This window comes from Strix aluco, chromosome 10 (genome assembly GCF_031877795.1).
Source record: "Strix aluco isolate bStrAlu1 chromosome 10, bStrAlu1.hap1, whole genome shotgun sequence".
Lineage (NCBI taxonomy): Eukaryota > Metazoa > Chordata > Aves > Strigiformes > Strigidae > Strix > Strix aluco.
Window position 1 is genome coordinate 26,010,674 of NC_133940.1, and position 121,896 is coordinate 26,132,569.

The window sequence follows — 121,896 nt, forward strand, 5'->3', positions numbered from 1 at the left end:
GCAATTTAGAAACCCAATGAATCCCAGAACCTTTTAATCCAATGAGAAACCGTTTCTTCTTTCTGAGTCTTCTATAATTTTAACAAAATATACTTAGGCCTTGTGTACTGAAATTACTTATACAAATGTTCTCTGTACAAAAGTTTTCTGTGAGAGTTCTTCAACAAGGTCTTCTAATCTTTCCTTTTGTGAAGAATTTTGGGGTGATAACGATGCAAATACACATAAAGATAGATGTGAACAAATTTAATTCAATCATAGTGCTAGAAGGTACAGAAAAAAACGCAGCCTCCCCATCCATAAAGTGTTTATGGAAACATTCCACCAGCAATTTACATTTGTGTCAGACTTGCATTCTTTATACTGAACCATCCAAAAACAACACAGAAAAGCCAGATTATCTACCACAGTCAGCATTTTAATTGCTTTCAAATTTGATTTGTGTGATTTTTGTCTTTTTAAATCCCTATGACATATACCTAATCATTAACAAAAAGATTATTTTGACATCACTGCTTTTGGCTTTTCAGCATTTATGTGGGACACCTCCCTTTATAAAACACTGTTTCCCACCTTCCTGGGGAAGTTATTAAGCTTTTATCAGATTATATCAGTGAACCCCTGTGTGTACATATGCGTATGCATACATGCACATAAGCACAAGCCATACATACAGGCAGGGTAGCTGGGATTCCTTAATGAATAAGGCAGATGTTGCAAGCAACATGTCCCTCAAACTTTCAAAACTGATCGTCATAAATGGTAAACCTTTTCCCACTATTTCATATATTTAATTATAAAAGACAAGAGCTGAGTGAAGGTATTTACCAGATCTGTAGAAAACACAGCAGGATTTATCTTGTCTGGAAGACTGGTCTGTACCTTGCTTTTAGAGAACATGGACCTACTGTGTAGTATTCTATGAATTCACATACTCTCATGAATACTTTCTCATATATTGACAAAGGAATTAATACATTCTCATGTAGGAATACCTAAATTTTCAGTTAGTCTCTAGAATATTCTTATTTTATTGGTATACTGTATCTTAATCATGTACAGTAAGTACATCAATAACTGAGTAAAGGGAAAACAAAAGTCATGTGTTAGCAAACTCTCAGTGTTATCACCCGACACAGTAGTTGGTTTGTCGTACCTTTAGCAACAGTAATAACACAGATAGTTTGAACCCACTGTGGGAAAGTGCCTTAAGCAGGAGGATCTGCTTATAAAGACACGAATTACAAAAAAAACCAAAATCTGCTTACGAAATAGAAAACATAGAAAATAGGGCTCTTGGAGAGGTCAAGGCATGATTCTTTTGTATACATATGCTTAAAATAAAAATGTATGATCATGTAAACATCTAAATTTAAGCAGAGCTTCACTCATAACTCAAAGGGAAACTCCCCAAACCAGGAACAGGTCATTACCAAAGAGATGGCCATTCTCTTTAGTTGGGCACTTGCATTTTCATATTAAAATACAAAGTTTTTGGGTTTTTTTTAACCAGCAGTTAAGTGTTCAAAAAAGAGAGACTGAGATATGCAAATAGAAAAGTATCTGACAGGCTCAGCACATCTAGCAGTACAATCACAAGCACTTTTATAAAAAGCAACGTACAAATATATGTATTCTGTCTTTCAAACCATACTACTACTGAAACCAGATAAGAGACACTTGCACTGGCTTGTTTATGAAAACTGGAAAATAAAGTACTAAGTGACTCAGTTCTTGAACCTTAATAATTTAAAGTTAATATGGAAAACTATGGGCAAAGATCAGACAGAAGAATTATCTTCTTATGATAAAGATCATTAAAGCAAGGCTAGAAATAGCACAACAAGCTTTTATTATTGTTTTTTGAACAAATACACAGATTTATCTTGTACCACTATAGAACCTTCAGCAGTTTCATTGTCAGGGCCCATTTTCTGCTTCCTCCATTCTCCCCTTCTCCTGATTCAAAACCATCCCTTTAACACATCATTCCTAATTAGATGATTAGTGCTTGGAAGGGCAGGAGATAAGTCATTTGCATAATTTAATCATAAAAAGAAGTTAAAGATACAGATTTTGCTGTTCGTTTGTACAATTATCTTCACCGGCCTGGGGGGCTGAGATATTAATGTGATTAAACAGTATTTCTGCAAACAGGCAACTGTGTGTCCTCTATTAAAGCAGAGCTGGAGGCAAATGAAAAATTAATTTTAGAAGACAATCAATTTTATTCTACATGACTGTAATAAATAACAGCCCATCTGCAGACAAGTCATTAGGCCCTGGGAGGCTACATGTGTCACAAAGTCTAAATGACATACAAGGCCAAATTCTCCACCAAAACCAGAATGAGTAATAAATAGTCCAGCAACTGCCATTCCCATTCAAAAAGTGCATAGGATTTCCCAGAAAAAAAATCAGGTGCACGTGTAAAGTACTAATTACTGACTGTGATTTAAGTTTCCACAATATGCAGAAATCCGGGTACTTGATGGTTTACCCTTCATCATCTTTTCAGTCTCAGCTTAAGAAAGCTTAAAGTTTTCCCACCTATATTAGTGAATACCAGTAATGAACAATCCCTTGTATTCTGAGAGACTGCTACTGCTCTGAAATCAATAGGCCTTGAATAGAACTAAAGTTTCTTAAATACTAGTTTTCCCGATACTCTGCTGAAATAATTTTCAACTGAAGAGTTATAAAAGAAAAAACTGATTTTAAGATGTCCAAGAACTTGAATCAACAGCTATGAAAAAAACCCAAGGCTCTTCTGAATTCTACCTGCAAGAATAAATCAATTTGACTAAATAGCCAGGGTGCTGTCTATGATAACGTAAGCTTCATGCAATGTACATGCTTATTAATAATTATTATCAGTTTCCTACTTTTTAGACTAGTATGGTGCATAATTTTTTCTACTACTCTTTGCATGCAGTCACCTCCACTTAGAATATTAAATCCCCCTCCCGTGAGTAAAAATAATCAAGATTGAGCATACTCATATTTCATATATTTGAGATTAAGTAAGGACTTCTCAGTATCAGCAATGTACAACATATGCACAGTAACAAGTTTATAGTAACAAGTTTTGAGTTATTCATTCTAAATATTTTCTATTTATCACCATTGGTAAACACTTTCCACAATGGGAAAAGTGAAAATTCCTACACAAGTTTGCATGAACAACCTATAATCCCCTATTCTTAGCAAAAGTTTAGCAGGTAATGCAAGCATACATTTATTGACTTTTACTACTTATAGCTTGTGTAGTAGTGCCTTTCATCAGAAGAAATCAAACACACAGATATTCTCCCTGAATGTGTTGGGGTTCCACTATACACCTTCTCTATGTTTATTTTCTATATGAGTATACGGACTTAAGAGAGTAATTAAAAGCTATCCAAATATGAGATTAGGTAAATATGTAGGGGATACAACTGATTTCTTAAGGATCCTTTCATTGTTCCACTTCCGAATTCACACAAAACATTTCCTGGTGTGGTCCAAAGTGACTTACAGATTCCTTCACGGGCATGCATTTAGTTTTGATTGCTTTCTGTGCTCTTGATCCAAAACCACTGAAATCAATTGAAAGACTCTGGTTCTGCAACGGTTCCATTGCAGAATTTCATCTGCAATGAGGTCAAAAGGACAAAGCAATCTCCTCCCTCACATGAGATCCAAAGCCTTCATGTTCCTTCAGCCTCCCCTATAGTGTTGCATAGAAACCTTATAGCCAAATATTATCGCATTCTTTAACTGAGCTATTAACACTTAAAATACCTTCAGTGTTCAATCTCCTGTGCTTTTTTCTATCTCATGAGGCAGTTGGGTCAGTTCCTGACCACCACTGACTACCTACATTTTAAGATCCTCAACAGCATCACTCCAAGACACACAATGACGAACAGAAAGGCTTGATCTGCTCTGAAAGAAGTCCCATTCAAGACAATGTTTCAGAATAAGCCATTATGAAAAGTCAACAGCAGAAAAAGGAAGTTTCCAATTTGGTCCACAGCCACATAACAGAACTAAGCAATCATCCAAAGCAGTTAAAAAAAAAAATGTTCTTTGCACACTTACTGTCTGTAGATTTGTTTATTATCACTCAAATTCTCACAGCCCTAGACAAAAGGGATTATTTTGGAAACAATGTGACATCATCAGATAAATGATTATTTTGGAAACAATGTGACATGGTCAGATAAACTACTTTGTGTGCATAAGATACTATAAAAGAGCTTCTAATCAGAAAGCAGAAAAATTAACAGCAGCATCAAAAAAACCCTCCAAACAAACAAAAAACTTCCCCCAAAATAGGTGTTCAGAGATTTAAAAAAAAAAAAAAAAAATGTTTACAAGGCCAGAGGGTCTACTAAACCCTTATGTCAAAATATGCTCAAGAATATCTTAAGGAAATTTTAAAAGATTTTTTCAGAACTTGGAAGACAACTCCATGACCATTCAACACAACAAATGAAAGCTGCACTTGTTGTCTACAGTGGAATGCCATTTGTGTATTTAGTTATTGTGTTGTTATTGTCAAAGACAGATCAATCTAGGTGACGGGGGAAAGATGAATCTGTGTAGCCACGTGGCCACAAGTACCTGAAGGTGTCAAAGAGAAATTCCGGGGCTGCAGAAAATGGGGGGGAAAGGGGAAGGAGAATCGCAGAATAGACATAGCAAGAAATTCTGCAATAAATGCAACTTACTCTGCATGCAGTATAGAGATCACCACCTCTCCCGCAGCAATCCTAACATGCTCTGGTCATGTCAGCCTATCGCACACCCACTGCACACAACACATAGTTACTTCACCCTTTCTTGGAATCCCTTGTCTGACCGGGCACGTGCTAAAGGACTGAATTGTTAAAGCACACTATATGCAGCCCAGGCTTTCCAGCACCCAGGAATCCCAGACAAACACACTCATCTGCCAGCTCGGCCTCCCCATTCCTCCTTTCTTCTCCCTGTAAATCAATAACCAGCTCCTGTTAAGGGTTGACACTTTGTGAGACACAACTTCACTGTGAGCTAGCAGTAGGTGGGCATAAGATGTGGTGTGTGATGTTCTTTCGTCCTTCCTTTTTTCCCCCCCCCTAGAAAGCAGATGTATGGAGCAGCTATTATAACCTAACACTGGCAGGACAACAACTTAAAATAACCACATCTCCTTCTGAAACCATCCACCCATCTCAGAGCACTGAAAGGCACTAGGAGGCTGCTACATTCACATACCTTCTGTAACATGCAGGTAGAGGACAACCTGCATAAGGTTCCTACTTTTGTTTGGCTGACAAATACTAGAAAGTTACACAGGAACAGACAAACCTGCTGTACGTTAGGAGAAGCCAATACAAGACCTATCTAACTACACTCACAGATGCAATAAAAAACCAAAAATCATTCAGACCCTAATACAACACACTATTTAAATCAAATTGCAGTGCTGATAGAGTAAGTCCCTAAGCTAGCTGGCTTACATGCCAGACTCAGCAGCAGACATAGCTTAACCCTGTCAGGCATTTAACTTTTTTCTTGTTAATAGCCAATTTCGGAAAAAACGGCAAAAATACAGAGCTTATACTATCATAAACTTCACATGAATGGATAAAAAAAAGTTCTTATAAAGAGTTTCTATCTGGATCAGAATACACGAGCATAAGAAATCAGTCACTCGACTGATCTTCAGAGAAAAGGGTTTCTTAAATGTATCTAACAGTCTACTGCCGTACTCTGAACTACTCTACAACAGTCACTGCATTACTCAGTAAAGATGCCTACAGTAAATGTATCACAAATATCTTTTGTTTTCTTTCCACACCAACATGAATACAGACAGACTCTCCCAATATAAAGGGTTAAATTTTTCAGTAGGTAAGATTAAAAGTTAACACTGTAAACCTTTAAGGATGAATAACTAAGAAGATGGAACAGTTTATCAGAGGACTGCTGGTTGGGGGGGGGGGGGGGGGGGGTAATGAAATTTTGAAGAAAGCATATTTAAAAGGCAAGGTAAGTGAATGATCAGAAACCCCTCTAGCTTAACATGCAAGAGAAGAGTATTTCATGAAATTGCAAGACAGAAACTTTCTTGAGCTCCAGCAGGAAGACACAGATTTGTTTGAACCAAAAATCAGTCGTGCACCAAGTAAGGCAATTTATAAAAACGGAGCAGAAAGAAGTGACAGTGATTACGGTCGTGATCCAAGACATGAAATCTTACTTCTAGCATATGATAACAGGATCCATTGCCCTTCCTAAGCACTTCCATGACAGCGAGGTTTGCAGCATGTTACAGTAATCATTCTGGCCAAACCTCTTCTGAGGGCTCCTTCTAAACGACGCATCGTGGCTGCAAAAGTCGAGGCAATGCATCACCCCCTTCGGCACAGGTACGGCCCCGAGTCAGAGCGCAGCACGCTGCTGTGCCACACACACGTGTGAGGCAGTAGAGGAGCACAAGGGATATATGGCATTTTCAGCAAGTCTCACAAGGAGAGCACTAGGTGCACTGACATACCACTTAGTTATTCAGTTCTCTGAAAAAAAAGTCAGAACAACCTTGGAGCAGGTAAAAATGATTTCTTAACGATGAGGTGCTCAAGTCAAGGTACTTGGAGAAGTCAGCTATCAGATACATGAATTGCCATATAAAAAACACCAAAAAAATAAAAGCCTTACAAGCCTACAAAAAAACTCCCCAGACCTACAAATACATATTCCAATAACAAGCTCACACAACAAAAAACACTGAGTTCATTACCTTAGGTCCTGCTTCAATATTCATGTTCTGCTGTTTCCTAACTACCAGTATTTTACTATCTTGTTCTTTTGGGGTTTTTTTTTGTTGTTGGTTGGGGGGGGGGGGGGGGCAGGCGGTTGGAAGGTTTTTTTAAACATGTATTTTAAGTCTCATTGGAAAGACTTGACCTTCTTCCTACTTCTATTTTTCCATATTATCAGAGAGGCTTTTTAGAAAACTGCCCCCTTCAGCACACAACATTTAAAAATACGGGGATAAAAAGAAGCAGCTCCAGAGTCCTGCAGCAGTGAAGCCAGGTGCCTTCATCAATTTCACAAAAAAACAACAGAGATAATGTTTCACAGACACAAGACATTTTCTGATTAACTGTTATAAAAACAGTCTATTAGCTATCACGCAAAACTTGTACTAGGCAAAAACAACCGTTACATGTGTAAAAAAAAGCACAATGCATAATATTTTAAATATACTGATTATAAGTCCTAAATGAAACAAAGTATTTTTTCTTTAAACTAGCTTGATCTTCTTAATTAGCAACTCTTAAATTACTGTAACATAGAAGTAACTAAATCCCCCTACTGGCACAATGTCTGTGTTAAGAGCTTTCTTACAGCCACTTTTTTTTTTTTTTAATTACAAATATTCTTTCTCAGGTAGCGGTGGGGAATAAGACAAGTCAGCTCATCAGCACACACATACAGGATATCAGGAAATCATCTGAGAGACAGAGAAAGCTCAATCTGAATATGACACCGTTGATTCAGAGGGTTACATACAACTCATACGCTGCTAGGACAAATGCAGTGGCAGAGCATCCGTACGGGCCGGCCCAAGCAGCTCATCGGTAGAGCAGTGACCATGTCAGTGGCTAGCCGACATCTACCCGTAGCTTCAACAGCTCCCACATAATCCAGTCACCCCAATAAATGCCAATAAGATCCTTCTTCCACAGCACAGGCATTTCTAGTTGCCCAAGAGAGGCTGAGAATCTCCATCCTTCAAAATACTCAAAATCCAACTGGACACAGCTCTGGACACCAGCTCTAGCCGATTCTGCTTAAACTAAAGAGTTGGACTAGATGATCTCAAGAGGACCCTGACAACCTCAACAATTCTGTGATTCTGCAAAACACATTAGATTTGGAATTCTGTACACATCTAGTGTGAAATAATTTTGACTAACTTTTTTTATATAAAGTGTTCTGTTTTAATTCCACTGTGCATACAGTTTTGGAAACAGGAGAGGAAAATGACTTAATGTTCTGCTGATTGAAAGTACCATGAAGGCATCGCTAGCTAAAAGTTCTCTTGCCACAGACTGGACAGAAATAAAATTACATGCTGAGAATGTTACTCACTTACATGGCTATGAGAAGCATCAAAACAATTAAAGACTTTCGGTAAGGACACCAAGATAGCTCATACAGCCATGTAAGTTAACTTAGAAAATTCAGTTCATGTCCATAGCAAATGGAATTTAAACTAAATTTCTGGATTATTCCAAAGCCTCTCTCTTTATAAGTATGTGTACAAAATTTTCAAAAAAAATCAAAGTTGATTTCCACAGTTTGGAAGAGGCTTCAGAATAATCCAGAAATTTAGTTTAAAATGCATTATTTTTTATATATGTGTGGATATATTAATCAATGTGTGTATATATATTAATTACATAAATCCCATATTAAATCTAACTTCCACTTTTACTCCCAGGGTAGCTGAAATGTGTTCAAACTATATGATGAATGTTTTCAATAATATAAATATGTTCAAATATAACACGAAAACCGTGATCACAGGAACAACAATGAGGAAGACTAATAACAACGAGTGCACAACTGCGGAAAAATAGTATTGAGATTCTTTCAACTAAAAATAAGAGCTATCTCTGTTCAAAACACTATTAGGACTTGTAAGGGTTCATCCTACCAGAGACAAAAAGGAAATGTAGAGGTGGCATTCAAAAGAGTAAGCACAACCTTCCGGTATGAAGAACATTTCTGCTTCTTCAAACGGGAAACCCTTAACAGTCTTACAAGCTGGTGAGATGTATCAGGTTGAGTCTCGAATAGAATCGCTGAAAGGGAAGTGCACCGATGATGCAAAACATGACATATTTGAGTACATTCGAGTCATAAACAGACTAGACTGCACATACTTTTTGACCAAATAAAACAGGTAACATCCTGATTCTAAATATATACGTTTTCACCCAGAGACCCCAAAGTAATTTTTTCTTTGTTCTTCCCTATTTCACCATCGGGTATTCAAGCAAAATAATCTCTTTTATAGAAGGAGCACAATCCAAAAAAACCTAAAATCATTACAGGTGATGACCTCAGAATTCTAGGTCTACTCTCTACATGTCACACACAACTACAGCTACTGTTGAGGGCAACTGAACTTGTGAACTGAAGTGGAAAAAAGAGTTCAAAATATTTCAGATTTTCACCTGATTCAATGATACGATATATTACAGAAACTGCCTAGCTCAAGAAGGACAGAAAACTAGTTGAATCACTGAGAAAAATCTGAAGGAACACATATTAAGAACATCCTTCAATAATTAACACTCCTATTGCATATTATAAAATACATTTCAATACTTTGGTGTCTATGTGCAAAATCCTTAACTAATACTGTCACTAGAAACCTTCAATTAATGACAATATTAATGGAGCTTTATGCAGCATAGATAATAGAATACATGTATAATATAGCTAGATACCTCAAGTTTTACACATTACTAGTAAAAAGCCCATTAATAAAGAATAATCCAATAAAAGCACTGTTTGTGATAGCATTACCATACTTTTTAGTATAAGTAAAAAGAGTCTTCCTCCTAAATAACTACTAAATGTTTAGGGTTCTAACATATTGCTGCAAGCTATAATGGTTATAACTGTTAATCCAATACACCTTTTATACAAACCCATAAACACACGAGTGGAAAAATAGCACAGATGTTCATCTCTAATGCAATTTCCATTCAATTTCCTAAGTGCAGTCCCTGTGTGCAAACTAGCTTAACGTTATGTTTAGCTTGCAAATTCTTTTAATAAATAATGAATGCAATAAAACTGGTAGATCAATGGCAAGCTGAGAAATCATAAAAAAGCCTTTTGTGCTCATGCTGTTGCCGATTTCAAACTTTAATCCAGTGACAGATCAATACTACTTTTTCTTTTTAACCCATCACATAGATAGCAGATAGACTAGATGTAGGTTAAATGCTGTTACCAGATATCAATTTCCAGAAACTTGATAAGATCAGACACAATTGCAATCGAACATTTTATACTTCAACATATACACAACAATATACTCTGCTAAACATTACACTTTAAGCCACTATGCAGTAATAAAGCAAGCACTATTCATTTGTTTTGGTTCTTACTTTTTGAGGAAGTGGTATTTGTAACTGCATCAAGAAAGGCTCTGACACAATGTATTTTAATGAGTAAAATGGGCTTAGCAGGTCAAGATGTACTGACAAGGAAATATAATCTCCCAGTGCCTGCTAGTGACAATAAACTTTATATGCACACACAAAACAACAACATAGCTGTGCTACCAGAAAGAAAGGAAAGCAAACAAATTTATGTTTTACAGGATTCGGATATTGGAACCTTCTGGGGCAGGTATCGAAGTACATTAGTTAATAGGTATCAGTGTTTCTTACAGGTTGTAGAATGAGGGGAGAGGGGAAACCCTATTACTAAACCACTTCGGATAACCATGCTTTACCAAGAGGGAACAAAGATCAAAAGCCTGTAGCCCCAAGGGACAGTTCTAATATCAAGCAGGATAAATCTAAATCACTAAGAATCATTACTAACTAACATACTTGTGCTTGGTAATGCATGTTTAATTGTAACACATAAAAATCTTCCCTTAGTTTACACCAAAGGAACATGTCACAGACAGCAATAACTTTAAAGTATCATTATGTTTGGTTTTGCTATTGGTATTGTTTACATAAGGAATCATTAAAATGCTGCATTTCTGTTCACCTACAGGGTTTTATTACACTGATAATCACATGAAGAACTTGGAAACTAGATGGGAACTTGCCAGGTATTTTGAAGTAAGGATTTGGATAATTTCATTCATAATATCAGAAAATCCAAAATTATCATTTCTGGAACAGGCACAGAAAAAGTTAAAAGATCCTACATTCAGGAAGAACAAGATTAGACACAAAAATGTAGTACCTGTTTGAAAACACCATATACACGCAATTCTTTAAAACACAGGTTTTAGGTAAATATGTCCCACCTTTGACAAGAAGGGCTCAGATCCTAGAAACATAAGTTCTTTGCCCTTGTTCTGGCAAACTTCCACTGGCATGAAAGAGAGGTTCACCTCAGCAAAGTCAAAACAGGGACTTTACAGCCCAGATTTCAACACCTTTTTAATATTGATACTGACAAATAGCTCTTACACAAGGTGAATTCCAGTCTGTAAGTAGCGAAATAAACAAGATAGAATTGTTTAAAACACCTCAGAATGTCTTTTAAAGTATTTTCTGCAAAATTACTAAGGGAGGTAGATACTAGTTTCTGACTCTAAGGCCACTGCCATGCAGCAAAACATGATTTTCTAAATCAGTGATTTTTGCTGTGCTCCTCAGTTCTACGAAAGCTGATTTTCACCTGCCCTTAAAACAAATGCGCACACACACAGAGGCTGCATGTCCAACCACAGCCCCAGTGTGAGAATAATTTCCCATCTACAGAGCTGGTCACTTCTGGAGGCTAAGTATAATGCTATTGCCACACATTGATATATTGGTGAAAGAAAGGCAAACATAACAATGCTAAAGCTTAAACTCATTTGAATAAACTGTGAATTTCTATTACATATATTGTTTCCTTTATCAAATTGGAACTACTGGAGCAAGAATACCAAGAATGCCAACATAAATCTAGATCTGTTACAGCCAGTTTCTCCAATTTATTCTCAGAAGCCTTAATGACAAAAAGTCAAAGTTCTTCTGTTTGGGGGGGAGATTAGGAAAAGGAACATTCATGATAATTTTAAACATTAAAATAAAGCATCACAGAGAAAGAAATCAGCTTTAACAATATGATTGAAGCAAATCACGAAATAGTATTTTATCTTCTGAAGAAAAACAAGGAAGACCACAAGTGGTCTAATAAACACTAAGGAATAAAAGCCAATAAACACTGTGCGTAGTCTACGTGGGAAACAGATCTTCATTATTCATGGCAGAGTACTTTACACTTTGTGCAATCTTTTCCAGAATTTAAAACCGTTCCACAAAGACACATTCCAGCCTCTTTTATGATTTGCGTTCCACAGGTTCTGCTCCAAGATAATGGATACCAGACTATACAGATCAGAAATTAACCATGATCGACAACTTTTCTAACATATCCGGCACTAAGTGGTAAGTAGTAACAGAAACACAATAAATAAGTAATCCTATTTTAAATCTAACAGATGTTGAATCCACATACGTTTAACTTGAGAAAATTATTAATAAGAATTTAAAACAAAAGATAAAAAAGCCTTACTTCAGCCTGTAATCAATTTGGACACAATGATATTCTATTTATAGCAACACTTTTAACATGTTCTAGTCTTATATTATTTATTTGGATCATTCTTATTGCAATGAAATATTAATGTTGAGAAAGTGGTTACTCTATTAAGGAGCTATCCTATGTTTAGATTTTAATATTGATCTCCACTATTTTGGAATAATTAATCATTCTGTATGAAACTGTATTTGTCTGACTTTGTGTTATAATATGATCAGAAGTTTAGCATCTTCCCCACAATGATGCCATGATTAAATTTATATTTTGACCTATTCCTAAAGGCAATTTAGTTATTCCAACAGAAGGGGGAAAAGGGGATACCGCCACTTTAAAAGCTTCAATCTCTTTGACATTGCTGGCAGTGTATGGGAACATTAATGCATCTGTCATGATAACAAGCTAAGAATAACATCTAGACATCAAACCGAGCAGAGAATCCATCTGAAGTGATTCATTCAGATCTGTCTCATTGATTTATTAAACACAGGGCAACATCTGCAGCCTCACAGAGCCGCTTGGCAAAATTAATGCAAGATCAATTCAAATGGAAAAAAGTGCAAAAGAGATAAATCAAAACACAATTTGCATGCAGTTCCACAATCAGGCTTATTGGGTGCAAATGCTCAATTTCCCTCCCAAAGCAAATGAGTTTAAATGTTGTTTTATCTTTGTAGAATTGTGTGATTTGAAGTGACAGTGAAGAGTTCTGCAGGTTGAAATGGTGAAAAGAAAAAAAGGAGAAGAAATGCTTGCAAAGACCTTTTGAATATGCAACAAGAATATCATTAATACCTAATTGTTTAGCTTTTTTGTCTTTGCTACAAAAACACAGTATTTTTCAGTCGTAGAAGTCTTAGTAGAAAATTACATATGTATTATGCATATACACATGCAGGAAACATACAAATACTCCATTTTGGAGGAAAAGCATGTTACACTTCAAATGGGGAGCTCTATTGCTATGAAAAAAGAAGGGAATTTTAATCAAGGCTTCTCCAGATTAGATATGCATCTGATGAAAATACTCAAGTATTCTAGTAGTTTTAAACAAGCACAGACTTTCAAGATGTCCAAAAAGAAAGAGGGATTTTTCCAAAAGTATAAATAATCTGTTCAGAAGGTGGAAAAATTCCTTTCTGCATCTCTAGCAGAATGCACTATTCTAGTGATCTCTCTCGAGAATGTTTGGAGCCTCCTCTCCAAGAAAAGGAACCTCAGAAATTGATCTATTTTTTTATTATTATTTTAACACGCTAGCACCTCCAAAATTCACAAGTTTGGGCAAGTCTGAATGCATACTAAATATTTACTTAGTCAAAGAACTTTATATAATCAGATGGCCACATTTAAAAACAATATACAAGGAAGCTCTGTGCAGTGCTACATGACTGAATTGCTTTAATTATAATCTTGACATCATTCTCCTAATAAAAGACAGAGTATTGCTGACTATAGGATAGCTTTTAATAGACAACATGACTAGACCCTCATTATCTCATAAAATAAAATGTCTGCATTTACTGCTTAAATTCATTTCTAAAGCCTTTTATTATTTGTGAATAGCCAAATAAAAAATATTAGCTTAACTGGATACTTCAAATCGTAAAAAATAAGCCATGTACTGAAATGCTGTTTTCTGGGAAGTATTCTTACTATTCACTGAATAATCCAGACCAACGTTATGCTTTTTCAGTAGCCAACAGCATCCATCAAATACAAAACCCTGCAGAACATGTCATAATCATACTCATCTAATCCTAATTTTAAGGATTGATATATTTACCATCATAAAAACATTCTCACTACAGTTTTGAATTTGATTTTTAAATAAAACCCCATTATATTTTTATACTTCAAGTAAACATTATGCTTTACTACTAAAATTAAGCATGTGTCCATAATTTAAGTGATCTTCTATGGTTTTGCAAATTGGTAACTAAATTTTGTAAATATGTTGTACTCACTATCCACTTGAAGATGTTACCTGTAATGAAATGAACAGTTAGTTTCATTTTACAAACCTTGCTTCCAAATTAGATTAGACGATGATGACTAACAGTAATCAAAGTGAGGAACATTTTGTTTACTCGTGAATGAAAATTATACATATACTGTTGAAAAAAAATACAGAGGTCAAAGATGTTAGGTACAGGTAACTAGTATTACATAACCAGAACAAACATACCAAAAAAAAAAAAAAAAAAATCTTTCTCTTACAGGTATATTTCTCTGGAGCTCTTATGAGCTCTGTAGACAACATCCACTAAAGAAAAATGCAACAGAGTAAGCAACAGAAGTAGAATTTCTCTTTCTTTTAATTATATATAATTGATGGTTTGTATTCCAATTAAAAATATAATTAAAAGTATACACTAACATAATAGACGTTGACTTTTAGAAGTAAACTCACATGGAAAACAATTGATAGCCAGCACTTCTTACTGCTTTTTCTGGCAGCTCTTGAGTTTAATTCAGTATTTCTACAGTATTCAAATATATACAATTCTCTTTAAGTTAAAAAAATATATATATTACAAAAGCAACACACAATATTCCGAGTTGAAAGTAATGCTGGAGTCATGCAGTGGAACAACACATATTGAAGGGCTTGCTTCTAAAAGATCACTTTTTTTCAAGACTTTACTTCCCAGGTACAGAACCCAAATACTGTATGTTCAGCTCTAACAGTTCCATCGCATTTCATTTGTTTGGTACCATGCACTGCAGTGGCTCCCAGGTCACTTCACAGCAAACAAAAACTAGATCATTCATGTATTTAGCTATTTTTATCCAAAATTGTTTCCCATTAAGTATGGGCTGTTGAAGGAAAAAAATAAATCTGTAAATACATCAAGCATTCAATTAGCATGATGGAATACAATTAACATTGTTAAGTTACAATACTTGAGAAAAGTTTCATACGTGCTGATAACACTTACCGTGCATTACACCTGAAACCATGAACGCGAAATACACTGATATCAGTAGGTTATTTGAACCAGTGGCATTTTCATTGAGCGATGTTTCAATAAATGAGAAACATTTTAAGAAATGTAAAGGGATCTGCTATTCCTGAACAGGTGAAAATACATAGTGTTTTCTTAAGTAGGCAGGGAGAGCTTGTGCTTACACACATGTTGAATGTACTTTCGCAGCTGAGAGTTTTGACTCCCTTCAGGCATGTTTCTGTCCTATTAGATCCCCCCTCACCAGTGCTCTTGCCGTATCTTCAGCCTTTGACCAGGTCTTCATTCCACTGACTGCTCCTTTCAGACTCTCTCAGAACATTGCTCAGCTCCTCACTTACAGCTCCCCTGGCCTCCTTTCTCAGCTGCTCCCTGCGTTACTTATTCCCTTATCCTATCACAGCCATAAATCTTTGTCAAAGGAAAAAAAAGTCGTGAAATACAAGTTTCAAACATTTAACACTTCAGCATTTCTGGATCTTAAAATCATTGGTTCTAAGAGAGCAGAAATCATCACATTGCATCTGAAGGCTGTATCATCAAATCAGATCCTGCCTTTCCCTAAGGAGAACTTTGGCGCGGTCACAGAAATTAGACATTTCTTTAACGGTCAACTTTTATGCTAGCTGAGTTTCAGAAACATTTCAGAGAAGCATTTACATGTTAAGTGTGTCCCTTAGTAATCTTACACTAATTTTATCCAAATACATTAGCCTCAGACCGTATTATAGCACCATCATTTAATAAAGCAGCAGTTGTGATGTCACAGAGGTGCATGACATTGAAATAAAGAGGCAGCAGGAGAAAGTGTTACAGAAACAGCACACGAGCAAGTGAAAAACCACATACTTCAAATAAACATATCTAGGAATTGAGTGCAAGCATCTCTAAAGCGTCACCTGTAACAAAATAATTTGAAACAAAACAAGTACTGCTATTCAAGAATGGATGTCCGGTCTGCTCCTGCTTAAACTCACAGAAGCGAGAACAGGATCAGGCCCCAAATTAGCGCGTACTTAAGGTGTTATTGAAAAACCCCACCCCACACGTTCAGTACTAAGCGGTTAGAACTGGTGACACAAAAAACAAAGTTAATACATATTCGCATGCTTTCAAGTCAGATACCGCACTCAAAGCTCTCTGAAACAACCTCCGTAAAGAAAGTTTCCTGCCAGGGAGAAAGCAGGAGCACACTGAAATGCAAATGTTTCCGAAGAGGCATCTCACGAACTGCTAAACTAGTAAGCGTCATCTCCAAACACCCTGTCTTACACCCTACCCCACTCCACTAAGTATTTCTATTAAGCCCCGAGAGGGTTTTTGTGTTTATTAGATCATTATCATTTCTAAAGGCAGCAGCTATGAGGTCACAAACCGGGATTATAACCCCAAGGATGAAGGACCCAGCAGGGATCTCCCATGAATACAACCCGCTCCGGGCTTAGTGATTTAAGCACGCCAGGGCAGGGGCTACGGCCACACCAGACCTCTTGACTGCATAACGTAAAATTATTCCGGAATGGTACCGAGCAACAGTTTGCCCGGGAGCCGCCCGGCCTCCCCCGGCGGGCAGCTGCCGGCCGGCCGTGAGCGGCTGAGCGCCGCCGCCTGCGCTCGCCCTCTCGGGAGCGAGGGATCCTGAGGAGAACTCAAAGTTTCAGCGGAAGAAAAATAACGGAGAAAACTTTAAAAAAAAAAAAAGTGTATACGGGAACTATCAGCGTTCCCTGCTAGGGGAAAAGTTTGAAGACCGGCGCGCCGAATCGCCCGGCGCTCCCGGTCCCCTCAGGGCTGGAGAAATCCCGGAGAGTTTCCCGTGTCGGCCCGGTGTTCCGGCACCACCGCCTCCCCCCCAGCCCCCGCTCAGGCCCGGCCCGGGGGCTCCCCCGCGTAGAGCCCTCAGGGCCGCCCCCCACATCCTCCACACCCCCCCCCTCCCCCGACACACACAGCGGGATCCCGCGGGAGAGGGGACGGGACCCGTCGCTCCCCCACCCCCGGGCGCGGCTCCCCGCGAGCCGCCGGCCCCCAGCGGCCGGAGGAAGAGCGAAGTTTTGCGGCTCACCTCGCGTTGGTGCAGTCGTTGTACAAAGTTTCGAAGTCCTTCCTGGTGATGAGCTTGCAGCGGTTGACGCCGGGCTGGATGGCCCCCAGCCCCCGCAGGATGCGGACCTGCTCCACCGTGCACACCACGGGCGATATATCCAGCCGCTTCAGCTTGGTGTAGACCGTGTGGAGCCCTCCCACCAGGTGCTTGAGGAAGAGATCAAAGACCTGCGGCAGGCAGATCAGCTCCTGCCCCTCCACGAGGAACGAGGCTACCTTCACCCCGTGCAGGTCGACCATCTTACACTCGTTGCCGCCGCCCCCGCTGCCGCCACCGCCGCCACCACCGCCCGCGCCGGCCCCACCGCTGCCGGCGGAGAGGAAACTGTTGACGAGGCTGTTGGTGAGGCGCGGGGACTCCGCGGGGCTGGAGTACAGCGGGTCCGCCCGGAACAAGCCCGCCGAGCCCCCCGCACCGCCGCTGGAAGTTGCGGCGATGACGGGCGGCGCGGAGACAGCCATGGCCAGCCCGGCTCCCGCCGCCGCTCGCCTCAGCCCCGCGCCCCTCGCGCGCACTCTCTGGCCGTGCTCTTTGCGGTACCACTAAAAACAGCGCCGCGCGCCCGCCCTCCCACACGCAGCGGCCGCCGCCAGCCGCGCGCCCAGACCCCTCCCCAGCGCTGCCGGCGGGAGGGGAGGAGGAGGCGGGGTGGGGGGGAGAAGAGTGACAGCGCCCTCCAGCCAATGCGCCCCGCCCGCCTCCAGCGCGGCCTCGGCGAGTGGCTGCCGGGCGGCGGGGCGGGGCGGGGCAGCGCCGGCCGCAGCACCTGGGCGGCGGGGCGTGAGGCGGCCGGGCCGGGGCTGGCGGGCGGCCTGGCGGGGGGTATGTGAGGAGAGTCCGCCCGGCCAGCGCCTCGCCCGCACTCCCGAAAACTCCCTCTCTGCGCCGCGGGGTAGGAAAGTTTCGGCGGGCTCTCCCTGGGCCGTGAGGGGATCCCGCGGGCGCTGCCCCGGTGCGCTGAGGGAGAGGAGGGCAAAGCTGGGGGCCGGCCCGCGGCCGCCCCCTTTTTTCAAGGTAGTTTCAGCTGTCGATGCGCTCTGGTACGTTCCCGAGTGTTAAAACACCTGTGCCCTGCCACAGCTGAAAGAAATCAGGAGAGATGGGGCGTGGGGAGAGGGTAGCCGTGCGCGTCTCCGTTAGATAAATAGTGCATCCGACTTTCCACTTCTTGACTGAGAAGCCGATGCTGCGTGGTTACTGTTTTCTGTGAGGAGGTGGTGGTGGAAGCAGTCGCAGCGTATCGGGAGAGAGTCAGGTCTAAAGCAAACTCGGTCTCTCTGGAGAAGGGAGCGTGTGCTGCGCGGGCAGGACGGAGGGAGATGGTGGGAGACGAGGAGGGGGTGATCAGTCACGAGAAGCAACGGCCGTTTTCGGGAGGTCTTGCGTGTAATTGCTTGAAACTTCCAGATTCAAGTGAGGCATCAATTGTGTTTTAGATACAATAGCATCGGTCATCTCCTCACGCCTGACTGTCGGGCAGCCTCCAGAAGCACCATATGGTAACTCATTCAGTTGCACACAAGTAAAACCCAGCAGTCCTGGGAGCCAGACAGATCCTGTATCTCCTTCACCTGGACCAGGTTAGTTCACAGAAGAACCGCTAAGTTTTGCGTGTCCCTTCTCCCTGAAACAAGTTGTCCTGAAAGGGGGTCAGACAAATCTTATATGAAGGAGTCGAGTCTGACAGATACACACCCAGCAGCATCCAGGACGTGCTGGCTAGGTTGGTTATTTGCTTCTCCCAGTGTACTTAGATTATGCCTCTTCTCCCAGCTTCTTCTGTTTCTTCCTTTGTATCAATATCCTTCTTTCCTATTTGTTTCTACTTTTTTTTCAATCTTTTATCTCTTTTTCTTTCCTAGTCCTTTAACTTTTTCACACACACACACACCCTTTTTTTTTTAGCTTCCTCCTAAAGCATTCACTAAACAAAGCAAGCAGAAAAGTATGAACAAAACTTTTCAGGGGGATACCAAAGAAGCAATACCAACAGAGCATTTCAACAATTTCCATGATGGCAGTGATTGTTTATGCCATCTTCTCCTTCCTTTTGTTAAGCTTGCTTAGTTAGGCACCCGTTTTGCAAAGTTTAATATTTTATGCATTATGAGTAACCCAATTTTAGATGAGGGGAGATGATTGTATACTAACTAAATTGCTATATTTGTTAACTTAAATGATCTAAATTACGCTCTGGAGGAACCTCACTTTCTCTCCACTGATTACATGTGTGTTCTCAGAAGACTAGCCACTTGTTTTAGGCCCCTACTCTAGCTGCCTAAAACTACGGCAGAATTTTCACATAAGCTAGATTTAAATGAATACCTTTCAATAAGAATGCTCATATTTCCTAACTAGTTCATACATCTTTTTAGAATCAGAACCTTAGCTTGGAAGCTCTGTGGGGCAGGGGGTATTTACTTCAGCAAAGTATTTAGTAAAATCAAGCCCTAAACTCATCTGAGATTTTTATATACTGGAAATGATAGAAATAACAAATGACTAAGTTCAAATAGAAACTTTTGGGGGTTCATTTTCTGGACATAATTGCTATTAGGAGATTTAATAAATCAGATTTAAACACTTCTCATTGACTTTGTCCTTTTTAAGACATTTTTTGCTTTGAGATTAATGTGACAATCAAATTCCACTGTGAGAATTCTTTTTCCTTTTTGACTTTAATGTCTTCCATAAGCTAAACATATTTCTAAATAAAACTGAATTTTTGCAAGGCCAGAGGAAGCCTTGCGCATCAACACCCAGCAAGTTGGAGTGGCATGAAGCAATATAAAATCATAAAGGCTGTAGTAAAAACAGTACCCTTGAGAGGTGACTATCCATGGAGAGAAGACCTGCTCTTAAACTAAGAAAATGCTCAAGGTTTGAGAATTAATACCCAGCAGCTGTCCAGTTCAACTAAGCATATACAAATCAACTATATTGATGAATATTATTATTTCTCTGTAGTTTTATTTAAGACAAGGCAAAGTTACTAACGCCTAACAATCATACAGTAATATCTTGTCAGTTATAAAGTATCCAGATGGTTTATTTGAATGGAGTCCAGCAGTATGTAATTTGAATGTGTACAAACTAGTAAGCTTCCCTATAGCTGAAATAAGTATTTTAGAATATTTATTTAAAATTAAAGTTTCAATATTTTTGTTCCTTTTGGACTGGTATGCAAAATACTCTGTTTTCTTAACACTGTCAGCTACAGAAATCCTGGTGTATTGTATATTAGTCCTATAGCTGTGTTTGTGTGGCAAGATGTCAAGCAAAGGTTCTGTTATATTTGTTTGTGTTTGTTTTTATCATCGTTACATATGCCCCATTGGAGTGAAATGTGAAAGAGCTCTTTTCTGACACAGGAGAAGAGAGGAAAGCCCCAGTCATTCCTGATAGGGCCAGTCAATAGCGTTCTAGAAATTACTTATTGCCAGCTGGCATAAATGTGGCTACTGGCTCACAGGGATCCTCTAGAGAAAATGATGGGTGACACAATTGACTAGGAGGAGACAATGATAAAAAATAATGATGGCTTTTTAAGTGAAGCAGTAGGGAATTAATTTAAAATAATAATAATTTTGTTTCTAGAAGACTGGAAGGCTCAATAGTGATGTTTGTGTTTTATCTGTCTACTGTAGCCAAACATAAGGCAGGACAATAAAAAAAGCAATTCTATAGATATTGCAATGTGAAGATTCCCGGTGGGTTTTTTATTACTATTTTTTTAGTATTAAGAAATTTTTCTGTAGGCTTGATATAGGTATGTCCAATGTGAGTAGATTATAGGAGAAAATGCTAGTTTTTAGTGAAGAACTTGGATTTTCAACTTGGATTTTCACTAAAATAAATGGGAGGGATAAATGTGAACATAGATTTACAAGGGTCAGAGGTAACTGTGGGCCCAAAATGAAGGATGAAAAAATAACTGAAAGATGCATTTACAATGCACCCTAGTCATAACAAAATAAAACACCATTTTTTCTAAGTTCCAGCCTGACTAGAGTCCTAGTGACAACAATACTCTCCTAGTCCTTAACAAAAAAATTACTCAGGGCCCAGTCTAAAGCTCTTAACTTACCCTAGTGATCTTTGAGTTTACATCAGGAGCATGCAAAACACTCATACTGCTAGTTCTGGGTAAAGGCTTGAAAAGGAAGAAAACACATTACTAATTTTTTGCTAGCTTAGTGTTTAATGCCTTTGGTTTACTTGGGAAAGAGTAACCATGATCATATTAACAAATGTAGGCCACTGACGTGAGAAAAAGAAGAGGCTGAAATTAGTATGTCATTCTTATTGCCCACATTCTTCTAGACGCACTAGTACTTGACACTTGTATTCAATTTATTTCTGACATTTCAGTAGAGGGTTTTTTTGAGTTCTGGATTAAAACTTCCCACTTAAACATCAAGAATGTTAAATAAAACTGATGAATCTAAACGTCTGAGTATCAATAGAAAAATGATCCCTTCTCTTATGTAATTAAATGTATTGTATTAATGTGTGCATAATGCAGAATCAATAAATAATGAATTACCACTGATTGTAATTGAATGTTTTCATAATTTTATTGTCAGCCATGATAAATAATCAGTACATTTATACTGCATTAAATTAATTAGTGTGTCATTTCTATTACATACATCAGCAGTGAAGTAATGCAGTGACATCTGTTTCTAATCTTTTAAAGATGTGGTATTCCTTATTAAGTAAAAGGAAGAGTTATTAGAGGTATTTCCTGTGATTGGCAGTTAGACTGGTACAGTCAAAGAGATCAAATAAAGGAACTTGCACTCTTGGCAAATGCTGTATTTCAACCCCTAACGATAGTGAGTTACAATGATTGGAGTGAATTTTGCTGCTTTGGGCATTCAGAAAATCCTACCCACTTTTCTAGAGAAAGTAAGAGCAGATCTTCTCTCCCTCATCCAGTCAGGGAAGATTCTAACATGCAAAATAATACACGCTGTACAGAAGAACCAAGCATCCACACCCATTTCTATATCCATTCTTCTGCTTCAGTCCTCTGCATATACAAAGGAATTCCCCTGCTAGGGGCTCATTAAAATGTTGCAGATTAAGCCTTTTTTGGCTGTGATGTTCTTAGGTGAAAGTATCTGGACTATTCGGTCTGTAATCTTTGCTTGGAACTCATACTAATTTGATTTATCTCAACACTTTGATGCTACTCAGACTGATGTACATTACTTGCAAAGGAAAGGAGAAATTGAGTAGATGTCGCAAACATGGAAACTGGAAAGTGCAAGAGTAGAACAGGAGGAATAGAGTAAATTGAAAGGAATATAGAGCAAACTAACATCAATCAGACTGTGCCAGGAAGGGGGTTATTATTTAAATGACTCTAGGTATTGTAAATTGGATGATCACCTGGGAGCAGGGTGATGTGAAGTAAAATACACTGAGCAACAATAATTTATGGTTTTTACATTTTGTTGAATTAATTTTTTAAATTTTAATTAATTAATGTAGTCCACTACAATAAAGGTCTGGGATTGTTGATTAATGCTATCTTTTCCAAGACACTTCTGGACATCTTTGACTTCTGTACCTTTACACCATCTTTAAAAAGAACAATTGGAAAGTCTGATGTTAGGGCTTATTGGAGTTCCTCATCCATAAAACAGCTTTTAATTTTAATCTTAAATTTTTCATACTATCAATGTACCTCATAAGATTTAAGCAAAATTAAAACAATTCAGAATGATTTTATTCTTTTCAGTGCAAGTCTCACAAATTGCTTTCAACTGATCACTGACTACCTTTGCTCAAATCTGAGAGCACGGTCTCTGGAGCAACCATGTACATTCTGCAGCTTGCCCACGTGGCTTCCCACACACCTGGGGAACTGCAGACTCACTTCGGACCACCTGGCTGGGCATGACTGACGGCTGGCGAGCTCCCTGGCAAGGGTTATACATTTAATTCTGTGTCTGCTCTAACATCATGTCCCAGCTCTGTGTGAGTCTGCATCTGGAGGATTCCTCCCTGCACAACAGTTGCATGTGATTTGAGCCTGCTCTTGGGACAGTCTTCAACAGACACGGCCTTTGAGACAAGCTCTCCAGTTCACAGCAGCTGTGCTGAACTCAACAGTTCAAGCTATACTTGAGGCATGAAGGATTTGACCATTTACTGTAGGAACCTGAGAAAATTAAAGCACAAAAATCTCTCTCAAAAAAGGTCCCATCTACTTTTACTATTCATTAAAATTTTGCTTGACTGTTAGAACTGAAGAGATGTACCCTTCAATGCTTAGACACTGTCACTTTTTGTCTAAATTATGTGTAAATACCTTACTCCTTATAGCAAGGAGTACGTGTGTTGCATAAAAATGTGAGTAGTACTTTTAAGATCGTTCCAGTGAAATATATGAACACAAGGTGCAGTGGTTGCTAATGATTCGCTACTTTAATATGGATTTTGATTTTGATTGAGGATAGAGGGCAGGAAAATTGCAAAGCCAGGACTTTAACATAATAAGGCTGTATTACATGAGATACAATCATCGTTAAGGTTCAATATTGTTTACACCTTCTTTAGGTAGAAAAATTAATACTATTAGATGTGTATTGAAGTTAAAACACACTTGATAGCAAACTACTATGAACACAATACTATGTACTCAAATATATTCAGTAAGTCATTATACCTGAATGCTTGTTAAGATCCCCAGAGGAAAAAGATTAACCTCATCTCTCACTCTCTATATTTGCAGGTCAGCTAAAGAAAGCAAAAGTTTTCCTGTACTGTCTGTTTGAGCATCTCGGCCCTAATCTGAAGGCACCACCATCTAGTGGGATAAAAAGGTATTTAATTTTCCTTTACATTTTTTGGTGTTTTTAAACATGGACATTACATTCTATTTCAAGCAACAATAAAAAAGTAATCTTTTTTTGTTTATTTAAACACATAAGGCTCATGTGGACCTCTCATTAATTCTTGTATCTTCTGTTTAACTGCAAAGCATTTTCCAATAAAAATCTTAAAGAGTCCTTTCCATGAAAACAGGTTTTCATAAACAGAATTTTATCAATGAGAAAACAATTTATAGCTATCCAGACTCAGTCAGAAGTGTAATTGATTTATTGAATAATTATTTTTAGTATTTTATTGAAACTACTTTGTGGAAATCCAATTGGCAGAATTATTAATATTGTGAAAGTAATTATCTTGAGCTCATCTGTAAAACCAATATGTCTTCTAGACAGTAAAGATATGTAGTTGCAGTTTTCCATACAGCCATTAAATAGACAGCATTTGGTTGTAAGTATACTCCGACCATTAAGTCCCATCAAAAACAAATTTCAAAACTGAATGCAAAGCATTCATTCTACCTTGGCTCTAAGAGTGACCATTTATTGTACTTTGCCCGTACTGATACATGGACTGCTACCTGTTCCTATTTGTTTTTCTTTTTATGCACTTAACAATTGGAAAGGATAATGGCAGGGAGTTTATATGGGGGAGGGAGAAACATAAGGGTGAGCCGTGTGTATTCATTTGTTTGGTTTTTTTCCCTGAGAATGCATGCATCTGCAGCTGTTATCCTAAGATGCCTCCTTGTGTTCAGGTCTCATTGATCTTGTTACAGCATTTCACACATACGGGGATAATTGATTTACATCATTCAGGAGTACATATCTTTTAGAAATGTGAGAGTAAATATTAAGGAATTACCATATTTTAAAATTCCATAGATATACTTATATTTTTATATCTAAACCAGTAATGAAATAATAAAGATTGAAATACTTAATGACACAGATAATATTTTAGTATTTGGAATTTGGTCCTGCTTCTGTTTCCATGGAAGTGAATTGAATGGTATTTTTGCCTCAGATGCTACTAGACATTTCAATGTTTTACTGTCTTCAAATTACTGAAATCTTATTGACAGAAATTGGCATCAATGGGTATTCTTCATTGTACATCAGTTTTATGATACTGTCTTTTAAAATACTGCATTTCTTCTGAAAACCATACAGTAATATCAGTCTATGCTGCCATTTCTGATTGAAATCAGTCTGGAATTTTGAGTAAAAATCAGTGGAACTGGTCCAAACTGGTTGAGGTAGCACATGCCATTTTGATTCTTTGATCCCTAAACCACAAGCCTGACAAGGTTAGAGACATTTCATTTAGAATACAACTTAACAAATTTGTAAATACTTTCATTTGGAATACTGTTTGCAGTTGATAAAGTCCAAAATGTTCTACCTCCCACTCGCTTAGAAGAACAAAAATCCTAAATAACTTCTTAGAAGACAGTCTAGGATGTATAGAGAAGTTAAGGCTAGTAATCTGTACAACTACCGGCTCTTGATTTCACACACACTTTGCAAAACCCTTTCCCTCAGAATTCTCATCTATTTTTCAACTCCCAAAGGAGTAAGCCTGGTCCTGAAGCCTTACTGCCATTGTTTGCTAGCTCTTGCTCATACTTTTTCACAACTCTGAAGGAGGCTGAAAGAAAACACAATGAACCTAATGCTTTTTTGAATAAAAGTAACTATTTCATGAAACTATCTACAGTATATTCTATAGTTCTTTATAGGAAGCAGAGGAAAAGGCCTAATCAGGGACTCATTCTACTATTTTGCCACTGTTAAAGAAGCATGACCCAGAGGGACTGAATCCATTGTAGAAACGAGTCTCTCTGAATCTCAGTCAAAGGAGTATAGAGCGGGATAAGAATCAAATATTTAAGAGTAGGTTTTGGTTTTAACCTGACCAGTCTTCTGTGCCTCAAAATCATTCTCAGTACATTCTGTGAGTTTTTGGATGAAGTGAGAAACAGTCACATGAAAAATAACAATGTCTGGCTTCATTTTCAGGAGACATTATTGACTTTCTCTACTTTTTTCCCTCTTTTCTTACTTCCACGTCAAGACTGATGTGACATACACTGATAACCTACAAAGAAATATGTGATCTTACATAAAACTGGCTTTATATACTTGAACTTCATTGACTTTCTGATGGAATTACCGATGACTCGTGGAGGCATAAGGATGGTCAGGCCACGAGTTAAAAGTACAGGTTGAAACGCCTGTGATCATTTAACACATAACCCTCCTGTAGCTTGAGTTTTGAAAAATTATCCTTACCCATATTTATAATGCTGAAACCTTTCAGTACTCTATGAGACCACTACTGATATCTTTCATTAGTATTATGGCATGAATTTTAGGGTATTTTGCACTAAGGAAGACTGTAAAGCAAATAATTTTCTTCAGAATTTTTTTCTAGAGGAATGTGTTACCATTTGATTAAATTATACCCATCATTATTTTAAATATACTATGACAAGATCTTCCATATTTTTTTCACAAAGTCTTATGAATATAGAATAGAGCATAGCTTAACATAGACCTTGGAATTTAATTTTTTTTTTCTTAAAATGTAAATGTGGGATATAGTTTTAAGTACAAAAAATATTTCTGGACTGTGAGTTATTTTATATTTAGATATTGTTTAATCTCCAAGTAAGGATATAAGCAAAGGAATGAAAGAAAACTGAGAAACAAAAAAATGTTTTTCCTTAGAAGTGATAGAGCAAGAATGAGCTTCAGAAACCAACATTCTTTGCTATTTTAATAATTAATGTTGACTGAACATATTGTTGTCGCTTCAGTGCATGAAGTTAGCCAGGAATTCTGGGTTTGCTAGATATTTTCCATTAAGAGAAACTTATTTGAATTCAGTATCTTGGAGTTCAGTCCTTTTACATACAAAGTATATGTTAAAAATTCAAATTCCTGGACACAGTAAGGAAACAGAAGGCTCTCAAAACTTCAAAGACTGTCTTTTGGCCAGAGGTGCTCCAACTCATCAATTGTCAGTCTTTCTAATAGCAGGCAGTTCGGGGAGATCCTTAAAACAGGTTATCTCTTACTCAGTCCATATCTTGGACAGTGTCATCTATTCTGTGATTATATACAGCTCAAAGCATGTTTTTTAAAAGTTGCTAGTGCTTTCTGTGTAGTGGCATGAACATACTTCTCTTCATCCTAATAAGAAAAAAGACACCATAATTTAATTTAACAAAGACAAATACGGCATCTGCTAGAATATATCTTCCCGATTCCTATTTAGGGAATTCCGTGTCATGCAGGAAACCATCTGAAACCATCTGATGTCATATCAGGAAACTGCCATCTGCAAGACTGCAGGGAGCAATTGTTTTCATAAGTCACAGTAACCCTGGTCAGAAATAAGATTTTAACACTTGACTTACTAGTCCTTATAGAAGAGGCTACCCATACTAGCCATTATTTAATTAGAAGACTGAAAAGCATTGTTTTGGAGCTTGGTTTTGCTGACTTAAATCTTTTCTTCTTCCTCTTCCACATAACAGTACTCTCTTGCCTTTAATGTACTCTTTAGCATTATTTAGCATTATTTAATAATGCATCCAATTTCATTGTTTACTTACAGCCTTTTAAGACCACCCGAGAAAGATGTGCACAGTACATAAACAATTGTATAACAGAGGCTTAAATTCTTGATAATAAAGATGTATCTGCCACTCTACACTTCGTGCCTCATACCGGACAGCATAAAGTAAAATGCTGGCTTTCCAGCTTGCACACTTTCACGGGGCTAACATGGCAGCACTGTAAGATCAGGGAGAATCACACTGCTGATTTACTTTTTGCTAGGGAGATTAAGTTTTAGTTCAGAAGAGGTTTCTTCTCTTCATGTTAGGAATAGTTTCCATTAAAAGTTTAGAGGGTAAAGGAACCAAATAAAATGAATAACACTTAAGATGAAGATCTGGGAAGACCAAGTCCTGCTTTTCAAAGATGCCAGGTATCAGGAACTGTAGCTATCAAACCAACTGTGATGATCTCTCTGTTGCAAATGCATGATTTTCATAGTAATTTCAGGGTTCTCAGGGAAATAGGAATTACAAAACTTCCATTAATTTTGCTATGCACAGTATAAGGCTTTTGTAGTCTTGATTGTTCATTCCTGTTTTGATGTGATACTCAGTAAAGAAGAAACTGCTTTCACCAACAGATTTTGTGGATCTGATCTCTTCAGAATTGTCAATACTGAGAAACACACAATATAGATTTACTAGTACAATGCACGCTTTTTACTGTCGCAACAATAACATAGAATACATAATTAAATATCAGCTGTATCAATATACATAGTATTGAAGTATAAACAACTACTAGTAACTTTGAAAATCTTTAGGAGCCCAATGTCTATGTGCAGTTCCAATTTATCATCAGACTTTCTGAATGATATCTTCATATGAATCACAACCACTTAAGTTAGTTCACCTACTACTTTATATGTAACTATCATGGTTTAACATCCCTTACCTGGTCACACAGTTCAGAGCCAGGTAGAACCTTACTATTCAGAATCTCTTTCTTAAGAACATTTTGAAGTGCCATCTCACAGTATCTATGTATCAGTTTTGCTGTACAATTTGATTATATTTATTGAAAAAATAAAATCTACATATGTAATACTTCTAGATTTGACTTCTTTTGAAACATTTTTCCACCTTTTAAAAAGATTACAATAGCTTCCATGAAAAGTTCAGACTGAAAAAAGCAAATGAAAAACCCCAAGCACTAAAGCAGAGAACAGAAAAGAATTGCACTGACATGTGAAATGTGTTAAAATTCTTCTTTGAATCAGTCATTTAGACATACAAAGATAATGATGATGATTATGATGACAATAATTATAATCAACTAAAATTTAAATTCATCCATTTTCTTCTATGCAAATACCAATTATATTTCTTTTCTTTAAAATGAATGTGACCATTTTAAGTAGTTATTCTTGCAAATCTTCCTAATAATCTGCCTCAACATTTACAACAGCATAGCATTCTTCTGAAGTGGGGAAAAAAATCCTGTCTCTTCTGGCTTAACTGAAGGGTCGATACAAGGGTCTATCTAAGCTATATAGATTAATATTCATATAGCACCCTCAGAATGTGAGGAGCTATAGCCTATTCTTTCCTTTTATTTATTTAATCAAACAGAGGAGGTAGTGCCAGTCATAAGGCCCTAAGTAGATACAAAAAAGGGGAGTGAACATTGTGTTCCCATTAGTTCTGCTTTAGAGTTTCAGAGTCGTTTTAGGCACACAGCAGAAGCAAAGTATAATGGCTCAAAGTCTTCCTTCCTCCCTTAGGGAGTCTGTGATGCAAAACTGCCGAGAGATGGTTATAGTTCTAGGAATAATCAGATGTTGGGGAACAATAAGCAATTCTGCTTTTGGAAAAATTAACTTCTCAAAGAACTGTACTGTATGTATTGCATGGATCTATGATGTAAACATCTGCTAAGACTAACAACCACCAAGCCTAGACCTGACCCTAGAAAGATGATGCTAAGAATAAAACAAACAAACAAAAAGTCTTCTAATTAGTACTATGCATTATGAGTTGTTACAGTCAGACCTAATATTCTCACTTAGACTACAACCAGATTTGACCACCTATTGTTTTCATTTTATACTTTATCACTCTAAGAATGCACAGACTGGAGAACACCCAGTTATCAAGGCAATGGCATTGAAATTCAGGTTTCAGATATGCTAGAATGCTCAATTGCATCATCCCCTGAAAACACATTAAAATGCAAACATCTTATAAAAAACATTAAATACTTTAATATAGCTGACCCACATAGTGTTTACAGTAGGAACATTCTTTTCCTAGACATATACAGTTTAATTAAAGTTTAATAAGTACAATGTGGATGTCTTATTTTCTGCACAAGAAAAGCTAGCATTTAAATGGAGTGTACTATGTTTGGATTAATGAAAAATAGATGTTAAATCATAAGCGTCCTTTCTGAATTCTCAAAAGCATCACTGCATATAGTCTGGCACCGATTTACAACTTTTGAAGGAAAAATGAGACCTGTTCTCATTTCTGTGAGGCAAGCTGAGCATAATTTCTTTTTAAGTTTCTTAAAAATTTCAGTGAACCACTATTGCTACTCTCTGGCTTTAAAATCCTAAACAGAATATTTTTAATACAAAACTTTATTTAACTGTAATCTTGTGAGGGAAATGCGTAATAAGGAAGTCTTTGCTCTATATGGCTTTAGTAAATTTACCGACTAAAAATAAGAGGTGATACACATATTCCTGTTTCTTACAAACAAGACTGATGGCTGTAGAAGCTGATGGCTTTCTTTTTGGTCACAGCCCTTTTACAACTAAAATTTCTCCCAAAATCACCCTCCTACAAGTGACAGGTATTTTCATATATGCCTTTTCAAAGGGAAATAGAGTAAGAGGGTCTGACAGCTCCTCCACTGGCTGTACATACCCTCAGATAATGTTTTCACCACTGTAGCCTGAACTAAATCTCTGCTCTTAATGCAGAGCTCGAAGTGGAGCACTGACAGACCCAGCGCTTTGGAACTGAGGCAAATTCAACCTCAGACGCAGACTTTCTCAAAGTGAGAATAATGTTTGCTTTATCATTTTCATTCACCTGCTTACATAATTTCAAATGTAGTTATACTTAATTTAATTTTTTTACCTTACTGTTACCACTGATAGCTTGCTTTACTTGAAAATCAGTCCCTCACTGTTACTCACTCCTAACTTTTAGATGTCTCTTGGATACAGTTTCATGCTTGAGACCTTGGTGATAAGTGTGCCTTCACAAGAATCCGAGCTTGCAGGAACTCATTTCATCTGAGGCCTTTATAGTCTTTTGTTTATGGTTTCTCTGGTGAAGTCTAGGTAAAAATACTGCATATGAGACACATCAATTCACTTAGCTTTATGGACTACTTTAAACCCTTTTAATTATATGATAATATTTATGGTGAGTTTCCTAAGGGAGCTTTATCAGTTTCAGAACTTAAAGTCTTGGTTTATCCTCTCTTTTCTTTTCAGCCATGCGTCATTTATGATTTTCAAGATGGAGAATACTACTGTTTAAAAAAATACTCAAGAATCTTGCACTTGTCATTCTCCTCAAATAAGAAACTACAGCCTTCCACTCTGTGGTTGGTTGGGTTGGGTTTTTTTCCCTCATATGCTGTATTGTCCTTCTCCCAGACTGATTGCTGTTTTTCAGTATTTGTATGGGCACATTTTTAAATATGCATATACAGTGAAATGAGATAATTACTACTATCTCATGTTTAAAGCAATATATAGTTCACCTTTAACTGTAATTATTGTTTGTTAATCAATCAGAAAAGACCACGATGTAGAGGCTGAATTTTGCGTGGTAAAACTTCTGTTGATGGTAATGCAGTAGGAGTATGCCCTAATGGCTAAAGAATCCATATTCATAAATTGGCAACAAGTCAAAAGAGATGAATAAAAGAAATGCAATATATAAAAGAACGGGAGTATTTCCAGAGAAAAGAGATTAGTTTCTTACATAAGCTACAGTCTCCAGATGTGTTAGAAAAGGTACATTCTTCCTAAACCCTAAGAACACAAGTCTGAAAACCTCTTACTATGCAATAAAAACTGCTTCACGTAATATTGTAAATGAAATAAGGCAGTAACTGAATACCATTAGACACACTTGTCCATATTTACTAAACTTGATTTATTGCACAACTTTATATAGCAGTCCTGTATATCCAGTCAGTTTCTTTTGTCTGGCAATTTCTGAAATGTCGTAATTGACCGAGACTTTTAGATGCTGGAATATACAAATAACGGAATTCCTAGGACACAAAGCATTAAACTCTGCTTTGTAACATCCTGGTTTATAATGGCATAATTTCAGTAATTCTTCCCAATTTATATTGATGTTATCGATACCAAATTTTGTTCTAACAATGTCATCTTTCAGCAAAAGACAGACATCGGTTATTAAAATAATATTCTTAAAATGCCAAGTTATCACTTAGAACACGTAATCAAGCTATACAAACATACTTTGATACATATACAAAACGCATCTATTCTATGAGAGTTTATATTTTAAATCCTTACTAGCACAGGTAAGGTTCAGCTGTGTATGTCCAAGCACATTCAAGTTCTGTTGCTTGCTTTCTCTTATAACTTACCCTGCATTAGTCCACAGTATTTCTAAATCACATTTTTGACTTTGATAGCAGCCTCTTCATCGACACTAGGCAGGAACTGACTGCTGCCCTTGCCTATGTATCTGCAGTGTGGATAGTCCACACTTCAAAATTACCTGATGTCACCATAGGAAAGCATTTTCTCAGGTAACTGACTTTGCCATCTTATTAAGCAATCTTGAATTTGGGAGTTCTAATACTTTGAAGAACCATTTAAGTTTTCATTTACAGAATGATGACACAATGGTGATAAGCTGCATATTCTTTTATTCATATGAATAGGAAGAACTGGTAATCTATATACAGTGTAGGGTCTGAAACAGAAGTGTTAAAATGTGATATGCAAACTTCTGCCAGAAATACCACCAAGTGTTCTCAAGGACCTCTTAGATACAGTAAAGAACGCATTTCAATCCACCAGGGAAGTGAAGGAAACTTCTGAAAAGGAACACATTCCTTTCAAAATTTACAGTGTATAAACCCAAAACACAGTCAAAAACTCCTGATTATTTTTTTCTTAACATGTTTTAGTCCTTTGCTTAAGTATATTATTATTTCAGTTTCAAAAACAATTTACACCATTCTGTCTCTATCTCAGTAGTCCTAAAAAGTACACATTTTTATCAAGAAAAATAAGATGCAGAATGAAAATTAGGCAGGTAAACATGGCTGTTTTACAAACATGCCTAAATGCTTAAAAAAAACCACCCACTACAAAAGAAGATACAGCAATAATAATTCACGTGCTATACCAAATTATTTTAGTCACTGTTGCAGAGCATTGAGAGAGGCAATCTAACCAAATAAAAAACTGAACTGACACCATATATTGCATATAATGTACTAATAACATCGGTTTAGGTGAATGAAAATCAAGATTCTACTACCAGTAGTTCTCTGGGTCTCCAATTCCTAAAGTAAGTTTTCCTCCATGTATCTCTAAGAGACAAGCAATAAAAACTGCTGCGTATTAGTCATCATCCTAGGTTCATCAGCTATTTTAAGCAATAAAGATTAGCCTGTAGCTTAAAAAATAACGGAACTTTTGGGCTACTGCAAAGATCATCTCCTTCATCCTGCACATCTCTAGTTTTAGGAAGCCTGTAAAACTCACAGACAATCCTTAATGAAGCTGTAGTGGAGCCTTCTTCCCATATTCTGCCAGTTATGCTGGGCAGGGCAGCCTGATCAAAGTTATGAACCTGTTTTTTTCTCCTCTGTGCTCACTTTGTACAAGAAAGTTTTGACTGCAGTGAGAGACCTACAGAATTTTTGCAGAATGTCATTAATTAAAGGTTGGAAAAATAGACTTCTTGCCTTGCATGCTTACAGAAGTAGAGTGAAGTGTAATTCTCTTTCCCCATCTTTCTAAACAATCCTATAATTTACTCACATCTCAGTAATCAAAAGGGCAACTTCAAAATTAGTTTCAGTGCTCCTTAGGTAGAGAATGTAGACTTAATTACTCAGGGTTCTTAAAATATGTTTAGTTCACTGATCTACCAAGGACAAGGTTATTGTATCAAAGGAATATTCATAGCATGCATGGGAATTAAGTGTCTACATACAACTGAGAATTTGCAGTTTAGGGTCTAATGCAACTAATAAGACACATGTAATGTGTTTTATGGGCATGATTGGGACTGGCCACTGCAAGCTGTGGCAGCAAGAAAGAAAAATTCAGATAGTCGTAACAAAGAAGTAGTTACCATAAAGGTGTATCAGAGTTTAGAATATATTTGGAAACAAATTATTTTTTCGCAAACATGCTTGAATGTAGAGTGGCTGTTTCTGTAGTTAATGAACAATTTAGTTTGTGCATGCTTGAGTGACTGACAGTTGCATAACAGCAAACTCTATATGACAACCATGCATAACTTCAGCAACACACAAACATTTTCTTGCTGCCTGAACTAATGAGCCATTTAGTTGGGATAAATCAGGTTATTCAAGAGATGTTTCAAGCAGCTAATAGGCCCGATCCTGCTGCTGATCCTTATTCAAACTGGTACTCAAGTAGAATTAAGTTCTGTATCCATTGAGTGAATAATGGAATGAATAATGAGATTTCACACGTGAAGTCACTGCAGGATAAAGAGACTAAATAACTTAAAAAAATAAAATTAATCATAGTGAATAAGAAGTATTTGCTGTTTGGTTTTGGAGGAAGAAATATTTGATCAAATGATCTGAGACTCGATCTTGAGATAACTAGAAACTCCATAATTCTAATGCTGATTCTTCCTGATTTTCTCTTGGACTTCAGTGTTTCTACCTGGGAAAATTAAAACACTTACATAGTTCATGGGGTTTTGCTAAGATTACTGTATTTTCAAAAAGTATTTTGATAAAGTCAGATATTAATTACACAGACTTTAAAGTAACAAAGGTAGTTCTAGGAATATGTGAAAATCCCAAATAAAAGATATAAAGCAAAATCCTATGTTTTTATGAGAGATGTTTTGCTTAAAATCAAAGTAGGAAAAGTTGCTCACAGAAAAAGTGTTTAGAACTGCTAGAAGTGGAATCTTAAAACTGATCTTTGCATGTGTCTTTCTGAACTGTTATTGCTAAAAATGCTCTATAAATCCTCTGCAATATATCGGATTGAGAATTATTTCATAAAACATAGAAAAATAAATGTATTTAATACAAATGTTTAAAAAAAATACCTGTAGTCTTGTCAGTAAGCATTTTTGAATGTGTTTTGGCAATTCTAATTGATGAGACCTAGTTTAACAAAATATAGGGAAATTCTGTAATCAGGCCACAGGATGTGCAGTTTAATTACGTTGGTGTGCATTTCTATTTGTTTCTAATGTAGAGGATCTATTGGTAAAATGAATGCCCATTTTGTGGTCTGTTATGCAGAAAATGTTTAATCCAGTGTTTGATTTACTCTGTTAAATCTTCTTTATTGAATGTGCTTATTCATCCATGCAGAATTGGGTATGCTGCTTTCTGTTACTATGACATTGCAATTAAATAGCTAAAGAGAAAAACATGGTAAGACATTTTCTCAAGGTCCATGAAATTCTCATAAAAATTATTCATACTTACATATTTTACTTCTACATTTGCTGATAATAAAACTGTAAAGTACAGAGAAATATTTTTGTGTTGTATGGGGCTGACCAGTTAAAGATCCTGAATAATCATTTTTGTCAAATAAATAGTACTAGGAAAAATTTCTGGTCCAGTGGATAATGACTGTCATCACGAAATAGGATTGCACTGATTGCATCTTGTGAATGAAGCTAACAGGAACTCACAGAACCAAACAACAGCATTTTGTGGTGGGATAAATACTTAAGCACTTGAGAAACAGTAAGACATTGACAGTGAAATAGCTCTGTTCTAGTGCAGTCCTAGAATTATACTAAACAAAGGTTTTCACAATGAAATTATATTTTCATGAGTATGGCCTCCCTCAGCAAGAAAAGGATGTGCAACGAGAATTTGTCTTATCTGCTCTAGCCAATATAGTGATGCTTTGTTCCTCAACTCAAGACATTTAGGTCAGGGTGATCCAACATTGTGAGAATTCAGGAGCTAAATTTCTGTTGTTACATGTTAAAAAGTTGAAACGACAGCTTCATTAACAGAATTGCGCTATGGAAGCTGCAGAATGGATTCTTATTTTTAAATCTCTATGGGACAGTTGAAAGCATAAATATAAGGAATGTAAGATTTGATCTTGCTACTTTTATATCTGAAGCCATAACTACTAATTTTCTCTGTTATATATTTGTTAGCATGGTAATCAAGTACTGATGTTTAAAGCTATGTATTTTTTATTCTTGCGTTGATGTTTCCTGCTAGACTGTTTTCTGTGCTGTACTCTGTTCTAGCGTGTCTGGCAGTACCACAGGGGTAAGGTGGTCTCTGGTTTCCATTAGTCGCTTTATACTATTTTCACTATTCTCTTGCTATGTGAACAAGGAGCTTGTAATAAGGTGTTAACAGGCTGCTAGCTGGTTTATTGTTATTATTGATTTAAGGTGTTAAGACTTTAATATAATCATACACCATGAATAATATTAAGAGATTAGTTTTAAGCCATATAGGCCAATAAATGCTAAATAAAAAGCAAAACTTTCCAGAAATTTCCAGCGTGTTCTGGCACAGGTATTCAGTGCTAGGTTATTTTACCTACACTGCTGTATCTGCCTTTTTCAAATATATCTTTTTATTCTTGCAATTTTTTTTCACTCAGACTGGTAATACAGGGGGGGCTACCTGAAACAGCAGATTCAGTTTTTCACCCCTGATTCCCGTTTCATTTCTTTGTAAGGTGAGGGAAGAGGCAGAGCAAGACTGAAGTGTGACTTAAGGCTTCAGAGGAAAAGGAGTTAATTGATGGGTTGAGAAAAATAGGTTTTGGAATGCAGAGAACAATCCAACATATAATATGGCTGTTAATTAACAAGGAAGGACATGAGATTAATGACTAGAAATAGGTGAACTAATGCACTTTCTTTTAAAGTCTGTCTTCAATGTGGTGGATAAAGGAAAGAAATTATCACAATTGGGGAGTAAGGGAACTTTTTTAAAATAGTAGGGGAAATATTTTCTTGGATATATTAATAAAGTGATCAAGGAGATTGAACAAACAATATAAATCATTTTGGGAACACTGCAGCAGGAAATAAAAATGAACTCTATTGTGAGTTACAGAAGAACTGGTCATCCAGGAAACTTCAGTGGAATTGACACATAAATTGTACAAAAAAAATGTGTGTTTGCACTGAAGTATTTAGCATTTTAAGTAAGTAGGTGGAATGCAGCCATAATATTGTATCCTAAAAGTTTACTGATCGCTGTATGCATTCACCGCTGTTTCCCACAGCATTCCTGTATCCCCGGCAAGGGCTGGTTCTTTGGATCAGCAGAAAACTAGACGGGTAAGAAGCTAGGTGGATAGTCAGACTGCGAGAATAGGGCCGGGGCAGCGGGCCCGCAGGGACCGGAGCGAGGGCAGAGGCCGAGCCTGGCCCCGGGGGTGCAGCAGCCGGGCAGTGCGCGGGGGTGAGACTCGAGGCAGGGGCCATCGTTTGTCACACGAAGAACGTTTTTTGAACGTGTTTTGTGAAGAGCCAGCCAGAACTGAACAGGCTGGGGCTTCCGCATGCTTTACAGAAGGTAGTAAGGAGAGAGCTCGGAGAGCCCGCGGGAAGAACGACCCCGCAGCAGAGCGCTGCTGGGAGACTGTTGGCGGGCTGGGCGGCCACCGGCCCCGCGCACAGAACCACCGCTCCCAGCAGCCCCCGCGCGCGGCGGCCGGAAGTCTCTGCCGGCGTCGCCGCCATTTCCGTCAGCGCCTGCCACGTGACGGTGTCCCTCCCAAGATGGCGGACAACCTCCCCACCGAGTTTGATGTGGTGGTGATAGGGACTGGTAGGAGACGGCGCGGTGGCGGGGGACAGGGTCTGGGCGGATAGTGTCAAGGTGCTGGTTCTCGAGAGGGGGCAACGGGGCAGAGTTGGCGGCTGAGGGTGGTGGGGCGGCAGCGGCGTCTGGGGAGGGCGGGCCGGCCGCGGAGGCCTGGGGCTGCGTGTGGCTGCTGAGGGTACCTGCCTGGACAGCGCTGCGCCAGTGATCCGAGGACTCGCAGGCAGCTCTAGGGTTGTTACTAAGATTTAAGTGTCAAGATTTGCTTAGAAATAGAGGTGGCACGAAGGTACGTGTGGTGCGGGGCTTTTAACTGGGAGGGGGCTCTCCATGAACCCCGTCCTTAGGAGCTGGTCAGGTGCGCCTCCTGCCCCTGTACACCCTGGTCAGCTGCTCCTTTAGTGCTTCAGAAAGCCTTGCCTGCCTCTGCAACCCTTGACAGACCTTATTCCTAAAATACTTTCTTGCTTGTCGAGTTTACTTTTATGCACTGAAAATAGTTCTTAAGAGCTAAATGCCATGTTGTTGCAGTATATATGGTATATGTTGATAATCTCTCTTGCTTTTTTTGTATCCTATAATACAAGAATTTACAGAACTTTTTTCTAATCTCTGTGCCTGTTTACAGATAGCCCCCATTTTTTTTTTTTTTTGAGTCCTCCTCACTAAAGTGTATTTCTCAGTATATGAACAAACATAAAGTTGAATGATTGCACGTATCAGAGACTTAACTCTGAACTTTCTGGAACTGCCTGCACTTTCTGTACAAGTTCATCCTGTTTCTTGTTAAGGTAAATAAGATGGAGGTTTTGAGTGTCTCACTGAAACATACCACAACACTGTGACTACAAGACCAATTCTAAAATATTCCTTCAGGAGTAAGATACTTGATGCTTGTGTATCATAATTATCTGTAAGTACTGCGATCGATTTCTGTTTTGTAGAACCCAGTGAGTAGCCTGGTTTGAACAGGTCTTGATAAACCCCTCACCTTAAATTGAGCTCTAGTTTTAAAATGTTCAAAATACATTACTGTTTATAGGTCCCAGATTTACACTCACACTTTGTTTGCATTTATGAAGAGCTTCAACAGTCAGCTCAGGATGTTGGTTGGAGCACAAAAGGGAAGACACTTCTAAATGTTACTAGTTTATGTGTGAAGTCAGGAAGTATGTTTTCGGAGTTCACTAATCTGTCAAATTTTGTCCTTCAGATTTAAGACTGCTTTTCTAGCAATTTGGAATAGAATGAGTGAATTTCTCAATGTAATTGCTGGTTTCAATGTTTACCAGAAAAAAGTAATCCCCTTACAGTGTATGTATAATTGCTCAAAGGATTTCTGATGTAGTAGTGGACTTTCAGAGATTATAAATGAAAATGTATTGTCCTCATTGTTGACCATAAGTCTACTAAAAATGCAAAATTAAGGTTCTTGAGCAAATTAAGAGATCCCTTCTGTGTTCTTAACCCTGTTGTATGGATTGGAAGCTGCAGTAATGAATCTGACATTTTCATATGTGTTCAGAGTTATGAATATTTTGAGTGTATGATCAGAATGGTAAATAATGAAAGGTTAAAGCACCAAACTAAAGGGTGAAATATTAAAAATCATGTAACTTCTTTGATTGTTGAGGATGATTAATTTTTTACTGCGATGAGAAAAATAGTATTTATGTAGATGATGCAGTGATGTAGAAAATTAAAGGAAACTCTGAGGTTTATAAAATTAATATTAATGTTAGGCTGTTTAGCTATTCTAGGTACTAAGGAAGCTAGAAGGTGAAAATTGTAGTAGTAAGAGTAGCTATTCTAGCTACTATGGAAGCTAGTGAAGGTGTTACCTCTTTAAAAGAGCTGACTATAACTTACATAAATAAGACAATCTTTTCATGATTCCAAAGGTAAAAACCTGCTGCCAAAATTTTCTTTTGGAGCTTTTGTAATTAAGTAATTGTGTTAAGTAATACCAGGCTGCTCACTGCGGAGGAGCGTGGTTGGTGGCAGGGTGTCACCAACGGAAGAGGCTGTGCACGCCTAGGCACGCTATTAGAAGAATTCTCCTGAAACTGGCAGTTCACCAGCAAAGGCACTTTTGGCTGAACTGTCTGTGCTAGTGAGAGTTTGAAATGTGACACCCATCAAATACGATCTTCCCTGCTTTGGAATGATTGTGTAATGTTAGAGCTTTGATGTTGGGGGAAGGAAATTCTTTGAGCTAAATTATTCCACTGAAATATTGCTGTATTTTCGTGGTGGTGGTGGTGTGGATTTGTATTAAAGGATGTGTTTTTGCCCACCTGTAGAGAATACTGCTATAACTGATTTAAAGATTTTTCAGAATTCCACGTTTTAGGAATTGTCTTTTCTTTGCATTCCTTTTTAATAAGAACATAGGTAAATGGTGACTAACACTGTTGACTGCTTTTTTAATCTGTATTATATTACTCAGTATGGAAGATTATTCAAACTTCATCTGTCTTCTCTTCTGGGAAATGACTCCTGAGGGAATATCTTAGCCTTGTCTTTAACTCTGTTTTCTAATCCTATAAGTGTACCTATGGATATTGTCGTAATAACTAGAATGTTTGTGTTAATGATCTTTTTAACTGCATAGTAGTAATTGCATTCTTTTCTGCATGTGTGGCCTTTTTCTGGTTTTATAATTTGTACATCTGTTAATTTTAGTAATTAGATTGAGTGGTAACATTAGATTTGAATTTGTTTTTATTTCAGGCTCATTTAACTGTTTCCCTGTAGTAAGCTTAATGAAAATGGAACCTCACACCAAATTTTAGTCATCAGTGCTCCATTTAATGCTTAGGTTCAATTACTTCTTCAATATTTTTCTGGGAAAAGAAAATTCAGTTATTTAAGAAACTACTTTTCCTTAACCCAGTTTAAACATTTTCTTGCGCGGGCAAGTTTGGAGCAAGATGGATGTGTAGTACAAAAATACTAGTCCTGGTGGATTCAGCAGCAAAAGTTTCACTACTATCATGGAATTTATATCCATAGTTCTAAAGAAAACTAGATTAACGTATGACACAAAATCGGTGGGCATATCTTGAGGTTTTCAATGACAGCACAATATGAGAATTAAAGCTGTTATGATAACCATTCTTTTGTTCTACCCCCTTTTTTGTTGCAGTGTTGAAGTCCTTCTTCTACCCCCACTCCAGGCCTCTTGTATCCCTACTTTCCTGGTTTTTGACTGTAGAACTATGGACAAGTTACCCACTAATCAAACAGGAATGGATTTATTGGATGATTCTCTGCCAAAGCAGGGCAGTATTGTCAATCCTCAGAGCAGTTGTATTTTGGAAGGTCTGTTGTTTGGAAAGTGATATTCAGTGATTTTTATTTGTCTAAAGGCCTGTAGGATCTGGGTTTTGGAGGGCTGATGTAAGTGCTTGCTTGAGGAATTCAAGGTGGGCGTTAGGCATGTTCATTTAAATGAGTTCATTATTGATAAGCTTTTGTGGGGTCAACTTTTAAATTGGTGCAGACATTAAAATGGTAGTACATCTATAGCGAGAGGGAACATCATGCGTTCTTCATAAATATTTATCTCAAAAAGCAGGCACCTATTTGAGAATGACAGAGCTAGGAGTCAATGGCAGAGCTTTTGTCTTTAGGCAGTTGTCAAATAGGAAAATTCATAGGCAAAACATTCAGCAGTGTTGAATTTATGGCAGAAACTACTGTAAGTGCAAAGATTTGCAACATGGCTGTGCATGTTTCTAAGTGGTGTGGATGAGGATGCAGGATCATCCTTACTTTTGAATTTCTTCAGTTGGTTGGATTATATTCAATCTTAACTTCTTAAACTCGTCTCTCATACTACAGAAGACCTGTATTAACTGCTGGTGAGGTTGTAAAATAAAGGATATGGCTCTTTAAAAGGTGGTTGTATTCACAAGTTTGTCTGCTAGTAATTCTAATTTTTTTCTAAAAAGGAGTTATTCTTTATAAAAGCAGTCACAGTAAATTTCCTAGTTCTATGCAATTTTCTTTCCATTCTGGTTTTCAGTGGTTATAAATAACACATGAAATGACTTTCAAGGTAGAAAGCAGGAATCCATTTTGAAATATTCTATAAAATAAAGAGTGATTTATGGTTTCATATGATTTTGGCTGAAAGCACTCGGGCTTTGCCAGGTCATCAAAGTCCTGTCAAGAGAATCCATTATTTATTGTTCGATATGCTGGGAGTGGTATAAGTACTTTATGTTTATCTTATGTAAGTATAGTGTTAGAGTGTTAGGAAAAATCACTTCCAGATACTAATACAATTTTAAAAATATACCATGAAAAACTGACCTAAATATTATAGATGTGAATTATGAAGTTAAAACTGAAGATTGATTTTAAAAAAAAACAAACCCAAAACAAAACAAAAAAACCAACTGAAAAATGAATAATTCCTGATGTTTTTATCATTGCAGGATATTTTTAGGATATGCCTAAAATATTTCCTGATACATCTTCTGGGCTGATATTTTGGTTACATTAACTTACATAAGTATACAGTCTTCAGTTTACACCAGCAGTTAGAGTTTTACAACAGAAGCTAGATGGAAAACCAGCTGAAGGTGGATATTTTTTGATGTCATTGGTCATTGTGGACTAATACAGTGGCACTGACGTGTATAATGTTGATGTCTGGAAGGAGGCAATAGACCCATATTATTATCATTTGTAAATAAGTCATTACCTGTCCATGTCAGACAAAATGAACACTGCGTCAGTTTTCTTCCTTCCCCCCCTTTTATTTTATAGTATTCCCCAAGAGTAAACATACCTTTATCTTCTTACTGACTTTTTTTTAACCTGACTAAAATTGAGGGGTTGTTTTCTGGCATGTCTTCTATTCTGAATTTTTTTGCATAGCAGAGGTGCTGTGATAACCTTCTTGGAGGCTTGGACTCCCACTGGTACCTCAGATAGGATTCTTTCCCAGATACTGTGATATGTCCCTCGCTGCTCTTGTAAGAAAACTCATTATTTTGTGGATCTTTTGTTGTCCTTCTCAGCCTATTAATGTTCTTCAGGTTTTCCAGATTATATTTCTGATTCTAGAAAATAAGAGACTGTAGTACTCCTGTGATCCTACTGTGAAAAATACAGAGTAGGTCATCTGCACATCAAGGTGAAAAATGCCTCTACAAAAATTCTTAGCTAGATACTTTGAAATTCTAGTCTGAATCGAGGGTAGTCAAAAAGACACGTTTGTCTATGCCCAGTAGAAAACATCATTCCACTGTTCGGAGAGTGGTCGTAAAGCTGGTAATTCAGTCCTACAAGAAGTCACCCCTCCTGGTGTGCTGAGGTTGCTCTAGAGCTAACAAAAGCGTTTTGTAAGAGCCTCTGTGAGGACACAGATAACTATATGGAATTACTAATGTAGGAGTAGAAACTTTTTAGTTCTAAAAGCTGTTTTTATGAAATGTTTAAAAATGTGTAAGGAACAAGGAGAGCAAGCTGTCTTCCCGCAGGGAGTCAGAAAAGGAAGTGAAAGTATTAGCAGACTTGGGTAAAAATAAAAGTGTGTCTTACTATACAGATCTCTTAATTTATGTGCTTTGCTTTTTCTTTGTCTGCTGTTTGTTTGCGTTATCTGTAAACCAAAGATTAGACTCATAGCTGTAGTATGTGCTAGAGAAATCCACTTAAAACCTCTTTATTCAATACAATTTTTTTTTTTTCAGACACCAAGGCTCTTCTGGATTTTACCTGTCATCTTACTTAATAGATGTGATTTAAGGGGATGTACTTGTAAAGATAATATTTGTTTATATAAAAGTATGCAAATTTGATTATTTCTGCAAAAATTACCCTTCTACAGGAAGGTAGCCCTCTCATTGTGAAAAGTAAAGCTGCTGTTCCTTTCCAGTAAACACAGTTCTTCACCTTGAAGTAATCTGCTTTCACCTATAGTTCAAAAAGTGGTCTGCCAAATTGGGTACTACTTTTTTAATCTGTTACCTTGATTCAGTGTCGTAGACATTCCATGAGTGAACTGTTTAGATGCAGTAGAACTTTACCACACAGAGACATGACTCATCCAGTTATACAATTTTTATATAAGTGTTTAATAAGCTAAAATTGTGTTGCATTCGTGCTGTTGTCTATATCTCATGTATGTTATTTTTTCTGATACCTTTGGTGTTCATTTTTCTGGGCTGTTGTGACTTGGAGCCAAATTCAGAAAGTGCATTCTCTTATTGATTTCTTTATTTAGTGAATTATTTATTTATTTTCCTCTTCAGGGAACACTGCTTGATTTGAGCTTGAATTTTAGTAACAAGTTAAATTTTTATTTGAAGCATAAGTGTCTGCTTGTGTTCCTTTTCTAAGTAACGTTTATTTGCACCGTGAGATTCGGTGGTTTTCGTTGCCATGTTCCTCTGATGTTACGCAGATAACTATATGGATTAACTAATGTAGGAGAAGAAACTTGTTACTTGTGGCTCCTTCCTTGACCAGTTAAGATCTCTTACTTGTCTTAGTGGATTGTCATTTCTATGCCACTACCATATTCTGTAATGCAGAAATATTTTCTGATATTATTCTGCAATATGAGCATATAATAAGATGAATCAAACCTACTATCAATTTTAATTAGCTAGCTTTAACCTAAAATATTATATACAATAAGTATTTCAACTTCATTTGCGATTAAATTATAAAATACCAAAAACACACCATGAAGATTGTGTAGTGAGCTTCTCCAGAGTCAGCTGCTCTTCTCTTTTTAGAAGTTCGGATACAAACAGAATTTATTGCAGCTGGTCAACTATCTGACTCCAGAAGATTGTTTTGAAATTGTCTGTGTTCCAGCATTTTTAATATATTTCCCTTCAACATTTTATATTATGAAAAAGCCACTTGTGATTTATTTAGTAGATACAGTGAAGCAAATTAAACATTTAGACTTTTTCAAGATGAATCTTGTGTAATTCAGTAAAAGCTTATCAGCTGGATGACTGGGAAATAGTTTACAGTGAACAACTCAGGAACCAAGATGCTTCCACACAGACGAAGCTGTTTAGTTTATAAATTGCTTGAGGCACTGAATGTATCCATTTAAAGTCACTTGAAGAGGCAGTGCATCATTATAGCATTATGTATAGCCACTAATCAGAAGACACAGAATGTGTAGGCCTGAAATTAATTTTTGATTACACAGAGATGAATTATAACTTTTCATTATTTTGTAAAGCTTTTAAAATCAGTTGACTTCTAAAGCTGAAGAGTTTTCTAGCTTAGCAGTTATCTCTAATTTTAATTTTGCTGTGTTGGAACTGAAAATAGAATTGGTATCTTGATAACTGTATATAATGTGTATCTAATTCCTCTATTTTTTGCTTATTTACTTGTAAAACACTTTATTCTTGAAAATGAAAGTATGGCTGATTTTGCTTTGTAGACAAGGTCCAAAAATTCATATAGAGGAAATTATCTTGGTCAGAGGTTGCTGGAAACAACCAGATGTAGACTTCAAGGTCAGCTTGCAGCAGCCACATCTGTAAGATTTATTAAGATAAATCTTCCTCTTACGTGTCCAAGAAGGCTTTAATAGTGCTTAGACAGCTGGCAGTGACAACTACTGCTATCAAAAGTGGGCTGGACTCTTCGTCATAAGATGGTTGTGAACCGAGTGTTTATACTATCTGCTTGCTGGGTTACTGCGTTCTGGTGCTGCAACTGTTTCGGGTGTATTCCTGGAATCTCTTGCAGCAGTTTCCAATGCATTATACAGAAGGCTGGAGAAACAGAAGAGTTTATAGGACTAACTTCAGCTTCTCCATGCTGAAGTGAGCCACGCCACCATGTTTTGTTAGTCTAATCGGAGCCAGCTTGTTACAGTTGAATCTGCTTGCCATTTTTTTTCAGTATCTTTCAAGAGGATGCAAGAAGTCCAAACACAGCAGGGCCAGTGTGTGGTCAGCACTTTTCCTGGACCAATACTAGAAAGACTTAGAAGTTGGTTCACTTTCACTTTGCGCTTGTATTTCAGTGAGGCAGTGTCATGGATTCATGCAAATGCATCACTTTCTGGATAGGTGTCAAGAAGTACCTATGAAATTCTACCTGTTAGAACATGTTGGTGACCCAGAGATCACTAATGAGTAAAATCTCCAATTTTGTACTTATTTTTATATCTGTCTGCAGATGTAATGTCCTACTTCATAGAAATTTTAAATTAATGTTTCCTTGAGAAGGCCAGAGAGGCTAATGTACCTAATACTGCATTTGATAAATGGAGGTTAGTAAGTGGAGAAAGAAGGTAATGGCTTTAAGATCATACAGATTTCAACTGGTACTAATCAGTCCTCCTTCATGAAGGAAAACTCTTTATCTTTGTTTTTCCTGGTAAGAGAAATGAGGTTCAGGACAATTTAACATGATGTAAATATTTCATGTGTAAGCATTCTAAAGTTGGATATGAAAGGGCCAGGAAGCACAGAGAGTGTTTATACTTCTTGATAACAAGCACTGCTATTTCTGAATTGATTCTGCCTCAAATATGAAGAACTTCTGAGTCAGCATATTAAATTGATACAAGAATTGTATGGGCTCCTTATTTCTCTACATAAATCCCTTTTATGCTGCCAGATGTTTATGTATAACATACTGAAGTCTGGATCTGTTGCTGCTTTCTTGTGGTTGGATCATGCAATTACTATTCAGAATTATTTCCTGCTAATACCATTGCAAATCTAAAAATTGTCTGTATTTGAAACTTACTTGAGAAAATGCTCTTTTGCAGTAGCCCTTTTCATTTCAGATACAATAAAATCAGGTATGTACTGTGTTTCACAGTAACTAATAAGCATAAAGCTTAGTAGGAAAATATTTGTTACTATTAATTATTCCAGAGGGCAGATTTCTTGATTCAGTAGTTTGATTACTGATTTTGATAGAGTACAGTCTTCGAATATTTTTTTTTTATAATCTGAAAGGAAATGTAGATTCTTATTAAGATCTTGCTGTTCTGTGATTCAAATTATTGGATCCACATCACTACTCAACTGCCTGTTCAAAAACATTAAACATCATGAGTGACACAGGTTCTAGTGCTATATCCTTCATCCCTTAAGCTGGCAAAATCAACAGCTGACTGTTCCCCAAGAGGGATGAGTGGCAGGAAGTGTTAGAATAATCCTTCATGAGAAAACCATTTTGCAGGTACCCAGCTTTATTTACTCATTAGGCATAAGTGAAACTTCAGAATCAATATGGGGGATATAGCCTTTCCCCTGCAATCACCAGAATTCTCTAGTAAATCATAATCTTCAAGGGGGATATAGCCTTTCCCCTGCAATCACCAGAATTCTCTAGTAAATCATAATCTTCAAACTGAACTGTGAGAAGTTTTGGAGTCTGTTCTACCCTGTAGCTAGGGTCTGAATGCATTTCAAAACCTGAATATAATCCAGTTTAGAGTTTTTGACCGATCAAAGTTCAGAATAGGAAACTATTTCCAAATAGGATCAATTAATAAAAATAATGTATTTCTCTGTTATTGAATAATCTGAAGAGGACCTATTTTGCACAGCTGTGTGAGCATCCTGTAGGAGATAGTTCAGCTTCACATGCTATCATTAAATAAATCTCTACCATTTCTCTGTGGAGACTTTTCTGAGTTAGTGTGGTGGTTTTTTTTTTTTTTCCTTAAGCAGAGAGTGACTATCTATATTATAATGGTCTGTTTACCAGAGCCTTTCTTGGCAAAGGCTTTTGTAAAGTAACCATTGTGCAGTCCAGATCAAATGGAGGAGTAACTTGCATTTGACAAAGCTACCCCTTTTCTGTGTGCTTTTATTTCTGTTGGAGAAGAGAATTCAGAAACCGTTGCCAAGGCACAGTCTTATTTCTTTGGTTTACCGAGGTTTTGTCACGTAAGAATAAATGGTGTCTTGCTCCATCAAGTTGTTGTAAGAGCCTCTCCTAAAGCTAAAATGCATGGGCCTTGCCTTTCCTACACTTTCTCATTCTGTTGCCAGTGGGTACTCCAGGGGCCACAGTATCTTACAAGCAAAGGGTTGGTGAAGAAAATTGATGCCAGCTTTCAAGAGTGAGGAAGCTAATTCGGGGAGCAATTTCATCCAAGGTTAATGGAAGAACAGACCTCCAACACAGTATCAATTGGATCAAGCTTAAAGCAATCAGTTATGCCCTAGTAGCTATAACTCCAGTCCTGGTCAGCCGGGCAGCACTGGTCATGTTTTACAACACTTTCTCAGTGGCTTTTATCAATAAGGAAGGAGAAACAAGTTTCTCAATTCCATTTCTAGAGTAATATTCTCTGTGCCCAAATGAAGGAGAGAAAACCTTTTTCAGGAACTAGAAACAAAATAGTAGTTGTAGATTCTATTCCAGATAGTTTATAGATGGAGAGAAATGAAACATATATAAACAGTTTCAGAGGACAGCTGAATGTGGAATTGCTTTTACATAATAAAGCTGTGTGCAGCCAGGATCTTGCGACAGTCCTGAAGCCTGTACTGCAGTTACATATTTTCTCCTTGTCTCTTTGTTCAGAATGGTCTGTGTTTTGAGTTCTTCCAAAAATTCAACTCTAGGATATTGGTCTTTAGGCTGTGAAACAAACGTTCCAGGAACTGATACAATTGTTCATCTCTCTTTCTACCCATGGAGATTAATTCCATGATAAGCCTTCATTTGCTGTGGCAGGTCAGCAATGCAAAAAACTATTGTAATTTTTTCTATTTTATCAATGCAGAAAGATATTTTCTTTTTTTAATCCATCAAAATACTAAGTGTTAAAAATGGAGAATTTGTGGGGAAGTTGTAGCTATTTTCCTGCAAAATTTGCCATGCCTGTCTTAAATGTCCTTCGTTACACTGATATAAACATTTGTACTTTTGGACTGTCAGCACCACTGTGGAGCTGGTCTGCCAAAAACTGACCATCAACTTCATGTGGAAGGGGATCAGGAATGGCTGAAGATAAGGGTAGAGAGGTTGAATTTCTATGTTGATGGTTGTATTTGCCTTTGCTGGCTTAAAGAGTTGGTGAAACTATGGTCTGCTGTGTCTTAAGTCCCACTAGGTGTCTTCTAGACTGTATTTCAAGTTCTAGAGTTAGTAATAGCTCAACCATTTAAAATTATTTGTTCCTGTCACTGGGAGAACTAAATTGTACTTAATATCCCATTAAAGGCTAACAGCTTCTTACTCTAGGTAAGTGAAGACTGGTATCTTACAAGTAGTAAATATTTGTCCAGTAACCTTTAACATATTGCATTCTGTGTTTTAAATGAATCATCAGCATGGCAACAGGCACTGACCTTTTATTCATTTATGAAGGCAGTATTCTCTCTGAAGAAACAGACAACTGCAGGCCTGAAATTCTCATGAAGGTGATGCTTGGTGCGAAGCTAGCCAACGAAGTTTGTGCCCTACCACCTGCTTTTTCCACTTGTGGTTCTGTCTCTCTTCAGTTGTTACTAGTACAGCTGCTTCTGCCACTGCCCTATAAATCAGATCAGTGAAACACTCCTTTCACTATGTTTAATCTCATCCCTTAATTGAATACGTAGCATAAGTGTCTCCTAATACCAGTCCCTTAGAATTTTAATTGCTTTTACTGAGTTACCTGCTTAAACAGCCAATCAATCACTTAAAAAGAGATTTCACCAAAGCTAGTGCCATACAGCTTTTTAGATAGTGAGTTATGCTGCTTTTCTGAATCTAGTCAGTGGTCATGTAAAAATCTGGTGAGTGGGAGTATAAGTTAGAGAACAGCCTCATTTATTTATTAAACTTCCAGTTGGGATCATGTGCCATTCCAAGCAGGTACTGCTGGTAGAGAAGTATCACTAGCCTTTTGGTGTTGTTTTTTTTTTTTACTACATATCTTTTCTAAATATAGTGAAAGCATACTGATTTGACAGAGCACAACTGCATGACGTGGGAGATTTTGATAGGGATACCACTTTAAGGGCAACCATCTCGCATTCATTATGTCCTTAATGCGCTGGCAGTTCAGCTTTACACTCAGGTCTTGGTCTGCGTGCTCCTGGGCACTCTTTGGGAGCAAACCAGTTCAACTGGAAGCAAAGTCCAAATACAGTTCCAAGACCTGTTCACACTAGAGATGTTTGCTAACAGGTGATACAGAGGAGTGAGCACCATTCAGGACCCTGCCTGCCGTACATAATTGTTTAATGCCATCCTAACAGGCTTTTACCCTCATGCTTTCCAATCATCCTTGGACAATATGCCAGGGCAGGCAGCCTTTACCACAAATTTCTTAATTTTAAAACACCATTTTAATGGGTTGTTAAAGCAGTCTTCACCTTACGTCAGACACTTTGAAGTGAACAAAAACGCCCTCAGATAATACCTGTTTGTATCAGGAAAGGTACAGTTACAGAGCATCCCATTAAAATTTGGGTATTGTTGTGCTGCAAGTGCTCAATCTGTTTATGGTAACAAGGTGTTTAGAGAAGACACTGCTGACAAGCTTTAATTCAGAGGTAGTAGTGTTCGCGGGTGATATGTGCCATGCAATTATTAAAGAAAAAAGCGTTGCATTCAAGAGGGTCGTAGCAAAATCTTAACACAAAATAGTGTTCATTATTTTAGTAGCATGAGAGTATTAAAATTCAGTGACTCACATTGTAAACTTTGTTTGAATTGCCTGTTTCTGACCAAGTTGTAACTTTATTTCATTTTTTAATATATCTTAACATACTAAGTTCTAAAAGTTGTATGTGTCCTTTCAGGTTTGCCGGAATCTATTATTGCAGCAGCATGTGCCAGAAGTGGCCAGAGAGTTCTTCACGTTGATTCGTAAGTTACTTCAATAATTTTCCTTTTTGAGAGTTAAACTGGCTAGAAGTATGTCTGTGTCTGTCAGTGTGCCCTTCAGGATTTGTGTTCATCTGGCGTCAAGTAATCTTACACTTCTGTCTCTACCTTATTTTTGGGGTGTTATTTCCATCAGTAGAACAGGCAGTTTTTCCATGCTAGCTCAGTAATTTCAAACGTAAGTGATGTGGTCAAGGACGCTGTTGATGGCTCCTTTTGTACAGTCAGGAATGGTTACAGGTTTAGTGCCCTTCATTATCATTCCTGACAATAATTATCCCATTCTGGTTTTGTGAGAATTTTTACCTGAGCCATTATCATTTCATGACAAAATGTTTTACTAGTGTATCATGTATATCAGTTCTCAATGCCTAGAGAAGTTAATACAAGTATTTTTGCATTTTAATTATCAGAGTGAAGATGAGTGAAATCTGGCTGCTAAGGCGGGAGATGAACACAGCAGTACTTTCTGTTTGCTGTCTTCTCTCTATCCCATGCTAAATCAGTCTGTAAGAAGAGTGCAGAGTACCACTGAAATCAGTTGATTCAAAAAGTACTTCTGTTGCACTTAGAAATGGAAGGATTTGCTGAAGCGCTTGGAGTAGTGTATTTCGTTACGTCCTTTGAAGAGATTAACTTCATTTTGCTTCTCTTTACCAACTAGCCAAAGTTAAATTTTTTTTATGAACTGTGTCACTATAGACTATGATGCACACTGGTTTTTTTTTTTAAAAAAATAGGATATTTGCACCTTGGCTTATTTTTACACCTGCTCAGCAAAATTTAGTAGCATGACTCAAATCTAGAGCTTTGGTTTCTGAGGCAAGCTTGAGATCAAATGCTGGGGCCTCAGCTGACCAAGGTAAGCTTAAAATACTCCTCTCTCTCATCTAGCACTTTAAAACTCTAATTTTCTCATAACTCTTTTGAGATGGTCGATCATTACTAGGCAGCTTTTGAGGCTGCTTTACTGTCTGTGTTTTTCTGGAAGATAACAAATGCAGTGTATTTTGTGAGATTTCTGTGCTAGACACCTACACTGTGCCTGCTGTAGTTTATGTGAGCTCAGGGGATGATTATACAGTTGTTTGGGGTTTTTTTTTTCATTTTGTGGCAGCATTGCCACTGATCTTGATTATAGCTGGCTCCTGTCCCCTTGCTACTTTTTCAGTCCCATTGTTAGTGCAGTTATGCAATTTGCTGGGCTAATACGGTTTTGGGAGAGAGTCATAAGCAGGAAGCAAGCACTACTGCTGCTGCTATATGTTGTCATAGCCTAAAATGCATAATAATTTTCTAAGGTTAAACAAATTTCTGTATTTCAGCTGTGGTAAATAAATGGGCATGCAACCAAAGTGGATAATTCGGTAAAATTTGATCTGAAGTCGGGGGAAAAGAAAATATCTTACATGTTTAAAATCATAACTCTGCTAATAACAAGTAAAAGTCTGTGTGGAAACTAGTTTCAGGCAACCTGTTACCTCTTTTCTAGCTGATACACTTCTCTGCCGAAATCCAGCAGGTGACAGGTGGTTTTGAGGTGGTGGTAGCAGCAAGAGTGCTGGGAGCTTAGATGCTTTGACTGTTGGTACTTGTTCACCAAAAATTACAATGTTGGCATAGTGTTTTATTTTTACATCATATTTTTGAGCTGTGAAAATTTTTGTGATATGCACTTGTGTGGCCAGCACCTAGGTTTAGAGACTCTTTCCAGAGAGAGTATACATGTTTTGGGTTTTTCCTGTGTCTTGCCCCAAGAGCTTAAAAAGGATATGCTTTCTGTTGTTCCTTTTCTCTGAACATCATCAGTTCAAGATTAAAATTCTGTAACCTCTTTTGCCTACAGCCCTTCAAAGGACCCATTCATTTTTCATACATTTATTTCTAATTTGAAATCATTCACAATTGCAGAATTTTCAAGACTAGCTCACTAACCTGGTTACATGAAATATGATTTGCGATTGCTCAGTTTGCTGTTTAGTGCCCACAAAGTCTCTGGCTTCCTCTCTTGGACTGGAGTGAGGACAGGTGATGCACTTCAGTGAGTAGTTTTTATCAACAGGAGGGCATTTGGTTTAAGAACTCATCTTAATGAAGCTTCAGGCACTATGGACTACTCTCAAAACCTATAGAAAACTAGAAACCATAAGGAAAAAAGTCCTTAAATGGGCTAATGTTCTAGTATTTTACATCGCAGGGGGGTAGTACACAGCAAGACAGTACCTGGTGCTCCATATTTAATGTAACTAATTCAGTTGAAACAAAGACAGCTCTTAAGATTGTAATAATTTTAAAGAAATACGTAACCACGTAGTAGTGATGCTGAAGTTACTATAAAGGCATCATGCATAATGTATAAGGGTATGTTAATTTCAAGCATTTTGGTATAGTAATTATTAAATTAGCTATTAGATTGCTAACCAAAATATTAAAAACCTTATTTTAGAATAAGCAGATATAGAATGAATAAAATAGTTACATTTGGATTTGAAGCTTAATGCATATATTACCGGTAGCCTACTTAGATTTTGTTAAATGAACCACTTCTGTTATTTCCATTTTTCTTGTTCATCGACTATCAAAGTCTGTAATAATAGTTATAGCCACTGGAACTTTGATTTCTTTTATCCATGCCTATTTTTAACTATGATGAAGAGCCTTTCAGAAAACTCACAGAAGCAGGCAATTAGAACTGTGCAATACAGATTTTGTTTATTTCTGTTTTCACTTAAATATGCTCATTTACATTCACACATGCTTTTGTTTTTATGATGAAAACGAAGGCTTCTACATTAGATTCCTTTCTCTTGTGGAGTTATTTTCCAACTCTAGTGCAGGCTAAGGTCAGGGGAAGGTGTTCTTAACCAACGTGTTCTTCACTCATTTTAATAGTTGTCATTTTAATTGGTGTATGTGCTCACTGAGTCATGGTCTAGAATTCATATCTTGGCAAAAAAAGTTAAATGTTTATACTGTACAGCCCCTTCCCCATAAATAGGGGGAGGCATTTCAAGCCATCTGCTTTTTGTGTTTTAAGTTAGTACACTTGCAAAAAAAGCCTACCAAAACAACGGAAAACCCCCACCCTGATGCCATTTGAATTTTAAGTGAAAAGTTAAGTCTTAGAAAGCTTGCCAGAGATTCATCTGAATAAAAACATCTTTTCTATTGTATGACTAGTTTAATATGCTCATATCTGGATGGGTTTTCAAGTTACAGTTTACTGAGGTAGCAGTATAATGGAAAACTTGTCAACAGAAAAATCTGTTTATATTTACAATATTGCTTTTTAACAATACATGTTGTTCTCGTCTTGAAAGATCATGAGTTTAAATTTTTTTCAGAATAGCAGAAAATAAGATCTGGTGTTAGGTGTGCTACTTTGATTAATCTTTTGTTCTCTACAAAGGTCTGAGTTAAGTTAGGCACCAGGTATAGAAAACATATGTGGTTAAAGTCTTTGTTTATAGTTTGCTTGCACTCATTACCTTGTGTACATCATTTTATTACTTTTAATCTCCAGCCATGTTTGCATTTATCATAATATACTGCATAGGTGATTATGGAAGATAGTTTTGAAGTGGCCTATTATAAAATACTAAGTTCTAAGTTTGATTTATAAACACTGTCCAAGCATCGCCATCAACAGTAGCTAATCTTATTCAAAATAGTCACTTCACTGCAGTGTTGCCATAAATTCCTGTAGACTGATTTTAAACTAAAGTTAGCTTCTGCCAAATAGTAATTGAAGGAGCTCTATTTCTCTGTGCCAGCTATCTGTCTCAATAAAGGTAAAATCTGTGGTTCTTTTCAGAGAGCTACATTTACTGTAGGTATTAATGAGCTGTTGACATGTGAAATTTCAAGGATATTTGTTAAGTCATTTAGAAAAGTAATTTGCAATTTAAAATGTGGAGATTGGCACTTAGTTTAAGCTTGAAGTTGCTGAAGAAAGGTAGATCAAGACTAAAAGTTGATCACTTGAATATACTTCCCATTCTGATTGTTCGTATGCATAGGACCTTCTCCTGATGGCTTGCTATGTTTTCTACTTTTGGTCCTTCGCTTATTTGCTTCTTATATATCTATATAGTTGCATACTAGTTTGGTTACTGAGGATGGAGGTGAGGTATGTTTTCCTACATTTTGGTTTTGATTTTCAGCATCTAGAATATAGCATTTGTGGACTGTAGTTTTATTGTCTGTCCTTCCTTGTTGACTTATTCAAAGGCAAAAGAGTGTCAAGATGCAGGATTTTAGCTCCTCTTTTGTGCCCTTTTTGCTCTACTTCTCATGTCTTGCTTCTTAACGCCTGTCTCTTTTATTTTTTGACCATAGCTTTGCCTGTAGAGTACTTGAGTGTTCCTTGTGTCCAAAATTGTTTTATCTGAGCGTCCAAAAGCATGGTGGGCACCCTCCCAGTACCTCCCCACTCCAAGATACCTGCTTTTGTAGTTTGTTCCACTTCTTGCTAGACAATCTGTTTCACTTTTTTCAGAACTTGTAAAATTTATGATGTAATATAACCTGTGTCTTCACATAGCCTTCTCTTTGATCTTTAACTTCTGTGAAGTGGGGTAGCTGTGTAAGTACAGCACCCAGAAAAAGATAAGGTTGCTTCTTAACTTCTTCTAAGAAAAATAAAGGAATTATTTAACTTTCAGTAAGAAAACCTAGGCAAAAAAAATCTTATTTCTGATATCTTTTGACCTTTTTGAAAAAGTTGGGTTTATTTTTATTTTGTTTTAGGATATGATCTCATAGTGAAGGTATTAGAATAAAATATGTCTCAACCTGTCCATGATAATTACCTTTGGTCATGTTCATATCCCAGGGTACAACATAATGTAGTGCAAGTGACTGCCACCATCACCCTTTTATTGAGCTGAAGGATCTCGAGAGCTGTTTGGGTTAAACCCTTCCTCTTGGAAGGCAAGGAAGCGTAGTCCAATTCTCATGCTCCTAAGCATGATTACTGTGCCAGAATGGGAATTCTTAATACATGTGACAGTGTACTTAATAGGTAGCACATGAAACTTTATGAGTTTGAAACAGAAGTCATTTTGTGTTCAGATCCTTAAAATTGATGTGGCAGTAACTTCCTTCACAAAAGACAGCTACTCTGATGGTTCGAGACTTCTTTCTCAAAGATCAAATGCAGGACAGACACATACAGGCAGCTCTTGGGAGCAATCGTGAGGCATCAGCATCTTTTCTTCAGACATCACCAGCTTTGACTGTTGCACCATGGCTGTTGTGACATGGCACTGAGAAGGACAGTCTTCTTAGCAGGCATAGTCCATGAAATACTTTCTCTGTTCTTACTTATGTTTTATTTGTGTGTATCGTGCTTTCCAAAGTGTTCAATTTCTCAAATTGCAGTCTGTCTTTGAAAGGACATGTTAGATATTCTCTTGGTTCAGATTCCAAGAATGTTAATCAGTCGGAAACAGTTTGCAGTTTCAGTGTTCTGAGCTGGAATTTGCTAATTCTTTTGAAGTATTTGAAGAAAAACTGGTGTTAGTAACTGGGAAAAGAACCCCCAAACCAATGTAGGAGAAGAGAGAAATAAGCTTTTTGCAGAGTTAAAACTGTACTTGGGCTACATTTCCAAAACTTTACAAAAATGACTTCAGCAGTTCTTCCATTGGCTCTGAACTACAGATTTAAGATTTGAAAAATGTGAACTAAAAGCAACAGTATTTTAATTCATATGAAAATCCAGGTAATACAGGAGAAGTTTTGAACAATATCATCTAGGAAATAATGTATGATAGAAAAGGAAAACGTCTGTGCTCTAACTTGTTAGAAAAATTAATTTCTAATTCTGCTGTTAACACCTTCAGAATGTTTCATATTTTTAGAGGATAATTGAATTATAACCCTAAAAAAGGAAGAGAATATCTTTCTTTGTAGTTTGCTAATATAGCAAGAGAAGAGAGGAGCTTAGTTCTTAAGATTTTGAGAGAATATTTTAGCTTTAATTAGGCTTTGATCTTGACCATTACTTTAAGGAGTTCCTCGGTTCATCTTCAGGGCAACTGTAACAAAAATATTTGGTTACAAAGGACTCCTAATTGTAAAACCATTAGTGAGCTCTTTTCAGAATTCCTCTTCAAGATTTTTACAGAAACTTTGCTCATTATATCAGTAATCATGTCTGGTGTACCTTCTTTCTGTAGTGTTTTCAGATGAGAAAATTAAGCAATCCTGATTCATCGTGTAATGCAGGGTAAACTAATTAAAATTCCAGGAAAAAAAAAAATCTGGAAGTTGGCGCTTCAATAGAAGATTAATATTTGTGGTGGTACAGCATAACTTGGGAAAGGTGTTCAGATGCCAGAGGAAAGGAAGGACAGCTGCGATTCATTTTCCATTTGAGAAAGACCATACTGTCTTCTCAAAACTGATTGAGCGTCAGAACAGCCTTACAGAGTGCTTTGTTGAAAAGATTGATTCGCATCAACAGTGGTTAAAAGAAAAGTAGTTTCAAAGGAAAATCCACCTGATGAACAGAGGAATGTTTATATCGGAGATGTCTGACAGCTCCCAGATAAACTTTTGTAACTTTCTGTGAAAATAACATATTCATTTCTCTTACTGAAAGTTTTAATTTTAAATATTCTAAATATGCATGAATTTATATTGGTATAGATTCAAAAAACCTAGTTCTAATTTTAGGCAGGTGTTTTCTGCGATTTCTGTGATCAATGGCCTTGCTTGCTCTGACAGCCAGATTGTATTCCATATTCAAGGAAACTTGCAACTAAAGCAGCAGATTCCCTTAAAAATAAATCTTCATGACTGTGTTTTTTGGAAATCCCAGAAGTGGCAGATAATATATGGATATTGAACTTCTTATTCAGTGGAATCTTAAGAAGAAGCAAGAAATTAACCTGCACCATTGACAGCTAAAACAAAGCTGGGGGTTATCATTGCACACAACTATCAGTTACTGTTTTACAGAGTGAATCTGACAGAATCAGGCATTTAATATGTTTAATCCTCATTGGTTTGTAATCTCTATGATACCAAATAGCAGTACTTTTTAAGCCTCACCCATGGCATTCACAGAACAGGATAAGTATGGACTCCTTTTTACAGATGACTGGACTTTCTGGTTGGTAGCAGATCTGTTAGATGGAGCAGATGGAGCTCTTCTGCTTCGAGTAACCAAATTGCAGGGTAGATTATGTGTTCTCTTAAAGTGTAGACCCAGTCCTCCCAGTTCATGGCCTTAAACACCATGTTCTGTTGTTGAGGCCACCTTTATTCAGTGAAGGCTGGATTTTGTTGTCTTTGCAAGAGATGTCCTATTTATGTTCTTCACTATCTCCTTGCAGTAGCTGAAAGACTTTTTTAGGTCAGTTTGTAGTCAGGAGCAATTAGGCATTGTCTGGCAGACATCTGTCCTTCATATGCTAAGTAAGCAACCTGGTACAGAGCATCACCCCCGGTACTGTAAAGGGGCTGACACTCTGAATGAAGTCTTTGTCAGGGCAGATAAGCCTTGTCAAAAACAACCCATCTTAAACAGTAGAATCAAACCTGAATTTAATTTTTCACTTTTATCACACTTACCGCTACAATTTAAAAGTGGAGGAGGTTATGATAAGATTCTAAGTCCATTTGATTTAACAGTCTTTGCATTATTCTGTAGAATGCAAAACTCGCTTTCCTCTCTAAATGTTTGTTTGGTTTGGTTTTTGTGTCTGCAATAACATTAGATATCCATTCAGGAGGGTATTTTTGGTATCTTTCACTCTTCTGAAGTGCCAGCATACAGTGCCAGAAAATAGAATTAAATCCTGAAATAACTTTTATTTTGCATGAACTAGTGATTTTTAAAACTCTAGTTGTTCTATTATTTTTCCTATCAATAGTGGTTAAATAATTAAGATGTGGTATGCATGATAACAAAAGCTAATTAATCCAACTGATATTTAGAGAAATATTGATAGAAAAATTTTAAAAAGGGAGAGCAGAGACTTTCTTTGAACTCAAGAACTCAATCTTCTGTGATTTACAAGAAGTAAACTCATATTTTTCAAGAAAGAACGTGGTAAATATAAACTGCGAAGTGCTCAGGGAGGTACGATCCTTTTGTACAAATCAGTTCCTGTGGCTCCACCTACAGTATATGCAGTTCAATAAGAATTGCCAGAGCATCTTAACAGTCTATAATAAGCATAATCTGTTCTGTAAGTGGTAGATAAATAATAGAGTGAACTTTCCTTTATTTGACATAATGGATAAGAGAGATGTGGTTTCTACTGTCTGGACCTAGTTTCAGTTTACTTAACCCTCCTGTGTGTAGCCACCGCATGAGGCACTGTTAGTTTAGAAGCGGCATGCGATGCCCTTGTGTTAACTTCGCGCTCAGGTTGGGTCAGAAGCAGTGTAGCTGTGCTCATGTGACAAACCAGTTGCGTCCTGCCAGAACCTGGAACAGTGGAGTGTGGTATGGGTACAAAGAAACTCAACTGGCATTTCTGAGAACTCTGTAGAAACTGGCAGGCTTGTTGGCTTGGCGACTAAGTAGAGATGTCTGTAGTGATGTACATGTTTGAGGTAAAGTCTTGGCCAAGAAACAGTATTCTCTGTATTTGCCTTTTACTCGGAGTATCCCATGTGCTTTTCTCAGCATTACTCATTTTACCCTCCAAACACTTTGATTTTAGACTATAGTCTGTTTGATCAGGGATGCATAGAAATGAGTGAAAATGGAAATTTTGCATCTCATTAAGAACTGTGAAATATTATACCTATGTTTATATTCTGCAGCTGTGAAATCTCTCATGAAAAATATTTTGAATGTCTCAAACTTGATTGTTTTTTCTTTAAACCTAAAAAAGCTATATTTTATTTGTCCATCAAGATTCACTGTTGTTTTTTCTTTACAGAAAAAATTACTATGGTGGAAACTGGGCCAGCTTTAGTTTTTCAGGATTATTGTCCTGGATTAAAGAAAATCAGGTAAAAATTTCCCAAATGACTTCTTTTAACATTCCTTAACGTTAAATCTTGGTTTGTCGCATAATTTACTACAGGACAAATTACCACAGTGTTCTTTCTCTTTGGTAATTCGACAGATGAAAGAGGTTTCTAGTTTCCAACTTTACTGGTTAAGACTTAACCATCTGGCCTAGCATTCAAAGACTGATATGCCTGGTTTATTAATAGTATTATCTGAGACCAAAGTCTAGTGCTCAGTCATACTTTTTGGGTTCTTGAATTTAGAAGCAACTACACTGTTGTTTAGATTCCTTTCCCAGCACTTTCTGTAAATGATAATCTGGTCTTTTCCAGTTTGATTATTTTCCACTCTTGGGTGTTTCAGGCCCTTTTGTTTTTCTTGTGTGCTTTCAGCTGATTCTTCTTAACTGGGAGAAAGGTAGTTAGTGGATCCTTCTATTGAAACGTCCTGTAACCAGGACAAAAAGATGAATGTTGATAGTGTATTTTTCAATGACCAAAGTTTATCTAATTCATGACAGTCCACTAGAAATCTTCTGAAGAGGATATTTATTTTGGAGATTGAGCACTTGGACTATATTAGCAAATGGATGTTCATATTATTTACTGAAGCGTTATGAGCCTGTTGGTCCGTAGAAGATGGAACTTTTTCAGTTCAGGCTCATGCCTATTTATTACTTAGTGCTACCTTCTGGCATAATCAGTGGAGTTGCTCAATGTCAGAACTTAATATTTTCAGGCTTCTGTTATATGATTTAGATATTCCTGTGTGGACAGATTAATACCCAAATCACTGTATTTTTTTCATATGGTCTCCGTTCAAAGGGTTTTGTCATGAAATTTGGAACTAACCTGTGGCAAACCTGTCTTTTAGTAGATTGTGTTCAAAGTTATATTCAACTCTCTACTAAAACTTGTTTCATTTAACACTGTATTTTCAGATTATTAGAGCTAGTAATGTAGTACAAATGTTCGCATGTTATAATAAAGTAATCAACTGTAACTGTTTTAACTCAAAAAATCTGAATAGAAAAAACCTTAAGACAGTTAAGATGATTCTCTTTTTAAATATAAGATGGTACAACAAATTCTTAGGGACTACAGAGATTTATAGTTCAATAGCAGCTAACAGTACAAAATGTAATTCTATAATTGTTCTTTGTAAGCAAAAGACAGATATCGATGAATGTGAAGACTGGAAAAAACTGATCCTGGAGACTGAAGAAGTTATTTCTCTTAGCAAGAAGGATAAAACTATTGAACATGTGGAAGATTTCTGTTTTGGCGAGTAAGTATAAATGTAGAAATACACAAATAATTTTATATGCCCAGAGGCAACTAATCAGATTGTGTTTTTGGCTTCAAACATTTCACCACACTACCATATTGCATGATGTCTCAAAAAGTAACCATGACCTAAAATGTTCTTAATGTCCTTGTGCTTTTGTTGAAATCCCTTGCACTTCACTGAAGTTAACTGATCTTTTAGATGACTTATCTGCATGCACTATAATCTGTTGACCAACTTTGTGAGTGGGTAATTTACTTGTGAGTAGAAAACAGAAGTGTTGTAGTTGTACATATTAGATGGCAGTGCATAACTACCTTCTATTAATTCTTTCCATTAATAATTTGGCTAAAAGCTGCTATTCTCATAGTAAAAAATTAAACTCATAAGTACATGTAAAATGAAATAAGTACATGAGAATAGGAACACAAATGGACAGTAGTACTGTAACTATAAAATATTTAATTGTGCTAAAATGATTTTTATACTCAGTGGATTTAACTTACTCATTAAGCAGTGCTTACCCATGATGCTTTAGAAGGAATTGCATGCTCAAAGGCTCCTGGTAATCTAATAACAGCCTTTTTGGGCCGTCACCTTTTTTCTGTTTTTGAAGTAAGGTGACTCAGCTTTTACTTTACAACCTGCAAAAAATGCATGCTTAGTTTGAAGTAGACACTTCTACTTTTGTGGCTATTTGTTGCATAAGCACATGAAGAATAGTTTACCGTCTTGGGACTTGGTATGTGGTAAATATCTTTTAGTTAGGTGTTTGTAGAGGTATGTCTACATTAGCGGAAGTTAAGAATACAAATTCCTTTTTTTGTTTAGATTTTTAAAGGGAAGTATGATACTTTGTTATATATAAGTCATGCAGAAGTAAGCTTTTCAGTGTCATATTGAAAAGCAAGGAATGTCTAAAAGTAGCGTTGTGTAGCAGTAATGCCAAACAGCATGTAAGCATAGTAATAATGGAGATTGTATGGGCCTCAACTGAAAACTGAACTATTTCTTTGTGTTTATTTATCTTTTTTATCTTTTGGATTTTGCACTCAACTGAATGCTGTTCTGAATTCCTGAAAGGTTCTTTGGGATAGTTATGTAAGTTTAACCTTGAATCCCTTAGATAGTATCATAGGTAGCTAAACAAAATGTTGACAGATACTCACATAGAAACTTTTTTTTTTCCTCTACCTATGATGTTTACAGAATGAAATACAAGTGTGAATTATACAATCTGAAGGTCACAGGCTCAGAACATTCCGAAGTTCTATATTGCACAGTAATGTCTGCCTGACTGTATTGCAGATAAAATGTTATGCTTGTTTTAAAGTTATATCACTTGAATATTGTAATTGCAATCCTGTTGCCATATTAAATATTGTTCAGAACCAGTATTAAATCAGATGAAAGGTTTCATAGTCTCTTAACTTCGCATATGATTTTGCTAAGAAGATGTGATACTGGGTGATGGCTGGCTCAGAAATGAGTCCCCTAGTGCTAAGATTTCACACTTCATAGAAGTGAGCATTATACTTGAGTCAGGACAAAGTAGAAGATTCTACTTTTAAGCATTTAACTTAGCCTGGCAGTACAATGCTGTCTCTCTTGATTATCACCCAAAAACCCACAAGGAAGAATGGTAAGATTAATAAACCTAGCAAAGAAAAAGTTTTCCAAAATAATGTAAAACTTTCTGAGAGAGTCAATTATTGTTTCTGACAATTTACACGTTCTGGCTAGATTCTGTTGTTTTTGCTTAACTTTTATAACTCCTATGAAGTAACCATTAAACATTTATTTTGAAAGAATAAACAGCTGGGTAGCAGTATAATATACACAGTGCAAATCTGAAATGAATGGCCTTAGAACAAAGTGCATCCATCAAAGGAAAAGAATACTGTGTCTACAACAAGCTGTATTGAAAAAAGGCAAATGGCTGAAAAATAAATAGTGAACACCTGTGCTGAATAAATTAACCAGCTGGTTGGCAATTTTTCATTTGACCTATCTGAAGGGGTTGCTGTTACAAGGCATTAATAAGACACATTCATTTTAAGATATTCCTTTGTTAGTACCATTAATTGATGAATGGTGGAAGATAATATTCTAAATTTACACAACAATTTGTCTGCAGATGTATTATTTTTTTCTGAATTAGGAAAAGAATTGTCTGTATGGAAGTTCAATTTGAGTCATTTTTATAGACAGTTCTTACATTATTCAGGGATATTTGTTCCTATAGGAAGGATGTCATGAATTCAGATTATATACAGTTTTTAGGCTTTCATTATAAAACGTGTAGTGCTGCAAATCATGCAGATTTACGTATTCATTAATGGGAATTGAATAGAGATTTGAAATATAAATAATATAACATTTCTGTTATACTGCTTTTCAGAGTGATACAGAAAAACCACAGTGTATTGTGAATCCAAATTTTACTTTGATTTAAAAAGAAATAATCATGTATGTTTAAAATGAGATTGAACTGCACATTTATTTTGGGAGAAGGTAGAAAGAAAACTTGTCTCTGAATTCAGTTATGTTATAAAAATCTTTAGGATGGGTTAAATAAAAGCTTCATTCTTAGTTATAGCATTAATGGCCACAACTTTAGCAGTTTTCACAAACACCATGTTCCAATTTCTAAAGAAAACCCCAAAATCCAAACAGAACCCCGACATTTAATTGACTTTCATTTGTATTTTTAGTAGAGATTACTGTTTAAAAAAACATTTGATGAACTACTTATCTTTCTGTGATATTTTATAGTTACTTAATGCTTGCAATATGAAGCAGAAAGACATAATTAATGTACAGAAACAGACTTCTTTCATTAGTGCTTCCTTATAGCAGTTCCTGTGTTTCCCAGGGCAATATTTTACCCCATTCATGAGTAAGTGCTTCCTGGTGGCTGTGAACAAGCCAAGAGACTTACTCCAAACTCTATTTTCATGAGCGCCTGTGAGCTTACTGAGTTCATAAGTGAGGAGCAACTTTTAAAGGATACAGGGTTTTTGTTCCCTCTTTTAACAGAAATCCTGCCCCCTGCTTCCGTCTGTAAGGCTACAGATGTGTGAGGGATCATCTTTAGATGTATACTGAATAATTCCTTGCTGTTCAGTGAATTTTAACCATCCTGTTACTTACTGAAATTTTATTCTGTCCATTTGCAGGTCACTTTTAAAATCATAGTTCATTAGTTTTCAGCCAAGATTAAATTGTTTATTCAGTGCATTAATGGCTTGTGGTAGGAAGATAAAAAGATAGTGTGAAATTATTGCTGAACTCCTTTCACTTACAATGACATTGATTTGATTCATCTCAGCTGGTAGTATAAACTAAAATTCGAAGTTCAAAAGTACTAGTTTCTAAGGTAAGGTCATTGAAGTTCAAGATAAAAAGAGGAGATGAGATTAAAAGTGGAGGTATGCTTTATAAGAGGAATTTTAAAGAATTGTGTAGTGAAACGGACTATACAGAGTAAATGTTGTGTAGTAATATCCCTCCTTTGGACTGGCTGCCTTCATCTTCTATGCACAAATTTGTAACACTTGCATAAAAATAACATTGCTACATGAGGGGACTTTATTCTGTATGGCTGTTACTTGAACAGCTAATTAGAATGCAAGGTCAGAGTTGAAAAAGTAATCTGAAAGTTTTACTTAAACTTTAGGTCAAAATTGCATGCTTCTCTTATGGGCTTGCTGTGATGATAGATGTGAAGTAGTCTCAGTCATATAAAGCACTTCTGTTTTCTTCAGTGAGTTTGAATTTTAAAATATCTAAGCTTAATGACTTGAATGCATTTTTGCATTTCAATTTCAAAGGGTTTTTTTTTAATTCATAGGAAAAACCTAATCAAATTGTTTTACTGTTTCTTTTTTAAAATATTAAATTTCTTTTGTTTATGTAGCTGTGTATTTTGTTTCACCATGAGAGGTTTGATTTTCATTTTAAGCTCATTCTATCTTTTGAGTCTGTGTAAAATAAGAAGACCATGTTTTTGTGGTTGGTTATTTTGCAGTTTTTTTCTCCTCAGTAAATAATACTCCTCTTGAATTATAACTTTGCAGTTAAAGAACCAGAATTCCTTAGTGGGTGGTACACCTGATTTGGCCGGGATAAAGAAATTCTAATGCTTTTCATGGAAATGCTTGAGGTTCCCATTCTGGCATTAACTCAAAAGTTTAAACAAGTTTTTAAGACTCTTTAATTCCCACCCCCACCCCCACCTTCTTCCCCTTGTGTTTTTATCAGTCAGGATTCAGCTGAAGATGTTGAAGAAGCTGGAGCATTGCCAAAGCTGCCTGTCTTTGGAGCCCCTGGTGCTGAGGGGGTTGCTCAGGAATCGGAGGAGGAGTGCCCACCAGTGGAGAGCGCCTTGCCGGAGGCTGAGAGCCGGGAGCCAGGCAAGGCTACAGGCACAGAGCCAGCAAGTGCGACAGAAGGACATGATGCAGAAATAACCTCTGAGAATGAAAGTTCTCCTAGTACAGCTTTAGACAAGCCCACTCTGGAATTGGGAAAAACTGAAGCTGCACCCTCAGAAATTTCTGCCCAAGAACCAAAGAAAATCACGTATTCCCAAATTGTTAGAGAAGGCAGAAGGTTTAATATTGATTTAGTTTCCAAGGTAGGAACTGAATGACTCTCTTCATATCGGTACATTTACTTTGCTTAAAATGCTGAAATTTAAAAAAAAATCTTTTAATGTTGAGGAGGGCTGACACAGTACCTTTAAGGCAAAAAAACCCACTCTTGAGAAGTAAACATGAATTAGTCCCCTTACAAGAGCTATTTCATATGTGCTCTTTAGTGTTTGTTTATAACCAAAGAGACCATAAAACATAGCTCAGAAATATGTCCATAAAAGTAAATTTCCTGAAATTTAGCAGTTAATACCTGCAAAATTGCTCTTTTTAAATAGTACCATTAAAAGTTATTTTTTTTAAACACGGAAAATCAATCTACATGCAGATCTTTGATGTTTTTAAAATGAAAAATAATTTTCCTATTGGAGTGCTTCCCGGGTTTTAGATCTTCCTGTGAAACTTGCGTTGTCTCTCTATACTCAGACTAAAGCCCTGAATTGTAATAAATTTTATTGGAAATAAAAAATAATTACAGTTAATCCGTAACACAAAAGCTGACTAAAATTTGTTATTATTGTGTTGAATTCCTACTAGTGCGCATTCTATTTGGAGGAAAAGCTATTAGTCTGACATATTTGTCATGCTGTTTAAAATCTCCCTTTTACATACTTCACAGTATATGGATATGGCCCTGCAAATTCAAGTTAAATGGAAATTTTTAACTTCCGTGCTTTAGACTATATGAATACTCTGCAATGAGAAGTTTTTGCAAAGTTCAATGCTTAATTTTTCATATTCTGCATGAAAAGATTTTTAAAACCTCTGAAAACTGGAAAAAACCCTGTCTTCAATAATTTACTACCTTTTTTGTGTAGACGCTACGGAAGGCATTACTTCAAATTTTGTCTCTGTGTTCCAAATGTAGATAACTCTTGACATGGGAACAATAGAGTATAGTGGTTAAGCAGATAATACTGGTTTGTACCCTTTTTATTCTTTTTCTCTGCCATTCTGTTTCATGGTGTTAATTGCAAAGAATTCCAGAAATTCTGAAGAAGAGTAGTCATCAGGGCAGGCTAGCAGTTTGCATTGGTTTCTCTCTGACACTGGGACACGGACTTCTTGTAGTGTCCACATTAGTGTTCCAGTAAACCTTTATCGTGAGAATTCCTGTGTGATCATGCAAATTCTGTTACTCAGGGCCACAACACTTGAAGCGTGTTTAAACTAATCTCCAATGCTTTTCAATTCAGGTATCTGTCTTCAGTTAATAGTTACATTTCTGTCCCTTCAGTATTTCATAACATATTTGTGGCTTATAGAAAGAGTAAAGGTAGACAGATAATAAATTAATATAACAGATTAATATGACTAAACCTTAACAAGGGGTTTAAGGAATTTACCTTTAGAAAATGTGACATTATCGTTTCAGGTAAGTTAAGAAACAAGTAGCAATGATTTAAACAGACAGCATCGTGTACTTTACTGATATGGGGAAATGAAGGTTGTAAAATACAGTGTTCAAGGGTATGTAGCATACAGTGCAAAGAAATTATCCAAGATGATAATGCAAAAAATTGTCTCAAGTTATGACTCCCAGACTAATAAAATTAAATGAGCAGTAGGCTGACACCTTCTCCCCTTCTCTCCTGTGGACTGCTTTGTCTCCTCCATTTGTATGTCGCTTCAGTTCATTTAATATTGTTTTGCACATACTACATCTTGGTATGCTTTTATTCAGATTTTACTTCACTATGTGTACTTGTAAATAGTTACAGAAAATGCCTTACACATGAATACTGTTGGTATCACTGGTTTCTTTTGGTGTAAGCACTTTCTCTTTACTCACTGTTTCTTCTTCTTTACTGTGCAGTTGCTTTACTCCCGAGGTCTGTTAATTGACCTTCTGATCAAATCGAACGTTAGCAGATATGCAGAGTTTAAAAACGCAACACGAATTCTTGCCTTTCGAGAAGGAAAAGTAGAACAGGTATCGTAAAATAACGTATTACATCTCATCTTTTTCAAGTCGAACTTGAAATTGGTTCCTTGAGAGTTTTGTAACAATAAGCTAGTATTTTTCCTTAAGATTCTGATTTTTATTTAATTTCTGGAATGAAAAGGCATCTGTATGTGTTGGCTTTTCTTAAAAAACCCCAAATTTATAAGACAAGAATGTGCAGTGCAGTAAATTATTGACAAAAATCTTTGTCTCATGTCAAATATTTAGACCACGGTTGCCTTGACAGTTAGTTCTTGAAGATTCACAGGTTTTAGGTTTTCAGATTCAGTATTTTCAGTATAGACTTGATTTGTGTCTCTGCTACTTACAGGGAAAGTAGTTGGTGTGATAATGGCAACAGGAGATTTTTGGCACTGTTAATTAATACAAACTGCTTTGATTAATTCTGTAGTCAGAGATGCAAGGGAAATAAAAAGGGGAAGAGGCCGAAAAAATTTTAAAATATTTTTGTGTAGTTATAATAGAAAATAATGGAAAGAAATACGTAAGAAAATAACTATAATAAAAAAAGTAATTTAAAATATTTGTTAGGTAATCAGACTATAGTGTTGCTTTATGCTTTTCACATCCGGAGTATGGAAAGTGTCTGAAACTATTAAAAAATATCTTCTAGGTACCTTGTTCTAGAGCAGATGTCTTCAATAGCAGACAGCTCACTATGGTGGAAAAGAGAATGCTAATGAAATTTCTGACATTTTGTTTGGACTATGAACAACACCCTGATGAATACCAAGGTAGTGTTTCATTGAACAGTGTACACTCTCTTCTTATGAGTTCGTTCAGTTATGCACAATTTTGATAGCTCTCCTGTGTTTTCACGCAATTTATTTTTATAGATTCATTTTCAAAGCATGCTTTGACCTTTTTGTGACCTTTTCACTTCAATGTTAAATTCTTCTGTTTAGGCACTTGCTCTTCTAGTTCCCACATCATTTATTATTTACATTTTTCTTTAATGGCAAAATTATATATTACAGGAAGGTTGCAAAATGTTTTGTATCATTTTTAGGTGTTTCCTCCCCCCTCCCAGGCATTTTTTAGTATTGCGTGGTGTATCTGATTTTTCTTCTTTCTTGGATATGTAAATCTTCACAATATGTTGCCACAAAATCAGAAATGGAGAAAATTGTATTTTTTAACTTTTAAATTAAATGTAATTTAATGCCTTTTAACTGTAGAGGGCAAGTTCAAAGTGTCTTTATCAACTGTTGGCTTATTTAGATGAGAGAAAATCTGAATAGATTGGAGCAGTAATGTGTGAAGAATAATGAGCATCAGGTCAAAGAGGAAAATTGGCTAACAGAAGGAAGGTGCTTTGGGTTTATGCACCTCAGGGTACAAAGAATGAAGTGATGTTCCCAGTTTTTGGAGTCTAAAAGTAAGCTAAGACAAAAAAAGAAAACTCTGTCAAGTAGAAATAATGAGGAAAGAGGAATAGTTAAACTATTGACATAAGTTTCAGTATGAAGCATATCCGTGCTTTTGTAGCTCTACAGTAGCCTGGCTAGGCAGTATTTTGAAAGAATCTAGTGTTAAAAAGAAACAATTCTTAAGATACTGGTTTGATTACTTGAACAAGACCCTTAGATTAGGTACAAACGTTTGAAACACTTGAGACACATGCAAAAGACAATTGGTCAATATCGAGAATGATCTGGTAAGATTAGGAGAAACAAGGTCTGTCATGAACTCCAGAAATTCCTGAAGGGGGAAAAACTCATTAGGCTGAAGTGGTTTATAGATTACAGGTAATTCCAGTTTGCTGCTGCTGGGAGATGTGGAGGTGCTCGGAGTGAGAATATAGGTGGTATTTAGAAAATTTATTAAGTAAAAAAAAGGAGACGCCACATCAATTTTTAAGTGAATCCATTGATTCATGTACCTAAATGACATTAGATTTATTTTACTTCTCCAGATAGTTAAACAGATTTTGTTCTTACATTTTAAAATAGCCTAGGAAGTAATTGGGAATATTTTGAGTGAGATTAGTCTAATGTAAAGACTTCAGAAATTTAAAATTGCTCTTGGTGAGATCATTACATTCGTGGGAAGGCAGACTTTTAATAGGGAGAGTTCATGATAGTGAAGAATTTTTTTTTTTAAAGCTTTTTTCTGTAAAATTTGGAGTTATGTAAGAAGTCTGAAGTGAGGAAAAACTTGAAAATTTTTTTAGAATGATAAAACAAAAAACCCCTGTCATTTTATGACTTGCTGCATGGCTGTACAAAGGGTAGTAAGATTCATTTGTAATAAAACAGTGGCTGAATCTTGAACAGAATTATATAGCTTGATAATACCAGTCTCAGCATTGGTAGAAGTGTTTCTGAATTACCTATGTATTTATCCATGGCTGAAGTAAGCTTAAGAGCAGGTTTCTTAATAGTATGAAAGTATGCTGTTGCTTAAATGCAGTCTTTTCCTGCGAGGAAAAAAAAAAAAAAAAGAATCCTTTAGTTAAGATACCGCTGAAAAACTTTAGTTATATAGTGACATGCAACACTTGCGTTAAAAATCTCCTGAAAGACCTGTGTTTCTTTGAATTTCAAAAAGTGTTAGCAATGGTAATAATTTCAAGGGGTAATAATTTCAAATTATCTTCTTTGTGTCTCATCTGTACTTGTTTGCTGTGGGCAAGTCATCAATTTGAAGCTAATACTGTGCCTTCTCATCTTGGGATTAAGACACTAAGTGAATGGCTTCTCTGTGAATAAATATACACTCTAACCATATCAGTACAGATTCAACAGTACTATTCTTGAATGGATGTCATTCAGGTATAATATTTTGGGTAATTTACAGGAACCAGCATCCCGAGGCACTTCAATGGATTTTTGGTGCATAGTTGTTCACTTTTCTCATGTGACTGAGAAATGGGTTTAGATCAAGTCTAACTTAATGAATAGATGAAGCAACATTTAAAGGTTGCTTTCTAGATGGTTGGAGGCCCATACGATGGGTTTGCGTTATTTTGAAATATTTTAGTGGAGTGATATTTTTGCCTTCTGAGAAGACTCACTTTCTGGGAGTAAAATTTTTAACTTTCATTGAATTGGATTGTCCATTTTCAGCAAGGTGTTTGTTGAAAAACTCGATTGCTTTTGTTTATTTAAGTACAAAAGTACTTGTATTTTCCCACATGCTTCAACTTAAAACAAATGTTGTACTATACCCTTTACCTAAATTTATTTTTTCCTCAGACTACGAGAACAGTACATTTGCTCAGTTCTTAAGAACACGGAAGTTAACACCCAGCTTGCAGCACTTCATTCTTCACTCTATTGCAATGGTTTCAGAGACTGATTGCAGCACTCTTGAAGGTCTTCAGGCAACAAAAAAATTTCTTCAGTGCCTTGGCCGCTATGGCAATACACCATTTTTGTTTCCTCTGTATGGTCAAGGAGAGATCCCACAGTGTTTCTGCAGGTAAGCTTCACTTTTCTAACACGTATCTTCCAAAAACAAAATCCTTGGTAACCTAATGCTAACTGATATATTATCCTGTTAACAATTTCATGTTGGTTTTATTTGCTTTACGTTTTTGATGGCTATGAAATTCCTCCCCCCCCCCCCCCCCCCCCCCGGTAAAAAAAAAAAAAGCTGGAAATTATGCTACTCTAATACTTTAAAACACTTTTCATTATATTACAAGTGCAACTTGTTATAGCTGGCTGTTGTGGGGGCTGCCTATGGTAATAAGTTCCTAGTACTTATATGAGATAATTGAACTCGTACGTAGCTATCCCTTTCTCAAAGTGACAGAGGAGGCTTGGAGTGATGTCTGTCCAAAAGGGTGACTGAGCATTTTGGAAGGCTGAGAAGATTGGTATTTTGGTCTTCCTGAAGTTACAGGAGGAAACATGTTTTCAATTTGTGTTACTAATTAATGCTGGGAGTGCATCTACCACTCATAGATGGATATTTAATAATGAACTAGATTTTTCTGAAAGAAGCAAAATTGTGCCACATGTCCCAATTCATTATTAAATTTTAAAAAATATGTAATTCTTTCACCTTTGTTACATCACAGCCTTATACAAACAGGGTAACTGCCGTGAAATAATGTCCTTATTCTCTTGGCATCATTTTGTAGATCTGTATAGACCCAACAGCTTCCACTTACGACTTAAACAGCAGAAAAGATACCATGAAGCCCTGTTACACCAAGCCGTATACAGGCTGCAGTTTTACATTCTCACATCTTAAACAGCAGCCATATGTTCTCCACTACTAGAGCCCTAGAAAGTAATTAAACCAAAAAAACCCTATTGATTCCACGATAAAACAACATCCACTTCAACCCCTTCAGTTGAACTGTGGGCAATGATAATGTAGTCTTTAGCGTGACTCCTGAGGTGTGCTAGGGATCGTAGCTCTAGCAGAGGAGTTGTTGATGGATGCTTTTGGGGACCATCAAGAATACATGTGCAGAGGGTGGGCGGTTTTAATTTTCAGTTGTTTCCATCAGTTCAACTGGCTTTTAAAAGGCTGAGGGATTTTTTTTTTAATCTTTTTCTTTTGCTGGCAAGCAGCCTTTCCATCTGCTCTATGTGGGTTTTTAATGTAGTAACCTGTAGGTCTGAAGTAAACATTAGCTCTATTTAAAAAAAGCAGTATTGCATGGTAAGGCCATTTTGTTGTCTGAGTGATATATTTGTATATTATTTGTTTAAATATCAGTGCAGAGTCTTAGCTGCTTTGTTTTTTGTTGGTGGACAATTTCTGCTTTTTACATGTGTGCTACTGGTAAGAAATTCTGTTTTGCAGCACGCTGTTGGGCATTATCTTCCTGTCTTGTCTGTATGATAGATTCTGATTTTCTTCTCTCTAACAGTATCTATATTACTGCTAATACTTAAATTACTAGCTTGAGCCTATTCGGCAGTATATAGGATGGATGCAATTATACGTTGACAGAAACATTCTGGAATAATTACCATAGTTCATGGAAGGTATCTATAAAGTACCTGGTTGGCACCAGCAGCTGGCCGTGTTGTGGAAAGTCTTATTTGGCCTTAGCAGCTAATGAAGGCCTCATGCAATTGTCTTGTATGATGTATATATGTAGATTACCTAATGTTTCCATTAGTTCATTAGACAGCTAGGCATTGTTCTGTACTACATTGAATAGAAATGTTATTTGGTAACATCTTTTGTTAATAGCCTTTCATCTGTTCCTTAAACTGTACTTGGTTTTTGTGGAGATTTATGGAGATTTTAAATGGAGATTTTTTTATGGAGATATGGAGATTTTAAAAAATGTGGACCTACATAATTAGATGCCTGGACAGACAATTTGTGAACAAGAGTTGTTTTTAGGTAAGTACTCTGGACACAGTCCTGCAGTAGAACTTGTGTTTGTAGACTTTATGGATGTCTTTCTGTTTTTATAGGACTTCATGTGGGACTAGATATCTGTACGTGACCAACAGATTAATAAATGAAAATATTATCAGAGCCATTATAGTAGCATAATTTTTGCTGTTAGACCTTACTTGGTTTCAAATACCTGGGAAAAAAGTGAATTTAATAATTAAAATTGAAATTAGAATTTTAGTTCCGTTTTTCCACTGTAGATCCTTCCCAATATAATTTCTCTTGCATTCTTGAAAGCCCTTTGGCTTTATTTTGTTTAATAGCCAGCACATGAATTTTCTGATCTGTAACAGCAATATGTTTCAAGAGTTAGCAATAGTGGTGTCTAGAAATCTTACAAATATTCTTATCAGAAAAGCATTCCATGATCACAGGAATTCTTAAGATGGCTTGAGCTTTCCACTGATGTCCATTTATTGCTGCATTTGAGGGGTTTTTTGCTAAATTGTCAGTCTTATAGTAAGGACAATATTTTAATAGTTGAAGCAAATTACTCTGTCAAACCAAGAAGTAATTATACCTTTTAAAGGTTTGTATTACAAACAATCTAATCCAAATAAAGTCTAAATGTCTTTGTTTTTAAGTGAACAGTTTAGGAGGCAATCACAATTTTTGGTGAGATTAATCACATTTTTTATAGGTGGTCTGCCTTGGGTATTATGTCTTGCTAAAACTGAGCAGTATCTGAAGAATACTGTTCAGACTGTATAGTAAAGTGGTAACGCCACAACCTATACATCATACCCTACAGTTTTTATCACCAGGTTATCAGAGTAAGGTGTCACCTGTTCTGTGATTTCTAACCACCGTTCTGTATTCTGTTTTAATGTAAACCTCTTAAGCGTTTCTTGCAGCCAGTTACACTGTGTGTTCTCATCAAGGCTACTGTTATAAATGGCATGCATGCATATTTATGTGAATGAGTCAAAGACATTTGTAAGTCACATCCTTGCATTCTAAATGAATTCTGCATAAACAGTACAACGTTTTATAACTACTGACGACACTTGAGTGAGTAAAAGCGGTGTTAGTTCTTTATTGGTTTAAACAGGTATGGTTTAGGAGAGAAAATTAAACTTTTATATCACTGTAATGTACCTCCCAATATGTCGAGGTACAGATGTGAGATTTCTATCTCCATAAATTGGATTCGTGGTACAAGGAAGGTCATTGGAAGCCTCATGCTATTCCGAGATGACAAGCAGCAAAACTTTTCCGGCCTGTGTAACAGCTTCCTTGGGTTCAAACTTCTTGGTATGAAACTGTTAAGTCTTCTGCTTTCTAATGAAGTTGTTGTAGTAGTATGCTTAATAAAAATAAATGTAGTAATATTTCATTCTTGAGGAAAATCAAAGTAAGCCTTTACATTTGATATGGTAAACATAAGACACCAAAGCTTTGATATATAAGGCAGCTAAGGAAATCAATGTATGTTTTGCAGTTTGCTGTTAACATGTTCGTTGCAAATCTTTTTAGTGACATTCTTGAAAAAATGTCACTAAAGAAAACCTATAATTGGGCATCATTATAAACTGTAAAGTCTCGGAGATTACAATATTTAGAATATTTAGTGTGATCTTGATGTCTTTTTCTGTTTTTGGAAAACATTAGGAAATAGCCCAAATATTTTCTGATGTAGGAGGTTAATGTTATTGTCAGCTTGCAAATTTGCCTTTGTAACAGGGGAAAAAAAGATACTTGACTTAAAAGTCTGAAATGGTTGTCAAATATGAGGACATACTTGGTTTTGAATGTTGTACAAAATTCATCTTTTGTAACTTCTTTCCATCTAGTTTTTCAGAAGCAAAAACTTTTTGAGCTTTTAATGATTTTGAGGAGTGTTTGGAAGTGCTATTTTACAAATATTGTTTCATATAGTTCATTTTTTACAGTTCACCTCAATGAAATGTGCCTCTTATTTGCAGTTTTCATTTGAGAGGAAGTCTTTCTGTAAGCTTTCAGTTGTGATTCTCTTCACCCATGACCAGCGTTGTTTAATGACTGACAGATGAGCTGTCAGTTGTAGGTTGTGGCCTCACTTCTGTGATTTTTCTTAGTGCCTCCTTTGTGAACACACTGAATTTTGGGGAAGACTGTGCATAGTTTCTCTTCAGTTTGGTTTCAGATTCTTTTTTCTGGTCTCTTGCTAATACGAACATCCAAATGGTAACAAGACTTTCTGAGAAGTAGTAATGCAGTTTTTTCCCATTTGAAGTTTTAGAGGGAATTGGAGACTACACTGTCTGTCATCTTGTAAAGCTTCTAGGGGTGATATATGTCTTTTTTTCTCTTTGTTAAGAGTCATCCAAGAATTGACAGATGTGGTTGTGGTAATAGGTGCTGAGGTGGTGGAGTGTCTTCGACTGCTTTGCCATAGGAATTAGTGATTTACTGATTTTATGGGTAGTCAGTTAATTACTTGCATTTCCTATAAATGGGACTTTTACATTGTGTATGTATTTGGTGGGCAATATAACCTTATTTTAGTAGTTGTTACAGATTCTAGCTGAAATTAGTCATTTTTGTGTCAGTGCCAGTGACAGTAGTAATTTTGTGATGGAGGAAAGATCTGATTAAGACGGTTCATCTCTTTCAGTCCCTATATTTACAAGAAGATTAAGAGTCCAGGCTGAAATATGATGGATTGTGTGATTGATTTGGAAGGTTCCTGTATATATTTCAAAAATGAATAATCAGTTTTTACCCTTACATTTGAGCTATTACCTGCTACAAATGTCAAAGCTTCTGAGGTTGTTTCAGGTACTTGAACATTTCCAATTATGTCCCTGTTACAATCCCTAGGAAGGTTTTAGTGTTAGGAAATCAAGACTGGACTTCAGGAAACCTGACTGTAATAAGCACTTAGAATTGATATATTAAAAATTTAGTGCAACATCTTTTTCATTTGAATCTATACATGAATATCATGTCTCTAGGCAATATGTGGAACTTCTCTGTATGTTAATTGTGTGATTTGGCATATTAATGAGATATTCAAACAATGTTAATTCCTTGTGATGATCAGATATGACAGATTTGAGTCTTAGCATGTGTGCAATTTGTGCAATTCTGTGCAAGTGTGAAAGAATCACAGGTGATTTAAAAAACATAGGCCGTATCTGAGATACAGGTTGAGTGCTACACTTCAAAATACATACTTTCGTATTTATATATCTCTTATCACTTAGGATTATTCCATTTCTTCAGACCTGAAAATTTATTTTGAAATTACCAACATGTCAGTATGACCTGGTTTCTACTAAAATACTGAATAGTAAGTGTAGCTGCAGTGCTGCTTTCTTTTTAATTGTTTTCACTTGCATTTCGGTGAAATAATAAAACTTTTGATGTAGTTTGGCTTTTAAAGACAAATTTGATATATTTCTCTTCACTTTGTTGGCAGATGAATGTAGAACAGGCAAGTGTAGTTAGCATGATTGTTTGTAGGATCAGTTGTTTGTTTTTCCCTCTAAGGAGAAACTCTTTCTTCGGATAAACATCAGGGAAGTGAGATAATCCATCATTCTGAGACCTGTTCACCAGTGATGGATGGATAGATTGGTAAAGTAACTCAATAATCTTCATTTTTTTCAGGTTATTCACAGATCAGTGAGCATTGTCGTTAATAAAGCTATGGAATGCTTTTGTGTCCTTGCCCACATTATTTCTCAGAATTTGACAGGAAAAGGCTTTTAATTTGGAAATAACCTTTGTTGTGAAATGCATTCTAAAGTGTGTGAAACTTTGAAGATACCTTCCCATTTTAGATTTTATCTTTCTTCACAGTGAGATGTTTGTCAGTTCTTTTTTTGAAAAAATATTTACAAATATGAGCGCTTTTCTGCTCAGTATTTTACTGACTAGAAATACAGTGTTCTTCAGAAGTTTATACCTCGTGAAGGCCTTCAACCATTAGAATATATCACATGGAATGTTCTGATTCATATGAATGTTGTCAAAGTGTATTGATTTCAGATCCCTAACTAGGCATGGAAAAGTTTTCAGTGAAGAAATTGTATTATAGGGGTTAGAATATACCCTATGGTATAGTAGAAATAAGTGTAACATTACATATTAAAAAAGGCTGAAAATAACTTAAATGTCCTGCTCTCATTCTTGATCATTCTTGCTTCATTTTACAAACATATTTGGAACTTAAAAGCACAAAATATAAATGCTGTAATGAGATGATATTTCAGTAATTATTCACTTTAATAATTAAGACGATAATATGAAGGAAGTATATCTAATACATTATTTGGTATTATCTCTTAACAGTCTCTTAACAAGTGAATTACTCTCTGCTTGGGTGGGGATATGCAGATTCTGGCTTATATGTGCTTCCTGAGAATTATGACTCAGACACATGAATATGTTGCAGCATTATCAGAAGATCTATGGAAATGACAGGAATGTTTATTATTGGAGCAAATCTGGGATGTAAATGCAGATGTAATTTAGCAGAGTCCTTTTTCATTAAACTAGAAGACAGTGGAAGGTAGGTTCCAAAACATTACTGAATTAGTAAAATAGTCCTTGAATTTCATTGAGGGTTAAGATAACTTGAATTTTTATGTCTTTTCTGGAGCAGAGAACACATAAATGGATTTTATAGATGAGCTAATGCTTAGTGACTGGTTTCTAGTCACTCGTTTTTGTGTCTCTGCCCTACGGTCCTGATCTCCCAAGCTCCACTTTGAGGGAAGAAATGTTGTATAATTGCAGCTAAACGACCTTGTGTGAGGAACAGCTTCTTCTCTTACAAGGTCGATAGAACTTGGAGCCAGGCAGGTCTCGTACTTCCATCTTCCGTAGAGATTAGTCTTCAGAGTGTGTTTGTAGTTAACTGCCATCACAGTAGTACAGAAACTACTGAACTTTTCTTTTTTCTTACTTTTCTCCTCCTCTGTAGTAATTTCAGTGCTTTAGCCATAATTTCCTGGACACTTGTTACTTATTTAGGTTGAATATGTTGCCTGATGGATCCTCACCTCACTTTCATGTAAATCACCTGTTTCTTGAGTTTAGCATCCCAGAGAATTATTCTTAATCTAAATTCAGTAAAAATCAGTGTTAATTGCAATATCCTTGGAAAATGTTTATATAATTCTTCCATTTAATAAGCCAGTATTAAGCAACATTTCTTTAAAATTCCAGTGAGGTGTTGAACCAAAATTCTTGTATGCACAGTCAGTGCGGCACTTCAGAAGTAGACTTTTCCTTCAGAAATGACTTAAAGCTAAGCAGCTGCTATTCCAGAGCAGATTTTTGTAAAATACTAGGCACATACATGCTAGCACTTTTTCCTGTAGTTATATTTGTTCAACTTCAGTATATCTTAAATGAGGAATTTTTTTCCTGTGGTTATTTTAAATGTGGAAGATGGGAAATTAGTTTCGTAGTTGAACATTTGTAGAAGAGGATACCTAACAAGTGTGCACAATTACAGAAGATGTTTGTGATGTTAATGACTTTCAAGTGCGTGATTAGATAAACTGGTCTCTGGTTTATTTTTTCATTTTAGAAATTTATTAGTGGATACACCTAAGCTACTTTTCTACCACTCTTAGACTCTCTAAACAAGTCTTCTACAAGAGTCATTGGTAACATGGCTCTTGTATTAGTAATAAGCTTGCTAATACTGGAGTTGCTTAAATTACTAACAGTTTGTTAAGTGAAAACAGACATTTAATGTGGTCTTATTTTTGCCAACAGAAATTTCTCAGGTTTTAGAAACAGCTTAATAAATCTACACTTGCATGAGGCGAGATTGGAAGTCTAGTAACAAAAATGTATGATGAACTAAGATTTTTATTGCAATGTCTTCTAGCATTTGAGTTTCAGAAAACAGAATTGGAATCTTGAGCCTATAAAAGGCAGCATTGACTTGCCAAACCCGTAAACTTGCTCATCACATAGTAGGAGCTCAAATGTTAAAACTCTTGAAATAGTTGCACTTCAGTGCAAATTTGGCCATTCAGATATCATGAACAATAAATATTAATCTTTGCCAGATTTTGATGAAATAAATGTAAATTATTACTATTTTGTAATCATGGAAAAAAGTGCACAATGGGTCTAATGCATCTTGGGGTAAGTGATAACTAGATATATTACTCAGATTCTTGAGTTTTGTGCTCTAAACAAAATCAAGTACACCTCTTTGTTATCTTGTTACTTATTTTATTCTCAAATACTAGATGCTCTATTAAAATTCCTCACAATATGTGAATATATTTTTATAAATTTAGCAGTCTAAATACTATACAATAAAAAGGAGCAATTGCTTAGTTTTAGAAGGAAATTTGGATTTTAAATCCAATCCCTTGCTCAGCGGTGGCATTTGTTCCCTGATCTGTCACTATTCCTGCCTCTTGTGTCTTTCTCCATGAAAAGAGTTTGCTGAAACTGAAATGAGCAGAAGTCCTGGTTCTTTTTTTCCCCCCAGTGTTTTGATTGGGAGCTTTGCCATTACTGCAATTCTTTCTATAGCATTTCCCAGTCACAGTGCTCGGAATTTCCTTTGGTTTTAGGACAGAAGCAAAGATCTGGTGAAGAAATCATCTTGCTATATGAGTAGAGGCATAACAACTGTGGTTCCTGCAAAATACTCTTCAGAAGTTAACTATCTTCCAGTTGATAACTGTACAGGAGCTCTGTGACAGTTTTAAAACTGTCATTTTGCTAATTGGATTTATAGACTAGGCTGATTCTGTAATCTTTTGGGACCTTTTTTTACTTTTACAGGAATGCTGAACACAGTCTCCAGGAAAAAGTCAAAATATTTGACTCTTAACTTTCTTGCTCAAGCATTTATTGTCCCATATTATCCTTTCCAATAGCTTTCCAAATGTCAGGACAGTTCTGGTTGACATTGATTATTATCTTTAGTGCTGTGTTGTTGTTTTTTTTTTTTTTGTTTTTTTTTTTGTCTTCATCCGGGTGGATGCACATAGTACGATTTGATTTTTTTATGGGAACTCTGTTGGGAAAATTAACTATCTATATTGTTAACTGTAGCCATTTTATTTATTTGATTTGTCTGTATTCTCCATTTCAATGTTTTTAGAACACACAACAATACTGTAGGAAATGCTGAAGTTCTAGGGACCTTTCAGGAACCACAGAATTTAACATAAGAACCAGGTCACAGCTTTCTCTGTGTGTAAAATAAATTGAAAGAGAACAATTCATTAATTCAGCACCTGGCATGGTTTTTTTGATCTTTCTCCAAAGCTTGCTGTGCTGTACATGGCAGTATTCATCTTTAAGGAGGGAAGCAGATAGTGTTTGCAATATGGGACTGTACAGTTGGGGAGAGAAATACTCAATTTTTTAATTAATCGCTCCATGCATTTTAGAAAGTAGAAGACAATCTATATGCTAGAAATAAAACCTACTTTTTTTGGTGTAAAACTATGTGGTATGGCTTTCCCTTTCTTTTATGTAGTTTCAGAATGAACTAAGGATAACTCTGCAATTTAAGGGTGTTCATTGTATCTCTGTGTTGAAAATCAAAATGTCAGATGGAGAGACATTCTATTTTTGTTCAATTAATATCGGAGAGCATTACATCAAAGCAGTAAACTCCTCTTGTAGCAACAGATGCAGCAACCCTGAAGCCTATTTTCTCTCTTGTTGCATTAGTGTTTAATTAAAGAAAACAACTAGTTGGAGGCAGTTACTTTCTGTGAAATGTAATGAAGATTTATTTTGTAAGTGACCTTCACTGTATTAGCTGAATCAGTAATCAGTAAAATTAATAGAATAATCAAATTATATACAATCATAAATCATCACGAATATGCTGTCAAAAATTCAGCTTTTAATATGTCCTATTGTTTCACAGCTGTATTAAAAATTACAACTGCTGATTCCTGCCTTGATGAGAACTGAAATGGCATTTAAAGGCTGTGTATGATGGAGGACTACCAGGCCAAAAATTTTCACAACTGTTAATTTAGCTGTAATAGGATTTGATGTCACCAGGGCAGAGTTGAAGTTGAGTACAGTGTTGTTGCTATCTTTCAGCGAAACTTGAATTATTGGTGTAGGCAGTCGCCAGTTAATTAGAGTAATATCAGTTTAAATGTCTGTCATTTAGGGTTAATAGTATCAAAGAGTTGCCTTGTACTTGAAGTACAGTCAAATCATCTTGAATAGACTATTGTATAAAAGTAACATTAGCACAGTGATTTTACTTTGTCATAAATTATTGGGATGCTGTTTAGTTTAATATTTCAATTTCCATATTTAAATAATTTTGGCAAGTTCTTCCTAATCATGTCATTTTTCATGCTAGGCTGTTTTAATAGGTATTTTGGCTCTTTGTAATTGTTTAGCACAACACAATTAAAATTCCTTTCCATTTTCATTTAAAAAGAGAAGTTTTCCGCTGGGCTACTATGAAAACAGGTCATGCCCTCCTCCACTGGATAGCAGGCTACTCTTGAAAATAAGTAATTCACATTTTTGCGCAGCCAAGCAGCAAAGTTCTTTCAAAGCATGCTAGAAAAATAAAGCGCATATATCAAAAAGCCCTTGACTGTGGTTGAAGTCAAAGGAAAAATACAATTTACAGTTTTTAACAAAGGAATCTTAGTTCTAGTTAGGTTAATAGTGCTATTCTTTTATACAACATATGAAATAAATTCATCTAAGTTGGTTTGAAAGATCCTAATACATGGTTTGTCAGGCCAGAAGCCATTGATTGCAGCATTAGAGATAATAAGCCTGTAGCTCAAGTCTCTATAATAATTCCTCAGTGGATGTTTAACCTTTGTGTCATCTTCAACAATCCAGACAACCAAGGCTGGGACTTAACATGGTGTGTATTATCCCTGCTTTTGTATGGGTAGAAGAGGTATTTCTAGGGAACTGGATCTTCTGATTCAGCCTGTAGTAAGCGATATTGCTGACATTTCCTTACACTGCTACCTTTTGGAGTACTACTCAGATGCAAGTTGGTAACACGCTTCAGCCGTTTCCTGTGATGCATCATTCATGCAGTTTAAAAAAGGTATTGCAGTACTATCTGCCTTTCAACTATCTAATAGGACTTTTGAATGCCCATATGGATTCATTCCATTTTAGGAAGTCAGGTTTGCAGACATCTAGAACAGATATCTAAAGCTCTTTTAACTTCAGAATAAAATTAAAACAAACAAACAAAAACCACAAAAAAACCCCACCAAGAAAACCACCTGTTAGTAAACCAGGAAGATCCTGGTATCATCCCAGAAGTCTGGGAGAACTGTGTTCTGCCAAACCAGCCTGCCTTTCGGATCTGGTTTGTTTGCTTTGGCTAGTCGGATGCCTAGCTAATACTAGGCAGGTATTAGAAATATAGTCACACTCACCTGTTAAATTACAGTGTAAACCCTACCAAAAGATAAATAGAATTGCACATTTCTATTTTAAACACAATACCTAGGCAGACTCTGTTAATGAGATGGCAGGTGTAATTTCTGATTTTTATGCCCTCCCAGTTTCAGCTCTGTCCTTATATCTGTGAGCTGAACATCAAATGGCTGGGCCACACCAAAGCTCTGCTGAATAACAGGAACACCAAAAAACTCCCAGTTTCCTTCTCTGGCGTTATAAAATGGAACAGTGTGTCACTGCATTGAATGTGCTACAGACTGTTTTGTGATTTACTCGTAAGAGGCTATTTACTTTTGAATAATAGGGATCACAAGAAGAACACAGGTGTATTTAACTTGTGGGACAAAGGTAGAGTTGTCAAATGTCACTTGATAGCATTTGGCAGTTGTCTCTGATAGAGCGGTTCTCTCTGAGGAAAGGATATGCAGTTTATGTCAGTATGCAGATTATTTGTTCATTCTTTTTCTTCAGCATACATGAGAAGAGGTCAGTGATAGCTGATTGATCTGAATGAACCACTGGAGATTCTTAAATAACTAAATAAATTAAAAAAATACATTAAAGATTCCTAAGATACATCAGACACTGCAAACAGTCCAAACCTGAAATTGTATTGTAAGGGATCAGACACATCTCCCCCATCTTTTTTCTTTATTTTTTTCCACTAAGTAATTTCCATGCTGACTAGAAATTTTTAAGAGAAAGGTTATTTCTTTTTTAAGATAATTTGAAAAATATTTTTAAAAGGGTTCTTACTGGTTTACTTTTTGTCACACCAAGTTTTAGAGAACTTCATCCTCTGCATTTTGTATTATTCTTATAGTAAGAATGCCCCTGGAATAATGCACTGTAAACAAAAAACTGACTGAAGTTTATCTTAATTCACAGCTAATCTTGAAGCTTTGTCCTTGAGAATCTCTAACATATATTCTGTTTCTGTAAGATCGTTAATTTCTTTGCATTACAGTGCTCTCACAGAAAGTTTAAAGAGGTTTTAAAAAATACATAGCAAAAAGAATACTGTAGTTGTATATACTTGCTCGACAGCATTTTGAAGAATGTGAGTTTATAGTAAAATCTGTCAGGAGCCAGAATTAAAAAAAAAATAAATGTTAAAACTAGTGATATCACAGTCATTTCAGTGTTAATGTGGGTCCAGTAAAAATTTTAGGCATCACTTGCAGAAAAGGAAAAGGAAACTTCCAGTTTTTGTGAATTAATTTACCTTGTGTTGCATCGAATCAACAGAATAGTAATCCCCAGAGATTAAGCTGGTTTTTTGGCAGATAGAGGAAGTTAGGATGTGGGGATTCACCTGACATCGTGTTTATCACCAGACCAACTGAACTTTTACTGTGTAGCTTTATGGGAGAGCAGTTTCAGACTTTGTGCGTAGGACAGATTCATCTGGTGAAGAGTGTGTCAGAGATACTGACAAGGGAGTGATAAAACTGCCTGACTAGTGATGAAATTTTGCAGTGGGCTGACTTCATATGGAGTCCCTCATACTTAAATTTCATAATCTAGTTTCTTTAAAAACTGAGTTTCCTTAGAGTTTAAAAACCATGTGAGTTGTGATACTGGCTTAATGTTTGGGCAGCATAATTTTCTTTGGTTTGGGTATTGGCTTTTGTTTGTAAGTGAAAAACTGCTAAATATCGTACTATACTTTAGCTTCTGAAAAACTGAGCTGTGAAGCTGGTTCCTTTTTTTATTTAGGAATTTTTTTTATTACCAGTCCATGCACAGAGTATCTCAAGCATCTATATCATAACATAGGCAGAACCTAGAGGAATCACTGTTCGTAAGAGGTCATCTTTACACTGTAAGAAATCTTCATTCTGTTGGAGCACTTCTCAATGAGCTCAAAATCTGAGCTGCTTGTAGTCAGTGAAGTTCCCACGGTGTGTTTTCTAAGAGTAGAGAAATTACTTCTGAATCACACTTAGAATTCTGGTAGGAGGTTGGTATGGTCATCGTGTGTCTTACATTCTTAGTCTACACCACGTGCAATGTAGTGTGGTCAGAATATCAGTAGATATTCTATGCACCTTCAGTAAATAGGTGCTTTTCCATCCTGAATGACTGCAGCTGGTAACAGAGAATGAGTGCTGAAGCTAACATAACAATTTAGAGGATGAAGATAAACGCTAATACAAAAAAAGTTATCAACGTATCCTTTACAAAAACTATAGAACAGAATATGCTTTATTTTGATTGGTTTTTGATTGTCTGATTCAGAGATTAAGACATGTCATTGAAAATGTACTACAGCACGCACAGTACTTTGCCTTGCTTAATGACACACACTCACATTGATTACAATTAGTTGTGATAGGAGTAACCTTTATTTTTTTTTTTTTACCTAATATGTTTCTAGGATGTGTGCTGTATTTGGTGGTATCTATTGTCTTCGCCATTCTGTGCAGTGCCTTGTAGTGGACAAAGAATCTGGACGGTAAGGGTAATATAAGTAACCTTCTGTTTATATACAAAATACAGATGAAAAATGTGTTAAGTCAATTTAAAAAAAAATGATTCTTCAAAGATCCTCCTTGGTATTAATAACACATCAACCTTGATTAAAAGTAATTTGTGTATAGGTCCTCCAGAACAAGGAAAGTGGGTCTAGAATATAGAAACTAAATTAATTTCCCTGTGATATTACTACAGCTCCTGATCACCCAAGCTTGGAAGACAAATCATTTCAGCTGCCGGGGGGCTGGTGATGAGTGATGTTAGTTTTCCTTGTGGCCTTACCTACTCTAATTGATTTTCATCAGATGACAACAAAGCCCTCTGTTATTGCATTTTTAAAAATGGAGCTCACCTAAAGACTCATCAGATTAATCTTTGCTGATAATGCATGTCACTCCAAGAGAAAAGACTTTAATGAGTTTTTAGGTAGATTGTTGTCATAAACTATGCTGCCCTCTTATCCTAGGATAAATTCTTTTACAACAATATCAGGCCTGTAGGCAGGTTTAAAGTTGAGCTAAGAAAAATCAACCCATAGTTTTTTCCATAGTGGCATTTTTCACACCTCTGTCAATTGTCATGGTTTCTGTTACATACATTTTATCAGTTACTGGTTTTAATTGCGGGCTTCGGTTCTCTTAAGAGTCTGTTTTCAGCTTAGTTTCTGTAATTGAAAAGTTCAAAATGTTCTATAGAAAATGTTGAAAACATAGTAAGATTTAGGAAAATTAGTAGTTAAATGATCGGTGAAATGTGTTTACTTTCCAGTTGCATTGCAAGTGCGATTCTTTCAGCATAGTACTTGTAGTTAGATTTGTCATGACATGGTCAAGTAGTGTCTGTTTCCCCTGAAATTCTATAAACAACAGATTTTATCATTCTGTCAGTTCCTTAAGGTTCTGAAGTTCCTTGCAGAGTTTTAAGACTTTAAGATGCAAATGTGATAGTATTTCATCATGTGTGGTGTTCTAAGTGCATAATTCACATGCAAATGAAATTATGCCCCTTTCATAAACTCTGTAGTTTATTTTCACAGTAATATTTGAACTTTTAGTGTAGGCAGCTTTATTTTCCAATAATGTCTAAATAGCTAACTTGCTCTTTCAGAAAGACAAAGCTTTCAGTTAGCAACTTCCAAACACCACTCTAGAGATCTTGACTTGTCAGTGGTGCTGGTTGCCCCAGTTTTCAGCTTTCTTTGCACATTTGGAAGACCTTTGAAATGGACTTTTTCTTTGTTAAGGTTATATATTCCAAAAAAGGTGGAGTGCTGCTTTGCAAGACTTTACCAGGCTTTCATTATTCCGAAATCGTTGGTCTTTTAATAATGCCATTATCTGATACTGAATATGAAGCAGCACAACAGATCCAGCTTCCCAACTCTGGTCACCTGCCTTCTCCTTGGAGCTGCCCGCCTGCTTCTGTGGTCTCTTTTTAGGTCTCCCGTAGTTTCAAAGCAGGTATTTTACAAGTAGCATTTCTACATCAAAGTAAAAGTAAACAAAAAAAAAATGTATAGAAGAGAAGTGTCAGACTTCTTTGAGATGAGGAAAATAATGCAGCCTAGGTCTTTCATTGCTAAAGATATGTTTAAAAGTGTATTTTTAGCAATGAAAGAAGGATCATATAACATTCTCTTTTTTTCCTAATAATTTTACAAAGTCTCAGTCATCTTCACCATAGCAAAAATGTCACTCAAAAATCTGTTTCTTTCACCCAGTTCTATGTTTTTATTCAGTTATATTATTTTCTCTTGATTTTTCTTTTCTCTGACCTGAATGCAATAGTGCTTTTATTTGCTAAGTCTTTTCCTTAGTTACTTAGAAGCTATCCAGTTTGTTGCTAAGATCATCACTATTTCCTTTCCCTTCTTTTTCTTTCTTCATGTTTTCTCTTTCTTTACTGTGTATTCATTACCTCCCTGCACCAGCTCTAGTTTCCTCTTGACTTTGGGCTTCACTGTGTTGCCTAATAAAAATCAGCTATCAAATTGTTAATGAGGGTATTTATGAGTTACTGAGCTTTTGAGTCAACAGGACATTAATAGTAATTGGTAACAGACAAATTCATATCTCGTTGTCAGTGCAGCTGTCTGTAGTTTCAGAGGCAGCTTGCCTTGGTTACAAATAGGTTAAACTCCTAACAGTAGAAATTGAATCAAATTGTGCAGTATTCATTACTATTTCATAAGCATCTTCCTTAGTGCAGTTATTTTTTCACTCTTTTTAATATTCTTGCTGTAGTACATGGAAGGAAAATTATATTTACAGCTACAGCCTTGATTTTCTTCTCAAACTTTTTATTGATAATTTACAGTTTAATTTGAAGTCCCTAAATAGCACCAAAGCTTATTCCAACTCCTTTCTAGACATGGCTAACATTCTTTCCAGCACAAGAAAAATAAAACACCATTCAATATCTAGTTGAATTGCTTTATCACTTTTTTGCTACCCATAACTGTATATACAGAGAACAGTAGATTTCATCCCCAACTATACAATTGTTTTTATCATTTTACTATAGCCCTTTTTATAGACATTAAAGTTTCTGGTAATTTGGTAATCCACTTCAAATTTCTATTTTTTACGTATTGTATCAGATTAGGTCTGCTGTTTTAATACGTATGCAGAACATCCAGCATTCTTGATAGAACTCTGATGCTGTTAGAAAATAAAAACCACATCATATTCCTTAGGTTGAGGGAAAAGCACAATGAGTGTATACATGAAAATTATTGTTTTTGTTGTTTATTTTCTCTATGTTTATTATAGATCACGTTGGGTACCTATGATAAAATTTAAAGTATTTTAAATTACATGGATTGAATTAATAATAGTGGTAGGCATTTTATGTTGATCACACTTTACATATGTTTCCAATTACATAATTCTGTCTCAAAAATGGAAAAGATATGATAAATGGAAATTTATACATCTGTAATAAAAAGATATAGCAAACACATAGTAATTTACATATCTTTCTTGAAATATTGCATACTGGCTTTGTCAGTGCTGGTAAGTCCATTTCAAGGATGTCGCCCTTAGTCCATTAGTTTGGATAATGAGCCCTATAAAGTACATTTATAACTCGTGGCACTGCAAGGAGATGGATTCTAATTTTCATCCTTTTATCTAGACACATTGAAAGAAGGTCAATGGAGGGTTCTGTATGATTCATTGTCGCAACACATATCAGATGACAGAGACCTGATAATGTCAGTGCATAAGTGTTTTCCATATTTGGAAGCAGTACTTGAAAGAAAATTTCTCAGCATCATCCTTTGAAGTAAAGTGGAGACTGAAATTAAAAGTGCTATCTCTTCTTCTGTTTAAAATCTTATCAAACATATGACCTGTTAGCTATTCCTGAACAAAGGAGAGGAAACAACACTTAGCAGGAAAATAAAAAGTGTGTAGTTGCTTTCGCTGCCTTTGAGTGATGCAACATGACATTTAATCAACCTTTCCTCTTCAGTAATGTTTAGGGGGTGGCAGGGGAAATTGTTTCATAAACAATAAGAAAGGTTATAATTAGAAATGAACTGTAGCAGCTTGACTTCCTTGTTTATTTGCAGTATTCAAATGCGTGCTTGAGAGTTAAATTAGTTAGGTTAACATTGAGAAAAAACTTCTTAAAGTTCCAAGTGTAACACATGTTGAATAGAATGTGATTGAAACTGTATGAAGAATACTACATGTTTAAAGTTAAACAGTGCTTGTACCATTAAACTTCTTTTAATTACTGTTTTCACGTGACCTGTTGAATTTGAATATAGGTGTGTATGTAGTACCCAGATTCCTGTGAAATCAACATGAGCAGTTAGTGTTATAAAAATGTGCTTAATTGTCATAAACCTCTTAACATTTGCAAATAAGCATTGTGTGCACCCTTTTTCAATTTTCATATCAGATTACAGAGGCAACTGGTTTACTAAAGCTAGTGCCAGCTGATTGCTATTACTTATCTACGTTTGGTTCTCATCTCTAGTTTCATAGACTGTTTGGATCACAGAAGCCAGTGAATAACTTGAAGTTACAGAAATGCTGTTTATTCATAAGGCATAACTTGTGTGTCAGATACTGATACAGGAATAATGTTGTGCTGTGATACAACACAATTAAATCTGTAAGGGATCTCTATCTTAGGCATCCTTTTGTTTCTTTTGATGTTTGCCCATGCGTGTGTGTGTGTGTAAATGTGTGTGAGAGAATTTGCTGGTTTGAACCCTGTATATTACATCAACTGAAACATTGAGATACCGATTCAGAATAGTTTAATTTTTAAAAAGCGGTAACTTTCATACACCAAGCAAAAGTTAAGTAAAGCTAATTTGCTTTATTTATTTGTACAGTAAATGTTCTGATATTGTAGAAAACCTTAAAATCTTGTTTTAGAAATTGATACCAAGCCTTAAAGATTTTTAGGATATGGAAGCAAACTATAGGGAAAGAAATTGTAGTGCATGTATTTTCCTTGCACTTTAAACAGGAAAATCATTCATTAAGATAGGTGCTCTTTAAACCTGTAGGGGTTTCTAAAAATGTTTGCCATGTCTCATTTTGAGGAAAATGTGTACAATTAAACTGAACACAAATCATGGCATATAGGAATCAGCAGTAGAGGTTGTTTCTAGTTAGTATCTGTATGCAGCCTTCTTTTTATTCGTCTCATATATATAATTTAGTTTCATATATGTTATATATAAGTCTGAAGTTTGTTCTTTGATAGAGATATTTTTTCCCCCCATTAAAATCTGAAATTTGTATCCTGTTCTCATTTAAGCTCTCTGAATTGCTTTTTTTCTGTGGTTTGCATTTCTGTCCCATTTATAAGTTTTTTAGTCTGTTTTGTTACACTTGACTCTGAAAAATTTTGTAGTAGTGTCTCAGCTGTTAATTATTCTCATTTTGTTTTGACGGTGGGGGTGTCTTGGGTTGGGTTTTGGTTTTGTTGTAGTTTTGTTGTTGGTTTTTTTAACTTTTTCAAGTATTGCCTGAGGTACACATGTTTGGGTTACAATTTGTATATATTCAAAGACAAACTGGTTCTATCAGGAACGTTTCTGTTACTCTTACAGCAGTGTGACTTAGTTAATCCTTCTTGTGTGTAACTTAGAGATAAATAGTATATTTAGTCACAAATGTAGAAGCTCAGAAAAACTCTTTTGGAACAGTCTGATGCACACATTTCTCAGGGATTATTCCTTACATCTTTTCAGTTAGTTTGCCATTTAATTTGTCAAATATTACTGTAAAAATAGACTTGTCTTTGCTAAAGGTTGCTGACTGGGGAAAAATGACACTGCATTAGGGTAGCATCCACAAAATAATTCCCGGTATTACTTTTCCATGTATCATGAGGTAAGAAACGTGTGCTGTTTTCATGTGCAATCAAATGCCGGTGTTATTAGCTTATATTTAGTTTTCCTTATAAAGTGACCAATTTAATAATGTTCTGATACCATTATCTATAATGACATTGCATGTAAGAATTAGTATATACCAGGTAGAATGTATAAGTCTAGGATATAGTTATCAGTTTCAGTTGAGTTGGTTTAAGGGTTGACATCTTAAGGAAATGTGTAGCTAACTTACTTGAAAGATATAAATGATGTGCTGTATAACTCAATTTCAAAAATTTACGTGTGTGTTTGTTGCCTTATATCTAAATTTCTTATTTTGATTTTTTTTTTTAAAAATAGTTGCAAAGCTATTGTGGATCATTTTGGCCAAAGAATAAGTGCTAACTATTTTATTGTGGAAGATAGTTACCTTTCAGAGAGCGTATGCACAAAAGTGTGTTACAGGTATGTAGTAAAACAGTAAACATAGAGATTTATTTAAATAATAATGTATAGAGTACCCTGCAAGTTAAGCTTAAGAGATTATTGTCTCCTGCTTTATCTTTGCAGTACAGTTTAGTTCTGTGAATAATTTTTCTCTTCTATATACTTGAGGGCATACCGTATACTTTCTATCTTCAGGTTTTCTTAAATTGTTCTCTAAATCATATTCCCCTTTTCCATATTAAAAAAAAAAGCATTATCTCTTAAGTGTGTTAGAGATTTCATATGTGTTAAAAAGTGTTTGGAATTTGCTCAGGTTTAGAAAAGTATTACAAGTCATTGGTTTCTGTGATTTTGCTTATTCTTGCCAAAAACATTGGACATATACTGCCTTTGTCTTCAAAGCACTGCAGAGAAGATAGTAGCAAAACTGTAGTAGTAGGTGCAGTGCAGAAATAATCACAGGCAGTGGAGGATTAGAACCTTCAATTCATGAACTCCACCTTAGTGTATTTCCCATTAATCCAAAGTGTTCTGTGCTGTTTGGAACATAAAAAGTCCTGTAACATGCTGCTACTAATCTTGATCAAATAAACAAAAGAATTTTTTAAAAATCAGAAGGGTATTTAAGCTGTTTTATATAACTGCACTGGCTTATTTATTTGTCATCTATTTTGGTCATTGAAAATACTGCATTAATGTTCCTACTTCAGCAACACTCAAAATATCCCACTAACAGTCATATTAACAATTATATGGTTAAATATCCTTCCCACAGTATTATGTCTAGATTGGTATTGCCAAAACTGCGAATCCAAATTGCTATTTTTAATGTTTTTGTGAAATGCCATAATTGTTTTATTTAATTGTAGGCAGATCTCCAGAGCAGTGCTCATTACAGATCAGTCTCTACTAAACACAGATTCAGAGCAACAGGTATATATCAATTTTGTATCACCTCCTTATGAATTGTGAATTGTATGTATTAATATTTAGTTGTTGGTAGGAATTAATTCATGCTTTTGTTTCTGATTGAATCCAGCTTTTTAGTCAGTTCTCTCAACTGATAATTGTTTAATCCATTAGTCTCTATAAAACTGTTAGGAATTTTATTTTAGTTAAAGGACTTGGGTTTCCCTCGTTGGTTTGCACTATATTAATTAATCTAAGCTGCTGTCTTTAAGGCAGTTCATTTTGCTTGCTTTTTCGTAAACTGTTACCCTTAGTATTAACTGTTAATTTTTCTTATCTACACTTTGTTCAAAGTTATTTTGGTTTTTTTGACATTCACTCTTACTGTTCGAAGTTCTTATTGTATGCTTTCAGATCCTTCTTTAAACATTTCTGCTTTGTCAGTCTTTGCAGGCCTTAATTTTAGAGGATATTAATCTGTGTTAAGTGTTTCTTCTGGACACTTCCTGTATTCTTGTAGGTTAAATAGGATCTACAAAATAAGAACATATATGACAGAGAAATCTGTTCTTCCTAAGTCTTGCTACTAGCAGTCCTACATAAAAATGCCTCAGTCATTCTCGCCTAGCAGTGCTCTGCCCCGTGTTCAAAAACAATTTTGCAGTCTCTTGCTAACAGAGTTTCTACACTGTCATCCTTTTGGAAAGGGCTGTGATAGGAGGTTTTCTTTCTGTTCTACTGCTGCAGACATTCCTAACTAAGGTGGCCTTGCTGAGTTAGGTAGAAATTCTTGAATGCTCAAATTCTGCAGGATTGATTGCACACATTGTTACTAATAAACCAGAAAATGAAATTGACTATCTGCAATTATTTTTCACCTTTACTCAGAATTGTGTTGGTTTCCTCAGCCTCCATATTACTCTGCTTTAACATAAGTTGTTCTTTCTGCTTGATAGGTTTCCATTTTGACAGTGCCTCCAGTGGATCCAGGAAAACCAGCAGTTTGTGTCATTGAGTTGTGTTCCTCCACCATGACGTGCATGAAGGACACTTGTAAGTACAGTGTATATGCAATCTTAACTATATTTTTCTCTTTGTCAACTCTGAAACAAAATATAAAGTATTTGTGTATCATTCATCTGCTGCACAATGATCAGGCTATTACATGAGAAAACAGTGTGTGCTAGGCGACTGTTATCAGCAGATGAGAGAAATAGTCCGTTGTCTTCAATCTATACCAGTTGTGTACTGTTTCACATGGCTTAGGAATCATACTACAAGATTCATGTTGCATTTGATTTTTTTAAAATTTACATGTGATAATTATTTAAGTCTTACTGTGAGTTTCATGGTAATAAAGTATATTGTTCTTTACTTCCAAATGGATCAACCATCAAATGTTTCTTTTAACACTGATGTGGCTAATAAGCTTGATAGTTGTAGTCTTATTAGTACTGGGACAATATTCTGTTGACTGTACAGTAATTATAAAATAGCACCAACAAAGAGCTTTTTGTTATGACTGCTGTATTTGTTTTTCAATTTAAAAAAAGTATTAGAATTTCACATTTTGTTTATTCTGCAACATTTAAGACAACTGAAGGTTTAGTAGAATGGCAGGTAAGTTTAGAGGTGAGCTCTAGCAGACTGTTTCCTTTCCACTGTAACTAGCTAAAATTGTGCAGTCTTCAAGTCAAATTATTAAGATTTTTTTTAGCTTAGAAATGTTTTCTTTGTAAAATTTTCTGCCAAGAATTTAGTTTACCATGACAATTAAAGGGCCAAAACCCACCCGAAGTATTTTCTTAAATCATTTCTGAAAAAACCTGTAAGCAAAAAGGTGGGATCTTAGTTAACATAGCTGCATGTTTGGGTTTTTTTTCCTTTCAAACTACCTTTGAAATTTAAGACACTCATTATGCCGTAGGACTCTGTGGCCTCATAAAAAATGCTACAAATTTTTGTTTTCATAAGGATAGGTTCTCAGTACAAGCATCAAGTATATTTCAGTATTATTTGTAGCAGAATATTTTGGAGCATATGTTCTTGTTTCTGCTGTTTTCTTAATTGGCATATACTGAACAATTAATAAGTAGGTTAATAGACCTAACACAATATTTTCACTGACACAATAATAAATCTTTCCTTCAGTATAAAAAAAAAAATACTGTAAAGCACATGAATCTTACTGGTAGTTTGTTGTTAGTTTGTTTTATGAAAATGAACTACCTTAGCTGAACTGTTATGTTGAAGTACACTGTCTGGGGGCTTTTTATCTTCTGAAAGTTTTGGTGGAGGTGGGATTATGTCCCATTACGAGATTTGGAGGGAAGGATTGCATCATGAAATTGTGAGCTAAAGTTATAAAAATTATTTTAAGAACTTTGTTATTGTTGTCTACTGCATTAGATTCTTTAATTCTAAAAATATCTGAGAGATCACATTTCTAGAAGGGACATCCTATTATTTCCATTAATGGTTTTCTATGTACAGAGCTTTATGACTCTGTTGTTGGTATTTTATGTGAACTTGAAATAGATGAGCAACAAAATGTTCTTATTGGGTACTTATTTTTCTTTCCAAATTCTGCTTCTGAGTTCTGTTAAATAGATTACCAATTTGGGACACTATGGAAGATAAATAGAATTAGAGGTTACCTGACCTAATGCTTTTTAACAAAAAATAAGTAACTGTAATAATAACCTATTTATTTCGCTGTTACCCGGGCTTGAACTCGGTTCTTTGCATAAGAAGAATGAACTAAACTATCAAGTCACTTAAAGTTATATTTCCTACTTAAATAATAAAAAAAATATAATCCTGTAATTAAGAATTTAGTGCTATAAAGCATATTGTTAATATTTATCCTTTAAATAACTGATTTACTTTATTTAAGTGTTCACAAAATAGGTATATTATCAGGAAGTGAAACTAAAGGATTGATGTTCAAGTAGATATAAATTATTAGTTTCATGAGAATTTCTGTGGTGCTGAAACATTAAGGTTTCTGTTATTTATTTTCTCCATAAATTCTTCTCATTTCAGAAGAGAAGGTACTATATTCTGTAATGAAATTTGTCTTTGTGTATTAAAGTAATGTAGTTCTACTTTAGGTATAGTTGAGTTCTAGTTATGGGACATATTTCATAATTTTTTAAAAAACTTTTACATCATTATCTGTAAATGGGTTTTAACCTGACTGATTTCTCCTTCAAACAATTATTTAAGATAAGTATACAAATACATCTACTCTTTGATCACACTGCATAAATGACAGGCACATAATCTGTATTGCCAGTTGAGTGGAACCAAACTCCTTCACTTGCCCTAAAAATTGAGACTGTAATGATGAAATCATGAACTAAACTCATCGTTCTTCTTGCTAGAAGAATTACTTGAAGACAAATGTTGGCAACCACTGTAACTAATGCAGTTATACCTGAGTAAATCAAATATAATCAAAATATATACTGATGACTGTGACTCATAGCCATAACCTTAAAGATAATAAAAAAGATTTTATAGAAAGTAAATGATGTGAACTTCAGTGATTTATAGCTTTTTTTTTTGATGAAAGAATCACAGAATAGATTGTATTACAATGTTTGGGATTGTAAACATTTAGTTAAGATTACAGGGAGACTTTCATTATCACCACCTGTTTTCTTTTACTTAGTACATATTCCTTTTAGACAGAAGGTTTGCTTTTGGTTCAGTAAAAAATGAATATTAATGTTTGAATATAATCATAGAATCATTCAGGTTGGAAAAGACCCTTGGGATCATGGAGTCCAACCATCAGCCCTACTCGACCTGTGTGTGTGTGTAGTCCGAAAGAAGAGGAGCATGAAGGGTTAAATTTCTGGTCCTCTTGGAGTCAGTGTCAAACTTTCTGTGGCATAACTGCAGCCAGGAACAAGATACGTGTGACATAGTTGTAAATAATGACACAAATATAGCGAGACTTCAGATTGAAAAGAAATAAATGTTATATGGATTTAAAATAATGCTGTAGGTGTACATTGCTGTTAAATTGATCAGAAATGTACAGTAATGAAGAAAAAAAGAATCAGTTTAAACTTTGTACAAAGATACATTCAGCTTCATGATTCTCTGACAGATACTTCTCTGCTGCTAAGTTTGCAGACAACTGTTCAGTAACAAATGAGTCAGTTAAGGTGGTTTTATAAAAAACTTAAAGATGAAGCTTTTAAATATCTGAGTGAATGGATGTAAAATTGGGGGATAAAGCAGCAGAGTACCTGGTTCTGTATCTGAATAGAGACCAATGGAACAGAAAAGAGGTCAAGAGCTGCATCAAGTGATTATCTTTTCCAAGGAGTCAGCAACTTCACTAGCTTGCAAAACAGAACAAATAAAGGAACAGTATGTTCTGTGAGGAATCCGTTTAGCAACTTTTTTTTCATGAAAACAAGTGCATTAACAAGAAATCTAAATATCAAATCTGCATTATTCAAGCAAAACTGTGAATTTTCACAAATTCAAAATTGGATTTAGTGACATTGATTTGCTTATGCTGTAAGGTGAATTTTGATTAATTATACAGTTCCAAAAATACGTTCTTGTGGTCTATAATCTTTTCATGCCATCTTTTTCCTGCATGGGTTTGCTGTACTCTGTGATTTGTTTCTGATGTGTACAGAGCACCTCTTGAAATCAAGTACTTGAAATCAGTTTTGCAAATCCTAGAAATCCTTGCTGGCCCACCTAACCTAATTTCACCCTTACCCAAACACAAAACTGTTGTTTCTCCCATCGTTTAAGAAGGTGAATGAATGAAATGTTGTAGAACAGTTCTCTGATATTCAGCAGTGCTTATCTTTAAATTCTCTCTAGTTTGTCAAAACATAACAGTGTTCTCAGTGTTCTTCATTCTCTGTGTGGCTGGAGAGAAACTGAGCTGCCAGCCCACTTGAGCTGTAACTTAAAACATGTGTCTATTCACTTCATCTCCTATTTACTGTTTAGTACAATAAATGAAATGGAAGTCTTGCTCAAACTTTTTACTTCAGTGGAGAAAAATAGCTTCCTACTTACACCAGTACAGCCAGACTTAAACTGTGAGTAGCCAAATTTCCAAATTCCCACTCAGTCCCAATTTAGCTCTTAAAGGAGAGTGCTGATGAAAGTAGTGGTATTTCTGGGTTTAGAACGTTGTTGAACTACTAGACTGTCAACACCGATAAGAATGTTCTTGGGGTTTCTGGAGGTCATTAATGATAAATACGATGTGTCATCCAGAATTTTCGTGCTGCTTTTCCTGGTATCAATAGACACCGTTTCATAGAACGGCTTTCTCTGTGTCTGCACTGCCAACATTAAGTTATACTTCCATCTTACCAACATGTACGGAAGAGGGAGATATTTACAAGATGTATTAAGAAAATTTCTGTGTGGTGTATATACACTGTATTTCCATAATACAGTACTTCTCTGGATTCAGTGAAGTGATTATATGAAGAGCAGTGATTTCTAAAGCCTGATGTGCCTTTTAAAATTGTAAATTATATATCTGTGTATTGGTGATTGTAATTAGTGTGTCTTCTCTTTTAACAGATTTAGTCCATTTAACCTGTCCATCAACTAAAACTGCTAGAGAAGATTTAGAGCCTGTTGTACAGAAGTTATTCAATCTAAATCCAGAAAAAGGTAAAAATAAATAAAAGAAGTATTAAGAGATTATTTTGCAAAAATATAGTTTACCCTTGTAACTAAAGTATCTGTTACTGAACATCTGAATCTGTCATCAGAGTCAACATATGGTGAGCTGCGATTTAGATACCAGCATTTCAAAATAAAGGAATCTATTTTGAGAGTGAGATTGATTAGACAGATGTCAGGTTTTTTGTATTTCATGATCTAATGTTCCAAGTCTTCTTCAGCTGTGGTTTAACTTCAGTATACTGTAAGTGTCTAGGACCTTTTTAATTTTTCACACTTTCTTTTTCATGGAAACATATTTGCTTCTCAGCATGTCTTTCAAAGGTGCAGTAGCGAAATGAAATATTTGTGAATCTGTTTTTTTACACTATCCTGTTTTTTAGTGATTTCTATCACTTGGGTATCCCTAACAAAAGTTTTCAAACCCCTGAAAGTTAATGCTTTTCTCCTCCAGCTGCCAGATGTGCTCAGTGCTATAAGATTTTAGTTTTCTTTTGCCTTCTCTTATTCTAAGACTGTTGCTCATCTTTTTGTTCTCTTCTTCAGTTGCTTCCTTGTTGCTGTTTTTAGTTGAAATTCTCTGGATTCTCCTTTAAGCGGTGGAAGCATAAAATCGTTACATGCTGCAGTGTTATCAGGAAGATAGATTTCCAGCAATTATCAATAATTAACTATTTGGCCCTAAATTCAAGGAAACCTTACCAACTACTATCATGAACTGTGACCTTGAGATGGACAATTTCAGTCCCAGAGGAAAGTAGCTGTTGACAAAGCAGTTGTTGCTTAGAAAGAAATTGTCGCTGAGATACTTCGAGCTAGTGCCACAGAAGTCTGTGAAATTTATCCCAAGATCTTGAATTTAATCATATTTTTGGTAGATGCTCATAGAATAGGTTGTGTGCACATAGAAGGTGTTGCTGTGTTCTAACCTTGGCAAAGCATTTTTAAATATAGTGTGCTCATACTTAAATACAGTAAATCATAGTTCTTGTATAAGAAAACAATACTTAACTGTCAGTGAAGTGTTTATGTTCATATGTATGCCACTTAGTAAGATGTGGAAGTGTTTTATAATATTTATAATTGGTTTGCTTATAATATTTGCTACTGTGCCTCATTAGGGAAGCATAACAGGAATTTAGGTAGAATTTTCTGCTGTTTGAAGTAAAAAAAGCAGTCTTTTATGTGGCCAGCCTTTTTTAGCTCTCAGGGCTCTGTAACCAAGAACAGTGTTTCATAAAGGTTGAGTTCAGCTTTTCACAAGTTTGTTTTTCAGTGTTCTTTTCCAGTTTTACATTTGTTTTCTTCTGCCTTTTAATGAAAAAGCAAATATCGTATTGTTTTTGTTAGACAACGAAATACTTTTAATAGGGAGTATTACATAATAGGCATTTTCCTTCTTTTTGCTTACAGGAAAGGCATCTTTGATGTCCCAAAGACGTAAATTTTTTACTAGGTTTGTAGTACAAGAGCCTTTGCAAAACAAATACGTATAATACAACTAGGGTTTGTAAATAGAGAGCTGTATTAAGTTGGAGAGCTGCAAACACTTTTCATGTTGATATTTGTTAATTTAAAGCCTGCTAATTTCCAACTTTTAATATTTAACATATATCTTAAATTTTCAAGACAGCACCATGTGTTTCAAAGACTCAATTGGTGAAGAGAAGATTAGCTTGCAGTTTAGAGTCTTCTAATCATTTGGGGGGGTTAGCATTAATCTTAATGTTTAAAGTGATCCAGTTTTGAAATGATATATTGTTTAGAACCTGACTGAAATTCTTCTGTAGAAACTCTGTGATCACAGGGGTCCTCAGGTGCACTGAGGCACTGAAAAGCTAGTTTTCACTGACACATAGGCCTTTTTATCATCAGGATGAGGTAGTGGTCGTATTTTAATTAAAATGTCAGAACAAATACTGTTGGAGTTATTGAAAATGAATCACCAGATAAAGTGAGCACTGGGCCATGGCAGGTCAAAGAGGCAAAGTCACCTGGAGAAGAGGACTCCATTCATTTTCCTGCCGAAATGAGGAAGAAGTAACTTTTATGAGCAATGTGAACTTTTAAATATATTAAAGAGCATCTTGCCCTGTATTAAGGCTCAGACTTTCACAGGCTGATGAATTTAATTTATATTTCAAACTGTTCAGTATGGTTAGCACCTATCTTTTTTTTAATATTTGACAGTTATAAAAAGATACTAAAGGAATAGCATAGATTTATCTCTTTTTTTTCCTAATTCAACTGCTTTAAAATACTGGTTTGAATGCTGTTGTTATCTAGAATTTTCTTCCTTGGAAAGAAGTAAATCTCACAAGGTCTTTTACAAGCTTCATTTACTTTTAGAGGAGGTGAAATACCAAAAAGGGGACAGCAAATACGCCAAACAAATAGTATCTATTAAGCTAAGAATCTATGTTGTGTATTCCTCCATTGCATTCTGCACTGTTAAAAAGTGACCTTCATCTTCCCAGAGGTTTTTCTGCCAGTATGCAGAGGGGTTATATGAATGTGCAAAGTAACTGCAAGAAGGTACAGGTGATGAACAAGCAAGATGTAGTTCATGATCACTTTGTATTCATAATGAGTATTGTAGCACAGTACAAGTCCTCAATAAGCATGGATAAATATAAATGAATCATTTATTTTCATTTAGCAGTATTTCCACAGTTTAGAGATTCTACATACTGTGTATCACACATCTTAAATAGAGTACTTCTGGGTTTTGGTAATTCTTTATCTGCAGTTAATTTGGGGGGGAGCTATTCTTTGTGGATCTTTTCTTTAACATTTCTTTTATTTGAACCATGAGCATTAGTTAGTCTCCTTCGATTGACTTGAAGATGCTCAATCTTAAAGCACACAAAGGTCTTATGAGAAGAGTTCCCATACAAAGATAAACTATTAAATGAGGGGGGGGAAGTATACATCAAAAATATTTTTGCATATGGAGTGCAATAACTTCAAGTTGGCACAGCCCAGGAGGACGTGTTCAGACTGTCATATGCTCATGGAATTTATCCAGAGTAAACTAGATAACATGTAGTGGAAAGACATTAAATTTAGACCAAACTTCTTGGTAGTATGCTTTTAGGTGATAATTGGTTCTTATGTGACATAGTGTGTACAGAATAAGTAGAGTTTACATACCTATGCTTGTAAAGGAAAAGCAAAATGTGATGAGAGAGTACCTCAGAAAAGAACGAAAACTAAAATTAATTAGCTCTTAATAGAAAAAAAATTACTTTATTACAGTAATTGTGTGTTAATAAATTGACTTTTAGTATTCTAGATTATGTGTTTCTCTTATTATATGTGAACATTGGTTACTGGAAACACTTTTTTTTCTTTTCAGAGGCTGAAAATGAAGAACTGGAAAAACCTAGAGTCCTCTGGGCAGTCTACTTCAACATGAGAGATTCTTCAGGAGTTGAGAAAAGTTCATATGATGGCTTACCCTCAAATGTTTATGTCTGTTCTGGACCAGACTCTGCTTTAGGAAATGACTGTGCTGTCAAACAGGTTGGGCAGATTTGATTTTTTTTTTGGTTGCAGAAGTGTAATTTTCAAGACCAAGGAAGTCCAGTACAGTCTACTTTTGTTCTGGGTTATTCTACTTTATGCTGAGTAATTAGTACTAATACAGCTATAAAACTTCACAGCTTGACATACAAAAAAATCTAACTTAATGAGCAAAATGTATCTCAGTGAGATTGAGAATGGAGGAAACTGGAGAAAAGGTCAGTTGAGACAGTAACATTAGGAGTAACAGGTAGTTAATCTGAACAGGTAAAGGGAACCCGGAAGGCAGCAGTACCTGAAGATGATGATCTTGGTAGAATGGTTACTTGCTCTAATACTGTGGAAAGGAAAAACTAGCAAATATTTCAGAAATGTAAATGATAACTCCCCAAAATATGTAGCCTTTTGCTTGTAAGGTTAAAGAGAAGGTGCAGTAGTAGAGAAGCAGTAGAAAACAAAGGTCAGAAAAGCCTATCTACAGTTCAAGTAGGAAGGATCATCAAAGTAGTTGCAGAACATAGTCGTAAACCTAAAATCTATTGGGGAAAAAACTCCAGCATAAGTACTAATCCAGTATTTTAAACTATCTGTCTGTTTACCTTGTCTTTGCCTTAGTATCACTGTATTAAAAAATTATGGTGTAATTGTGAGTCTGAAGGAATTGAGGGGAATGTCATTCTATTCATGACCTTAAGATAGTATTTGGCATCAAATCACACTCAGTTCTGATTTTTGATTCTCAGTATTTGGTTGTCTACATACCTCATTCCTGCTAACTACAATCCTGAACTGAGAACCACTTGCAGCTTTCCTAGTAGTGGCATATCATACCACTACTCAATTTAAGACAAACTACTAGGGCTTTGAAATTGGAGGTGAAGAGTGAAAGCTCCCTAAACAAAACTAGGTAGATGGAGAGACTGAAATAGCCACCTTCTGTGTTCCAGTAGGCAGGATATGCAGGGACACCTTATCTTCAGGGGTAGGTACACAGAGATTCACAAAGGACTTTGTGTGTACCACTCATTGTGCCTTCCCCACTACTGTTGAGCAGTATCATGCTCAACAAGATCATGCAAATATGTAGATTATACTTGAGCAGCAAAAGACAACTACAGGAATGCTTCTGTTTTGCTCTTGCATTCAGAGATCCACCTTGATAAGGAAGGTATAAATCCTTAGGCAAATCTGCCACAGCATCACTGTGATGTCAGGGTGCTTTCAGAACTAATGTGAGAACACTTTTACATCTTTGTAGGATTAACTGGCACTAGTAATTTTTAAAGCTGTTTTTTTAATGACCACGTTCAGAGAATGTGCATGCCATCTTCTAACCAGTTGCAGGAATTTTTTATGACTTAAGTCATAAACCTCTTAAAAATAAGATTTTTAAAGTAGAAAGGCTGACATAGCCTGAACTGTAGTGTCAGAACAGTATAATTAAGGGCTAATAGTACCCTTCATTTTGCTTTACTAGGCAATAATTTGCCTCTCAAGAGGATAGAGAACCGTAAAGACAAAAAATAATGCAAGACAATTATTATGGTAGCAGTTTTAAGTGGTAAATGAGTTCTTTTCTAAATCAGAGTTTTTTAACTGTTATTTAAAACAGTGGAGGTCAAAAGCAGTTTAAATACATTTAAAAAACAGTCTGTTTCTAATTCTAGATAGCCACCTTTTCTAGCATTCAGATTTGTCTTTTTCTTACCAGTGAGTAATGGTATTATAGATCAAGCTGCATTTAAATATTCTAGTAAGGTTTTGTGTTAAATCTGTTGACCATCAGTGAGATAGATGTCAAACAAGCAGATCTCAGAGGAGAAACAATCAAGAGCCTAAAACACTGCCTTTCAGAAAGAGTAGATAGAAGCTACATTTTTTTGAACCTGTTTTAAATTTTGAAACAAATGGTCACTAGTTAGACTGAAAAATATCTTAGTGCAAACATGTTTATAATTAAAAGTTGTAAGGGAAAATAAAAGTGAGGAGTGTATGTGAGAACGAAGTGAAGAACAGTCTGAAGATAAAGCAGAACTCGCAGTTAGAATACACCCTCCCCATTGAGCATGCAGGTACCTTCTAGACAAGTGGAGGAGGGAAATACATATAAATTGGTGTGACTTCTATCCCCAGATCACTTTCATCTTTGTAGCAATGGGATGGAAATCTCCAAACATGAAATATTTACAGACTTATGGATGAGAACACTTTAAAAAACAAACAAAAAACCCACTGTGTATTAGTCTTGGAGATAGCTTGGAAAATTGAATCTAATTTCTCTAATCAATTCTGTGTTTACTGTTTTAATGATACTTCCCATGATTTATGTTTTCATTACCGTTAGTATTACTAACTTCTATATGTCATGCTGTTTGATAATATGTTATTTAGAAGGCAAGACACCACAACTTTTACAGGCAATTATCCATCTACAGCTCAGTATAAAAATGACTTCATACTTATTTTAATTTAGTAAAATTTAATTTAGTAAAATTAATTTAGTTGAATTCCTAGTATAATATTGAATTAATTTTGATGTCTTCCTTGAGGATAGGCTAAATAAAATGTAAAGTGCCGTTTATGATTGCTTCAAATTCTGTATGTATGGATCAAGTAAAGCATCTGGCTTTCCGTTTTCTCTTTTTTCGCTGCTACAACCTGACATGAATTATTATCTTCTAAAGTAGTATGTTCCCTGAAGTATTTCAGATTTCTGAGGCATCTTCATGTTCATAAGAGGAAGCACTAAAATTGTTATGCCAGTATTTGTCCTTTAACCTGATTACATGTTTTTCTGTATCTGGAAGGATTTCAGAGTTATTCAAGTGTGTCCTATTTCAAACTACTGTTAGTTTGGTGGTGCTCTCTGTAAAAGTTGCTATGAAAGCCCATACAACTTGTTTACATGCCATCAAGGTGCATAGCTGGGATACAATAAAACAGTAACAAAACATTGTTCTATTCAACTTCTAACAGTTATTAAATTAGAGTATCTATGCAAATGCTTTACATGCTTATGTCTTAATGCTTAATTCGAACATACACACTTGAAAGCTGTTACACTTAACTACTAAATATTGAAGGAACTATTTACTAAATTAGTTCCAATAAGTATCAAAAGTGTTATAATGAAGGAGCTGATAATTTATTATTGGTTATTCTGCATTACTTGAGCTGGATGAGGTTAACTTAAAAAATTGGTAGACCTGAAAGCACTCTATACCATTAAATTGTTCAGTTATAATCGATGTCATGATGTCCTACTTAACATACTGAGAGTTTCTTTCCACGTTCAACCTCATCATTATTTGGCCATTTTTGGAGTTGATATTCAGTCTCCAACTAGTCAGCAAATAATTGTTGAGAACTGCATAGGAAATGTTTGTCTGCTCTAGTTTGTCATATATTCAGTGCAAAATATGGTACCTTTCTTCAGTATTAAATATAATAATAGTTGAAGTATATTTTTTAGAGTTTCAAGGACAAGTGCAGACTCTTGCCTTCAAAAAGTTAGTTCTGTAAACTTTTTGTAGGATATTTGTATCCCCTTGCCCCCTAGACTTACTAGGCAAGGTTATCAAATTACAAAACACTGGTTTTGAAGCAGAGAATAAAATCTTTTTGTATATTTTTTAATATACTAATATAAATAGTTTTAAATGAGTATGAAAGAGTGAAATTTAGGAAGCAGAATGAAAAATGAAATTGAACTGAGAGTAGACAGGGTCATTTAAGCAGATAATAGTGGAGTCCTGCATCCACGTGCTGGTGATACAAATCCAGTGCTGGTGGGCAGTGAAGTTTATCACAGAAAGCTGTTTGGTACATGCTCAATGATGTATTAATCTGAAAACAATTCCCTCTTGTCCAGGAATCCGCATCATGTAATCAGCCTTTGCAGTTGGTGTTAACTGACCCTACTGTCAGCTTCTTCAGTGCAGTGTCTGGTAGCAGTATGAATATAAAGATTAAATGCATTCTTGCCTATGTGGGAGCTCTCATCACAGGTCGTCTTTAGGGCATAGTTTACCGAATAGACTAAATCAAGAGACAGTGTTCCTTTGCCTTTTTAGAAACCCAGAATGTAACTGGGATCTGCATCAGTTGTTTCCATTTGCCTTAGAAGCTTAAGGGGTTGGAAAAGAAAATCTTTATGGAAGTGGGAAGTGGATGTTGATTCAGTAAATAAACTCCTGAGTGTCTGTAGCTTTTTTTTTTTTTTAAGATAAGCTTATAGATAGGTTATTTGCACAAGAACATGTAAAACTATTTAGCACTAGGTAACAAAGCTCCTTGCATTCTTGTGTTTTTTAAAGGATTTTTGGCCTCCTTTGTTTTTAGAAAATGTCTGATTCTCAAGAATTCTAAGATCGTATTATTTTGGTTTTTTCTATCCCAGATTTTGTAGTTGTATTCTGTATGTTGTAATAATAACTAAAACCACATTTCTTTTTAACATCTTTCATTGCAGTGGTCAAAAACCTTAACTTTTTGTGTATACTTAATTTCTAAATTTTGATGGCATGAAGAATAAGTGCATTGTAAATTAAATCCTTGAGCTATATCTTAAGAGTAACTGTCTTTTTATCTAAATAAAAGTTGCTTATATAGTTCTTTTCAGAAAGACACAATTTGTGCGCATAGGTGTATGCACATAATACATTGAAATGATAGACATGGTTTTTGAATAAATTATACATGTATTGTATACAAATATGCATATATTTTCAATGATAATATTCCACTGGATGAGAATAGTTCTCAGTTGAGCTACATATGAGCTGTTCAGAAAAACAGAAATGCAAACTTTTTTGTAATTTTTAAATTTTAAGAAGGAAAGCTATATAGATATGATGTAGGTTGTACATATTAACAATTCCCTGGTTTTGCTTGTTATGTGAAATTGATTCTTCTCTGGAAAGAGGCAAGGTCTTTCCCTTGCTTTGGCTTTGACTGCAGCTAGGGATATTTGTATATTGGAAAACATAATTTTGCTTGCAAAAAGTCATCTTCGTTGTTCTCCATACGGTGTAGAATGACCAGCATTTTTTAAAAAGCCTTGTGCTTTGACTTTCCTAGTAGAACAATGTAAAAAGATAGATTGCTTTTTCTTTTTCGAGGACTGCAAGGAGGAATGGATTACCTGTGTTTACAATACTGTCAAAGTATTAAATCCTATTGATTTGAAAGAACAGAGGTTAATCTTAAATATCTGTAAAATATTGCTGCAATGTATTACATTTCAAGGTAAAGTTTATTTTATGCTTTTTTTCTGAATAGGCTGAGACCATTTTCCAAGAAATGTTTCCTGCAGAGGAATTTTGCCCAGCACCACCGAATCCAGAAGATATTATTTACGATGAAGATGAGATTGTGCCAGAAGAGTCTGGATTCAGTAATTCACCAGAGACAAAACCTGAATCCGCAACTGAGGAAAGCAGTAGCGGAGATAGTGCTGCTGTTAAGAAGGAAGATAATGAAGAATGAATTAGCACTGTTCTCTTAGTAGAAGAGGAGGTTGACCCAAACTAAAATGTAAGGGAGGAAGGGTAAGAAAAAGAGGTTTAAAAACCACATAGCTGTATTATTTGCAATTGCCTTACTTTCCTTAGCTTGAATAATCTTTCTTCATCAAATAGTTTCATTGATAGCTGGGACATTTCTAAATAGTCATAAGTCCACCAGATCCAGGGGTATGTGTAGCTGAATAAAAAATGTAGAACAAAGCATTTGAATTCAAAATGCTGAAACAGCATTAATGATTTGTTAAGAGAATTTGGTTTTGTTTTATATCTTGGAAGGAATCCTCCATCTTTTAGTCAAAAGAAAAAATGTTCAAGTTTGTTTACCCATCAGAAGATGATTTTCTGATACAACGTATTGAAGTTCTACTAAAAATCATTGGATCTGTGCTAATTAAACAGTTGAAGGTGAGCTTCACAATCTGTCCATCAAAGTGGTTTTATAAATGGAACTTAAAGGCAATAAATTGAGAATTCTGGAGTGGCTTTAGAATATGTTATAGTTGTCATGTTTAATTTGTATAATGAAAAATTTCTGGTATGGTTTTGAAATTGATGCAGTAATTTAGAAAAAAATATAATCCAGTATGAAACTATTTTATATTCAGGTTTTTTTTAATAAGATCTAATAGATCACATATTTTCACTAGCGACTTAATTTACTGTAGTCAGCAAAATAGCACAATTTAAACTTAATGATAGCTTTCCCAACAGAATTTAAAATCATGAGTGAAGCGTACCTGTTGTTAGTTTCCCTGGATTTGTTGCAGTGTTCGGGCCTTTAATAAGCCAGTAGTTAATTTTGCGAAGTATGGTGTCTGAGAGGTTTAGATGATCATTAATTGAGGGTTTTTGTGGTGGGGAGAAGGCTCAACTGATAATTCCAAAGGTTTGTATTGATCGCAGTCAGTAGGATTAAAATTAGTGCGATAGCTGTAAATTATGCATTTTGTAATGATAAATCATAAAGCATTTATACAATAAAATTTATTGAAGTATTTATAAGCCTAGTTTGTACGAAAAATTACAAAATGAGAAAGCTGTTGTAAATGACCATGATAAACTTGCACTTCTTCTGAACAATGCTTGAAATTAAATACTCAGATGATGAAAAATATTTAGCATTTACTTAAAGATTTACCTTAAAATGTACACCAAATAGATTAGTAGTATATCTAGATATAGAGATTGGTAAATTTTGATGAGTCAGGGTTTAAACTTCTACATAAACTTAGATATAGTTCTCGCAGTGCTTAAATACTGTACGTAAATTAAATATGCCATTGAATAGTGAATATTCAGCACTGCCTGAACTTGATACATCCAGGCTGTTGTACAGTTTTGCGGTGCACGTGCCTGCCTTTAAAATGGCTTCATGCCATAAAGGTTAATTTATTTATTTTTTTACAGCATAACTGATACTATTAACTTCACTTTGTCTTGCATCATAATACATTGTCCGATTTGCATTTCAAAAACTGGTTTATTAGTGTTTACATTCTTTGTTTGTTGGATAGGTACCATTGTGTGTATATTCCTAAAGTCCTCAGAAAAATATGTGGTTGAAATGTTTCCAGTGTTAAACAACAGTTATCTTTGGATGCTTGTGATTGAGCAGTTATTTATATATAGTAATAAGCAGACTGGCTCTTCATTTAGCTGTAATTTTTTTGTGTATTGGAAAGCATGAGTATATGGTAATTGTATTTAACATCTACAGATCTGTAAAAGAACTGAGTGGAGGACCTAGTCCCTATTTGTCTTTCAGTAATAGGGATCACAGTGTAATTTTTCATCTTCTATGTTTACAAGAAAATCGGTTGATGAAAATTAAAGGTTTGCTTGCAAGTGCATTTTTCTGTGTTTTCTTTCAATTACACAAGAAAAGCAGTTCATTTGTTAGCGGAGATTTCCTGATAATTCTGCTGTCTACTTTCATCATGTTGACATTTGTAATAAGATTGAAGTTTACATGTGTAGTGGTACGTTTATATAAGTTATCAAGTTTATATAAAGTAATATCTTAGTGCTCCGTGTCCATGTGAAGCAAAGTTTGAAAATACTGCAGATTTTATTTTAGATAAAACGGAATAATCTACAAGTTGTAGGCTATGACTTTACACTACATTGATTGCTTAAAAACTGTTTTCATGTCTCGTTCCTGTGGTGAATGGAAACATAAAATGTTTTTCCTATGGTACTTGAGTACCCAATAGCTCGCTTGCAATAGCAGTAGATAAGACTGTTGATCTTTTATTTTGCAGAAATCATGCACTGAACTGCATTTTGTTCTTGCTTTAAATGATTTAAGCATACAAAGTGAGGGTTAGGATTATTTGAAGTAGTTTTTAAGGCTTGTCATACAGGATGTATTCAAAAGATAACACGACTTTTTAAAAACTGGCAATTTATCTGTAGGATTATTAATAAATCAAGTTAAAGAAAGATAAGGTTAATTGAATTTTTAAACAAGTAGCTGTATTATCCTTCAAGCACCTTGGAGCTCATACAATATTCACACCTTTTTTTTTTTTTCCTAAGGAGTGCTTTGATATGTTTGAATTCCTTTTTTAATGAGTACTTTCTTTTTAAGTTGGTTAATTGGATTAACCCTTAATATTCAAACAGTCAATTTTATGCCATTTTCCCTTCTGCTGTTGTATTGCCTTATCTGTTTGACTGCAATTAGTTACTGTTCCTTTGGAAGTATTTCCAGCCTTGAAGCTGCTACGTCTGCTTTTTCTGGCAATGATGATGCTTAGGGCCATTTGACAGGTAATCATTAGAACTTGGATCCTTGCGGACTATGGGGTCTTTTCTCCTATCATTGCAGGGGGATTTATGTAGGTAACTCCTATTAATGTTAATGGGACTTGCATGTGTAAATCCTCCTTGCATCAATGGGAAAATTGACCCCTGAAAAAAAAAATCTGCATGTTAGACTTGCTGATTCAGAAATGTCCAGGCACTGTCAGCTCCTGTGTGGAAATGTGATGGAGCACGTGCTTTATTCCGTTTCATGGATGCTCTGAAGAGGACTTAAGGAATTTTCAGGGGTTTAATCTTTTATATTGTATTTTATATTTTCCATGCACTTCCCAATCTTGTCAGAGTTCCTCTAACGATTCCTTTTACGTAGCTAGTATCAACTTCATTTCTGTACTCAGGAGGTTGCATGGCTCCTTTTGTTCTGGATCTCATTGTATTTTAGGTCCCCCTCTCTCTCCCCTCCACATCTTCCTACATCAGCAATGTGAGTTGCAACAGCTTAATTTCAAGTACAACTTGCTAATACTGTATTGATTAATGACAAGTCAGGAGTATTAAAATACTGTTTTCACACAGTAAGAGACTAGATCACTTACAATCCATAATCTCATCTGTTGAAAGGATAAAATTAATTTCTTCAACACTTTTCCAGCCTGGGAGTGGGAAAACATGTGAACTACGCACTTTCCTTGGGTGGTGCAAAGAAGAAAGGAGAGACAGACAAATGGAAATAGCTAAAACAGGATTCTTGTAGTGGGAGGGGGAGGATAAAATGGGGGCTATTTGTTGTAACCTTCATGCTCCGAGATCACCTGAGTCTTGCACTTCTATTTTCACTTTTGCGAAGTGAGATTTCTACACAATTTCTAACAGTTTATGCACTTTGGAGAAAAAAAAAATACGTGTGTGCTTTTCAGAATGAGGCACAATTAACCAAGAATGGAGTAACATTTAAATGGTGTTATACCCAGCACATGCACTGAGGGCTTTACAGTACACATAAGAGTATTATTTTTTGTTTATCTGTGGATATGTTTATCCATGCTTTACTGTGTATTTTGGTGCTCAGTCAGTTAATACTGTAGATCTTTTATATAATCCTCTGCAGTACATTTTAGATTTCTACTTATCTCACAATTTTATATCAGTTGCAAGTCATCCCCTTCTAAACTGCCCTAGAGATCTCTCCTAGCTTTTCTGCCATAATGAATGTCCTTTTCACCCATTAATTATCAATAAGCTCTGCAGATTCTGGTCGGTTGTCTGCTGTTGATGCCTTTTTTTATGTTTTTATTAGGATTCTGTGACTGCAATTAATGCAATTGCTGATTTTCCAATTAAGGAAGCAAGTTACTGAGATCACATCATGAAATTTAATTGATTTTTGTGTGTGTGTATACAACTCATAACAATTTTTTTCAAATAGTATTAATTAACTGTGTGTGTATATATATCTTATGACAAAATTATTAACTCATAAAAGTTTATCGTTTAAACTTTTGCAGAAATCAACCACTATAAAATGTCCAAAAGTTAGAACTACCAGTTATTACCAAAACTGTCAAAAATATGTGAGAGAGTTGTGGTGGCAGGGCATTTGCTTGCATGTCTTGGGTAAGTAGTAATGCAGAGTATCTCTGGTAAGATGTAGAAGTATTTGTGACACTGGAAGTTAAATGTTCATTTATTGCAACCCAATTTAATAGTAAGATTGCTTCAATAATGAGATGGAAATCTTAATTTAGGTGTCTATGATTTCAAGAATAACTTTTTTAATGTGATAAAAAGTTACCATAGAAGGATACTTTCAGCTGTAGAGATAAGTAGTAGGAAATGGTCAGCCATGTGGAATTCATGTTGTCAATCTCACATCTAGCAAAAAAATTACTTTTGGTGGAAATAGAGCTTATTAGCAATTCTGCCATTATGTTTATTTACACGCTGCCAGTTCATGTTTGTAAGAGTGAATGGTTCTTCAAAATCTGGCTGGGGAGCCAGGCAGGAATGTTGTAAATCTCAATGACATTTGAGATTTAGAAAGTTGACAGTGAAGTATCAGGAAGATGCAGTTGTTGACTGCATGGGAGTTCTGATCAGAGAAGACTTTAATAGAAAATGCTCTTCCTGTCACAATTCTAAGAGACAATATATTTTACACTACTTGCATACATTGACAAAAAGATGGAAGGTATCAACCTGAGTGTATATTGACCCAGATGTATTTGACTAAACAATGGTTGCGTAGACAGTGGCTGACTCGCAGTGTATATAATGCCACTCAAGTGGCAGTTTTACGTAGGTGTCTTCTCAATCCTGGGGAAAAGCTTCTTTGAGAGTGGTGCAAGTTTTATAACTGGCCAGTATACCACTTCACCTGATTTTACTTTTTCCTATTGCCTGTCAGATTTTTTTTTTTACTCAGAAGATATGACATCAAGTAGAACTGAAATACTTTCTTAGTGACAGTCTAATCTTTTGATTACCATAAGAGGCATGGTGCAAGGAAACTGTGCTCTTAATACCGATAATGCTGAATTTTATGAAATCTCAGAACACCCACATTTTTAGATACAGATTTTCAGGATTTCATACTTCCTTCTCAAGTGCCACCCCATAGTTCATAATATATTTGGGTCTCTGGAGAAGGATTTAGTGCTGTTCTTCCATTCTGTATGGTTAAGACTACAGTAAGTGAGGCATGCCAAAGGCTCTGGACGCTCCATCTGCTCTCCCAAACAGAGGAGGCTTCCCTTCTGAGGTGTTACTGCATGATGGCAATCACCACTGGTGGCTAACAAATGTGGCTTTGGCTTTTATAACTGCTTTTTTGCTGCTTCAACTTCAGGAAGCTTATTCTTTAGTTGAGTACTGGTAGCTTTATCTCATTCCTTTTCTTTTGCTCTGACCATGGAGCTGAACTAAGAAATGCTTCACTGTTGGAAGTGATTCTTGTCTCAATCCTGAAGTTGTTAAGTTAGTCATATTAGCACAATGATAAAACATCTGGATAACATCGTGCTAGACTGCACTTCATTGATATCTCGAGGCCTAGTTCACAAGCCATAAAACCAGTGTGGTATTTGTTGGTAAGCTGGTAACCTGAGTTGAATGTCCAGACTGAGGAACAAGTTTTTTAATTACTGGCTGACATCATACTGGAAGCTTGAGTCTAGAAAAGGATAGCTTACAAGAGTCTTCTCTCTTAAAAAAAAAAAAAAAATTCAATCACAAATCCAAACACTCCTGTGCAATGTTTTAGACTCTGCATACATAAGTAACTTTGTAATGGCCAGTGTGGAATTCTGAATCTGTTCTGTTTCAAACCTGAGCATGTTTCTGGAGCTCACCCAAGGGAAAGCCATTTAATCATGATGAGAGACCAGCTGTCAGACCAATGTAACAAAACATTTCTTTGCTCTGGGAACTTTTCAATAGTGTGAAAGTTCAGTCCTTTGTTGTGAATAAATTATTCAGTGAATTTAACCTTTTTTCCTGTCCAAAAATTTTGTGTAAGCTCTAGCTAAGTACCTTCAGTGAATAATTTTTAGACTGTAGATTATTTGGAGAGAATCCACTATATGACTCTTAGAGGAACTTACTAGCTAAGTCATGTGGTACTTTCCTGCTCCCTGTTTGGATGCTGAAATAGTTTTAAAATGGTGTAGTCATCATTACGTCATACATTTTTAAGACAGAAAAATAATATGCTTTTATGAAAAACAGCAAAAATGCTATCTACTATTAAGGAAGCCATCGTAAAATAACTTATTTTGATGACACTTGTACATGGTGCTTGAATTTTCTTTCCATGGAAGTTTTAAGCCAGGAAACCTTAGATTACTTTCCAGGCTCTCAGTCTGAATCTAAAATGAAAATGTGAGCCTGGTAAAAGCTAATAGCCCTCACAGTTACATTTTAAGGACATATTCATCTCTGCTAAGATATCACTTGAAGTGCACACTGCATAGAGTATACATTTAAAAATTTGGTTTGCATCAAATCTCTTTAAATGGCCTATTCCAGTGTCATCTCTGATGCAATGTCTGAAAATGTATGCATGTGCACAAGTGTAATAAAGGGAGGAAGAAGCAGTACTCAAATGACGAGTAACAACAAGCAGTGAATAATGTATCAACTTGAGATTCAAGAGAAATGGATATATTTTTTGGCTCTGGCACTGGTTTCCTCAGTGAACTCGGTTGAGTCATTTCCCTTTAATGTCACATTAAAAAGATGTAAAATGGTGACAGATATTTTCTAAAGACTTTTGAGAGGTCAATAAAATATAAAAGTAATAGATGTATTTGAGAAAGAAAATGAACAGTGTTAATGATAACTGTAAAAATGGATAGCAGTAATACTTGAGTAAAGGTGCAAATGATTTTCTGAGAAAAAAATCAAATATAACTATTATAATGTGATTGGGATAGCAGATGTTTTGTTAGGCAAGTCCCTTTTTCCATTATGACATTTTCTTTGTTTTACAAGTAAAGTTTCACCCATCAGCACAAACTCGTTGTTTACTGCTTAATAAAAATAACATAAAATTATACTTTTTAAAAAAATCTTTTTCTGATTATGCATATTTTACTGGCAGATTGTAATGCGTATTGCTTTATTGTTTAATTAGGTCTTAATGCTAATGTCATTAACATTCTGTGTGACAATTCAGTAGGTTGCCTATTTATAGACATAATGAAAGTCATAATTTTTTTGTAGTAAAGTGCTTTTGACTGTGCTGTTAAATTAAAAATAAAGTTACTCTAACCTGACATTAGCTTTCAGTTTCATTGTCCATGGTCCAGTGAATCTGAAAAATACTGCTACATGCACTAAACGTGGAGTTTTTTAATTATTGATTATTATTTTCTTAATAGAGCCTAACATCCTTTCCTTTGAGAAAGAAAAAAATAAACAGACTGAATTAAGCAGGAATCTCAGAAAACTGAGATCTGAAGTTTGAAATATTGTCCTCCTTGAAGACTGTTTGGAGTTATAACACTGAATTTAAGTAATCAGAATCGTATCCAAATTTTATTCTGTGGAACTGTTTATAAATAAGGTAATTAGGCAGCACTTCACCTTTTAGTTTATTACCACAACTGTGGATATGCACTCTATTTGTGGTTATAAAGTGCAAAATAACTGCTGAATTTTGTACTCCATGTCATCTCTTTAGTGTGGACAATGAATTTTATGGATTTCTTTATACACAGCCTTTTTCTAAGCATTTGTAATATCTTATTTGCATAAATGATCTTGTTTTCTAAGAAGGTTTTTAAATAAAAGCAGTGGGATACCTGTAAGAAAAATCAATAAACACAGAAATGTGAATGAAGTATGCTTGAAGGAACTCCTAAAATAGTGTTATGGCTCTGTTTTGGATAGTATTTCACCTGCTGTCCTTTTGTATTCAATTTATAAATACAGTATGTATACCATGAACATATAGTTCATGGTCTTATTTTAATTCACTTTTTTACAGCTTGAATTATGCGTACTTGTAGGGTTCTGTTTCTACACTTGTAACATGTCCCAGTTAAATTAAACAGGTCTTTTGATTGTGTGCTCTACACTCTAATCTTTGAGTCAAACATGATCAAGGAGGTTTAATAGTGCCAGGCCAATGGATAATACTTGAATAATAAATGGGAAGTAATAGAAGGTAAAGAAAATCAAGGTAAGTGCTGCTGGTTCCCTACCTCCATTGCATACACGTGGGATGTACTTGGTGGCGGGAATAAAATTTGATGAGAGGTGATAAAATAGTTTGTAACTTCATGGGCTCAGAAAAGTTGCAGGGAGGCTCTGGTGAATGCTCGTCACAGGGCTGAAGGCCAACCCTGCCGATGGTGCGGCCTGTCTCCTCTCTGGCCTGGACGGTGGCACCAGCAGCAGGAGGCCCGGGCTGACACGCCGTGGGGACGGGTACGTCCCCAGGCAGCGCTGAGGAAGGGGGGATCTGCACGTCTCTGTTCCGCGCTCCTCTCAGCTGCCGTGCTGAAGGACTTGGCGCTTTTCTGCCTTGCATTCATGATGCCTCTTCAGTACATACTCAATTACTCCAGAAGGAGAAATAACCCCCCGTCTTCCTAGGTGGTTACATTTGACTTTGTCACTTCGTTCTTCAGAAAATACAAACAAGTAAACCAAATCTGTGATGCAGTTCAATGCAGGATGACACAAGTGAAGGCCTGTTTTTTTGGGTGGCTCCTCTGAATTTTTTGAAGCTTTGCAGTTGATAAATAATGGCTTCTCTGACCAGGGATGGTCACTGCCAAGTGGAAAGTGCTGTTGTGGCACCTCAACGTTGAGCCTGTACCTGCTTTTCAGCTCCACAGGGCTAAAGTGATGAACCAGCGTTCACCAGCTCATCCTGCACAGGGAAAACAAAATGCAACTCTGGATGTAAATTTTGGAATTTTGTGGATTTTTAGAGGAATATGAGGTAAGGTTTGAGTTCTTTCCAGGCACTCTGTGGCTGTCATCCTTGGTGATTTCACAAAGAGTAAGAGCTAAGCAAGCTGAGAAAATTGTTCTCTGAACATGACCAGTGCTGGGCTGAGACACGTTTCCTCCAGGAAATCTTGTACTGTGCTGCTCTCTGAAGGAGCTTGCTTTATGGAGTTGAGTCTGGTTGGGGTTATGGATGCTAGGGTAGCTTCACACTGCAGGGCTTAAGCCTTGTTGAAATCAATAGATATTTTTCTTACAAAGCCACTTGGAAAGGTTTTTAAAGGATTATTGGAATTTTTGGATTACCACAGATGAAGTCATTCTGTTTCACTGAATTGAATTACAGCATCGTATCTGCTGCTAGTATATTAATAAAATGTATGAAGCCAGCCCTAAAACATAGTTCCTTTGTGAAGAGACCTTTTTTAAAGAATAAGCAGGAAGGATTTTTCAAAGATGCGTATTTTTCTCAGAGTAATGTTGCATACAGACTGGAGATTGCTTCTTCTATTGAATTGCATAATGAAAAATCAATCAGTTTAATGGTTGACAAACTTTGACATTCAAATAAAAATGTTGCTGGTATTTTCATAAAGACCTGTAGGCAAAACTAGATTCAGTGACTTTAATTTATGCAATAGTAAATGTCTGACAAAACATAGTACAAACGACTGTATAATGAGGCAGTAATAACAATGAGGAACGGAAGGAAAGCAAACAGAGGCCAAATTTTTTGGTTTTTACAGATTATATAATTTCACAAAACCTTTCAATGTGAAATATGTTTCTACAGCATCCTTTTCAACAACACATTCTGTTTTGAAGGCAGTTGCTCAAAATCATCAAAACACATTTATCTGAAACTGTTGCATAGTATCAGACTACAATGTTTAGTTTTTCTACTTGTCCAGTCTTCTACCCAGGCTGCATTTACTTTTTGACCACTTCTCATTTTACTGTATATTCTGCAAAAAACAGCTAAATAAAAAAGCCTTGTTCATAGCGGTTCTATGTTATTTTTCATGTGCCTGTGAGCAAAGAGGAGGATAAGAGAAGTCCTTCTGTGAAGAAGAAAAAGAAAACAACAAAAAGCTTGACAAACTGCTGGGTTTGCATATGTGTTGGTTGTTCTGACTGTTGGGTTTTTCCCTTTTTTTGATTCAGAGGGGAAAGAAATCCCAATAAGGGGAGAGGACACCTTAGTTTCTCATTAATTTCTGCTTTTAATGTATGTTTGAACACAGCACTGGGAGGAAGAGCAAAGGGAGTGCTGAGCCATACTACCCCTTTCAGCCTTTAGGCACTGCCATCCTAGAGACAGCAGACGGGCTTAATAAATCCCATTAACCTCGGTCCCTGCTCCAGCGTTGTGTAGCTATAAGCTTTTCAGTATCACTTAGTCCAATGTATTCATTCTTCCTCCAGTCACCTTTACTTTGCTCTTTACTTGCCCAATTCCTACATGCTTCTTGGAAATTTCCCCTCCCAGTCCTAGGACAGGCTTCAGGGACCAACTAGATGAATGTTAGTTGTATGAAGAGGTCTCAGACTGGGAGATTGAGGGGCTCAAAAGATTGAATTCTAGAATTGGTGTCTTGGAGGTCCTGCTATTGACTGAAATTTAATACAACTGAAATAAAATTCCTTTTAACAAAAAATATTGTTTTCCACCCATACCATTTGGTTTCAGAGTATGGCTAGCTGTTACTCAGGCTCATACAGATGACAGTGAGTTTTGGCTGTGACCACGTGTGTCAGCTTGTTGGGCTCTTTGGACGCAGGGTCTTGGAGTGCTTCATGAACGTCAGCAGCAGTGATGGGAGTTTTGCCTTGCTTTCTTCCTCTTAGCACTGTTGGCTACTTAAATCTTCTAAGCTTTGGGCTACTTCCAACTCCCTTCCATTCCGATATGCTTTGGGTGGTTTTGTTAATTCTTGTTACCGTAATTACACCAAGTTGATTCAATTTGTCCTTTTTTTTTCTTTTCATTTTCCCTTCATGCATTATCCCAAGCTTTGAATGCCCTTTGAAGACTGACTTTATAAGATTACTACATTTTTTAATATAATTATGTGTCTGAATTCAAGATATTAACTAAACTAGATGTAACTTTTACTGCATTTTCTAACAGGGAAAAAGTAAAATTACTCCTCCTGTGCTGCATTCCAGCCCTTTACAGCCACCTGCCCTTGCTACTTCGGTTGTCGCCTGCCTCTTGTTTGTTTGATTTATTGTTATGTTGAGTTCTTCAAGGTAGTGACTGTGTCTCTTTATTTCAGTTATGTCTAATAAACTTTGTGTTGCTATATTAAATAATGTGCCAGGTGACCCACACATTATCACCGGTTAATTGTGTGTTTTGCAATTTATTTTCCCAAAGGAAATCATCCTTTTCACTTTTGTTTTAGGAAGTTCAGGAGAGTATTCCCTTTTCATTCTACGGGATTAATGATAATTCTGCTTCTTTTCTACCTTTATCATTCGTCTGATTTTCATCTAGATATAATGACTGATTTTTAGTATCTCTGTTTTATAACTGGCAAATAGAAAAATTAAAGTTAATTGATTTCCCTATGGTCATAGAAGAAACAAATGGTAGAGCCCAGATGAAATCATTGTTCCCTTTTTTGCCTTCTAACTAAAATTAGAGCTAAGCTACTCTATACCTTTTATTCCTATAGTAATTTGTGTGGTGAACTATTAGCATTTCTCTATCAAGGAGGAGTCTGTAGTGTGTTTTATTCAAGAGCTTTCTGTTACTACTGATGTTAATGCCTAGATGGAAGCTAGTATGGTAAATGTCTATTCCCAAGTGTAAAAAGTTTTTGATTTGTTTGTTTAAATATAACCAACTCTAATATTTATTTGTACTGATATATCTCACAAATACTTAATTATTTTTAGGGGGAAAGTGTTATGGCATGTTTACATTTTGGAAAAGCTGTGGCAAGGACAGAGATAGACCATGGCTCAAAGTGTGCAAACAGGCACTCTATTTTTTTTGCAGTAGGGTTCTGGGGCTTTTCAGCTCTGTGTTTTAAGCAGCTTGTGGTAGGATTGTGAGCTCCTGGAAGCAAGGTAAAGCCTGTTAGCTGTCCTAGTATCCATCATAAGCAAGGGAGCGTGTATATACTCAGGTATTTCTTTCCCTGACATAGACGTGAATGAACTCCTAAGGCATAGGGGTTTTGGTACTTAAAAGCTTAAACACTTATTCATAAGGACACAAGTTTTTTCCTCAGTGTTTGGTAGATTTATGTTTCCTGTTGTCACTTTGCAGCATGAAAGGAGCATGCATGTTGCATCTAAAGAGCAACTGTAAGATGAAAATGTGCATTAAAAACTCTAAAAGAAAATACAAACTTGAGGAGGCAGTAACTGATGGGTATCTGTGGACGTCATTTTTCTTTTGTGATTCTGGCATTTCATGCATTGCTAAATGTCATCCCCAGCTCTCTGTTGTGGGTGTCAGTAAGCGATAACAGTATGACAGCTGTTCTTCACCATTCCATAGCACCAGTTCATTCAGTAATAAGCTTCCACGTGTTTATATCCTTGTTGTCTCTTTCCTAACAGTTCACAATAAAAATAGATAGTGATTACAGTATGTACTGAGTTCTCCCCAGTGCCAAGGTCTTCAGTAAGCAGCCCTATGCACTAAATGAGTTATTAACAATAGGTTTTCTCTTCCTTCTTGGTGTGGTGCTATTACATACATGAAGTTCCTACAAGGACATTCTGCATTCTTAACACTATCACATTCAGAACGTTACCTATTCTTCTAGCCAACATTAACAATAATTTAAAAAATGTTTTTATTGTTAATAGGTAATATTATGTTCTGTCCATAATATCTTTAGAATGGATGTAAGGGTAGAAATGCTGGTTTCATATTCTGAAGCTTACCTTTTTTACTGGTGGTATATAGTTTGGAGCATATATAACAAGCACAGGTGGAATTGAGTTTTTAGCTAAGGCCTCTTCTTGTATATGATCATTGTTACATGACTGGTTTTAGGAAAATAACATATTTATTCATTTTATGCCAAGAAATATGGCAAAATCTTGCACTCCTTACTGAAATCTTTTTAGAAATCATTGCTATAACAGTGTATTTTTAAAATGATCGTATACATTCTGAAACTTTTATGATTCTACTACTGTTTTAAGTTTAAAAAAACATCTTTAAAAGTTATTACTGATTTTACTTAGTAATGCATAGGCTTAGCTTTCATATATTTGGTTATCTTACTAACCTTGTTAAGCAACAATTATCAGTAATTGGCTTTATTATTTTTTTATTATTAATATAGCTATAGTAAGTGCAGTAATCTAATATCTAAAAAAACGTAAAATACAAGATTTTTTCCAAAGTTCTAATTTAGAATTAGATGCCTGACTTCAGTCAGAGAAGAGGCTGGTATCAAATGCTTGCTCCTGCCTTTGAAAACTTAACCCTAAACTGTTCTGGCAAATAAAGTGATACGCATAATATATATTCTTGCCTTTTTTTTTTTAATTGATTCAGAGCTGCTCAGTTGCAGCAGATGTGCTGTTGCAGACAGTTGTTGGAAAAAATCTTTTAGATGTAATGGTAGATGCCTGTGATTTTTGAGCCAGAAGGACTGAATTCTGTCACTTTGCAGCTCTGAGGTTCCGAGTACCTTAATTTTCAGACTCCTACATCTTTGAAATTGTAGGTGATACAGATTTGGTTTGGGTCATTCTTTAAAAAATGTCTTTTATCCTAAACTATAAGGGATCCAATATCCACAGAATATGAAAATGTCAATCAAAAAGGCTTAACTTCTTAAACATGTTGATTTCCATGGTTATATAATTCACAATATCAAGCAGCATATAGGATCCTTAATAAACTAAGAAATAAGATTGATACTGCTGATCTATAAAATGAGTCTGTTTCATGAAAGTTATGCAAAAGATTACAGAACTGAGTGGATATTTCAGGTGTTAGATGAGTCATTAACATTTATTTCTCCTTACGGTGATGTAGTTCTAGGTGTACTCAGTAAGATTTCTGTAATGTCAATGATTATTTATGTGAAAAATTAGTTGTAGTGGGGTTTTTTGCACAGTGCCATCTTTTTTGTTCATTGCCAAAACATAAATTTACCATTTAAAAACCATCTCGCAGAGTAATTATAGTGAAAAAGAAGAGCAGGAAACATGGAGTTACATGATGACAAAGAAAGTGCTTTTTAGAGTCGGTTTATCTCCTGCTGAAATAGAATAGGAGTTGCATCAAGTAGAGTTCTTTGGTTTCTAAACCAGTTGTTCATTAGATATTGTATCATTTGATTTTCATATGAAAAAAACAGATCCTAATTACATTTTCAGTCTAGGGGGCTCTTAGGTGAAGCTTGCCTGTAAAAAATACATTATTTAAACATACTTTAACACCAGAAAATTCAGACACTTGTTAAGGAAGAAATCTAGCTTAAACATACTTCTGAAACCGTAGGCAAAAAGATTTATTTAACCCTTTGTGCCTGAGATAAAGTGAACAGGTTGAGAACTGTTACATTTTTCTAAACTCAGCTTCAATTTTGGCAAGCCATCTTAGGTTGCTCTGGAGGTAGTGTTGAAGTTGGCACTTCATAGCTAAATAACCGTCAGCACACTAGCATGTAGATACATCGCAAGTAATTAAAAATGAAGCAACAAAACTTTCTCACTTCTTCCTGACTAAAGCATGCTTTCTCAGCAATAGAACTAAAACAGTTTGCTAACCTCCACCACTTGTGTCAGCAGCAAAATTGAAAGTATTTTTTGTCACCTGCACTGCTGTCAGCAGAAAAAAATATAAGAAAGTAGAGGAACATAATTTCAGCACTAACATAAGTATCAGAATGATTTACCTGTCTGTTCTGCTTCACTTTCATCTCAGCTTTCAGGGCTTCATTCATCAATCTTTTATTTACACACGCATATCTCATTTTTACACAATTTCTTTCTCCCTGACCAGATGGCTGCGTTGTCTGCTCGGTGTTCATCAAAGAGAATGAGAAAATACACGGATGTGTAGTGTCATCTGGGTAGGATTTGGCTAACTCTATTTTTCAGCAGCAATTTTGTAAGTATTCAGATAATGAAAAAGAACACTTAAACATTTCAGAAAAATACCACAAAATTCTCAAACTTAAATGTATTACTTATTTTTATCTATATGAAAATATTATCTCAGTCTGTGCACCAGGTTTGTTTCATCACTGCCATTTAAGTGGCAGTAGTTTAGTAGGATTAATATATAAAATTGAAAACTGGTCAAAAAAAAGAAAAGTACATCTTCAATAAAATGAAGAATTCTTTTAATTTTTTTTAAAAAAGGCTAATATTAATTTGAATAGTATATACTAAGTGCTGTAGTAGCTCAATTTATATTTCATCTAT

At 35.8% G+C, this 121,896-nt stretch overlaps 2 protein-coding genes across 7 annotated transcripts in view; one reads left to right on the plus strand and one right to left on the minus strand.

Moving 5' to 3' along the window:
• Positions 1-17,942, minus strand: part of DACH2 (dachshund family transcription factor 2) — a 308,940-nt gene extending 290,998 nt beyond the window's left edge. For all 3 annotated transcript variants that reach the window (XM_074834791.1, XM_074834790.1, XM_074834789.1), the window contains exon 1: positions 17,365-17,942. In XM_074834791.1, the coding sequence (XP_074690892.1) occupies positions 17,365-17,867 (503 nt within the window). In that variant the 5' untranslated portion in view covers positions 17,868-17,942. The remainder of the gene's footprint in view (positions 1-17,364) is intronic.
• A 19,870-nt stretch (positions 17,943-37,812) lies between these two features.
• On the plus strand, positions 37,813-121,570 carry CHM (CHM Rab escort protein). Of its 4 annotated transcripts, none has more exons than XM_074834794.1 (16): positions 37,813-37,877; positions 50,630-50,696; positions 59,618-59,690; positions 60,857-60,978; positions 65,242-65,617; positions 67,450-67,566; positions 68,213-68,333; positions 70,797-71,022; positions 84,737-84,814; positions 90,536-90,640; positions 91,492-91,555; positions 92,488-92,584; positions 97,109-97,201; positions 100,572-100,738; positions 106,019-106,273; positions 121,472-121,570. In XM_074834794.1, exons 1-15 carry the CDS (start codon positions 37,829-37,831, stop codon positions 106,223-106,225), a joined length of 1,962 nt encoding a protein of 653 aa, XP_074690895.1. In that variant the 5' UTR covers positions 37,813-37,828; the 3' UTR covers positions 106,226-106,273; positions 121,472-121,570. The 4 variants fall into 4 exon arrangements, with proteins under 4 accessions (XP_074690895.1, XP_074690896.1, XP_074690894.1 ...); XM_074834795.1 differs by lacking the exon at positions 121,472-121,570 and adding an exon at positions 110,535-113,799; XM_074834793.1 differs by lacking the exon at positions 121,472-121,570 and having other exon boundaries at positions 106,019-108,113.
• Positions 121,571-121,896: the final 326 nt, after the last annotated feature.

Excerpts from the sequence above, each read along its gene's own strand:
- CHM (XM_074834794.1), top strand. The coding sequence starts at position 37,829 with ATGGCGGACAACCTCCCCACCGAGTTTGATGTGGTGGTGATAGGGACT. Across the intron at positions 67,567-68,212 it reads GAGAAGGAAAAGTAGAACAG|GTACCTTGTTCTAGAGCAGA; the intron begins GTATCGTAAAAT and ends AATATCTTCTAG. Across the intron at positions 100,739-106,018 it reads ATGACTGTGCTGTCAAACAG|GCTGAGACCATTTTCCAAGA; the intron begins GTTGGGCAGATT and ends TTTTCTGAATAG.